General features: G+C 39.3%; 3 protein-coding genes across 3 annotated transcripts in view; 1 reads left to right on the top strand and 2 right to left on the bottom strand.

Annotated features, from left to right (window-relative positions):
• The window catches only part of igfbp3 (insulin-like growth factor binding protein 3), a 33,637-nt gene extending 2,846 nt beyond the window's left edge, over positions 1-30,791 (top strand). The window contains exons 2-4 of the mRNA XM_063002182.1: positions 14,117-14,394; positions 19,093-19,212; positions 25,046-30,791. Coding sequence (XP_062858252.1) covers positions 14,117-14,394; positions 19,093-19,212; positions 25,046-25,171 — 524 coding nt within the window. The 3' untranslated portion in view covers positions 25,172-30,791. The remainder of the gene's footprint in view (positions 1-14,116; positions 14,395-19,092; positions 19,213-25,045) is intronic.
• Positions 30,792-35,369: 4,578 nt separating this feature from the next.
• Positions 35,370-39,040, bottom strand: igfbp1a (insulin-like growth factor binding protein 1a). The gene is made up of 4 exons (XM_063002180.1): positions 38,563-39,040; positions 38,121-38,287; positions 36,648-36,776; positions 35,370-36,456 (listed from the first exon to the last, which is right to left on the bottom strand). The coding sequence occupies exons 1-4, from the start codon at positions 38,933-38,935 to the stop codon at positions 36,331-36,333; spliced, it is 795 nt and encodes a 264-aa protein (XP_062858250.1). The 5' UTR covers positions 38,936-39,040; the 3' UTR covers positions 35,370-36,330.
• Positions 39,041-56,767: 17,727 nt separating this feature from the next.
• adcy1a (adenylate cyclase 1a) lies at positions 56,768-121,070 on the bottom strand. The gene is made up of 20 exons (XM_063002179.1): positions 120,379-121,070; positions 104,453-104,602; positions 96,122-96,240; positions 93,083-93,194; positions 90,924-91,051; positions 86,777-86,935; positions 86,445-86,586; positions 84,712-84,867; positions 82,656-82,850; positions 80,913-81,010; positions 74,539-74,623; positions 74,282-74,371; positions 73,871-74,124; positions 72,563-72,689; positions 70,046-70,162; positions 65,758-65,904; positions 65,475-65,573; positions 63,412-63,526; positions 62,464-62,588; positions 56,768-61,877 (listed from the first exon to the last, which is right to left on the bottom strand). The coding sequence occupies exons 1-20, from the start codon at positions 121,003-121,005 to the stop codon at positions 61,566-61,568; spliced, it is 3,357 nt and encodes a 1,118-aa protein (XP_062858249.1). The 5' UTR covers positions 121,006-121,070; the 3' UTR covers positions 56,768-61,565.
• Between the last annotated feature and the right edge of the window lie 2,803 nt (positions 121,071-123,873).

Genomic DNA, 123,873 nt, shown 5'->3' with positions numbered 1-123,873 from the left:
AGGGAGAAGCGGCCCTGTCTGCGTGTGTACACAGTGTGCGCTAAAATTTGGCTGCGTCAACCCGATCGTTAATATGCCACACGGGCGTATTTATAGCGCAGACTGGAGAGTAGAAATCACTGTTTTTTTGTGAATGACGCTCCCTGCTGTTTACCTGCTAGAGAGCTCAACGCACATATACGATATACCTACGAAATCGCACATACAAACCCATGTATTCACCCTACTAGCACATGCTGTTCCCCTGAACTAGTGAGCATGTTATTTAAGAGTATAGTGGGTCTTAAATGGGATACACTTCAGAACCATAAATAATCACCTCTTCTGTGTCAGGTACAATTTGTTCCCTGTAATACAAACAGTCATTTACCCTAACAGGTACAACAATGATCCTTAAGATCCAGGTATGTTCTTTGAACAGATTTTGAAGTAGTTTACATCCTTTAGGTACTGCTACAATCGCTTAAATTTACCAGTTGGTGTATTATACAAACTGGTTTGTATTTATTTTCATAGAGTGTCATCACTCATGCATGGCACTTCTAAAAGTATGTGTCCTGGGCACTGACATCTCTTGACATAGGCTACATGCATACTGCACACTGATGAATGCCCCACTATGTACTGCATTTTGTGATGGTGTCATTTGACTACTAGGTATTGGAATCCCTTATGGGATTATTAGTTTACACCCCCATTCAAGAGACTGGGACATAATGTGCCCGGGATATACTACAAAGCCATACAAACACCCCTACACTGTCAAATACATTTTATTCAAAACATACCCACATACAAACAACAATTATCCTAAGGGCCAATTATCTCCTCAAAATAAGTTTTAATATACACTACATTCTCTACACTCTGATAGGACCACCTCTGTGAAGAATGTTCTGCCAATAGATGTATTACAAGGACTGGAGAAAGTGGGTAGCACTACCTCTTATTCATTACAGTTGAGCTTCATTGTGTATAGTACTTCAGAAAAGAGTGGGTACTGACCTCACATCCTTCACATTTAGTCTGAGCCAATGGAACAGTTATCATCGTATAAACCACACAGTCATGTGAATATCAGGTAGTGAAATGCCGAATGGGATTAGAAGTTAATTAATTCAGCCGAATAAACGATGGAACCATAATATTTACCCATAAACTGTTAAGTACATTTTGTTCTCCTAAGTACAATGTAAATGCACTCTTACATAACAATCCCCAAAGCCCAGTTATGTTCTATATACTCTATAATACACTGATGAGCCAAAACATTAGGATCACCTAATGTGCAAAAAAAAAAAAAAAAAAAAAAAAAAAAAAAAAAAAAAACACTTTGGTTCTAACAGGTTTCAGCAGATTCGTGTTCTTTGACTGTTGCTTACTAAAACTTGAGAAATGAAATGTTTACTATGGAAGCACTTCTGTAAGTCGCTCTGGATAAGAGCGTCTGCTAAATACAGAAAATGAAAATGTAAATCACCTGATTAATATGCTGTCAGAACAGCTTTAACCTACTAAGACATAGACTCTCTACAAGACCTCTGAAGAAGCTATGTGGTATCTGGTACCAGGACAGTACCATCAGGTCCTTCTGTACTTTTGTACATTGTGAGATGGATCAGTACACAGTGCACTCTGGTGCCATTTGTTCTTATGCATCTGGACATTCGTGATCTTGGAGAAAACAGAGAAACCATCTTCCATTGCTCTGGTGTCCAGTTCTGATGCCTGCATGCCCATTGTAGATGCTTTTGATGGGCAGTTGTAGCCTAGTGGTTAAGGTACTGGACTAGTAATCAGAAGGTTTCCGGTTCAAGCCTTGCCACCACCGAGTTTCCACTGTTGGGTCCCTAACCTTCAATTGCTCAAAAATCGTGTTCAGTCATAATTGTAAGTCGCTTTGGATAAAAGCGTCTGCTAAATGCCGAAAATGTAAATGTAAATGTAAATTCAACCCAGTTGTCTGGCCAATATTACAGTTACTAATGTCTGCCTATATGTGTTGCATTCAACACATACTATGAGTAACTACTAATGTACATAAACAAATGTATGTGAAGGGCCAATTTGAAGGTCTGGATTTTAACCAACCTAAACACTGCCACATCACCCCATTGCTGCGTTCTCTTCATTGGCTTCCTGTAGCTGCACGCATTCAGTTTAAAACACTGATGCTTGCCTACAAAGCCAAAAATGGACCAGCTCCAAGCAACCTTCGTGGTCTAATCAAACCCCACTCTGTACCACGCAACCTCCGAGCCTCTAGTCTCGCTCGACTTGAGCCTCCATCCAGGACTAGAGGAAGATAAGCATCAAGGCTCTTCTCTGTACTGGCACCCAAGTGGTGGAACGAGCTTCCTCTGTCTGTCCAAACATCTGAGTCTCTTGCTGTCTTTAAAAAACGATTAAAAACCCACCTCTTTACTAAGCTCTTAAGCTGACTTGTACTTAATTACTTACTAACGCTCTTATTCATTTCTTGCAACAAAAAAAAAACACTTTGGTTCTAACAGGGTTTCAGCAGATTTGTGTTCTTGAACTGCTGTCTACTTAAACTAGAGTAAGTTAATGTTTACTATGGAAGCACTTCTGTAAGTCACTCTGGATAAGAGCGTCTGCTAAATGTCGAAAATGTAAATGTAAAATGTAAATGTGAAAAATGCTTTGTCATAAAATGCTGTAGGTTGTGAATAGACGTCTACTGTGAAGCATGATGTTTTACACCATAATGGATTTTCTAGGATTTAACTACAAGGGCTAGCCGAGTACACACTTTTTTTTTTTTTTTACCTCAAAGGGTTTTGAGTGTAAAGGACATGACATGACATAGGATTTTCAGCCATCACAAAGGTTGAAATGCCCAATTTTTAATGCCCAATTGACATACTATTTTTGTCAGGCGTGAGCAATGTGAAATGTCTTGCTTTTCATCTTGGCACTCATGTAAACAAGATAGGGTATTTACACTGTAAGTGTGAGCACCCAGTCCTTGCATTACAAAAACCCCTAGAATTGTCACTTAGTCTAGTATTTAAAACATGAAAGCTATGGATTCTATTTAAAAATAGTTTAAGCAATAGTGTCAAGCATAGACCAGTTAAAATTAACAAAGGAGGAATCTGTAGATTTAAACAGCCAAACAGCCATGACAGCCAAACACCAGTGGAGGTAAAGAAATATGCTATGTTATATTATTTTCTAAAATATATTAGAATTTAACATGAAAACATCCATTTGGTGCCAGTAAGCAAATTGTATTTAAATGAATTAATGCCACTCTCTCCAGTACTTAAAAACCCTGGAAAAGACCATTTCTTTAATCAGGATAGAAGTATTTAATATGACATCATTTACATTGACCATGTACATCATACATCATTAATTTGTATTAATTTGCAATAAATCTTGGATTTAAGGGGGAAAACAGACCCAAAGCTTCCACCCAGAATGTCTTTCAAAGCATAACAAAGCGACCAAAACAATTTCCCTTAAATGTTGTGGTCATTCATTCAGGTCTGTATGTTTGTTGCACACATCATAAACTAGCCAGTTGAGCAATCTTTGTTACTTAAGCTCCTGTTATGCATTCCCCAGTACTGAACCCCCTTATAGTCCTTTCTGAAATCAAGGATAATTGCACTACACGATATGGACAATAGTACTGGAACATCCCCTCTAATTTTTAAATTCATGTTAACGTGTAATATGGCCAAAGGTTTTTGGACACCTGACCATGAGCTTGTTGGTCAACACATTTTAAAAACAAAAGTTATGAATATAGTGACCTCTATGTGTTCATTTCTGCAATAACAGCTATTCTTTTGAGCCTGTACAGTAGATCATTCTGAAAGCAACACCTATCTATATGTAAATTTAACACCACTTTTAATATGGATTAAATTGTATGATTACATATGATATTGTAGTCGCTATTTAGGCTTTACAATAGAGGTCACTATTTTAATTACATTTGTTTTTGAAATGGGAGGACCAACAAGCTTACAGTCAGTGTCCATATACTTTTGGCCATATTACACCTGTTAACATGAATTCAAAAATTAGAGGGGATGTCCCAGTACTATTGTAATACTATTGTGTAGATGCTTAGCAGGAATCCTTGATTTCAGAAGGGAAAGATCTAAGAGGGTTCAGTATTGACAGAATCACAATGACATTACTGTTACAATGAAGCTCTAATGCTCCTGAATAAAAAAAATATATACACTAAATGTACTCAAGACATTTTAATAATAAAGTGTGCATGGTTTAAAGACTTGTGTTGCCATTACCAGCGATCTACTGTAGTCTGAAATGCCTCAATGGGTTGGATGGCTATGTGGGGAAACACACATACATGCACACATAGACAAGCCCAAATGAGCACTGGAGTTTATAGACAGAGCTGACGTCAAAAACCCAACCCCCAAGTAAGGATGGCTTTTCCCTCTGTTGCCATCTCACGAGCCCACAAGCGGGTAATGTCGAAGCAAAATCAGCTATGACAATGTGACACTAGAACTATTGTTAGGACACAAAGTCACTTTTAAAAAGCAGTTTAGGGGTGCCAGTCGTTTTACAGTATTGCCTTACCTCATATTCTTTACTTCTGCTCTTTAATTTTAGTCTCTGCCATCCTCCTTTCGAATCATACCACACTTTATGGTAATTATACACCTCGTCCAACCAGCGAGCATGGCTGTGTCTGCCTGATGTTTTCGCTCCACTTCAAATTCTGGCACACATGAATTATGAACTTCTTTTTTTGGTAGTGCAGGACTAGGTCAGGATAGCTGCTGCTACCTGGTGTGGCTTGGATAAAATTTAAGGGTTGGGACGAACTGGTGAAGCCTTAATTGAATCTACTTATTCTATTGTATATTCTTTAAACAATAAAAAATAAGGCAAAATGTTATACTCTATGTGACATTGTGACACTGTACGTTGGCAAAATGTTGTCAATATCTACTACCTGAATGTCACATCCAAACCAATAGACTAATATGAAAATATGAAACAATCATCTTTTATTACAACCCCAATTCCAATGAAGTTGGGACGTTGTGTGAAACATAAATAAAAACAGAATACGATGATTTGCAAAAAATTTTCAACCCATATTCCATTGAATACACTACAAAGACAAGATATTTAATGTTCAAACGGATAAACTTTTTAGTTTTTTTGCAAATATTCACTCATTTTGAATTTGATGCCTGCAACACGTTCCAAAGAAGTTGGGACGGGGGCAACAAAAGACTGGGAAAGTTGAGGAATGCTCCAAAAACACCTGTTTGGAACATTCCACAGGTGAACAGGTTAATTGGAAACATGATTGGGTATAAAGGGAGCATCCCTGAAAGGCTCAGTCATTCACAAGCAAGGTTCACCACTTTGTCAACAACTGCGTCCAACAAATAGTCCAACAGTTTAAGAACAACGTTTCTCAACGTGCTATTGCAAGGATTTTAGGGATTTCATCATCTACAGTCCATAATATCATCAAAATATTCAGAGAATCTGGAGAAATCTGTGCAAGTAAGCGGCAAACCCGAAAACCAACATTGAATGCCCATGACTTTCGATCCCTCAGGCGGCACTGCATTAAAAACCGACATCATTACCACATGGGCTCAGGAACACTTCAGAAAACCATTGTCAGTGAACACAGTTCGTCCCTCCATCTATAAGTGCAAGTTAAAACTCTACCATGCAAAGCGAAAGCCATATATCAACAACACCCAGAAACACCGCCGGCTTCTCTGGGCCCGAGCTCATCTGAGATGGACTGACGCAAAGTGGAAAAGTGTCCTGTGGTCTGACGAGTCCACATTTCAAATTATTTTTGGAAATCATGGACGTCGTGTCCTCCGGGCCAAAGAGGAAAAGGACTGTCCGGATTGTTATTAGCGATAAGTTCAAAAGCCAGCATCTCTGATAGTATGGGGGTGTGTTAGTGCCCATGGCATGGGTAACTTGTACATCTGTGAAGGCACCATTAATGCTGAAAGGTACATACAGGTTTTGGAGCAACATATCCACATCCAAGCAACGTCTTTTTCAGGGACGTCCCTGCTTATTTCAGCAAGACAATGCCAAGCCACCTTCTGCACGTGTTACAACAGCGTGGCTTCATAGTAAAAGTGTGCGGGTACTAGACTGGCGTGCCTGCAGTCCAGACCTGTCTCCCATTGAAAATGTGTGGCGCATTATGAAGCGCAAAATACCACAACGGAGACCCCGGACTGTTGAGCAACTGAAGTTGTACATCAAGCAAGAATGGGAAAGAATTCCACCTACAAAGCTTCAACAATTAGTGTCCTCAGTTCCCAAACGCTTATTGAGTGTTGTTAATAGGAAACTTCTTTGGAACGTGTTGCAGGCATCAAATTCAAAATGAGTGAATATTTGCAAGACACAATAAAGTTTATCCGTTTGAACATTAAATATCTTGTCTTTGTAGTGTATTCAATTGAATATGGGTTGAAAAGGATTTGCAAATCATCGTATTCTGTTTTTATTCATGTTTTACACAACGTCCCAACTTCATTGGAATTGGGGTTGTATAACAGACTGCATTTTTGGAAAGGCTCACTACTGAATTTCAGCTAAACTGTGTTAATTACCTTCCATTAAGCCACAAGAGCATTGGTGAGATCACGTTGTTACTGTGTAAAGCTGCTCCAACCCAATCCATAAGGTCACAGAACAGTTTTTGTTCTAGTGCTGCTTCCACAGTCAATTCTAGAAATTTCATAAAATAATTAAGCAATGGTCAGGTGGATAACTGGACTATAGGGATGTAACGATACACTCTACCCACGATGCGATGCGATTCACGATACTGGGTTCACGATACGATTTTTTACCGATTTTAATTGAAGACAAATTATGACAGTTTCCTTTTATTATTTCTCTTAAAAAAATAAAATAAAATACTGTATTTGTGATTATCTTTTATTTATTTAAATAATGAATGCCCTTTTATTTCTGAGGTAGGTACAAACTATGCAAAACAATTTTGAATTAAGCCCAATTTGGCTGAAAACCCCCAAATTTGGCAACCAGGCGTATAGCGCCAGTGACGTCAACAAGGCGAGGTGCATAGCGCCAGTGCCCTCTGCTGTTTAAATTGAATATCGATTGATTTTGCATGTCAAATCGATTTGAATCGTGGGGGCATGGGGGCAGCATGGTGGCTCAGTGGGTAGCATGATCGCCTCACAGCAAAAGGATCCTGGGTTCGATTTCCAGGTGGTGCGGTCCGGGTTCTTTCTGTGTGGAGTTTGCATGTTCTCCCCGTGTCCGCGTGGGTTTCCTCCTGGTGCTCCGGTTTCCTCCCACAGTCCAAAAACATGCAGTCAGGTTAACTGGAGACACTGAATTGCCCTATAGGTGAATGTGTGTGTCTGCCCTGCGATGGACTGGTGCCCCGTCCAGGGTGTTACTGTGTGCCTTGCGCCTATTGAAAAGCTGGGATAGGCTCCAGCACAGCGACCCTAATTGGATAAGTGGTTAAGGCAGTGAGTGAGTGAGTATACCAGCATGTAAAAGTGTTAAAGCAAAGCTTTCACTGAATGCATCCTTCATTGGGTTATTTGGTAATGGGGACACACAGGAATTTCGATTTCGGCTGTAATTCACTATCACGCCAACAAGCTGTAAACTGAGATATATTTGGTAAAATAAGTCAAATTGAGAATGTAAAATGAATAAAATCATGTAGATCTTTAATACACTGTAATGAATTGGTGCTCTGTTCAGGGTGTTTCTGCTCTCCATGTTTCTTAATGGAACCAAACCCACAGGAAACCTGACGAGGATGAAGCAGCTGATAAAAATGAAATAAAAAATATCTTTAGTACAGTGGCAAGTATTTGTCTATAAAGTTTGCATGTCGTCATGCTATGTTACACACCTGTTAGTAAAGGATGTGGCTTAAATAGCCAAATACACAAATCACAACAGTTCTTTCATTCTGCCCATTTTATCTGTGTCTGTTGTTCACAATTTATGCGTGTTTTGGTTTGTTAAACTGTTTATTTATGTAAATTTAAACAAATACATGAGGTCAAATGCTTTCATAAATGGGTTGCAGGAAGAGTCCATAAAAAGTCAGAAAAGTTTACATTTGAGATAAATATTGATGTTTTGCAGGTTCCAAAATTAGATTGTGCTTGGTTTAACCCCTCTTTACCCAGGATGTGACTTTCTTTTCTATTTTTCAGTAAAATTATAGTTGGTTGAGCAGAGAAAATAGGTTATTATTATAATTGCATGTTCCTGTCTGTGATTATATGCTGTCATTAAAATCTGTAATTTTGTTAGGATTGTACTCAGTTGTTTATGTTTATGTTGATACTGTGGTTGTTTTTGTTGTTATGTCATTGTTAATAAGGACATGGTTTACCTGTGGTGCGGTGTGTTGATGATGCCATGATTGCAATTCTGGCCTAGCCACATATGCTTTCATTCTCTCACATATACGCTCATGTAAACTTTAGGCTTAATCCTGGTGTTTACTTAGGTATTCCTGTACTTTAGGTCCTTCAGTGTGTTTTAAAATGGTAACTTTTTCGTCCCAAATCGCAAAATCCCAAAAGTTTTGGATTTCTTGGATTTGTTTTCATCTCTGTCACAGGGCGGCACGGTGGCTTAGTGGGTAGCACTGTCGCCTCACAGCAAGAAGGTCCTGGGTTCGATCCCCAGGTGGGGCGGTCCGGGTCCTTTCTGTGTGGAGTTTGCATGTTCTCCGCGTGGGTTTCCTCCGGGTGCTCCGGTTTCCTCCCACAGTCCAAAAACATGCCACCAGGCGAATTGGAAACACTGAATTGTCCTGTAGATACCTAGCTGCTAGATGCGCAAACCAGTGCAAGCCCGGATAAAATAGGGAGGGTTGTGTCAGGAAGGGCATCCGGTGTAAAAATTGTGCCAAATCAATGTGGATCATGATCCGCTGAGAGCCGACCCCGCAAACGAAAGGGACAAAGGCCGAGGAGGGAGAAGAAGTTTTCATCTCTGTCACACATAATTATTTGAAGAATTTTTTAATGCATTTTCTTCCCTTTTTTCCGGATTTTTAGCGCATCCAATTTTTACCCAATTGCATAATGCTTCCTCTCCACTGGTGCTGACCCCTGCCCGGACTGAGGAGAGCGAACTGACACACGCCCCCTCTGACACAGACTCCGACTGCATCTTTTCATCTGCACGAGAATAGAATGAATAGAATGCCTTTATTCTAGTCATATGTACATATACAGACATACAGTACAACGAAATTCTTTCTTCGCATATCACAGCTTGTTTGGAAGCTGGGGTCAGAGCGCAGGGTCAGCCATTGTACGGCGCCTCTGGAGCAGAGAGGGTTAAGGGCCTTGCTCAAGAGCTGAGCAACTTAATTTAGGAATTTTAATGTGGTAGTAAGGTTGACAGTTTTCTCAAAAGTAGTGTTGGTGCTGCACAGCTCTTGAGTCCTGATTGTGTAGAGATTGACATGTTGCTCCTTTGTCTGCATAAATGTCCTCAGAATACTCTACTTAACCTTAAACATATTCAAGTGGATTAGCCACCCTAAATAATACTGATCAATGAGTGGTTGAGTTTTGCTGGCTTTAATACAAACGCAGCTAGCCCTGCTCCATCACTGATCTTAAAAAAATGGTCAAACATGTAACAGTTTAGGGTGTGATGGGTCTGGTGCCACACAAAAACCCTTGGGGTCTGTCTGAAAACCTAGTGAGCTGCCTACTGCCTACCTAGCCAGCTGGTTAAGTAGAGAGTATTCTAATAAGACATCGAACTCATAAGGCAGATTATTTGGACGCACTACCTAGACAATGATTACAGCAATTATGTCACCACAGTTAGCCTCAGGCTACTCAAACTAATGGGCTGAGGCGGCACAACCTGCTAGCATGCCAGCTAACGTCTTCCTCTGTGTACTGAAAACAGTTAATTGTCACTGACAATTTTGTAAATAAATGACACTTGTACACCTTTATACATATTAAAAATCATTAAGAATTTCCGCATTCATCCACCATAATTGTAATCTTTGTGAGAAAATTTGTGCTGCACTGAATGTTGGGATTGCCTTCACAGCTAAAGAAGCATCAGATGCTCCTTCGTTATTCAGTCAGATTATCGCTCAGAATTAAGGCACCTCAGTAGGCAGCATTTTAAGGTATCTAACAATTTAAACAGTGTGTGTGTGTAGGATGACATGAATGTCTATGTAGAGAGATCACCATGTTTCCAGACAGACCCTGGGTAGCCTACTTACCATGCAGTGCTGGTTGTTACATCATTTAAACACACACACAACAGGCTTTTGTTTTACCTCAGACATTTGTTTAATTCATTTAATGATATAGTTGCGATAACTTTACATTGCAGCAGCTTTTGCATTCTTATGTAAAAGTATGTGTGTAAGTGTGGGTGCTGCCCAGCTTCAGAGCCTTGGTTCTAACCTTGCTTCTGATCACTGTATTGTATTCCTCTGGTTTCCTGTATTAAACCATTTGTTTCTCATAATTACAAGTGGCAGTCCAAAGACATTTTAGGGAAAAGGACTTGGAAAAAAAAGACAGCCTCCGCACATACACACCCTCATGCCGTCACGTAGATCCTAATCTTTCACGGTGTATATTTTTCTTTCAGGAACAGGAATTAATCTGTCTGAGATTTATGGTGCTAACAAGACCATATTTACCTTTTTGGGCCATTGGGAACCTTAATATGATTCTAGATCTACAGTCAGAATATAAAAGCCTTTTATACAGCCTTCAAGTCTCAAAATAGAGGATTTTATTATTTTTTTATTATTTATAAAGAATATAAATTAATTATTTGTATTTTTTTTATCATGATTGTTTATTAGATACAGTTTTGCATTCTTACATATATATATTTAAGAACTTTTTCTTCCTTTTTTTTAGCGTATCCAATTGCCCGATTGTGCCATGCTTCCTCTCCACCATTGCCGATCCCCGCTTTCATTGAGGGGAACAGAGATAACCTACACCCCCTCCGACACGTGGGCAGTATGCCTTATGCATCTTGTCACCTACACTTTGACGAGTGCAGTACAGCTCAGCACTGTGTACGGAGACACACACCCTGACAGCACTCTTTTCTCATCTCTGTGCAGGCGCCATCAATTAACCAGCAGAGATCGTAATTGCATTAGTTATGAGAGAGAGGCCCTATCCGGCTTAATCCCACCCATATCTGAGCAACAGGCCAATCGTTGTTCATGTGGCTGCTCAGCCCAGCCGGCAGACAGAGCTTAGACTCGATATGATGTATTCGAGATCCCAGCTCTGGTTCCAGTGTGTGTTTTTACCGCTGCGCCACCTGAGCGGCCCACAGTTTTGCATTCTTAGTTTCATCTGTAGGTCTGATTTGATGAACTTAAATGAATTAATTCTATATCACTCCAACACTGTGGTTATATGTTCATCCTGGACAAAGAGTGAATAAAATTTGTCAAATTTAGCATTCACCCAGTGGCAGGTACTAAATCAATCAGGCCTACATTAACCACAAGTTACACTATATGGCCAAATGTATTTGGACACCCAATTATGAGCTTGTTGCACATCCCAATTCAAAAACAAATTATATTAAAACAGAGTGATTTATATGTTCTCTTATCAGCTAGAACAACAGCCACTGTTGTGAGGAGGCTTCTCACAAGACTTGGAAGTGTATGTCTGTGGGAATGTGTGCCCATTGTTTGTTTGTTTGTTTATTAGGATTTTAACGTCATGTTTTACACTTTGGTTACATTCATGACAGGAACGGTAGTTACTCATTACACAAGATTCATCAGTTCACAAGGTTATATCGAACACAATCATGGACAATTTAGTATCTCCAATTCACCTCACTTGCATGTCTTTGGACTGTGGGAAGAAACCGGAGCAACCGGAGTTAACCCACGCAGACACAGAGAGAACATACAAACCACACAGAAATGACCCGGACTGCCCCACCTGGGGATCGAACCCAGGACCTTCTTGCTGTGAGGCGACAGTTCTACCCACTTAGCCACCGTGCCACCCTGTGTGCCCATTGAGTCAAAATAGCATTTGTAAGCTTGGCATTGATGTTGATCAAGAAAGTGCAATTATTGTTCTAGTTCATTCCAGAAATGATTGGTGGGACTGGGGTCAGGGCTCTGTGCAGGCCACTGGAGTTTATTTTAATCAGGCTTGTCTTCTTGTCTTCATAGACCTTGCTTTGGGAACATGGGCACAGTCATGCTGGGACTGGAAAGGGCCTTCCCTAAACTACTGCTGCCAAGTTGGAAGCATACAATTTCCTTTATATAATTGTTAGCGGGCGGTACGGTGGCTCGGTGGGTAGCACTGTCGCCTTACAGCAAGAAGGTCCTGGGCAAGTTCGATTTCCGGGCGAGGCGGTCCGGGTCCTTTCTGTGTGGAGTTTTCATGTTCTCCCTGTGTCTGCGTGGGTTTCCTCCGGGAGCTTCGGTTTTCTCCCACAGTTCAAAAACATGCAGTCAGGTTAATTGGAGACACTGAATTGCCGTATAGGTGAATGGGTGTGTGTATGAGTGTGTGTATGTGTATGTCTGCTCTGCGATGGACTGGCGCCCCGTCCAGGGTGTTACTGTGTGCCTTGCGCCCATTGAAAAGCTGGTATAGGCTAAGAAAGTAAGTGAGTGAGTAATTGTTAGCAATTCGGCATTGTAATGTCCTAATACTTTTGTCCTTACAGTGTTTATAGTACAAGGCTGAGCCAACCAGGCCATACCAAACTTTCTGGATAGCTGCACAGTCACAAGGTTGGACTTGGATGGCACTACTGTCTGAGGTTCAAAATGTCATGAGCTTAAACCCACTCACCTCTGTAACGCCAGTCTGTTAATGTATCTAACCTTTATAGTCCTGTCTCTGGAACTTATGGTTCATCCATAACACCTTTATTAATTACCTCCACCTATAATCTTTTATTCTCTTATGTATCCCTATGCTTTTATCTTGTGGTATTGGGTCACCACAAGCAGCCAGAACAACTTAAGTACAGCTCAGTATAGATTCTACAAATTCCTGTTATTGTAGTAAAATAATGAAACAGCATTCTTTTAAGGGATATTCTTTCATTTCATTGTCCTCACCGTTTTATTCTGGTCATGGTTGTGACGGATCCAGTTCCACTGGGAAACACTAGGCGCAAAGCAGGAATAATCTGAACAGGTTGCCAACTAATCTCAGGGCTTCAGCTATCCTCTCCCTTCTCAGACACAGCCAATCATGTGAAGACAGAACCAAACATCACTAGTCGATAACCAATAATCTACAGGCTTATAGTGTCCCACAGATCAGAGTTTCATATCAAGAAGTCTTTTTACTTTAATTAATAACAAAACAAAAAAAACAGTGCAATGTGGCTTCAGTGTAGAAGTAAGAAGTTAGCTTCATTCTCTTCAGTCAGAGCAGGGATCGGCATTGGTGGAGAGGAAGCATGGCACAATCGGGCAATTGGACGCGCTAAAAAGGGAGAAAATGCATAAAGAAAATAAAAAAAATAAATGAATAATATTTATTAGGATTTTACTGTCATGTTTTACACACTCATTACACAGGTACTCATTACACAAGATTCATCAGTTTAATTCATCAGCTTCAATGTCAAACACAGTCACAGACAATTTTGTATCTCCAATTCACCTCACTTGCATGTCTTTGGACTGTGGGAGGAAACCAGAGCTTCCGGAGGAAACCCACACAGACACGGGGAGAACATGCAAGAACACTACTCCTGGGGATCGAACCCAGGACCAGTGCTACCCACTGAGCCACCCCGATTTTAAATGATAGCAGGTAGCAAACAGTTCACTAAAAGTAATAACTAAACATGCTAATCAAAATAAATGTGACTTCTTCAACTTTTTGAATGTTGTTGGTTATCAGTTAACTGATTAATTATTGACATTCCTACTTTACTAACTTTGTCCAAGTTTTTCTCTAAGTAAGTCATTTTTTTTTTTGCTTTAATTTGTAGCTCATTTGTATATGACTCTGTTCCTGTATAATGTTCCTGTGTCCTCTGTGTAATGTTGTGCCTGACCCTGACCTCTTTTGTCCTTTAGATAATCCAGAGAAGCCTGTAGAGGATCATATCACCACTACCACTGCAACAGTCAGCAGAGGAGTCCTAGCGGCCAAAGAAATAGCAACAGTTTCAGAAGCTGAAGCTTCTGAAGATGGTCAGAGAACCGAAGGGGAGCCTCTTCTGCACACCAAGCTGGGCATAATCCAGATGGAAGAGTTCAAGCAAAGGCGGGTCTACAAAGTGGAGCCAGTCGCCAAGGGAGTTCATCCTGATAACCATAATTTCAGCCTGGAGTCCAAGAGAGAGACTGAGTATGTAAGTGCTCCTTCAGTTCTTGGCAGCGAATCAGAGAGGGTCACGAACCGAGCAAGAAAATGAAAAATTGTGTCCAGGTGGTGTTCGGTGGTGGCACGTGGGGCATGAGCGCTGTTTCTTTGATGATTCATGCTGATCACCAAACACAAGCTTAGCTCCTTGGAAAAATAAGCTGAAATTTCCATATTTAGTAGAACTGACTAGCAGCAGAGGAGTGTAAGTAAAAAATGACAAAAAAAAAATGAGTCTCAGTGGAACTACCAGCCTTATTGGGCATTCTGTAAACACAGAAAAGAAGGATAAGATAAATATATACACCGATCAGCCATAACATTAAAACCACCTCCTGGTTTCTACACACACTGTCCATTTTATCAGCTCCACTTTCCATATAGAAGCACTTCGTAGTTCTACAATTACTGACTGTAGTCCATCTATTTCGCTACATACCTTTTTAGCCTGCTTTGACCCTGTTCTTCAATGGTCAGGACCACCACAGAGCCGGTATTATTTAGGTGGTGTGTTAGTGTGTGTTGTGCTGGTATGACTGGATCAGACACAGCAGCGCTGCTGGAGTTTTCAAATACCGTGTCCACTCACTGTCCACTCTATTAGACACTCCTACCTAGTTGGTCCACCTTGTAGATCTAAAGTCAGAGATGATCGTTCATCTATTACTGCTGTTTGAGTTGGTCATCTTCTAGACCTTCATCAGTGGTCACAGGACTCTGTCCACGGGGCGCTGTTGGCTGGATATTTTTGGTTGGTGGACTATTCTCAGTCCAGCAGTGACAGTGAGGTGTTTAAACTTCAGCAGCATTGCTGTGTCTGATCCACTCATACCAGCACAACACACACTAACACACAACCACCATGTGTCAGTGTCAGTGTCACTGCAGAAAAAAACAACAAAAAGTATGTAGAGAAACAGATACAAAAAGTATGTAGAGAAACAGATACACTACAGTCAGTAATTGTAGAGCTACAAAGTGCTTCTATATGGTAAGTAGAGCTGATAAAATGGACAGTGAGTGTAGAAACAAGGAGGTGGTTTTAATGTTATGCCTTATCGGTGTATAAGGACTATATTTAATGGTGAGTGTAAGAGAAATTGGGTATAATATTCTAAATTCACCAATTAAAAGGTTGTTTTAAAGTATTAAAAAGTTGATGTTGTTACTTGCATACAGCTGTGTACTAAATATTATATTAAATAGCTTGGTAATTACTCAATCTTTGTTCTTTAAGCTCACCACAGTAGCACCTATCCTTAGTTCTGTATGTGCTTTAGTGTGGTGCATTTAAGGATATTACAGCCAAATATTTAATGTGAAAAACAATAAACTATAGTTACTAAAATCAATATCTTGTTTTTTTCTTTTTTTATTAATATCTAGACTGAAGTCTTAATTTTTTAAGATATAGTTCTATTATTCATTTTTATTTGTTATTCATTTTATTTATTCATGTTATGTTATGTTTTTTGCTATTTTAACCATTGTGTATTAAGTTTGTCATTATTTTACTGTAGCTGCTGGATTTTTTAAATACCATGTCCTACCTAGTTGGTCCATCTTGTAGATGTAAAGTCAGAGATGATCGCTCATCTATTGCTGCTGTTTGAGTTGGTCATTTTCTAGACCTTCATCAGTGGTCATAGGTCGCTGCCCATGGGGCGCTGTTGGCTGGATATTTTTGGTTGGACTATTCTCAGTCCAGCAGTGACAGTAAGGTGTTTAAAAACTTCAGCAGCATTGCTGTGTCTGGTCCACTCATACCAGCACAACACACACTAACACACCACCACCATGTCAGTGTCACTGCAGTGCTGAGAATTATTCACCACCCAAATAATACCTGCTCTGTAGTGGTCCTGGGAGAGTCCTGACTATTGAAGAACAGCATGAAAGGGGGCTAACAAAGCATGCAGAGAAACAGATAAACTACTGTTAGTAATTGTAGAACTACAAAGTGCTTCTACATGATAAGTGGAGCTGATAAAATGGACAGTGAGTGTATAAACAAGGAGGTGGTATTATTGTATGGCTGATTGGTGTATGTTCACTACTTTTAGTATTTTATCACATTTTATCACAATAGTTTATTTATTATAAATATTCTTTTCTGAATTTTTAAGTTCAGATTAAAAATATAATTGAAAATTTTGACCTTGGCATAGTTGTTGTCAGACATACTGGTTTAGTATGTCAAAAACTGCTGATGTCCTGGGATTTTTATAAACTATAGTGTCTAGAATTTACACAGAGTGCTGTGGCCATCCTGCAGGCTGAGGGGGAAAATCGCCAGACTGTTTTAAGCTAACAGGAAGGCTATGGTAACTCATGTAACCACTCTTTACAATCATGGTGAGTAGAAAAACAGCAGAACCCACAAAATGTTGAGCCATCAGAACAAGACCACATTGTTCTCCACTCCTGTCAGTAAACGTGCTGTTTACACCAGCGTCTGACCCTGCCATGTGCATGCTGGAGCAGAAATCGAAATTCATCAAACCAGGCAACATTATCATTAACTTTCCCATTTAAGTGGGACTGTGCCCCTTGTAACCTCAGCTTCCTGTTGTTGGTTGATAGGAGTGGAACCTGATGTGGTATTCTGCTGTGGTATTCCATCTTCCCTAAGTTTTACATTTGGTGCATTCTGTGATGCTTTTCTACTTACCGTGGTTGTAAAAAGTGGTTGCTTGAGCTCCATTTGCCTTTCTGTCAGTTTAAACCATTTGTTTGTAGTCAACAAAGCATTGCAGTTTGAAACTCTAGACACTGATATTTGTAAAATATGTTCTGACACACTTAATTTACCCGGTCTGGCACCAACAGTCACTACACTTAAATTCTCCCAACTTTAATGTTTGATGCAAACATCAGCTAAAGCTCTTGGCAAGTGTCTGTATGATTTCATGCATTGTGCTGCTTCTATATCACTGACTAATTGGAATTACATAACTGGGCAGTTGTATGGGCCTTCCAATAACAATAACAGTGAGTGACATCTAAAATTACATCATCCAGTGAGTGGCTCAGTGGGTAGCACTGTCGCCTCACAGCAAGAAGGTCCTGGGTTCGATCCCCAGGTGGAGCGGTCCGGATCCTCTCTGTGTGGAGTTTGCATGTTCTCCCCGTGTCTGCGTGGGTTTACTCCGGGTGCTCCGGTTTACTCCCACAGTCCAAAGACGTGCAAGTGAGGTGAATTGGAGACACTAAATTGTCCAAGACTGTGTTTGATATAACCTTCTGTGAAGTAATGAATCTTGTGTAATGTGTACTACCTGTCCTGTCATGAATGTAACCAAAAGTGTTAAACATGACGTTAAAATCCTAATAAACAAACAAACAAACAAATATCATCCAAACTTCGGGTTGTAACCACGAAAATCAGATAAACCTACCACAGAGTTAATGTTCTAATATAAATAACTGGGGACACAGTGTCTCTGAGGAAAGAGTATATTAAAAAACACTGAGATCAATAGCAATGATAAACTAAACAACTGGGCAGCTGTAGCCTAGTGGTTGAAGTCCTGGACTAGTAATCAAAAGGTAACTGGTTCAAGCTCCACCACTGCCAGGTTGCCACTGTTGGGCTCTTGAGCAAGGCCCTTAACCTTCAATTGCTTAGACAATGTATATACTGTCACAGTACTGTAAGTCGCTTTGGAAAAAAGCATCTGCTAAATGCCCAAAAAGTAAATGTAAACAATATTGGTAATTATTAGGTTTATAAAGTGGTTTTACTCCAAGGGGGGTCTAGATATATTTTTCAAAAAAACATATTGCATATTTTGATGATTGCTAAAATCTTATGCTTTATATACACCAATCAGCCATAACATTAAAACCACCTCCTTGTTTCTACACTCACTGTCCATTTTATCATCTCCACTTACCATATAGAAGCACTTTGTAGTTCTACAATTATTACTGACTGTAGTCCATCTGTTTCTCTACATACTGTTTTAGCCTGCTTTGACCCTGTTCTTCAATGGTCAGGACCCCCACAGGACCACCACAGAGCAGGTATTATATGGGTGGTGGATTATTCTCAGCACTGCAGTGACAATGCCATGGTGGTGGTGTGTTAGTGTGTGTTGTGCTGGTATGAGTGGATCAGACACATCAGCGCTGCTGGAGTTTTTAAATACCGCGTCCACTCACTGTCCACTCTATTAGACACGCCTACCTAGTTGTAGATGTAAAGTCAGAGACGATCGCTCATCTATTGCTGCTGTTTGAGTTGGTCATCTTTAAGATCTTCATCAGTGGTCACAGGACGCTGCCCACAGGGCGCTGCTGGCTGGATATTTTTGGTTGATGGACTATTCTCAGTCCAGCAGTGACAGTGAGGTGTTTGAAAACTTCATCAGCGTTGCTGTGTCTTATCCACTCATACCAGCACAACACACACTAACACGTCAGTGTCACTGCAGTGCTGAGAATGACCCACCACCCAAATAATACCTACTCTGTACTGGTCCTGGGAGAGTCCCAACCATTGAAGAACAGCATGAAAGGGGGCTAACAGATGGACTACAGTCAGTAATTGTAGAACTATAAAGTGCTTCTATATTGTAAGTGGAGCTGATTAAATGGACAGTGAGTGTTGAAACAAGGAGGTGGTTTTATTTGTTATGGCTGATCGGTGTATAATAACCTGATTGTGTTCTTATTTGTGTTTAAGGGTCCATGTCGCAGAGAGATGGAGAGTATTTTGAAGAGTCTTAAGATAACCAGTGTGCTCAACCCACGATTCTTTCGCATTCCAAATTGTGACAGAAAGGGCTTCTACAAAAAGAAACAGGTGAGTGCTAACATGGATATCAGTTAATGCAATAACCCAAATTTCGGCAAACTGGACTGCATTCATGCCAGGCTGCAACTGTGATATTGGTGGGGGGAAACCAGGGGGTTTAGAAAATATGTGAGTCGCCCAGTGATTCCCCCTGGAGAAAGAGGATGAGTCAGGAGCTTAGGTCTAAGCATGTTTAATGTGGGTGAATCCAGGCCAACAGAATTATTCAGTAGCTTGCAGAACAGGAAGCTGCAGCCTGAGTGACGGCCACATGCGTTGTGAACTCTCTGAACTGAAGCTTAGTCACTGGGACGACGCACTTGATTGCTCCCATTCAGCTGTATTAAACTGACCCTGCAGCATTTCCTGTCTGACTCATGTCAGGTGTTGGGAGGAGGGGGGTGGAAGAATAAAACATAAATCAGGCTGTGTACACACACAACACGTAGAAAATCTCTTTCAGGAGCCTTCTTGCTATCTCTGCTAACTATTGGAAGACTTGCTTTGCAATCTGATAAATTATAAACAAATAGCTTTTAATTTCCAGAAAAAGTGGTGACATATTGATAATTTTTTAACAAACAGTCAGAGTCCCCATGCTGACTCCTGTACACACCGAAAGTGCACTTGAAATGCATATGTGAGCATCAGAAATGGACTATGGAGCAAAGAAAGAAAGTGGCCTGGTTCAATCAATTACCACCAGGTGCAAGTGCATCACTTACCAGAATGCACTAATTGAAGTAGCCAATAGGAAACTGGGACACCAGGAAACCTTGGGCCTTGGCATTCATGTGTGCGTCACTTATGTACCACATACCTAAACATTGTTGCAGACCAAGTACAACCCTGCATGGCAATAATACACCGATGAGGCATAACATTATGACCACCTTCTTGTTTCTACACTCACTGTCCATTTTATCAGCTCCACTTACCATATAGAAGCACTTTGTAGTTCTACAATTACTGACTCAGTTTCTCTACATACATGCTTTCACCCTGTTCTTCAATGATCAGGACCACCACAGAGCAGGTATTATTTGGGTGGTGGATCATTCTCAGCACTGCAGTGACACTGACATGGTGGTGGTGTGTAAGTGTGTGTTGTGCTGGTATGATGATGGATAAGACACAGCAGTGCTGATGGAGTTTTTAAACACCTCACCGTCACCAACCAATAATATCCAGCCAACAGCGCCCCATGGGCAGCGTCCTGTGACCACTGATGAAGGTCTAGAAAATGACCAACTCAAACAGCAGCAATAGATGAGCGATCGTCTCTGACTTTACATCTACAAGGTGGACCAACTAGGTAGGAGTGTTTAATAGAATGGACAGTGAGTGGACACGGTGTTTAAAAACTCCAGCAGCACTGCTGTGTCTGATCCGCTCATACCAGCACAACACACACTAACACACCACCACCATGTCATTGTCACTGCAGTGCTGAGAATCATCTACCACCTAAATAATACCTGTTCTGTGATGGTACTGTGGGTGTCCTGACCATTGAAGGTATGTGTAGAGAAACAGATATAATTAATTGTAGAACTACAAAGTGCTCCTATATGGTAAGTGGAGCTGATAAAATGGACAGTGAGTGTAGAAACAAGAAGGTGGTCATAATGTTATGCCTGATCGGTGTATATACACATACATACATACAGACTATAGACTATATGGCAGCATCACACTGAAACTCTTTGAGTTCTTCAGTACAACCCATTCCACGGCCATATTTTTCTACAGTGATTGTATGTCTTTATGTTTCATTTTATGCACCTGTTTGCAATGGTGTGGCTAAAAAAGCCAAATTCACTAGATTGATGGGGTGTTTACATACATCTGACCACATAATGTAAGCCATTTTTAATCATGACCTGTTTCACAACTTTTAGCCTCATTAATGTTCCCGAAAACATACAAGTACACACACAGCCCCTCTCATAGAAATACACATAAACACAGATATCCTGGGTGCCTGGGGCTCCTTCATCCCCCCAGAATAAGATCAGTAATGAGTGCGTGTGTGCTGAAGACCATTCCCGTAGAGGGCACAGTCAAGTCCTGGGTAATTTTAGATCTGATTATATGAATTGGCTTAGTGTGCAAGTGGAGGCCAGACATGCCGGCCCCTTTTTCTCCACCCTCCACTCCCTCCAAACCCCCCAAGGCCGCGATCGTCTCCCCCGCCCCAGGCAGGGACTTCTCTCACCGGGCTGGAGACCCACACTACCCCCCCTGACTCGCTGGCTTACCCAAGGCTTGCTTTCACACTGAATGAGCGCTCAGTGATGCAGTGGGAAAGACTGAGAGAGAGGGAGGTGTGAAGTGCAAGACATGCTGGGAATGGGCCATGCACACATACACACATACATACACGCAAGGGTGTGCAGAGTAATTCTGTATATTCAAAGTGGTCTTTAAATCTTTCTTGAGTTCCAGTCGCTATTTGCCATCTTGTATTTAAACCTTAACATGTTTACACTGCTCATGTGGCGTGTCTTCTTGTTCATCTCACTAAACTATTTTCATACTTTATTGTTTATTGTTTGTTTTCCCACCTGATTTGTAAATAGGTGTGCATTGTGTCAAATCCAAAGAACAAGGCCAACCCTATTTTAACAAGTCATCAAATAACAGTAGTGACAGTTATTGACAAATAGGGATAGTCACACTTTGAGTAATTGTAAAGCTGGCGTCAAACTCATACAACACATTACCTTGTAAATTTACTACATTTGTACATTTGTTCATATGAAACTACAGCTAGGTCTGTTGGTCACTATTAACCTAGTGTATGAATGAGTAAGACACCCTTTATAAGGGAAATTGTGTCCAGATGTCACTCTGACTGAGGTACAAACATTAGTGGCGGTTCATAGATCAACAACATCGTCAATTGTATTGCCAAAGCCTGACCCTATAGATTGCTCAATCACATTAAAAAAGCCTTTTGGCTGTAATAGCAGCCATGGCTTAACCAAGCTTCATACCAAGGATTGTGGCAAACATTTAGGTTAATGGTTGGGGGAATTAATATTTTTGACAGCAAGGTAAATACCAAAAACTGTACACACATACTCAATCCTTCACACACTACCCAACAGAACTGTGCAAACTGACAAATGGACATCATATAAGCCCATATAGATATTACAGTTCAGGGTCTGAAAGGTAAATAGCCCTCTTCATGCTCACATGTAGTTGTTACACTTCCATATTTTGTGTGTTTGTGTGTGTGTGTTTTATGAGTGTGTTTACTCTGTGGCGGGTTTTAATGTCCGTCTACCTTCCTGCTGCCCATGAGGGCATGGTTATGGACTAGCAATGGACCAGCGAGGCCAAGGCTTGCTTGGTAACACACATAGTTGTACACTCACACATAAACTCAGCATACACACAAATCTCTTCTTGAAGCCTTCTTGGAGCCTATCCAAGCTTTTCTATGGGTGCAAGGCACACAGTAACACCCTGGGCGGGGCGCCAGTCCATCGCAGGGCAGACACACACACACACCCATTCACCTATAGGCAATTCAGTGTGTCCAATTAACCTGACTGCATGTTTTTGGACTGAGGGAGGAAACCAGAGCTCCCGGAGGAGAACATGCAAACTGCACAGAAAGGACCCGGACCGCCCCGCCTGGGGATTGAACCCAGGACCTTCTTGCTGTGAGGCGACAGTGCTACCCACCGAGCCACCATGCCGCCTATTTACAAACAGAGAATACTAATTATTTCAGTTTTGCAAGTGAAATTTTTACCATTGTTGGTTGCCACAAGACTGTATTGTATGATCTTGCGATTTTGTATTGAGAAATGTTCTTTTTGTACTGACTGGAAATTCTCTTACATACTTGGCACAAACTGGTGAGCCATGACCCATCTTTACTTGCATAGACTGAGCTTTTGGTCGATTCTTCATCACTGGCACTGTTGTTGCTCCTAGAAGTTTACACTTCACAATAACAGTAGGTAATGTTGATTGGGGCAGCTCTAACAGGACAATCATGTGACAGCTTGTCTTGTTGTCTTGTCATCAACAGTACTGCGAACCATCTCTTTTGCATCTGTTAGCAATTCACATTTGCCCAGTTCAGGGTGTGTAACCACTCTGCATCTACTGTTATTCATGATTAAGTGCTTACCAAAGAATAATAAATGAATCCACATTCTTTGTGCTCGTACTGTCTATGTGGATAGAAATGTAAAACAACTGCAGAAAAGAGTTAAAGTAATTCCAGACTTCATCCAGAGACGGTTATATTTGTTGGATAGACATAGAAAGCTTTGTGTATCGTTCTGCATGACTGCATTTTTCTGCCAGGAGCACTTTGGTTCTCTCCCAGTAATCTGTTTCTCTCTTTGTCCCTTCAAGTCATTTTTACTTCTCATGCTCCTTTGACCTGCAAAATGTGAATAAAAGTTTATTTATTGCAAAAGATCAGCCACGATAGAATAAGGGGAAAAGGGAAAGGCTAGGAATGTGTGATGAGATGAGGCATGTGGAATGGAAAAGATGCAGAAAGAAAAGGGACAAATACAAAGGAGGAGGCATCTTGAGGACCTTGTGTAGGTCAGATCAAATGCTTCTCTTTATTTCATTTGCTAAAGGTATTTTAATTCAGCTGTTCTTCATAAAAAATAATCTCACACAGTCTCTTTCTTTCTCTCTTTCCCTTGCTCTTTTTTTCTCTATTCCTGAAACGTTCCTCTTACTTTCATTGAGAAGTTTACCTTTTGCCCCATCTATCTCTATTTGAGAAAATACATCTTGTAAATGAACCATTTAAGAATGTGTACAAGTGTGTGTTTGTGTGTCCCTGTGTGTGTAATAATCTCCAGATGACTTGTAATCTGTGCCAGTTTCTAAAAATAGTCTGACAGGTCTCTAACTATGTAGGGCAAATATGTTGGCAAAGCCAAATTTACCCTCACTTGTTTTCATTATCATCAACCCTTCCCAAGCCACCATGTATATTCCTCCCTGTCATATATGTACCCCAAGTTGTGTGTGTATTCATGTAAAAAATAGAGAGTATGGGCTCAGTTCGTCAAAATTACCAGGTGGGAGTTGGATAGTATCTGGCTCTTGTGACCACATGAACATGGCCTTGGTTGGGATCTGGGTCTCATTATTCAGTCTTGGTCTCCAGTGAGACCACAGTGTCTTTCCATGCTAAAGGTGATGATCACCTGCTTGCTCTAGCAAGTTGTGATCATCATCATCGCCATTGAGAAGATCGCTTGGCGATATCACACAGCAGTGGATTGCAGTTATGTTACTTTGTGAAACTGGATCTCAAGGATTTTCTACATTTTATTATTAAGCTTCGGATATAAAATAAAAACACTATTACCTTATTGTTCAATGGTTTGGGCATTTTATAAATGTATCATGATACTAGACTTTGAGTTCTAACAAGAACAACAAATGTTATGAATAGCCAGCAGCTTCTTTATTTCTGAATCACTCCAGTTTGTTGTTTTGTTTTCATCTGCTACTTTGAATAGCTGCTGGAATACTAGAATTATTGGTAGTTTCATGAATGCAACCTAAGATATACTATGTCTGAAGAAGGCTGAACAGTGCTTCAGTGTGTACAGTAGCAATTCTTTCTCAACCCCTACTCGCTTTCTCTGTCAGTTTTACTTTCTCTCAGTCTAGCTTCTAGTGTTGGTGTTACTCTCTATCACCTAAGTGAGATATGCTGAGAGAAATGTCTGTTTTGCTCAGGTCCCTTCCTCAATTCGAAGACCATTTTCTTTATATAAAGTACAGTATATAAGCTATGGCTCTAACGTAATATATCTCTTCCCTTTCTGTCTTTCTGTAGTGTCGTCCATCCAAAGGTCATAAAAGAGGTCAATGCTGGTGTGTGGACAAGTATGGACAATCTCTGCCAGGTTATGAGGGCAAGGAACTAAGCCAAGTCCACTGTTACAACCAGGAAACGAAATGAGAAACCCAGAAGGACAGTTTTGAGTCATCAGGGTGGACTGGGAACGGGATAAAGATTCCCTTATAATGGTACACCAACATTAAAAAGGGGGACGCAGAGATTTTAAACGGTGCTGCCTTAATTCTGAGCACCCTACCTATGCACCGGAGCAGGGAGTCATTCAACGAGGTGACTTTCACACATCAGGAGAGTGGAAAGGGGAGGGAGGGAAAGATCTGCACTATTCTGTTTTTATTATACCCCAAAGAGGGCACCGTTTTAATTATACTAACAAAAGACATTTTGAAATGACTCGTCAGCCTTCATTACACTTTGTATATGTGTGCCGGCTTCTTATAGGTTTGAGTAAAAGTGGTCAGTTATTTCTCTTTAAAAGTGAAATGAAGCGCCTTTTTTAAATCACTGCCTAACTATCACAGTCTTTCTCAGAGCGCCGCTTCCAGTCTCTAAGCTTCTGGTGTATGACCATTGTAAATGACAATGCTCTGTAGTGCTGGCCCATTTTTCCATTGGCTTCATCTCAAGCACTTGATGCACTTTGGTCAACAAACACCTACCCCATTCTGTTACAGTAGCTATGTTCTGGAACAATATAGCACTTTGGCTTAGTCCACATTAACATGAGGTTAATTTTAAAATGCACCTAAATCCATTTAGTCATATTCATAAAAACAAAGCATAAAAACAAACAGAATTAAAGTAAGCTGAAATCTGAAGTAACCAGTTAGCTTTACTAGGCAACAGGGTGACTCCTAAATGAGTTCAGACTCACTGCATAGTGGATTACATTTCTTATACAAGCCATTATGTTTTAGCAGAGAGTGTCCAATATTAAGTTAAAATACCTACCTCTAAAAGCTGTCGTTGTGTTCTTATTATAACCCCAAATCAGAAGAAGTTGGAAAAGTATGGAAAAAACACAATGTTTCTTACATTTATTACTTCTATTTCATTGCAGAATCCAAGATATTTCATGATTTGTCTTGTTTGGCGCCATTTCATTTGTTAATAAACAACCATCCTGCTTGCAACACATTCCAGAAAAAGTTTGGATGTGGGTAATTTTGGACTAGTAATGAGGTAAAAAAAAATTGGGGAGCAAAGATGGGAGAAAAATCTCCAGTTTGTTAACAAATGCAGAATAAGTAAAATGTTTAAAAACAATGTACCTCAAAGATAGATTGGAATGGATTTGCATATTTCTCCCTCTACAGTGCATAATATCATTAAACGATTCGAGGAATCTAAAGGAATTTCAGTTTGTAAATGGCAAGGGCACAAGCCTAAGCTGAATGCCCGTGATCTCCGATCCCTCAGACGGCACTGCATCAAGAACTGCATGGGCAAGGGATTACTTTGGCAAACCTTTGTCAAGCACTACAATATGGAGTTACATGCACAAATGGCACTTAAAACTTTACTGTGCAAAAAACAAAAAAGCCTAATGTTAACCATGTCCAGAAGCGGCGTCGACTTCTCTGGGCTCGGAGGCATCTAGGATGGACCATCTCACAGTGGAAACGTAATGCGGCCAGATGAATCAGCATTCCAGGTCTTTTTTTCTTTTGGAAAAAATGGACGCTGTGTGCTCCGGACCTAAGCCTAAAAGAACCACCCGGACTGTTATCAGCAACAAGTCCAAAACCAGGATGTGTCATAGTTTGGGGTTGTGTCAGTGGCAAAGGTCATTTACACTTCTGTGATGACAACATTAATGCAGAAAAGTACATTAAGATTTTAGAGCAACATGTGCTGCCTTCAAGGAAACATCTTTTCCAGGGACGTTCATTTATTTTTCAACAAGACAATGCAAAACCATATGCTGCACACTTACAAAGGCATGACTGCAGAAGAAGAGTTACAGGTACTGGACTGGCCTGCCTGCAGTCCTGACCTGTCCCCAGCAGACAACAACAAACATTTACTGTTGCACACTTTAAGACGTGTTTGCAGGAAAAATAGGAGCAAATAAGACCTGAAACACGTCATCACTTGGTATCTTCGGTGCCAAAACGTCTATTAAGTGTTGTGAGAAGGAATGGCAACATTACAATGTAGTTTATGTTTTAGAGTACTAACTTTTTTTTGGAATGTGATGCAGGGCTGAAATGCAGGAATGGATGTTTAATAATAAATGAAAATAGGTTTACCAGAAAGAACATGAAATATCTTGGGTTCATACTGTGTGACATTAAAAATACTAACTTTTTGTGATTTGGGGTTGTATATTCAGTCAAAGCCAGAATTGCTAAACCTTTTAAGAGTTATAGCTAAAAATCTTTCCAACAAAATGAATTCTAAATATCATTTATGAATTACATAGTGTATAACCTAAGATAAAAGTCATTTATTTTTAACCCATGTAGTACAAACATGTAAAACGTACAAAGCTATTCAGCATTTACCTTTCACTGGGGGTCACTAATATCTATGAAAAAAACACAAACATGTGCATGTGTTGTTACCTGAACATCAATCTAAAATTCTGTTTTGTGTGTGTTGTTTAACAGTAACTATCAGAAGCCAATACTGTCTGGCTTGAAAAACTTCCCAGGGGGCATTTTAAAGTAAAGTATTTTAAAGAGTGTTCGGTCTCTTCTTAAATCTTCTTGGCTTTAAGCTTATGTAGGGCACAAATGTAAAGAATAGGAAATCATTTGGGATTTTACCTAAAAAGCCAATATAAAAATAGTGTTTTCAAATGTATCCATCACAGTGTGGACTTCTTTATTATGAAATTCCTTCAACAATGTTATAAATTACACTGAATGATTTTATTTAATGTTCATGCTTATGTATTCATTTGAAAAGTTAAAGCCATTTAGCCATTAAGAAAATCATTCTTAAGCCTATTTCCCTCTGGGTCTTCTATTCAGCTTAAAGAAGTAAGTGAAATAGCAAAGCTATTGAGTGTAGCATCCTTCAAAATTGACTTTAACTCTACATAATATAACCATCTATCTAAAGCACTAATCTACAGTTGTGGGGAAAAAGGTAACACTTTGGATTTTCTTGTATTTTATTATTACTAGTTCTAAAAGGCCCGTTCAGTTGGCGTAGCGGTAAAAACACATGCTAGCACATCGGAGCTGGGATCTCGAACACATCGTATTGAATCCTAGCTCCGCCATCCCACTGGGCTGAGCGGCCACATGAACAACCATTGGCCTGTTGTTCATATAGGGGTGGGATAATAGTAAGCCAGATAGGGTCTCCTCGTAACTGATGCAACTACGACCTCTGCTGGCGCCTGCACAGGGGCGGGGAAGGAGTGCGTTGATCAGGGTGTGTCTCTCCGTACACAGGGCTGATCCGCATTGGCACTCGCCTAGTGCAGGTGAAAAAATGCATACGGCTGCTGCCCATGTGTCGGAGGGGGCGTGGGTTAGCTTTGTTCTCCTCAATCAGAGCGGGGATCGGCATTAGTGGAGAGGAAGCATGACGCAATCGGGCAATTGGACATTACTAGTTCTGAAATCTTTATCCAAGTTATACAAATAAACACATTTAGTGTAAACTAATAGACATGGATAATTTTATATCAATACTTTTTGTCTTTACTAAAAACATTTAATGACAAACTGGAAAGGTTTATACATTTCTGAACTGAAGACCTGGACTAGAAGTCTTGGTTGGAGGATATTTTGCTGCCTTTGGACAGCTTTCAATCATTAAACAAACGTTAAATTCAAATATAATACACAACATTAATTAAGATTAGTGAGATGACGTAATACACAAAATGGTCTAAAATTGCTCTGCACTGTAGTGAATGTATGATCCTCAACTACAGGAGTCATTATGATAGTTTATTACTATGTTTCTTTTATTATGACTACATTTTATGAGACAATGCAGAAATTCAAGTCATTCAAAGTTGTTCACAAACTTTTTCTTCCAACTGTACATCACAGAGCACTTACTGAAATTGCTTCTAGTACATCTTGACCTATTGCAATTTGTATGAATATAATGAAAACACAACATTATTTTTTTCCTCTAAAAGCTTGATAATCACTGGCATTTTGTTTTCTATTTCAAATCAATCAAATGAGTTACATATCCTTGCTAAATTTCAAAGAGTAATATATATTCGTGTTCAGTAGTCTTCCTCGTTAAATATCAAATGCTGTCCAAAGGCTATTTGAACTTGGTGACCCTGTTGCTAATCTATAAGGATGTTTGAATTATTGTGTCTTTGTCTGAACTCCTGAAAAACGACTTGAAAAGTGGAGGGTGCCATAGAAGTAACCCCCACAGTAGCTTAGTAGCGCAGAATAGGCCAAGTTTGACCCCTTAACACTCTTCCACAATAAAAAAAATATATAAAATATACAGTACATACATTCATAACTCGTATTGGTGCATACATTTTCTGTTTTCCTGATCTTTATCTAGGATATATATATAAACATAGAAGCTGAGAATTAAGTGACTCATTGATTGCACAGCAGTAAATAGATAGAACTCAGTATATTTTGGGAATATAATCACTAATGAGTTTTTGATATTTTACCAACAGTGCATTGTGCAACTGCTTAAGAAATTCTGAAAAATCCTAAAGGTTTTTCTGAAGAAACTTAATTCTATTCTCAGTTAAGTGTTCAGTTTCAGGTTTTCTTAGTCTTTTCTCTTAGTACTAAACTTTAACATATAAGCTAAAATTGTTTAGGTTTATTTAAAGTTTGACGCAATGGGGTCTAAGCTATGTTTTACTTAATGCTTAAGAATAAGCTACAATAGCACAAATTTTAAGCTTAGTGCCGGCCCTAGCTTTACAGGGACCCAAAGTAAAATTATCATTACAGTAACAGTGCAGTTTAGCATTTTTGTAAATCATAACATATAGCATAACCTACTAGGTATCAAGCAAAAATACAAAAACCATTACCAAAGGCTCATATAGCTAACTTGCAGACAAACATAAAACATACAAATTGGATAGCATGCACACTAAACATATTAAGGTCTTTAGCTAGCTAGCTACTATATTTTGCTGACATCTACAAGCTACTTGGATGTCATTCTGTGGTGAATAATTCCGTTTCATTGTTATTGTCACAGACCGATCACATTTGGCTCATTAATAAATACCAGTAATTATAGATGACCCATATGATCTTGAGAAAGGACCGGCACTGATTAAGCTAATGATAATGTGTAAGGCTTCAAAGCTAACAAAATACAAACCCCATTTCTGGAAAAGTTGGGACAAATTTATGAAAAACAAATATGTTTTATTTGATTATTTGAACCTTCATATAACTGACAGAAGTACAAAGTAAAGATTTCTAATGTTTGTAATAATCAGTACATTTTACTAAATGTTCCAGCTATTCTAGATATACAGTTTGTAGATTTAAAAAATGCCATGCTGTTATTTTACTGTGCAATGCCAGGGCCACTTCTCAACGCAAGGTCACTTTTAAGGATCTCTCAGTTCACGGGTAATTGTGATGTATTTTTTTTTTATTTCAAAAGAATTTTGATTCTTTAAAAAGCTTTTATGTAACTGAAACAAATATTACACAGCTATTGCTTTGTTTAAGAGAGGAAAAGTATTTGTTCAAATATGATCTGTATTTAATGTATTTTTTAAAATAAACACTATTTTAATTTACACATGATGTCAGGTTTCTGTTTGGATACATGGAAGTACAGTACTGTATGTGAGCTGTTCATATATAACGCTGTTTCTGTTGTTGTAGCATAAGCGGAGTTCATGTAATTTATGTAATCGATTTGATATTGACTTGATATTTGATTTGAGTCAATTCAGACTACTATTTAGTGTGTATAAAGTGATTCAAAATGTTAGTCTCTCACAACATTTTTAAAAAATACAGTGGTACCTTGAAACTCAACGTCAATTGGTTCTGGGAGTGGTGTTGAGTTTAAAAGACATTGATTTTCAAGGTATTTTTTCCCATAAGGATGTAAAGGAAACCTGTTAATGCATTCCATGGTACTGTGGAACTGCATATATATTTTAGGCTGATGTAAAATAATGGGGTTGTTTTTGACACTCATACACATATAACACAAATATAATATAAAAACACTGAAATAAAAAGCTGATTCTTACCATTTTTTAGAACTCCGAGCTGTAACACAAGTTTAAAAGTGAAACAGGAGGACAATCCAGCTAAACACAGATACATGTGGAGCTTTCAGAGTGAATCTGTTATTTCACTGTTCATTGTTAATTAGAAATTTTAAAAAAACAACACGTTGAGTTTAAGGGTACAAATTTCTAGACAAAGAGTTAGGGGACATTGAGTTAAAGGTACCACTGTACATTTTTTTCATTAGGTTATATAACAGAGTGTCTCTTTAAGACATTTAACCAGTTTAGGGTTTAAATTATTAAGCTAAATTAAAAAAATAAATAAAAAAAATTTAAGTGTATTCTCGTTCATCTTAAAAAAACATTTTTTAAATTAAGCAGCCAATTCATTTATTTTATTTTTTATTTTTTTTCATAATCACATTGAATAAAGCAGAGAATCTCAAACCAGCAGAGCATTTCTAGTTTGGCCTACAGCACTTAGATGATATTACACTTTTATATAAATGTTTATAACCAATTGTTCTTATGTGTAAGAGAGCAAAAGATGGAAAAAGGGCATTGGATGGTGCCAGACAGACTGTTTGCTGGGGCAGTGGGAGGTGGGGCATTCCTGTGCCCGACCAGCACAAACAGAGAGCAGGTCAAAGGCACTGCAGAAAGCGGAGCCTGGTTCCCCCAAATACCAAGCTAAAATTAGTGTGCAGCTCCATTTGAGATTACCACGATAAGGACACACACTTGCAAACTTAGTTCTGCCCACAAGCAGTTTTAAAAAAAGAAACGAGAGAACATAATCATGACTGAACTGGGATGTTATGAAGGAGACAGACAGAAAAAGAGAGTATTATGCTTAATGGTGTTTGCAGTTTCACTATATTTTAGAATTTATGTTCATTATTATTCTGTTAAAATTTGTGTTACAAATTGGTTTTTAGGTTTAGATTGATAGTCCACCTAAATCTGAACTGATAAAACCTACTTTTAGTTTAAATCATTATAAAATATGTATTATGCATTCACATTCCACATTAGGCTTGTATTTAATAATTACTAGACCCTCTGATAGCAGCAATAACAGTTTATGTAGCTGCGTATTAGGTTTGCTTTAAAGTAGCATTTTTTGAGTAACTCTTCAGCATAAATGAACTGGATTAAGGTCAGGATGCTATTTTATTTACCCATAACCTTAGGTTTTTGTTTGGATGGATAAAAGGTTTAGAAATTATACTGTATGCAACATGTTCATTCATATACAATACATTAGTGTTGGTGAATAAAATCATGCTCTCAGAATAAAAAGACTATGTGTAGATGAATGTTCAGGTAATTAGGATACTGAAAATGTTTATAGAAATAATTTTTAACATGAAACATTGTTTGACTTGAACTATTGCCATGTGAAACTGCAAAACAATTGGTCTACAGTTTACATTTACATTTTCGCCATTTAACAAACGCTTTAATCCAGGGCGACTTACAGAAGTGCTTCCATAGTAAACATTACCTTACTCTAGTTTAAGTAGACAAACAGTCCAAGAATACAAATCTGCTGAAACCCTGTTTTTTTAGTAAGTACATGTCAGCTTAAGTGCTTAGTAAGGAGGTGCGTTTTTAATCTTCTTTTGAAGACAGTGAGAGACTCAGATGTTCGGACAGACAGTGAAAGTACGTTCCACCACTTGGTTGCTAGTACAGAGAAGAGGCTTGATGCTTGTCTTCCTCAAGTTCTGGGTGGAGGATCAGGTTGAGTGAGACTAGTGGCTCGAAGGTTGCCTGGTACAGAGCGGGGTGTGATGACTTCTCTAAGGTAGTTTGAAGCTGGTCCATTTTTGGCTTTGTAGGTGAGCATCAGAGTTTTAAACTGAATGCGTGCAGCTACAGGAAGCCAGTGAAGAGAACGCAGCAGTGGGGTGATGTGGTAGCATTTTAGTTGGTTAAAAACTAGGTGAGCATCTGCATTTTAAATGAGTTGCAAAGGTTTAATAGTGGACATAGGAGCACCTGCCAGGAAATAGTTGCAGTACTCCAGTCGTGAGATTACAAGTGACTGGACAAGAATCTGAGTGGCTTCCATGGAGAGAAATGATGTTGTAGAGGAGAAACCGACACAATATTGTCATGTTGGCTACATGAGAAGAGTAGGTCAGCTGGTTATCCAGGAGAACACCAAGGTTTCTTACATTATCAGATGGTCTGATCTGGGAGTCATCAAGAGAGATGACTAGATCCTGGGTTGGAGATTGATCTCCAGGAATAAGTAACAGTTGGAATTGAAAGTTTACATACACTGAAAAAAAGACAAAGAAGGGGGTGCGTGATAGATAGATATGACTCCCTCAATATGTGTGGGGGACGACAGTATTGGAAGCAAGGTTGCAGTTGGGTTTAGATTGGTTAAACGGGTACAGCCAAACACCCTCCAGATCACACACCATGCTAAATAACCCACACCTGAAATAAGCTGTAGTGGTTTTGATTACCTGTAGAATAAAATCAGCGTTTTCTTGAGGATTCCACTACTAGTAGTGCACAGTAACACAAAAATTCACGGTTCAAAAAGGTGCTTTTCTTGAAAAGGCTCTGTGAAGTTGTGGATAGGCATACATTAGTAAAAGGATATAAAAAGATTTCAGTTGCTTTAACTATCCTTCTGATTACTGCTTAGAGCATTATCAAAGAGAGGAAAATGTATGACACCACCAACACCTTGCCAAGATCAGACAGTCCTTCCAGACTGAATGACCGAGGAGAATATTGATTAGGGATAAAACCATGTCTGTATGGTTGAGATTAGTCAGAAAGAGAAAGTGTTATCCTAAAATACTTGGACTAGGAGATTCTAATGACATGTGGCAAAACGTTTTATGGTCAGATGAGACCAAGATTAAATGTTTTAGACTGAAATCCAAACGGTATCACCACCAAAAACACACTATACATAAGGTGATGCACAGTAGTGGCAACATTATGTTATGGGGATGTTTTTTCCTCAGCAGGAACTTGGCAATTGGTCAGGATTGAAAGGAAAGGGGATCATCAAAATTCTTGAGAAAAACATGCTGCACTCTGCTAGACAGCTGAAGTTGGACAGGAAGTCCACCTTGTAGCACGACAACAAACCTAAACACACTGCCAAAAACAAAGCAGTGGCTAGGGATAGGAATGTGAATGTTCTTTCCTGGCCATGACCTAGATCTGATGGATGGACTTGAAGAGAGCAACATTAGATCTGACTGAACTCAAACAATTCTGCAAGGAAGACTGAGCAAATACTCCCCAATCTAGATGTGCAAATCTGGTAGGGACATGTCCAAACAGATTGACGGCTGTATTTAAAGGAAAAGGTAGCTCTACAAGTACTACATCAGAGGACTATGTTATTCTAGTCTTCACATTAATTTGTTTCTTTTTATGTTAATTACCTCAAGAAAGATTTTGGGTATGTTCGAAAACCTAGTGAGCTGCCTTGCTGTCTTACTGTCTACATAGGCAGCTGCCTTAGTAGAGAGGATTCTAATAAGTCATTGACTTATAAGGCACGTTATTCGAACGCGCTACTCAGACAGCGATTCCATCCGTTTTTGCTAACTTAGCTAACACAGTTCGCCTCATGCCATTCAAACCAATGGGATGGAGTGGCACAACGTGCTAGCATGTCAACTAACATCTCCCTCCGTGTACCGAAAACGGTTAAATTCACCGACAAGCCCGAATTTGCAAATAAACGACACTTGTACACGTTTATACAAATTAAAAAGCAGTAATAATTTATTTATGTTTGAAAACAACTCCAACGTTCGTTTCATTGCACCGTCCGCCATGCTTTTTATTTTTCTGTGAGAAAAGTTGTGACGCACTGAATGCTGGGATTGCCTCCACCACTAAGGCAGCATCGGATGCTCACTCGTTCTTGGTCAAAATAATGTTGAAATTTTAAGATACCTTACTAGTGAGGATATTAGGGCATCTAGGATTTCAAACAGCCTACTTCTTGGGAGCGCGCGTAAGATGACTTAAAATGCTGTCTATGTAGAGAGCTCACTAGGTTTTCGAACACATCCATAATTTAAGGCTCAAAGACAAAAAGTGACTCCAAAAGGCTATGACATAAGCATACACTAGGACACCTTTGACCATTCTTTAAGAGTTTATTCGAAATGTATATATCGTGTATACTGTATATATATACAGTATATGATCAGTTGCATAAAACAGATCAGCGGTCATCTCACTTTTTTAAAGAAACTGCATCTTTAAAACAATGAACTAACCACACATAATATGTTACATTTAACACACTCAAACTTAAAATTCAACAGAAAATGACTAGTGGTCACACAGTTGCACTCACCCTAATACAAGTGGTCCTTGGCCAGTGAACAAAAAAACATCAAGAAAGCTTTCAGAAACAACACATACAACAAACCATAAAAAACAGAGGTAGGAACAGGTGGTTACCCGTTTCAGAAGATATGAAGACCAATACCCGTCATGCACTGCTTAAAAACTTATGTGTACTTCCATTTACTTGTGCAATAAGTGTGAATTATTTCACAATAAAATAGGACAAAAGAAAGCAATTAATTTACAAAAAGAAATGTTTGGAGGCGTAGGCTGACACAAAGTAGTTTGGTCATGTAGTGCTTTTGTAGAATCCTAGCAACAGTGTTGAAAGGTTAGACAGCTGCTAATGTTAATAAAACACACATATATACAAAAATGTACACCATACAAAAATAATAATTATTAATTATAAAGCATATGGAATAAATACTTTCACCCTTTAAAAATTATAAGAATACATTCAGTTTAAATAAATACACATGGATGCAGTATGTAAATACAGAAATATTCATAATCCTTTCAGAAAATAGATTATTTTATGGTGGGTTTAGTGAACTAGTATTCACTACTTTAAAAGTGTACCTGAATAAAATAAAACCATGTAAAAAAATACAAAATAAATAAATAGGAAATAAAAAAGATGGTATATGGCATTTGGTTATTTAGATGTGTAAGATGTGTTTAGTCCATCAGTGGTGGAGCTCCTTAGGGCTCTAATCTAATATGTGTTTGTGTGATGGTGTGGTCAGTGATTGAGTTCCTGAGGGCATTCAGCATCTGTAGGCAGTTCACTAGAACCCACAATCTTTTTTCCATTCCAGGATGACACACACCAGCACTTCCCCCTTTGGCCATCCAAAGATGATTCACACTGCAGAAAAACAAGACACTTTGATTTTATCTTCAAATCTTTTTAATGAGGTATGTCACATTGAGTTGTATAACATCACCAGAAACTAAAATTAGCCTAAACAACCAAGTCTTTATTAGACAGATTCTAATTTACCCTTTCAAAGATTGTTTATTTTAAAAATGTAGTGCAGCTTGGGCTGATTTGCTTACCTGTTTGGCTTTGTATAGTCCATGTTTATCGCAGTTTGGCAAATAGAATTTGGTCAGCTTCTCATCCAGCTTTTGTTGGGATCGAGCTATCTTATCAAGAGCTCTCTGAAGCTCTACATGGCAGGGCCCCTGAAAATTAAACAAATGTCCTTTTAAAATCTTATAAAGTAAAGACAGCACCAGTGTCCTGGAAACCTGGCGCAATATCGCACCTCTGGTCACTGTCTGTGAGGAGATCACTCTGGATTTCCTCTGGGAACTGGTTTCCTCACACTCCCACAGTCAACTGGCAAAAGTCTTTTTTTTTTATTCTAGGTGTGTTTAAGTGAGTAAATGGGTGTGTGTGGCACCCTGAGGCACAAACCAACTGCAAACCAGGAGGAAGTAGCCATTAGAAATTAATTGATTAATAAATAAATATATTTAGAATTATCTTTCTCTTTGTATATATACATTTAAATTTAAATTAAATTGCTGATTAGCAACAGAACTGTTATTTGCCATCAGTTCAAATAATCTCAATTATCAATCTCAATCATCTTTAATATCTGATAGTAGTTAGATAGATGGTGGTGATTATATTGTGACAGACATATGTATGTAGTTTATTGTTTGTGCATCTTAGTAATTGGTTTTAAATATTAAATGTATTGTTTATGTCACTATGAGTGACAATATTATTTATTAATTCCTTTTAAATTGCTTTAAACTGGTCTGTGTGGCACAGTATCTAGTGCCACCTGGAAACACTACGTTTGGGCATCCTATTGCAGGGCAACATACACACATTTACTCACTTGTTTACACCAAAGTGTAATTTGAAGAGGTCGAGCATCCTTATGTATGTTTTTGAAAGGTGTTTGAAAATCGAGGTACCCAGAGGAAACCCACACAGACACAGAAAGAATTAAAAAAAAAAAAAAAAACAGTGAACAGAGGTAAGGATCGGACCAAAGTACCCAGGACCCATGTTGCTGGGAAGGGCCTACTATACCAGCTGCACCACTATGCTGTCTGACAAAGAATTATGTATGTATCTGATTATATAATAAAGACTATTATAATATTTGAATAATAGATGAATAAATGTGACCATTAACGAACCACTATTATAATAGATGAATAAATGTGACCATTAACGAACCACTATTTTGCCAGGTTAAACACTCGCTCTTAAAGCAAATGTGGTATTCTTCTGCCATCTAGTGGTTGAAAGTGGTTACAGCAGGTAAGTATGAGTGCCTCCTATTAACTGGATCCATGCAGTACTTGGTCCGTACAAATTAAAAGTATATATATATTAAAAGTATATATATATGTATATATATATATATATATATATATATATATATATATATATATATATATATATATATATATATATATATATATATATATAAAACTACACTAACAACTAAAATAAAACTATTAAACTGTAATGTGCAATTATATATAATAATGCATTGTCCCTACCTGCTCAACCAGTTTTCTTCTGTATGAGTTCACTTTGGACTTCATGCTTTCCTGAGCGTTGGTGGCGATCCATGGGTCAAAGGGTTTAATGTGGCCCGGCACAAAGACCGGCGAGGTGGCATCGTGTCCAGCACCTGCCCCGGTTCTACCATCAACCACAGACTGATCTGGAAACGAAATGGGAAATAATATGACTAAAGATCGGACACATTAGGGTGTATTAAATTGGTGCATGCAGCAGACTCTTTGAAAGGGGGGAGGGTGAGGGGGTAGAAAAGGATAATGGATTTTTAGAATTGAATCAAATAATAAAAGAGTTGAGTTAAGATAAGTTGAATCATTGTAAAATCAAGACATGGACGCACTTTGGCAAACATTTCGACTCCTTTTATCCCTTACTGATCTAATAAAGGTAGTGTTCTAAAACCATCTGCCTTCCTACCTGGTGCCGGATGCGTGCGGCTCTGCACGTCCTCCTCAGTCTCCGTGCACACTGCGTGGCCCCGGGTGAGCGCGTGCAGGGGCCTCAGATCTCCAGGTGCGGGAAGGCAGCGCAGTCCAGATCCGCACGGTGCCGTGTAAATACCGCAAGCATCCCCGCGTTTAAGCGCGCACACCATACAGCAACCGCAGCCCGGTTCTTTCAGCACCTCTCCACAGATCTCAGCATCCACCGGCGGACATTCGGCTACACGCTCCGCGGTGCAGGACGCGCACCGGATAGGCTCGAGCAGCGGCGAAGCGCGGAGCTGTGACGCCCAGAGCAGTGCGCCAAGTGCCAGCGCCCGGAAAAACTTCAGAAACACTCCGCTCATACCAAAACGCAAAAAAAACGCAAACGTCTAGAGAATGGATTAATCCTAAGCGCGAGCTCTACCCAGCACTGCACACCCCTGTTTGCACCCAGTGAAAAGTCTAAGCTCTCGTGCTCGGCGCGCGGCACTATTTATACGCCCTTTCAGCGCATGTTTGACGCGCCCAGCGATATTATCGATCTGTGAAAAGAAGGAGTCGGGATCCCACACTGCTCTGATTGGACACTGAGTTTATTTTCATACACCGCACACACGATGCGTCAATATTTGCTATGGCGACACGTGGTGCCCAAGTTAGGAACATAACAGAAATTGAGTGACGCAACTTTTGTATGAGCTTGCGTTTGAATTATTACTTCACACAGCAGCAGGTTCTGACTTACTGTGACGAAAACAAGTTAACGTGATCACATGCAAATTACTCTGTTATCTGCATTAGTGTCAGTAGATATTACATTAAACTAAAGAAATTTATGAGCCTCATATTACAAAAGAATGTCTTTCTTTGTCATATATACATATACAGGTGTACAGTAGAATGAAATTCTTTTCTTTTTTTTTTCTTTTTTTTTTGCATATCCTAGTTTGTTTGGAAGTTGTAGATCAGAGCGTGAGCAGGCAGGGTTAAGGGCCCAACAGTGTCTGCATGGCAGAGCTTAGATTTGAACTCTCAACCTTTCAGTTGATAGCCCAAAGCTCTACCCACTAGGTTACCACTGTCCAGGAGTGGACATATTAAGAATAATAAGAGTAATTAATAAGTCTTTCTTGCAGTCTGATAAATAACAGTAACAAACACAGTAACAGTAAGTGGTGGCAGAAATACATGGTATTAGGTATTAATATCGTTCTAAAGTCTTAGTAAATAATGTTTTACATATTTCTTCCACTTTATCAGTTACAGTGTATCACAAAAGTGAGTACACCCCTCACATTTCTGCAGATATTTAAGTATATCTTTTCATGGGACAACACTGACAAAATGACACTTTGACACAATGAAAAGTAGTCTGTGTGCAGCTTATATAACAGTGTAAATTTATTCTTCCCTCAAAATAACTCAATATACAGCCATTAATGTCTAAACCACCGGCAACAAAAGTGAGTACACCCCTTAGTGAAAGTTCCTGAAGTGTCAATATTTTGTGTGGCCACCATTATTTCCCAGAACTGCCTTAACTCTCCTGGGCATGGAGTTTACCAGAGCTTCACAGGTTGCCACTGGAATGCTTTTCCACTCCTCCATGACGACATCACGGAGCTGGCGGATATTCGAGACTTTGCGCTCCTCCACCTTCCGCTTGAGGATGCCCCAAAGATGTTCTATTGGGTTTAGGTCTGGAGACATGCTTGGCCAGTCCATCACCTTTACCCTCAGCCTCTTCAATAAAGCAGTGGTCGTCTTAGAGGTGTGTTTTGGGTCATTATCATGCTGGAACACTGCCCTGCGACCCAGTTTCCGGAGGGAGGGGATCATGCTCTGCTTCAGTATTTCACAGTACATATTGGAGTTCATGTGTCCCTCAATGAAATGTAACTCCCCAACACCTGCTGCACTCATGCAGCCCCAGACCATGGCATTCCCACCACCATGCTTGACTGTAGGCATGACATACTTATCTTTGTACTCCTCACCTGATTGCCGCCACACATGCTTGAGACCATCTGAACCAAACAAATTAATCTTGGTCTCATCAGACCATAGGACATGGTTCCAGTAATCCATGTCCTTTGTTGACATGTCTTCAGCAAACTGTTTGCGGGTTTTCTTGTGTAGAGACTTCAGAAGAGGCTTCCTTCTGGGGTGACAGCCATGCAGACCAATTTGATGTAGTGTGCGGCGTATGGTCTGAGCACTGACAGGCTGATCCCCCACCTTTTCAATCTCTGCAGCAATGCTGACAGCACTCCTGCGCCTATCTTTCAAAGACAGCAGTTGGATGTGACGCTGAGCACGTGCACTCAGCTTCTTTGGACGACCAACGCGAGGTCTGTTCTGAGTGTACACTGCTCTTTTAAAACGCTGGATGATCTTGGCCACTGTGCTGCAGCTCAGTTTCAGGGTGTTGGCAATCTTCTTGTAGCCTTGGCCATCTTCATGTAGCGCAACAATTCGTCTTTTAAGATCCTCAGAGAGTTCTTTGCCATGAGGTGCCATGTTGGAACTTTCAGTGACCAGTATGAGAGAGTGTGAGAGCTGTACTACTAAATTGAACACACCTGCTCCCTATGCACACCTGAGACTTAGTAACACTAACAAATCACATGACATTTTGGAGGGAAAATGACAAGCAGTGCTCAATTTGGACATTTAGGGGTGTAGTCTCTTAGGGGTGTACTCACTTTTGTTGCCGGTGGTTTAGACATTAATGGCTGTATATTGAGTTATTTTGAGGGAAGAATAAATTTACACTGTTATATAAGCTGCACACAGACTACTTTTCATTGTGTGAAAGTGTCATTTTGTCAGTGTTGTCCCATGAAAAGATATACTTAAATATCTGCAGAAATGTGAGGGGTGTACTCACTTTTGTGATACACTGTATAAAGCATTTGTAAGGAATGCTAATCCTAATACAAACCCCATTCCAAAAAGTTGGGAGAAGAATCTGTGATTTGTTAATTTTTTTTTTTTTTATGCCAGCAAAACACGGCAGCAAAAAATCTGGAAATTAGGTTTGTAATTGTAATGGTCTGTCACTAAAGTCAGTTTTTGAATGGTACTTTTGGCTTGATGCCAAATGACTAATGTGATAAAAATTATAAAGAAGTCTGGCAAATAACAGTAACAAACACCGTAACACAGTAGGTGGTGGCAGAAAGACAGGGTATTAGATATTAATATCATTCTAAAGTCTTGGATATAATGTTTTATATATTTCTCCTAATTTATCAGTTATAAAGCATTTTGTAGGGGATGCTTTATAAGGAATATTAAGAATACACTTGAAGAATCAGATTCAGTGTATTCAGGAGTCATCCTTTTTGCATGACCATTTTTTTGTAGTTTACAAAAGGTTTGTGTTTGATAATGCTATAATTGGACATCAATCCTGCAGGAAAGGAAAATTATTAGTAGTAAGACAATAATTTTTTTAAATCCTAATACAAACCCCATTCCAAAAAGTTGGGAGAAGAATCTGTGATTTGTTCATTTTCTTGAATCCTTATTTAACTAATCGAAGCAGAAAGGAAAGATATCCAATGTTTTCACTGTTTGAAATCAACTTGATTGTGTTTTGTAAATAGAAACACATTTAGAATTAGAAAAACACTCCAATAAGTTGGGTCCAAGTTGGGTCTAAAAACAAAACAAAAAAATCTAGAAATGGGGTTTGTAATTGCAACAGGTCCTGTCTCTAAAGTCAATTTTTGAATGGTACTTGTTAAGCTTTGACCAAATGACTAATGTGATAAGGATTCTAAAGTAGTCTAATAAATAACAGTAACAAACACAGTAACACAGTAAATGGTGGCAGAAAAACAGGGTATTAGGTATTAATATCATTCTTAAGTCTTGTAAATAACTTTTTATGTATTTCTCCCACTTTATCAGTTATAAGGCATTTGTGAGGAACTGCACAGCTGTTTAGAATAAAACATATGACCCTGAGGCTGTTTTACTCATGTAATTAACGTCTTACTTCTCTTTAACAAAACGTTTAGAGATATCCAAACTAACCTTAAAGTAACTTCAAATAACCGTGTTCCGGACGCTGACTGACTGACTCAGTACGTGTGCATGTATATCCGTTAGTAAGGAGGACGGGTGTGGGTGTATCAGGACGCACAGCGACCCTGTGTTCAGCTACGTGAGCCTCACTAAGGAATTGATGGGGGTTTATTCCGGTGCTAAATGAGCGCTATTGTACCAGCACTGGTCAAAAACCATGACAATAAACCCGGCATGACGCTGCGGAGAAAGCTCGAAAGAGACACGAGAGCTGGCACGTCTCCTATGCCTTCCAAATCACCTGCTTCCTCACCACGTCATGTTTAGTATAGCCAAGCCTTTAGTAAGCTTTGTTCACACAACAAACATAGAAGTAGCAAAAGACTTGTACAGATCCATGACCAAACTCATTCCAGTCACCATACTGAATATCATGTTAACACTTTAACAGCTAATCAAATTAGTCTTGTAGACATACCTTGTTATTTATAATAGTTATTTTAATAGTTATTGTTATATTTAATAGTGTAACATATTAACATATCTGTCATTAACACAGTCTATTTTATTAATTATGTCATGTTTTGAAATGTTATGTGGTCATGTTATATTATATTAAGTTTTAATGTCATAAATAATCCAGAGAAAAATCATCTTTAAAATTTTTAACGAGAGATTTGTTTATTAAATCCATTTTACAAAAAAGTAATATCAAATCAAAGAATAATACTTTTTATAGGTTATAAAAATATGTGTAGTTAGAAATTTGTAAAACTATATTGGAAAATTAAATATTTGAGCATTAAAAAAGGAGGAAGATTTTTTGACTTACACTTACGTTTAAAAGAAGCAAAAATAAAAAGTTATTACAATGATTATTATTGTCTTTATATTCCCACTGAAGTTAAGAGTTTTTAGTTTTTTGTTTAGTATTACAACAAAATGTTTTGTTTATTATTTAAAATAAGTTTTAATTTAGGATTTTAACATATTTGCCAAGTGGGGTCTAAAGTGTCAGCACTATAATAGACAAAAGAAATTAAGCATCACTACAGTCAGTCATTTTTGGGATTTGTTAAAGACAGAAGATTCCTGTTTTTTACAGCATGCATTTGTTCCACAAGCACACCCATAGCATGATGCTGCCACCACCATGTTTCATTATAGGCGATTTGCAGTGCATGTTTTTTACCAGTTCATTCATTTAATAAGACCAGAGAATTTTTATCCTTACATTGTGGAGTCCTTTACATGCCGTTTAGCAAAATCGAGTTTTTTATTTATTTATTTTGCCATAATGATTTGATTTAAGAAGTGCTGCACGGATGGTTGTCCTCAGGTTCTCCCCTATCTGCACAAGATTTTTGAAGTGGTTCTTTCCTACCTAGCAGACCAAGTCCTTCTTGCCTGAATGCCTCTGGGAGGGTTCAAGGTTGTGCTAAGCTACTTTCACTCCAAGCTTATCAAAGCCATAGTGGTCCTGGGAACATTGTTTTTATATCTGTGCCTTGATCTATGCCTTGCTAAAATTTATTCACACAGATTTACATACAGTTCCTTGGATTTTATGGCTTGGTTTTCCTAACAATAGTGCAAATATTGGACCCTGAGAGACCCAGATGTGTGCTTGTCTATACTATGTCAATTCAATTCAGCTGGCAACAGGTGGACTCCAGTTGAATAATTATCTCAAGGATAATTAAAGCAAACATGATGTACATGACCACAATTTGGAGCACCACAGCAAAGGGTATGAATGGAGCGTGTGCAGCTCTTTGTTCACATCACCAAACTGAACATCTCCAAAACGCTGGGCATCATGTGCATTGACACTCTTTAACAAGCTTAATGGAGTAAATAGAGAAACTTTAGCAAGGGAAAAGTGAATAAACATGGGTTAGAGTAAACAGCGTTTTGCTCTTAAAGCCTTGTAAGCCTTAGAGTGGGCATTAGTTCAGTCAGAAAACAAATTAATCAGAGCTGACTCATGCAGGGTCAAGGCCAGGTCCACAATCAAAGAGAAAGGCAGACACTAACATATACACACGCAGCAGCGGCCTGTAGTGTAAAAACAAAGAGAGATGATACTAACAAATCATATATTTGCTGTTCATTCCCCCTACCCCCATCATTCAGTTTGAGAACACAAGGACACTGCCGTATAAGGTAATGTAAACTCAAAGACATCTGAGTGTTTAGCTTGAGAAGGCATTTCAGGACTGGAAAACAGACATGCACTTACACAAAACAGCTCAGAAAACATTCGAATTTTCTCTAATGTGGCATTTTTGTGTTCAATCATTATACAAATGTAATACAAGACAAAATACATTTTAAAGGTTTATTTATTAAAGGCAAGGTTATGCAACATATACCACATTTGTGAAAAAGGAATTCCCTTCTTCACGCTAAAATTCTAAATTGATTGTGCTCCTGCTGTCCTAAAGCAACAATTTGCATTTGCTTTTAATTGCAAGAGCTCACTCTTTTACACAACTCTGGATGCATTGTGCCCACTTTTCTTAGCAAAATTGCTTTTATTTTACATCCATTGGAGAGCTATTTTGCACTTCAGATCATCATCTTGTTGCACAACCCAAATGTGATTGAGCTTTACATTACATGTTTGATAACTGGATATTCTTGTTTTGGTAGAGAGCAAATTCATCGTTCTGGTAATTACAGAAAGTCATTTAGGCTTTGAAGCAGCAAAGCATCCTCACATCACAACAGCACCATCTGTTCTTACTGTGTAACAGTTTATTAAGTTCAGGCCCAACATTTTTTGGGGCAAATTTGAGATGTCTTCACCCTGCCAGCACTCTAATCTCACATATTGCATACAGAGAGACACGCTATGCTGCTCCATATCCCCCCCTTCCTTTATGCAGACACTTCAACCAGCCAGCACAGGTCACTCCCTCAAACAAAGCCAACTGTGTCTGTGGGACATGTGGCCAGGTTGAATGCGCAGCTGAAATTTAAACTAGAAAGCTTGACATCTCAGCAGCGGTGGTGGCCTAGCACATTAGACCACTACTACTAAGCACCCCAGCATTAAGGAATATGACAAATTAATCTTGATCTGGTAGATTCACTGTAAGAGGTTTAAGAAAGTCAGTCAGGCTTTGAAGTAGCAAAACATCCTCACATCATAATAGCACCATCTGTTCCTACTGTGTAATGAGTTGTGTACTGTTTACTAGGTTAAAGCCCAATGTAACCCATACCTTTTCAAACGTTCCTCCACAGATCATTCTGCCAAAATGAGGCAAATTTGAGATCTTTACCCTGCCAGCACTGTAATCTCACATATTGTATACAGAGAGACACATTATGCTGTCCCATTAATCTGGATCTGGTAGATTCACTGTAAGAAGTTTAAGAAGTGGGTGCCCAGGTGCCACAGCGGAATATTCCGCTAGTACACCAGCGGCGAGATTCTGAACTCCTCGGTTTGACACTCAGCGCTGTCACCGGTCGGCTGGGCGCCATCTAGCGGGCATAATTGGCAGTGCCTGCAGCAGACTTCGTTTCTGCTAGGGCAGGATAACTGGACTATGTGGGTGGGGTCTTCAAATGCTGTGTAAGGACCCTTATTAGCAGATAGAGAGGCGCCTGTGGTTCCGCTAAGGGCTGCGCGTGGGTCAGAGGAGATGTGAGCAGCAATATACCCACCTTGACTGCAATCAGGGATCCCCCAGCAGTGGAAGATAAATTGACAACGCTAAATTGGGAGAACATGGGAGAAAATGCAAAAAAGAAGTATAAGAAGAAGTACCTATCATTTGGGCGGCACGGTGGCTCATTGGGTAGCACTGTCGCCTCACAGCACAGAGGTCCTGGGTTTGATCCCCAGGTGGGGGTCCGGGTCCTTTCAGTGTGAAGTTTGCATGTTCTCCCATAGTCCAAAAACATGCAAGTGAGGTGAACTGGATATACTAAATTGTCCATTACTGTGTTTGACATTAAAACTTGTGAACAGATGAATCTTGTGTAACCAGTAACTACCTGTCCTGTCATGAATGTAACCGAAGTGTGTAAAACATGACGTTAAAATCCTAATAAAACAAACAAACCTATCATTTTGGTTGTAATGTTTTGACATGTTTAAATGTAATGTTTAAATTAAGTTACATAACATTGTGTCTGTAAATATTTTGATGGTATTAAGCTGACAATACAAAGCTTTTCTTAGCGACATGAATGAGTTTAGTCTAGTTTATGGGGGTGTCTCTTTGTGCACTGGGTTTGAGGTTAAATAAGGTAAAGTGCATAGACTTTTTTTCATGCTTCCTTTTGTCGAAAGAATTCTTCCTGACTGGAAATGGTCTTTAGTCATGTATGGCAGAGGATAGGAAGCTAATGTAATTAGTCCATCTTAAATCACCCTGTGACACACACAACAACACATTCACATACTTAGTCACACACACACACACATCTCCTCATGTGATGTGCTTAACATGGTCAGCCAAAAACAACACATACGCACATGTCAAGGAAACAACTGTACTTTGTGACTGATTTCACATCACAGCATGCATTTCCCTCTATTCTTATATGTCCTTTGAACCCCTGTGCTATACAGGTCAACTGTACATATATAATAAATGTTAGATGACAAAATAATCCCTCTTGTCACACTCAGTCATTAATTGCAGCCTGCAGACTGTCATTATCTTTTTAATCTGTCAGATCCAGACATGTTGTCAATCAGCAATCAGATTTTCTGTAATAATTGAGGTATCTTTGTCATATTTTCTGTGTGAGTATGTGTGGGAAACCCTTTCCACATGCACTCCCATGCATAGCCATCTATTGTGTATGGCTTCCTTTGGCTTCTCTTTCCAGTGTTTATTTGAGTAATGTTAAAATCCAGGCATACCCAACACTCATTCATATACATAAACACACACCCACACCACACAAACTGTACACAATGGTGTGTGGCTGCCATTGGTTCCATCATTACTCCCAAAATGCATCTGCTAAAAAATGTTGGCATCAGCCTTGTAAACTCGACTTCCCCGAATGTAATTGTTTATTGTATTTAGCCAATAAAGAAAACACACACATCTACACACACACAGTTGGCACACTTTTTTGTAGCTCCACTTGGCCTGCCTGTATGTCTTTGGACTTGTGAGAGGAAACAGGAGCACCTGGAGGAAACCCATGCGGACACAGGGAAAACATGCAAACTCCAAACAGAAAGGACATAGTGGGAAGCGACTGTGCTACCCTCCATGCCACCATCCCAAAGATTTGTAACCTCTACAGGTTCTACAGAAGTTGGAAGGTAAATGCAAACATTCATTTTTATCTATCACATCATCTTGGTTAGAATGGATGGGTCCAGAGCCACCTGGAAACCCTGGGTGCAGGGCAGACACCATGCCCAGGGTTGTAAATTCCTTGTTCCTGTACTTAAAACATTGTGGAAGTTGCTGTACTTTACTAAAGTATAAAAGTTTCAGTTTAACTTCACATTTTTATGAAAATAACTATGTTCGAAATTTTGGTGGGTCATTTTTTTGGGAAATTTATTAGAAAACTGTAGTGTGGCCAAGTGTTTATGGCTCTGTAGCTTTTTAATCATGTGTTTATTAATTTTGCCCCTTAAATCTCTATGAAACTCCTTTATCTTCACAATGGTTGCTACCCATTATTATAATATCTCATTTAATTACATTTAATTATGAAATCACGTGCAACTTCAACAAGAAACTTCAACAAGAAACCATAATATCATAAACTATATTGTTTTATTTGGATTTTAACGTCATGTTTTACACTTTGGTAACATTGATGACAGGAACGGTAGTTACTCATTACACAAGGTTCATCAGTTCACAAGGTTATATCAAACGCAGTCATTGACAATTTAGTATCTCCAATTTACCTCACTTGCATGTCTTTGGACTGTGGGAGGAAACCAAAGCACCCAGAGTAAACCCACGCAGACACGGAAAGAACATGCAAACTCCACACAGAAAGGACCCAGACCGCCCCACCTGGACCTTCTTGCTGTGAGGCGACAGTGCTACCCACTTAGCCACTGTGCCGCCCCATAAACTATATGGCCAAAATGCGGACACCTTATGTTGCTTGTTATTGTTTTGTTCTAACAGATCAACACATATCAAAACTGTAACTGTAACCAATTATTCAGGCTAAAATTAAGCTCCTTTCGTTCCCTGTTCATTGTCCTGACCTCAACTTTGTAGTTCTACAATTACTGACTGTAGTCCATCTGTTTCTCTGCATGCTTTGTTTGCCCCCTTTCATGCTGTTCTTCAATGGTCAGGACTCTGCCAGGACCACCACAGAGTAGGTATTAATAAGGTGGTGGATGATTCCCAGCACTGGCGGTATGAGTGGATAAGACACAGCAGCACTGATGGAGTTTTTAAACACCTCACTGTCACTGCTGGACTGAGAATAGTCAACCAACCACAAACATTCAGCCAACAGTGCCCTGTGGGCAGCGTCCTGTGACCACTGATGAAGGTCTAGAAGATGACTAACTCAAACAGCAGCAATAGATGAACGATTTTCTCTGACTTTAGATCTAAAAGGTGGACCAACTAGGTAGGAGTGTCTAGTAGAGTGGACAGTGAGTGGACACAGTATTTAAAACCTCCAGCAGCGCTGCTGTGTCTGATCCACTCATACTAGCACAACACACACTAACACACCACCACTATGTCAGTGTCATTGCAGTGCTGAGAATGATGCACCACCTAAATAATACTTGCTCTGAGGTGGTCCTGTGGGGGTCCTGACCATTAAAGAACAGGGTGAAAGCAGGTTAAAAAAGCATGCAGAAAAACAGATGGACTACAGTCAGTTATTGTAGAACTACAAAGTGCTCCTATATGGTAAGTGGAGCTGATAAAATGGACAGTGAATTTAGAAACAAGGAGGTGGTTTTAATGTTATGGCTAATCAGTGTATGGACATGTGCTAAAAAGTCAAGTCTGAGCCAGAGAACCAATTAGTTAGGTTGAACTCAACAATTCTGCCAAGACATGGTCAAAGATCCAACCCATGTTGTGTCAAAGGTTTGTTAATGGCTATACAGAGTTTTAGTTGAAAATAATTAATGACAGCCATTACATACATGTCACTCACAAGTATATGTAAACCCTTGATCTCCACTGTACATGTAATATACTTTTAAATGTAGGTAGCATAGTCGTGGAGTTTAAATTTTACTACTGCATAAGTGTGTACTTTTTCAACACTGGTACAAATACCTGAAAACTTTCCTGTGATAAGTACAACACTCTATAGCACTGTTGCATCAGTTGTTTAAAGATTTATGTTTTAACCGTTAAATGCTACGTCTTTCCTCCCACGCTGTGCTCCTTTGTCTTGTGTATACAGTAACACTTCTTTACGTCACTCCCTAACAGTCAGTGTTGAGTAACTCTAACTGAACATTCCTATCAGCTTAGAGGCCCCGTCCTCCTCCACACTCGCTTCTGATGTTCCTTCCATACTGCACGTGTATATAAACACATAACTCCTGTACAGTATTACACGATTATCAGATGTTAAATACACTGATCAGCCATAACATTAAAACCACCTCCTCGTTTCTACACTCACTGTCCATTTTATCAGCTCCTTTTACCATATAGAAGCACTTTGAAGTTCTACAATTACTGACTGTAATCCATCTGTTTCTCTGCATGCTTTGTTAGCCCCCTTTCATGCTGTTCTTCAATGGTCAGGACTCTCCCAGGACCACTACAGAGCAGGTATTATTTAGGTGGTGGATGATTCTCAGCACTGCAGTGACAATGACATGGTGTGTTAGTGTTTGTTGTGCAGGTCTAAGTGGATCGGACACAGCAGCGCTGTTGGACTTTTAAAATACTGTGGCCACTCACTGTCCACTCTATTAGACACTCCTACCTGGTTCGTCCACCTTGTAGATGTAAAGTCAGAGACGATCACTTATCTATTGCTGCTGTTTGAGTTGGTCATCTTCTAGATCTTCATCAGTGGTCACAGGACACTGCCCATGGGGCACTGAGTGCTGCATGTATTTGGTTGGTGGACTATTCTCAGTCCAGCAGTGACAGTGAGGTGTTTAAAAACTCCATCAGCGCTGCTTATCCACTCATACCAGCACAACACACACTAACACACCACCACCATGTCAGTGTCACTGCAGTGCTGAGAATGATCCACCACCTAAATAATACCTGCTCTGTTGTGGTCCTGGGAGAGTAATGACCACTGTTTGTTTGTTTATTAGGATTTTAATGGCATGTTTTACACTTTGGTTACATTCATGACAGGAACGGCAGTTACTCATTACACAAGGTTCATCAGTTCACACAAGGTTCTATCGAACACAGTCATGGACAATTTAGTATTTCCAATTCACCTCATTTGCATGTCTTTGGACTGTGGGAGAAAACCGGAGCACACAGAGTAAACCCACACAGACACGGGGGATCAAACCCAGGACCTTCTTGCTGTGAGGCGACAGTGCTACCCACTTAGCCACTGTGACGCCCTCCTGACCATTGAAGAACAGCATGAAAGGGGGCTAACAAAGCATGTAGAGAAACAGATAGACTACAGTCAGTAATTGTAGAACTACAAAGTGCTTCTATGGTCAGTGGAGCTGATAAAATGGACAGTGAGTGTAGAAACAAGGAGATGGTTTTAATGTAATGGCTGATCAGTGTATATGGCCTGAAGTGCAGGAATGAATGTACTGTATATCAACATATATTTATGAATATATATTTTTTAGATGAAGGGAGTCAAGCAGGTGTTATTAAATTTCGTATACCAAAAAGGCACCTGTCAAAGAAAGTCAGTGAACGGTTGCATTGCAACAGACAGTTCAACACGTTCTCAAACACTGGTCAGCGTTAAAGTGCAGATTTAGTGTCTGAAAACTGACAAAAAGCAGAAATGGCTGCAACTTATGGACTAATCTGTGGATGGACTTGCATTCCCTAAATCAAGGATTCATAAACTGCAAATCAATGCCCTAGATATTTAAAACTGACCTGCTCACAGCAGACCTTCTTCTTTATGTTGGTTGCAAAGGGCTGCAGGCTAGCACAAGGTTTCTTTAACACATGTAAAGCCATTGTCCAGCTCATTAGACCAGCTTATTAGCTCTTTTTCTTAGTGAAAGTCTCACCACGTATGGAGGACAACCATATTCCTTCTCTAGCGCTTGTGCCAAACACTCACAGTCAGTGTTGCAGTAGCAAGTAGGTGATTTCCCATCAAGCGGACATGGCCAACAAACTGCTGCTCCACCCAGACACCTCAAGTGACCTTACTAAACACCTTTACCCAAAACAGGGCAGCACGGTGGCTAAGTGGGTAGCACTGTTGCCTCACAGCAAGAAGGTCCTGGGTTTGATCCCCAGGTGGGGCGCTCCGGGTCCTTTCTGTGTGGAGTTTGCATGTTCTCCCCGTGTCCGCGTGGGTTTCCTCCGGGTCCTCCGGTTTCCTCCCACAGTCCAAAGACATGCAAGTGAGGTGAATTGGAGACACAAAATTGTCCATGACTGTGTTTGATATAACCTTGTGAACTGATGAAGCTTGTGTAATGAGTAACTACCGTTCCTGTCATGAATGTAACCAAAGTGTAAAACATGATGTTAAAATCCTAATAAACAAAGAAACAAACAAATCACCCAAAACAGCTTTTCTACAGTGTGCGCTTAGTGCGTTTCTCATTAGACTTGTTCACCTAAATACTGATTCTTTTTATACAGCAAAATCACTGGGACCTGGTCCCATCTAAAATAATTTAATTATTAAAGCAGGTGCAATACTAAATAAATTAAATGCTGAATAAATGTAAGGGTTTGGTCGAAGTTGGTATTAGTGTTAGCGGCGGGGTTATTCACCCTTAACTGGCTTTCACATAATCAAAACATGCAGCAGTGAACAGTTTGTGCACATTCACCTTTTGATAGTGTGTGACCCTCCATGACACACTCCATGACACCCAAAAAACAGTAACATATCACACACAGTGACACAGCAAAACTCACACAACTATTGTTAAGCAACACATTTGCTGTTCTGATCCATGACTTCACTGATGCTTGAGTATTTGCTGTTTGTAATTGTCAGTCAGCTTAGTAAGTGGAAATCATTAGCCAAGTCCTGACCTGCGACCCGAACAACACTTCTCAACATGCCTTCATACGTCACCACGTGCACGGCACACACACACACACAGAATAAGGAGGCGTCTTACACATTCCAGTAAAAACACTGACAAAGAAAAAGATTTGAATATTTGTTGAGTGAAAGTTGATTAGAGTTTAACTGTGCCTGCTGGTAAAATAACTGTAAACATTTTAATTGACATGATGATGGTAGGTTCTAATCCCTTATCGGGATTAGCCATACAAGTCCAAACCTGTCACTCTTTCACAGTTGAAAGAAAATTCCATTTAGCAGATGCCTTTTCAAACAATGTATGGTTTGTTTAAAGTGATGGTATGGTGGGTAAATGTAAACATTTAATGATGAGCATGAGGACATAGACTGATCAGCCATAACATTAAAACCACCTCCTTGTTTCTACACTCACTGTCCATTTAATCAGCTCCACTTACCATATAGAAGCACTTTGAAGTTCTACAATTACTGACCATCTGTTTCTCTACATCTGTTTTTTAGCCTGCTTTCACCCTGTTCTTCAATGGTCAGGACCACCACAGATCATTGTTAGTGTGTGTTGTGCTGGTATGAGTGGATCAGACACAGCAGCGCTGCTGGACTTTTTAAATACCGTGTCCACTCACTGTCCACTCACCTACCTAGTTGGTCCACCTTGTAGATGTAAAGAGACGATCGCTCATCTATTGCTGCTGTTTGAGTTGGTCATCTTCTAGACCTTCATCAGTGGTCACAGGGCGCTGCCCACAGGGCGCTATTGGCTGGATGTTTTTGGTTGGTGGACTATTCTAAGTCCAGCAGTGAAAGTGAGGTGTTTAAAAACTCAATCAGCATTGCTGTGTCTGATCCACCCATACCAGCACAACACACACTAACACACCACCAACATGTCAGTGTTTACTGCAGTGTCCTGACCATTGAAGAACAGAATGAAAGGGGGCTAACAAAGTATGCATTGAGTGTAGAAACAATGAGGTGGTTTTAATGTCATGGCTGATCAGTGTACATTGGACAGTGATATGAATATGCAGGTACAAAATGCATGTTACCAGTTATTTCTAGGAGTTAACATCTCTAAGTAGGAAAATTTTAGCTTGTCATGTGGAGCTGTTCTTTACTTGTCTCAGAGCAAGCACATGCTAGCCTCAACCTCCTGGGCTGTTGGGAGAATCAGTTATCAGGTGGAAATAAAATATGTGGGGAAAAAATGTTTAAAAAACATGGAACTGAAGAAAAGAAAATTACAGATCATTTAGTTTTTAAGTGGCATCACTTTTTTGGACTAATAAAGACAACCACTTTGGGTGTGTTGTCTATCTAATAATAAACATTGCTACGCTTAAGAATAATGCAACTCAGTGGTAAACTACAGAAAGGTAATAACACAGTATAAACCACTATACATTTTAGTTCAATACAAGGAGACTTTGTTCTCATTTAATAAAAAGTAACTTTTCACAGTGTTCTCTCTTTCTGTGTGTTCTTTTTTTCGTTTTCAGTCAGAATAGGCTATTTTGTGAGCTTTTGTTTCCTGTGGAAAAATGTTCTGTACTTTTGCCAGCCTGATAACAATCTTCATTTGTTTAGTTGTTTAACCCTCTCTGCCAAACAAATTCCAGGACCTGAAACATGGTGGTTCCTGCCGGAAAGCCACATAAGCATACAGGAAAAGAGAATGTTTCGGTAATCCGGATCTGCGGCCGTCCACTGACCTTCCATGTTCTCAGTTTATTTTCCCTGCAGATGCACGTACACCTAAGACTTTTTCTCATTATTCTATGCATTGTTTAATGCTTGATATCCCTTTATGTTTGTATACAAAGCCAATTTCCAGAACACTTGGACCATTTTGTAACATGCAATAAATAAGAATCTGTAATTTGTAGTAACTTACATAACTAGATAGAAATGTTTTGGCTGACCAACTTGATTGTATTTTGTAAATCTAATCAAACTTTGAATATGATGCCTGAAACACAATCGAAGATAGATAGATAGATAGATAGATAGATAGATAGATAGATAGATAGATAGATAGATAGATAGATAGATAGATAGATAGATAGATAGATAGATAGATAGATAGATAGATAGATAGATAGATAGATAGATAGATAGATACTTTATTGATCCCAAAGAAAATTTAAGATAATGTTGGGACAGGTAAATTGAAAAGTGTAAAGTTTAGAGCATACTCAAGTTTTTTTCCCCCAATTTTCCTTCCAATCTATGTAGTTGTATCCAATTACCCGATTACATTACGCTTCCTCTCTACTGATGCTGATCTCCACTGCTGATTGTGCATGAAGAGCCATACACATCGCATTATTCCTCGACTCTGTGCAGGCACCATCAATCAGCCAGCAGAGGTTGATCCGGCTCCCCACCCTGTATGAACAACAAGCCAATTGTTGTTCATGTAGCCGCCCAGCCCAGCCGGATGGCAGAGCTAAGTTTCAAACCAACGAGTTCGAAATATTAGCTCTGGTGTGCTAGTGTGTTTTACCGCTGCGCTACCTGAGCGGCAAGTTAAGCCTTTTTAAAACACTCCACCATAAGCAGGTAAATTGTTATCAGGTTATCATGATATTGTAGGTATGAGATATGCAATGAGTGTCCACCGAAAGCGTAGTCTTTCTAAGTAAAGTTGGGTTGTAACTCACCCCTTTGTGCCACATTTCATAACAGAATTGTTAATTAATTCAAAAAGAAGTCTTTCACCTTTTACTGTACAAAATATTGTGAAAAGATTTAGGGTTTCCAAGAGAAATCTCTAAGAGATGGCTAGGGCAAGGTCAGAAATCACTGTTGAATGTAAGTGACCTTCAAGCCCTTATACAGCACTGAGAAACAGTTATGCTACTGTGATTAACATAGACACATGAACTCAGGATTTCTTGGGTAAAGAAATAAATGTTATTTAATATTTTTGGCCAGTGCATCAACAAATTTTAATTCCATACATAAACTCTGCCCAGTTTAATTGACCCTAGATCTTCTTAGGTGTAGCAGAAGACAGAAGAAACATACTATGGTCAGTTGAGTCGTGGAATTGAGTTGTTTTCCGGAAAAGGACATTTAGTTATCAATGCCAAAGATGTTATCAGCAAGATAATGCCAAGTCTAACTCAGTGCATAATTCATTACCACAGAGTGTGTGCTAGAGTGGCCTGCCTGTAGTCCAGATCTGTCTCCTATTGAAAATATGTGGCTCATCATAAAACAAAGAATCAGACATCAGCAGACAATGAAAAAAAGAAAAGAAAAAAAAAACAAGTAATTGATCCCTTTAGGAACTGTATTCTTTTAATTAGTCACCTTTACTTTTAGAAAGGTCTTAGAAAAATACAAAGCAAATGCAACAATAGACATTTTTGGCTTTGTCTAGCATACTACAATGACTCATCATCACAATGAGCGGGAAGCATGGGTTTATACTGATGAGTTCAGGTGCAGTGCAGTAGCGCAAATTAGTGCAGGTGGATTTGTTAAATTTTTTTACTATCCTCTCCTCCTGTCTTTTATAAGTCAAGCTGAATAAACATCCAGACTTTTAAAGGTGTGTAAACATGTTAGTATCTCAGATACAGTTGTAGCTGTAGTACATTTGGAAACCGGTAGACAAGGACAATAAGCGACACTTGTTTTGTTCCAGTTGTTTTTCTTGAGGTCCAATGTTTACATTTGCTATCACACAAATCTGGCTCAAGGACAAAGCTATGACCACACAAACAGGGGGCAATGGCACAGAAACTACAAAAAAAACACTACAGCAAATCCAGTTGTCTCTCATTGCGATTTTTATTCCAGAACAGTGCAAACACAGGTATAAAAGATCTCAATATGAAATTTACATTCACATTTATCACCATTGCAATCAATACATTGCAATCAATACAACCCCAAAAATAGCATATATATATATATATATATATATATATATATATATATATATATATATATTAGATTATCAGTAAAATAATTGTACTTTTCTCTGCAGTAGGTTTCTTACATTAATTTTAACCCGTATCAAATATGAAAATATCGAATTAAAATGAAAATCTAGTCTATGGTTTTATTGTGCATGCTGTATGCATTATTAAAGTTGGAATATTCAGAATGTCACTAAATTAGACCACTGCGGATTAAAAATAGAAAATAGAACCTTTGTGTGGCTACATTTGTTTGATCTGAAAAATCTGTGCACTACTTAGCTATAAAATAATCATTTTGGGTTTTAAATAATAATTCAACTTTCTTTTTCAAAAATAGCTTTATATTAGGTTTTTAGTGGCTATATTTAATAAACAGTCATTATTTCTGAAATAATTGATGTTACTTGGGTTATAAGCAGTGCAGCCAGTGGCGTAACTAGGAGCTCATATATATATATATATACAGGTACTTTTAATATTTTACTTAACAAAAATATTGTACTATAATAATAACCTGGCGAGTGCAGCCAATGAAGGGGGGCAGTGCAGTGAGGGGTTTAGTTCATGTCATGGAGAATCATGGGCCCCAGTTCACCAACCCCACCCCGGTAGTTACGCCCCTGAGTGCAACTAAACTGAGAGTATAATTCGAAACACTGCAAATCATTTTTTTATTTATTTCTGATTATGAGCTTCAAATGCTTCATTTTGTGTCACTAGAGATGAAAGCTTTATTTAGCCTTATTACCCAGCAATAACAGAAATGAAAGAAGTCTTTTTCTTACACTCCCAGTAAAAGACACCCAACATCTAAACAGTTCACCCCAAAGTTTCACAGGAACTATACCCTTGTTGGACCTGGTGCATATAAAGTCTACATAAAAAAAAACACCATCATAAATCAAACACAATATCACAAAATTGTGCTACAATATAACACTGGATTTGATATGTCGGTCACAAAATATGTTGGCACAAAGGAATACACCCACACCAACAACCCCTGGATAAAAGGCAGTCACCTCAAGAGCCAAAAAAGGCAACAATGCTACAATACTTCCAAGCTTTCTCCAACACAGCACCATGCATGGAAAACAAATAAGTTGTTCTTAAAGGTTTTAAACCAAAAACACAGTAGAAATGAACAAAAGGCAACTCTTTCTGGCTCATGCAGTGCAGCTAAAAACTTTTACATTTTTGTAAAATTTATGTTTTACTCTTTTTTTTGCATGTCATGCATTAGAGAAACACTTAGCAAAAAGAGCAGACAAGGTAGAACTGTGGCATGCAAAGAGAGACATGCACAAGTTTAAAGCCAACTGCATTCCCTAGGTATACTTGAAAAAATATCAAAGCTATGATAAGAGTTCGGCAAAAAAATAAATACAAAATAAAAATCTACAAGAGACTGACCTTATTATTTTGTCCATATACTGTATAAAGTACAACCTGTTTAGGTGCCAGTAACCAGAAAACCTTACTGTGCCATTTTAATGGAATGGAGGTTTGATTTGCATGGCTTGTACAAGCACAAGGATCCCCTTGCCACCAGCAGCAATAGAATCAAGCTGAGCATTAGCCTACTTAGAAACTCGGAAACAAAGTAAAAAATATGCCATGTAGGCTGCTGAGCTATTTTTGTACTTTCTACTTTCTAGTTTCATGCCTAGTAAATAATTTTACCAGTAAACCAATAGTCAAACAGGTTTTCCAGTAACAGTTAGTACGTTCCTTGAACACACCATCATTGCATGGAAATTTATAGGACAAATGAAAGAAAAACATAAACAACTGCAGATGCTTCCTAACAGGTGTACTGATTATAAAATTCAGCAGCCATTCTTTACCAGTCATTCTTTACCATTTTCTAATCAAACAACCCAGTGTGTGTAGAACATACACACAGAAAACAGTATAGACCTGAATGCTTGGCTCTGTTATGCTGTGGGAACATGGTTTCCATTATAGATAAGGGATGTTGCAGATCAATATGGTATTATGATGGAATGGAACTAGAGATGCAAGTTTTGCCAATTTCTTTAAACTGATAACCAAACATCATTAGTCGACAGTTAACCATTAACCAACAAGCTTAAAGTGTACATTACTTAGCTTCATATCATCAAGTCTCGCCAAGTCTGCTTTATTTAATATATAACAGTGTTAAGTAGCCAATAGTCCATTAAAATGACTAACTATGCATGCTGTTTAAAAATAGAGATGCTGTCGTTATCTGAAAGCTCTTTTTGACAAGTATGGCATGGTTAAAATAAGATAATAATCAGTTTTCTATTTTTATGTTGGGACATGAAGCAAAATATTCATATCATTTGTGTTAAAAAATAACTTTACATAAGATCCACTTGTGCAGAGTCTAACACGCCACTCTTTAATTCGTAATAGTTCTGTTGTTCATGAATTACAAATTATTTATGCATAAAAGTGTGTTTTGTCTGTTCAGATTAGAACTGCAGAGCTCTTTTTCTAAATGAGTGTGTAAATAGTCAACTGACGTATGGACAAATCAGCAAAATCCCAAATGAGTGTGTGTTTTTACCGCTGCGCCACCTGAGCGGCACAAATTAACTTTTTAACAGTGTTTTGACAGCATTAATCAAATAAAGATTTTCTGACAGTTATTGGTTAAATGGTTATTCATTATTAAGCTGTAGGTGGAACAATGCCACATTCACAGGACAAGGGTCAATGTGTCAATGAATGAATTAAGTAGAAAAATAATGTTCAGCATATGATATAACCTTCACAGTCACCAGATTTCAACTTTGGATTGGCTTGGTACGACTCTTAGAGTCATTTATTTATTAATTGTCTGTTTTACCATTTATTTTCAGGGTAACGGTGGATCCAACTCACTGGGCAAAAGGTAGGAAACACCATGGAGGGGTCACCAATCCATCACAGGGCAAACACAAACATTCCCAGTCAGGGCAATTTTAGTAGTGCCAGTGAACCTGACTACATGTATTTGGACGGAGCACCCGGAGGAAACCCACACAGACATGGGAAAAACATGCGAAGTCCACACAGAAAGGACTTGGACTGATCCACCTGGGAATTGAACCAAGGACCTTCTTGCTGTGAGGTGACAAGTTTATGTTTACGGCATTTATCAGACGCTTTTATCCAAACACATACAATTACGACTGAACATATTTCAAGGCCCTTAATTGAGAAACAAGGGCCTTGCTCAAGAGCCCAGCAGTAGAAATCTAGCAACTGTGAGGCTTGAACTGGCAATTTTTGGATTAATAACCACTAAGCTACCGCTGCCTTCTAGCGCTACAGTGCTACCCACCGAGACACCGTGCCGTCCGCCCTCTTAGAATCATCAACATTAATTACAGAATTTTTTTAGGAGAATGGTGTTCTTTTTTCAGTACAACTAGGGTAATGTAAAACGCATGCCAAGGTGTAATACAGTTGTTCTATTCATTCTGCTTGCTTAATTTGATTATCTATATCCAAGACAAGGACATTTCTCCACATTGAAAGGTCAAAAAAGGGCTCTTTTTTCTTGAATGAGTATGTAAATAAGCAACTGACGTATGCACACTGAGGGTGGGTGACTTGGGTGAGTTACAAATCAGCAGTCTGGAAGTTGGGTATGTATTCAAATTACCTTTTAACAGCATTTGGACAGCATTAATAAAATGAGGATTTTTTTTTTGACAGTTATTGGTTAAATAGTTAATCATTATTAAGCCGTAGGTGAAACAACGCCACATTCACAGGACAAGGATTAAATGTGTCAATTAATGGATTGATGAGTAGAAAATAAGGTTCAGCATATGATATAACCTTATCAGTCACCAGATTTCAATCTAGTTAAATACTTGAAGGTTTTGGACCGACTTGTTATGGCTCTTAGTATCATTCATTTATTCATTGTCTGTTTTGCCAATGCTTTATCTTATTCTGGGTAGCAGTGGGTCCAATTCCAATTTAATTATCTATATCCAAGACAAGGACATTTCTCCACATTGAAAGGTCAAAAAAGTAGTAGGAAGTGTAGACTTACGCCTAAGCTTTAGCAGCAAGATCTAAACCAGAAAAGTTAAAGTTAAGTTGTGTTTTCCTTTTGATAAGTCACCCAAAAAGGCAACAACAAACACTTTAAATATTACAAGAGATTCCATTTACGGCACTGTACAGCAAAGGCAGTGATTTGTCTCGTGTTCTCACATACCTCCCAAAAATGAAAAAGTGTTACCTTGTTAGCCGAAGTGCATTGACTGATTTCATCATGGTACTATATTGTCATAAAGTCCATCCCTGTCATTCTTAGTCTTTTTCATTTGTACACCCAGAGACATACAGACATAAAATACAGCGCTGTTTTGATCCTATATGTTTGTTCCTCGCTGCTTATGCGTGCTCTGGATGGTATTAATTCTCCATCATTTTCTTGAAGACAAAAATGCACAACGTTTGTGTGAAGCTGCCATTACTGTAGAACACATGCTCCTGTTTAGGAGCCCCTGATATCTAGCTAGACTGAGGAAGACTCATTATAACGCACACATGCACCAGCACACTCACAAACATACACTCACATCCAAATAGACAAACCTGCTTATTATGTTTGCATGTGGGGAGAAATACTCTCTATATAATAGATTTCAATGCTTTCATTTAAATATTACATTCAGTCAGTGGACAGTAAAGACAGAAAAGTATCTTCTCTCAGTCTGTTTTCTTGCATTTTTAGTCAACGTCAGCGTACTTTTTCTGTAACTCCGTCTGTGTCCTCCTTCGTGTCTGTCGCTCCCCTTTATCCCACCTACAGATTGGTTTCCACAGAAAGCATCTGCAAAGTCAGTCACACCTCTATCTCCATGTCCACAGAGACGGCGGGCAGGTAGAGGATGCTGTTGTTGGAGCAGGTGGGACCAGCGGGGACATTTTGTGACTTGGAACCGTAACTGCTCACGGTGGGGGCTGGACTCAGCTTGGTCCGGATGCACGGGCTTGCTCGACGCTCCAGGCTCTGGGAGCGGGTTTGGAGATGGCCTTCGTGAGACCAGCCCTCAAGGAAGTAGGTCAACATTTGACCTTTGCCTTTCACACTGACCTGGCCACGGCACTGGAAGTGGTAATGGCCAGACAGTAGGCGGAAGACATCTTCGGTTACCTGTCAGGATTCAAACAAGTGTGGCAGAAGTGAGTGTAAAAATTGCATCACGGACCATGAAATGAGACGTTTCCCACAAAATATGTAATTTGCTGTGAAAGTCAAAATGTAATGTTTGTGTTTAACCATTTAACGTTTTTCAGTGTCTCATGTTTACAGGTTAATTTGCACTACAAGGCAGTCCTAGCAATTCTACGGCAATTGAGTTAGCAATCGGTTAGTCAAAATGTCTAAAGTATAAAGCAGCTAAAAACACGACTCGGGTAACTGAGTCTGGAAAACTTCCAACCAATTCTGTGGACGCAGAGGGGTGTGTGTCAAACCACAGATAAGTATTTTCATATTTGAGACAGAGCCTCACACAAACACTGAATGTTCTAGGTTTACATTCAGCCACGAAGATAGGCTGTGCTGTGTATTGTAGCTTCACCCCAGATCGCTTCACCAAGGAATCAAACCCAGGACCTTCTTGCTGTGAGCCTGATACAGATAGTTTATTCTCTTTCTACTAACTCAAGTATTAAGGGGCTGCAGCCCTGGCAGACCCCATACCCTTCCCATGCCTGTGTTTGTGTGTGTGTTTTACCTGAATCTTGCCCTGCACTCCAGTGCTGTCCATTCTGCTGGCTACGTTGACTGTATTTCCCCAGATGTCATACTGAGGCCTACGAGCTCCAATCACCCCTGCAACTACTGGACCCACGTTTACACCTGGTCAGTGAGTGGAAAACAACAACTAATTATTCATAATTGATGATACACTCATTCATTCATTGTTTGTTTAACAGGTCAGGTTGCGGTGGGTGCAATTCACTGGGCATAATGTAGGAAACACCCTGGACAGGTCCTGACTCCATCACAGGGCAAACACACACACACACAGAGCTAGGGCAATTTTGCAGCTCCAATTAACCTGACTGCATGTCTTTGGACTGTGGGAGGAAACCGGAGTACATGGATGAAACCCACACAGACACGGGTAGAACATGCAAACTTCACACAGATAGGACCCAGACTGCTCCACCTAGGAATCGAACCCTGGACCTTCTTGGTGTGAGGCGACAGTTCTATCCACCAAGCCACCATGTTGCCCTATGATATACTCACCTGTTACCAATTTACCTGTACATTGTGAAATGTTTTATTTATAAAAGTTGATCAGCTGAAATATTCAAAGTTACTACTTATTTAGTCAGCTAAATAAGATTTAAAAAAATACAAATTATAATTCTTGGGTTTTTTTGCATTTCACAAATTGTTGTTATTTTCAAATTTGGGGAAATGGGGTTTGTAATATTCATCTGAGTGTATGTGTGGGTGTGTCTGTCAAAGTGCTAAAGTACCCATGCACAGGACATCCTAATAATACCTACAGGATACACAACACAATACAAACATTCACTCACTGACGTTTTTCCTCTGAACAGACCTTCCAAAGCAGCTCAAAATATCCATAAACATTTATGACCCTTTACCTACACAGACACACACAATCACTCATTTATTGCTTATTCAGAAATGTCAGTTTACTTACCCACTCGAAGCACAAAGTCATTATATGACTGGTAGTTTATCGCATCCAGAACTTTAAACATCTCTATGGCAAAGTCGGCAACTGTGCATAAATGTTCCGAAATAGATTTCTTGCCCTTTTTGAAAGACATATAAAGAAAGATATAACATTAGATGTGCTTTGAGCTACATTTAAAGTAGAAGAAAAAGTAATTCAGATTAGCATGACTTAAAACTTTTAAGTACTGTTGAAGTCAACCCTGGCACCCCTGGAGTTAAAGGGTTATAAGAAATTTACCATTTGGTGAATATTCTTACACTTAGTCTTCTATAACATTTGACGGTTGAAAAATACAGAACACAGCTCTTGTAGACTCTCCACTTCACAAGTTTTATAGGATTTAGATCAGGGGAACTGAGATAACCATGGCAGAAGCTTAACTTTGTGTTCAGTTTGTTTGTTTGTTTATTAGGATTTTAACGTCAAGTTTTACACTTTGGTTACTTTCATGACAGGAAATGATAGTTACTCATTACACAAGATTCATCAGTTCACAAGTTTAATGTCAAACACAGTCATGGACAATTTTGTATCTCCAGTTCACCTCACTTGCATTTTTTTTGGACTGGGAGGAAACCGGAGCACCCAGAGGAAACCCACGCAGACACGGGGAGAACATGCAAACTCCACACAGAAAGGACTTGGACCACCCTACCTGGGGATCGAACCCAGGACCTTCTTGCTCTGAGGCGACAGTGCTACCCACTTAGCCACCGTGCCGCCCAACTTTTGCATTGATCAGGATATATGTTTTGTATCACTGCTGGAAGATTTAACGACGACCCATTTTTTGTTTTAAAGCCCACCTTTCTATGGAGAGTGTCACCAATATTCTAACAGCTTTTAATGTAACAACATTTTAGTATTTTCTGATTCTTTGATCCTTTTTGTAAGGAACTTATCCAGTACTGCTGTGTCTCTCAGCCATCACTACCTGGAACACAGGACAAGACAAGCTTCCTCCAGAGCCGCCCTTTTCAGAGATAGATCCACACTATCTGCTCTATCACCTCTCCCCTTTGGGCTGCTGATTTTGACCTGTATTTTAGTAGTAGTTTTTTTTTTTTATTGTGTTGTTCTGACCTGGTTATTCATCCTGCATATCAGGTTTATATATTACGACTTTTCTGCTGCAGGGCTTTACCTGGGCGTGACCCATCACATTACACATATTGTGGGGGGGTTTTGTAGTATTTTTAGAATTCAATTATATGTACACAAATGCAGTTCAAGGAAATGTACTAATGTAATGCATAGGGATGTAACGATGCACCACAAGACAGTAAAAAATCGGTGCACATGTGCCACAATTTGAATTGGTTATTTATTTAAGATGAATCGATATTCACTTTAAACAGCAGAGGGCACTGGCGTTTTTTTTGTTTTTTTTTACACAAAAAGTGAAACCAGCCTTATTTTGCATAGTTTGCACCTACCTTAGAAATAATAAAAGGAAACTTTGTCATAATTTGTCCTTAATTTCATTTTGTTTAAAAAATTGAAAATAAATCGTATTGTGAACCCATTATCGTGAATCGTATCGCATCGTGGGTAGAGTGTATCATTACATCCCTAGCAATGCATGTTTTGCACCATGGCAGCAATAATTACCCTGAAGAGGTTGTAAAATCTGTAAATATGTAGAATAAAGTCATTTATAAATTATTGTTTATTTGATTTTTTGGAATTTTGCACCAGACTAATTTTTAAATCCTACATCCCACAACACATTAACAATATAACATAATAATTTGCACATAATAATTAAAATGTTTGTCCAAATGATAACACCATTTTCAAAAAGGTTTAAAAAATGTTTTTTTAACTTCCATCACCAGTGCATCTGTTATAGGACACAAACTCTTCGAAAAATGAAGTTAATTACATATTGGTTTTCCAAATGTTTTAATCATTGTAACAATTGCGCAATTATTCCTGGTAATTCGCCTGTAACCTACATCATATTAACTTACACATGCAAATTAAAACTTGTTTCGGGACTTCTCGGGAAGTCTTCATTGTACCTTGGATCCAGTTGTCGGAACAAGACCCACTGCTGCCATGTAAGTGCTACCAATGGTCTTGATCTTCTCAATGTCCCTATAGCATTCCTTATCCAGCAGCTGCAGAGAGAGCAGATGGAAGAAATCAAACTAAGCAGCTAAAATAATTTAAGTAAATTAAAGCCTCCAATCAAGTAAATCTGTGAGAACTCAGATTTAAAACACGTATGTTAGTAAACACATAATGACTACCAGCAAAAACCTTTTTGCCAGTCCAAACAAAACAATTTAAGATACAACTTACTGCATCAAAGTCTGCAATGATCTCATTTAGGAGCCGCAAGCACTCCACACCCATGTTATTTCCATCCAGCTCAATGTAAAAGTCATTAAAGTTTGGGATCGAGGCAAATAGGACGCCCACCTGAGAGTAGGACTGATAGTACAAATCCTGTAACAAATGAAGAGCAGTAAAGAAAAACCTCATTATTCCTTATATGGTCAATGCCAAATGCCACTTTGTAGTTTAACACATACATAAGTAATTTTTCAGATGATGCCACCACACTTTAATTGAGAGGTATGTGTATGATGATATACACTTTATAGCCAAAAGTATTCACTCATCCCCACCCATCCAAATCATTGAATTCAGGTGTTCCAATCACTTCCATGGCCACAGGTGTATAAAACCAAGCACCTAGACATGCAGACTGCTTCTACAAACATTTGTGAAAGAATGGGTCGCTCTCAAGAGCTCAGTGAATTCCAGCATGGTACCGTGATAGGATGCCACCTGTGCAACAAGTTCAGTCGTGAAATTTCCTCGCTACTAAATATTCCAGTCAACTGTCAGTGGTATTACAACAAAGTGGAAGCGATTGGGAATGACAGCAACGGCTTCTTAGTTCCAGTGAAAGGAACTCTTAATGCTTCAGCATACCAAGAGATTTTGGACAATTTCATGCTCCCAACTTTGTGGAAACAGTTTGGGGATGGCCCCTTCCTGTTCCAACATGACTGCACAGCAGTGCACAAAGCAAGGTACATAAAGACATGGATGAGCGAGTTTGGTGTGGAAGAACTTGACTGGCCTGCACAGAGTCCTGACCTCAACCTGATAGAACACCTTTGGGATGAATTAGAGTGGAGACTGAGAGCCAGGGCTGCTCGTCCAACATCAGTGTCTGACCTCACAAATGCGCTTCTGGAAAAAATGGTCAAAAGTTCCCATAAACACACTCCTAAACCTTGTGGAAAGCCTTCCCAGAAGAGTTGAAGCTGCTTGTGTTACGGTGCTAGTGTTATGGTGTTGGTGTTACAGTACTGGTGTTACGGTGCTGGTGTTACGGTGCTGGTGTTACGGTGCTGGTGTTACGGTGCTGGTGTTACGGTGCTGGTGTTACAGTACTGGTGTCACAGTGCTGGTGTTACAGTACTGGTGTTACAGTACTGGTGTCAAGCACCTAGTTACAGTGCTGGTGTTACGGTGCTGGTGTTACGGTACTGGTGTTACGGTACTGGTGTTACAGTGCTGGTGTCACAGTGCTGGTGTTACGGTGCTGGTGTTACAGTGCTGGTGTTACGGTGCTGGTGTTACGGTGCTGGTGTTACGTGCTGGTGTTACGGTGCTGGTGTTACGGTGCTGGTGTTACGGTACTGGTGTTACAGTACTGGTGTTACAGTACTGGTGTTACGGTGCTGGTGTTACGTGCTGGTGTTACAGTGCTGGTGTAGCTGCAAAGGGTGGGCCGACATCATATTAAACCCTATGTATTAAGAATGGGATGTCACTCAAGTTCATATGCGTGTGAAGGCAGACGAGCGAATACTTTTGGCAATATAGTGTACTATACAGTATATTCACAACCACAAAACTGTCCTTAAATTTAAGAGAACTCAACAGTCATATTTACAATCTCCCAGTTCTGCCTAAACAATATATCAAAATGGAATCACAAAAAGTATTTAAAAACAGAATATCATTTAAGGTGCTCGGAGTGGCACAGAGAATTTTGCCATACTGTACAAATTCTCTTGGCCCGGAGCTGGTGTCATCGTCTTGAATAAAAACCAATCAATCCCAGAGCACGCACACAGTTACAGATTATAGTTAAATTTAAAACAAAGGGAAATATGAAAAATTCTCCTTCAGCATGTTTTGGAAGTTGGGAGGAAACTGGAGTCAACTCATGCTGAGTCATGTAAATACCTTGAATGGAAGCAAGGATCAAACCCAGGTTCCCAGGACCTGCTGTGCAGCACTTATTGCATTCAAACAGCTGCACCACCTTCCCGCTCTAATACAAAACCTTTTAGCAAGAATAGTCTACATTTTGCTTAATGTGCTTAAACAGGTTTGAGCTGAACTGTTTATTGAAGGGCCAATACTATTAACTGGAAATACTACAGTAAAAAGTTAAGTGTGATTAAGCGTCTAGGCCATGTGTTTGTGTTTCCATGGAACATGTGTGTGTGTGTGTGTGTGTGTACGCAGAACTGTGAGCAATCAAAATTGTTCAAAATATTTGGTTCTATTACTTCCTGGGAATATAATCAGAAGAAAACACTCAATTTCACAACTTATTTCACAATTTGTTTGCAACATTCAGAGCTTTTAAAAGAATCTAAACTTTGACCAATTCACCCAACTATAATGCATCATTATTATATAATCTGCATTAACCTTTCACCTAATACGGTCTGTAACACTGTAACAGCACAGCATAGTGGAACAACAGAACCATATAAGCAGCTTGTACCACCAACTTAAGATCAGACTTAAGAAAATTGTGTATTTATTTATTTTTTCACTATTTTAACCTGGTTAGAGTCATGGCTGGACCAGCATCACCTTAAAACACCACATAGGCAGAAACATACCCTGTACAGGGCTCCAAGACATATTCACTCACTACCACCTAGAGGATTTCTGTGCCGGCAATCTAACTACTGCTTGTTTTTAATAGCTGTAAGAAAAGCACTCTTAGACAATGAGTGGAGGTGAGGATGGAACCCAGGTTCACAGAACTCATGATGCTGTGTGACACTCACTCTACCAGCTGTACAACATAGCAATTGAACATTTCTTTGCTTTTTTCACACCTTAAATGTGTTGCAGTTAGAGCAGCCGTTACAGTTTCAGCATATTTTTAAAAAGACAGAAAATTAAAATTAATAAATAAAATAAGATCAATAAAACATGAAGTTAAGTTACAATTAAACTAGAGTTTAAGTGAGATGGTGCATTACCAAGCCAAATGTAGGTATTCACATATTTAACAATAAGAGGGCACCAAGCCAGGAGGCAGGCCATTACTGAACCAGTTGTTAGTGGGTTAAGAGAGCTGCAAGAAGATTTCAATTTACTATTAATAGCACCCACAGTGGTCTCATCAACCAGAGCCAATGCATGAAGCATGACAGAGCTACAAAAAGCTGTCATAATCAGCCCAGAAGATGCTGATACAGGGGCTGCATTCTGAATCGGTTTATAGATTGTCGGTTTATAGACTTTATCTTGGAAAAAAATCAAGGTACAAACAATCTAACAGAATTAATTAGTGGCTGCAATTGTTTATGGTGGCAAAAGAACCCATGTTTTTGTGCTTCTTGCTAATAACTTGAGAAAATATCGTTTTTTGGCTGCAGCAGGTGCTCTGAATATTTACACACATGACTCAATAATTTCCTTCGGGATAAATAAAGTATCTATCTATCTATGGTCCTTACAGGCTTCCACATGTACACTAAGACTTTGTTTGTATTGTATTTCCAGCTGCCTGCCTATAGTTTTTACTGCTCTTTTTTACCTTTTTAAAGCGCTGAGGTACATTATTGGCAAATAAAGCAAGAACATTTAAATTTGTAGTCGGGAGTGTTAGGATGTAAGTATTATGTTATAATGGGGCCTAGTGGTTAAGGTGGTTAAGGTACTTGACTAGTAATCAAAAGGTTGCTGGTTCAAACAGCACCACTGCCAGGTTACCACTGCTGGGCCCTTGAGCAAGGCCCTTAACCACAATTGCTTTGACAGTATACTGTCACAGTACAGTCTGCTAAATGCCAAAAATGTAAATGTTACTAATGTAAGTAACTAAATCAGCAAAACAATAAGTAAAACAGCAGCATCTATTATAATCTGGCTATGTATGGAAAAAGAAAATGCTAAAAATCATATTTGATAGAGTAATGGGATTAACACTTTGATATTTAAATATTTTATCATTTGCTTATAAGAAGATTCAGTATAAGAGGAGGGCGATGAAGAATAAATAAGCTGACTGTCACAGACAGATAAATTAATGAAAAACAGAAGGCGAAGCAGCTGTACACATTAAATTAAAAATATGCCCTTTGTCATGAATTGGAAATAACATACTGTGTAGTCAAGTTGGAAAATAATGGCAACTTGGCGGAGGTGGGGCTTTAAACAGCCACCTTCTGTTTAATAGCCCAGTACCTTAACTGCTAAGCTACCATTGACCTTATCACCCAACATCAAAGTCTTTGCACTGAGTTGGGACAGCAGGAGAGTGGTAAGTGAGTGGGATGAAGTGTGAAATGTGGTGCTACAGTGAGCGCATACAGACCATGTTGCGTGGGTTGGACAGGAGAAAGTGCTGGGCCACATGGGCAGGAAGCAAGTTAAACAAAATCCTTTTATTGTCCAGTTTCACCCTTTCCATGTCATCTCTTTCCTCTGCAGCCTGAAACACACACACACAGAATACAAAATAAGGGACCTCAGAGTTATTGTATCACAAACAGCCATGGTGACTGTAAATAATGTGACATTAGAAAACGTTTTACACCACCAAATTCATAATCTAAGGTGCTGCATGAATATGTTTGACAGAGCAGATAACTCCATAATATTGCATTAATAACCTTATACAGTTTTTACAAAAAGACCAGTTGCAGAAACTGAACTGTAGTACCCTAAAAAACAGCGAATGAACCCGTGGCGTAACTAGGAGCTCATAGGCCCCAGTGCAAAAAAAATGTTTGGGCCCCCTCAACAAATGTCATATACATATACATATGCTGTATGCTGATAGCTGATCAGAATGAATTAACTCACTCACTTTTAACTACATATTGTAATATAGTAGTAACAACCTGGCAAGTGCAGCCAATGGGGGGCCCCTGGCATGAACATTGTGAGAACATGTCAAACTCCTCGCAGACAGTAACCACAGAACAAAGGGTCCCTGGAGCTGTGTGGCACCAACATTACATGCAGCAAGTCAAATTCTCTATGATATATTAAACAGTAGGCTAGAAGGTTCAAGTCCACCTGTTGATTGCCCTATCGAGTCTGTAATGTTTCTACATACAATTGACTGTAGATTATCCAGGGCCCACCTGGAAAACCATAGGTAGTTCTACTGGCATATTCTTGGAATATGAAACCTGGTGTGCCCATATTAAATCCATTTAGACACACACTCGGTAATGAAAGGCAAATAATGCCGTGTAAAATGTGAAAAGTACTAATGATATCCACAAGAGGGCAGTGCAACCGATGAATACTAGCAATAGCAATAAACCTGCACTAAATTTAATTACAGTAACTTTTTAATATATATATATACTGATTAGCCATAACATTAAAACCACCTCCTTGTTTCTACACTCACTGTCCATTGTATCAGCTCCACTTACCATATAGAAGCACTTTGTAGTTATACAGTTATTGGCTGTAGTCCATCTATTTCTCTACATACCTTTTTAGCCTGCTTTCACCCTGTTCTTCAATGGTCAGGACCCCCACAGGACCACCAAAGAGTAGGCATTATTTAGGTGGTGGATCATTCTCAGCACTGCAGTGACACTGACATAGTGGTGGTGTGTTGTGCTGGTATGAGTGCTGGTATGAGTGGATCAGACACAGCAGCGCTGCTGGAGTTTTTAAATACCATGTCCACACACTGTCCACTCTATTAGCCACTCCTACCTAGTTGGTCCACCTTGTAGATGTAAAGTCAGAGACAATCACTCATCTGTTGCTGCTATTTGAGTTGGTCATCTTCTAGACCTTCATCAGTGGTCACAGGATGCTGCCCATGGGGTGCTGTTGGCTGGATATTTTTGGGTAGTGGACTATTCTCAGTCCATCAGTACCAGTGAGGTGTTTAAAAACTCCATCAGCATTGCTGTGTCTGATCCACTCACACCAACACAACACACACTAACACACCACCACCATGTCAGGGTCACTGCAGTGCTGAGAATGACCCACCACCCAAATAATACCTACTGTGTAGTGGTCCTGGGAGAGTCTTGACCATTGAAGAACAGCATAAAAGGGGGCTAACAAAACATGCAGAGAATAAATGGACTACAGTCAGTAATTGTAGAACTACAAATTGCTTATATATGGTAAGTGGAGCTGATAAAATAGACAGTAAGTGAAGAAACATGAGTGGTTTTAATGTTATGGCTGATCAGTATATATATATATATATATATATATATATATATATATATATATATATATATACAGTGTATATATATATAAACAGTAATCTATGAGTATTTATTCTCTTTAACCTTAATTTAACTGACAGAAAAGATTTTGGCTGTTTTCACTGGCACAGTAAATTGTTAAAACAAAATTTAATTTACTGTCAGTAAAAACTAGAAGGAACTAAAAAGAGTAAAACTGTATCTTTATGGTGGCCAGTGGCATAAAAAAGCCTTAGCACAGAGGACAATGCTACTCTCATTTTTTCTCCAGTGCCAGTGTGACGAATCATCATCTGGCTCTCCTTCCCTTAGCAAATTGTGTCCTCTGAGTGCCCAGCCAAAATCCAGACCTGAGACGTGGCAGTGGTGGGTTGGTGTAGACTGCTAACACACTGCAACATGCTTTGCAATAAGTACACTTACCCTTTTGCACACCAATTGTAAGTGCACATGCACACACATTAATTTAGACCCTCTTCACAAATTCATATTATAGTATCATAGCCCTATATACATTTACGTTTTTCTGACTGATGTACAAGCTCAACACACCTTACACTGTGCTTAGTTAAGGCAAAGACTAATCATGAAATCAGAAGCGACACACACTTCTGTACACCAACTGTGAATGCACATACCTGAGTAACCCACAGGTAATCCAGTCTGAGTTTGAGGTCTTGTTGTCTACAGTGGAGTACCAGCGCTCCCGAGAAAAGCAGCATTGCCAGGACAGGATCATATCCTTGCGTGTGAAAGAACCCTCCTCTGTTTTCACATATTGCAATACATATAAATACACAGTATATTAATTTGGACCGACTTTTCAAATTCATTATTACAGCATCATCATCCTATACGTTTAAGTTTTTCTGATTGATATACAAGCTCCACACAAACTACACTGTGCTTTGTTAAAATAAAGACTAATCATGGAAACAAAGGTGGCATTTAGCTTAAATACTAATGAGATAGAACTGTTAAAAAACTTAATCTACCTATTCGATCAAGCGGTAAATTAGGTTTAAGCCGCTGTCTTTAGCTCTCAGAGTCAGTTATACAATATAGTTTAATTATTTACCCTTTGCTTGTTTTGTGCAGGTAATGCATTTATATATATATTTTTTGTTATTGAACCTTTTCTTACATAAACGCACTTTCATTTTGTACTGTTTAAACAAGTTGTCTATTATACTTCATTCATCATGTAAAGTGCATTGAATTCCCTTGTCTATATTGGTGCATATATTTGAGCTATTTGTGCCATGACTGATGACCAGCAAAACAATAACTAAATAATCAATAATTATCCACTATTATTTGGTCAGAATTTTTTTTTTTTTTTTTTTTATCCAGATGTACTTTTGCTCTTAACGAATATTCATATAATAAACATTAACAAATTAATACACCCTACAATAATACAAACAGTGGGTTGTACAAACAAATTACTAATCTTTAATAATTAATCTTTTTAATTTGGTATCCAAGTATATTTCAGCCATTTGCTGACATTGGTGTTTTAGGACAATTTTGATGTTTGATTTGTTAATTTAACACCATTAAGAAACAAAAGTTTATTAGGAATACACTAAGCTACAAAGTAAATTGCCATAACATTCTAATGTAAGTGAGCCTGGAAAGTATTAAAACAAACAAAATCACATGACTCTGCTGTTTTGTCAACCTGAGATGTATACCCACTGTCAGTAAGGGCTTGTGAAGGTGCCATTTAGTTTCAGGAACAGCATCCTTAAGTAAAAATTACTACGTTTTATGGCATCAATATGTATTCTGTTGGTCCAACTAAAATGATACAACATAAACATGTTGTTTTTCTATACCATGATACTGCAGCATCTCTATGTAGTTTTGTGGTAGATTTTCCTGTCTTTAATTAATTGATAAAACTGATATGGATTTGGTTTGCACTGCTGTTGGCCGCTCACCCCACAGCCTGCCGATAGCCGCTGGTCTCCATGACGACAGTATGGAAGACGTTGAGCAGGAAAAGCAAGAGAATCTTGGGTAGTGATGACACACGCAGGTAGAGGGCCACAGGAAGCGATGCCATCACACATGATAAAAACATGTACGGGGTATATTTGCACACTCCCACACCCGCCACCGTGCTGTTCACTATGACAACCGTTATAATGGAGAAGCTGGAGTTGCCCTCCCATGACCATGGCATGCATGCCACCTGAAAGCAGAGGAAAAGGGAACAGCATGCCCACACACACCATGGGTTAACCAATGTTCTATTCATTATTGACCAAAATGCATTAACCTTAACTTATATAGCCAATAATCTTTTTTAAGTAAAAGTTAAGGTTTGATGAACACAAACACCTGCTCACCACACAGCCCTGGGTCACAGAATAGGACAGAAGCACCAGAAAACCACACAGAACTGTTCTGATCTGCAGAGTAAGACAGTCGGGAGAACACTACACACAGAAAGAAGATAAAGAGAGGCAAAGTAAGGATTAGGAATGCTTTTTATCAGATAATTAGAAATTGATTGCCTAAACCCAGGAAATTACTTAGGGGATTAGAATAGCAAAAGCTGAGGAGTTTACTGTTTCCTGTGCTTTAGTGTCCTAGTTTGGGTTACCTGCACATGAGTGATGTGAAGATACATTATGCTTGCCATGTGGAAACAGATAGAAATAACCAGAAGAATAACAATCACCAGACCTCTGTAAGAAAGAAACAGAGTCAGAACGTTAATGTGTGTTTGTGATATTATGTGTGATAGTACATTTACATATGTGGCATTTAGCAGACGCTTTTATCCAAAGCAACTTACAATAATAGTACAAAATGAGCAACTATGGGTTATTGTGCCTTGTTCAGGGGCCCAACAGTGGCAATATGGCAGCGGTGAGAGTTAATTTAGCAACCTTCTGATTACTAGTCCAACACCTTAACCACTGAGCTACCACTGCCTCACTGAAATTAACACAGCGCTAGACATTTTCTTCTAATTTGATCCCTGAAACACACTTAATTGTTTTACCGATTTGGGAACTAAGGAGGCTAATAGCTTCAGTTTTGCAAGTGCCAGTTATATAAAAATTCAAGAGAATTATACTATATATAAAATTCATTTACTATTCATTTAATAGTAGAGTTTCAGTAATTTGTCAATAATGTCAATAATAAATACTTTAAAAGTGGCGGATAGATATTAAGTTGGATTAAATATGCTGAAATATTAGAGATGAGGTTGGAATATGATGAAATATTAGTGATTAGATGGAATATGCTGAAATATTACAGACTAGGTCGGAATATGCAGAAATATTAGAGATGAGGTTGGACTATGCTAAAATATTAGAGATTTGGTTGGAATACGCTGAAATATTAGAGATTAGGTTGGAATATGCTGAAATAATAGAGATGAGGTTGGAATATGATGAAATATTAGAGATTATGTTGGAATATGCTGAAATATTAGAAATGAGGTTGGAATATGCTGAAATATTAGAAATGAGGTTGGAATATGCTGAAATATCAGAGATGAGGTTGGAAAATGCTGAAATATTAGAACATAGGGTTGAAATATGCTGAAATATTAGAGATTAGGTTGGAATATGCTGAAATATTAGAGATGAGGTTGGAATATGCTGAAATAATAGAGATGAGGTTGGAATATGCTGAAATATTAGAGCATAGGGTTGAAATATGCTGAAATATTAGAAATTATGTTGGACTATGCTGAAATATTAGAGATGAGGTTGGACTATGCTGAAATATTAGAGATGAGGTTGGAAAATGCTGAAATATTAGAGCATAGGGTTGAAATATGCTATAATATTAGAGATGAGGTTGGAATATGCTGAAATAATAGAGATGAGGTTGGAATATGCTGAAATATTAGAGCATAGGGTTGAAATATGCTGAAATATTAGAAATTATGTTGGAATATGCTTAAATATTAGAGATGAGGTTGGACTATGCTGAAATATTAGAGATGAGGTTGGACTATGCTGAAATATTAGAGATAAGGTTGAAATATGCTGAAATATAAGAGATTAGGTTGGAATATGCTAAAATATTAGAGATTAGATTGGAATATGATGAAATATTAAAGATTGGGTTGGAATATGCTGAAATATCAGAGATGAGGTTGGAATATGCTGAAATATTAGAGATTAGATTGGAATATGATGAAATATTAGAGATTAGATTGGAATATGATGAAATATTAGAGATTAGATTGGAATATGCTGAAATATTAGAGATTATGTTGGAATATGCTGAAATATTAGAGATGAGGTTGGAATATGCTGAAATAATAGAGATGAGGTTGGAATATGCTGAAATATTAGAGCATAGGGTTGAAATATGCTGAAATATTACAAATTATGTTGGACTATGCTGAAATATTAGAGATGAGGTTGGACTATGCTGAAAAATTAGAGATGAGGTTGGAATATGCAAAAATATTAGAGATTAGATTGGAATATGATGAAATATTAAAGATTAGATTGGAATATGACGAAATATTAGAGATTAGGTTGGAATATGCTGAAATATAAGAGATTAGGTTGGAATATGCTAAAATATTAGAGATTAGATTGGAATATGATGAAATATTAAAGATTAGGTTGGAATATGCTGAAATATCAGAGATGAGGTTGGAATATGCTGAAATATTAGAGATTAGATTGGAATATGATGAAATATTAGAGATTAGATTGGAATATGATGAAATATTGGAGATTTGGTTGGGATATGCTGAAATATTAAAGACTAGGTTGGAATATGCTGAAATATTAGAGATTAGATTGGAATATGATAAAATATTAGAAATTAGATTAAAATATGATGAAATATTAGAGATTTGGTTGGGATACGCTGAAAAATTAGAGATTAGGTTGGGATATGCTGAAATATTAGAGATTAGATTGAAATATGCAGAAATATTAGAGATTAGATTGAAATATGCTGAAATATTAGTGTTTAGGTTGGAATGTGCTGAAATATTAGAGATTAGATTTGAATATGATGAAATATCAGAGATTAGATTAGAATATGCTGAAATATTAGAGATTAGATTTGAATATGATGAAAAATTAGAGATTAGGTTGGGATATGCTGAAATATTAGTGATTAGGTTGGAATATGATGAAATATTAGAGATTAGGTTGGAATATGCTGAAATATTAGAGATTAGACAAAAATAAACTGAAATATTAGAGATTAGGTTGAAATATGCTAAAATATTAGAGATTAGGTCGGAATATGATGAAATATTAGAAATTAGGCTGGAATATGCTGAAATATTAAGGATTAGGTTGGAATATGCTGAAATATTAAAGATTAGATTGGAATATGATGAAATATTAAGGATTAGGTTGGAATATGCTGAAATATAAGAGATTAGGTTGGGATATGCTGAAATATTAGAGATTAGGCTGGAATATGCTGAAATATTAGAGATTAGATTGGAATATGCTGAAATATTAGAGATTAGATTGGAATATGCTGAAATATTAGAGATTAGGTTGGAACATGATGAAATATTAGAGATTAGGCTAGAATATGCTGAAATATAAGAGATTAGGTTGGGATATGCTGAAATATTAGAGATTAGGCTGGAATTTGCTGAAATATTAGAGATTAGGCTGGAATATGATGAAATATAAGAGATTAGGTTGGAATATGCTGAAATATCAAAGATTAGGCTGGAATATGATGAAATATAAGAGATTAGGCTGGAATATGCTGAAATATCAGAGATGAGGTTGGAATTCGGTGAAATATCAGAGATTAGGCTGGAATATGCTGAAATATCAGAGATTAGGCTGGAATATGCTAAAATATCAGAGATGAGGTTGGAATATGGTGAAATATCAGAGATTAGGCTGGAATACGGTGAAATATCAGAGATGAGGTTGGAATATGATGAAATATTAGAGATTAGATTGGAATATGCTGAAATATCAGAGATTAGATTGGAATATGGTGAAATATCAGAGATTAGGTTGGGATATGATGAAATATTAGAGATTAGATTGGAATATGATGAAATATTAGAGATTAGATTGGAATATGCTGAAATATTAGAGATTATGTTGGAATATGCTGAAATATTAGAAATGAGGTTGGAATATGCTGAAATATCAGAGATGAGGTTGGAAAATGCTGAAATATTAGAACATAGGGTTGAAATATGCTGAAATATTAGAGATTAGGTTGGAATATGCTGAAATATTAGAGATGAGGTTGGAATATGCTGAAATAATAGAGATGAGGTTGGAATATGCTGAAATATTAGAGCATAGGGTTGAAATATGCTGAAATATTAGAAATTATGTTGGACTATGCTGAAATATTAGAGATGAGGTTGAAAAATGCTGAAATATTAGAGCATAGGGTTGAAATATGCTGAAATATTAGAGATGAGGTTGGAATATGCTGAAATAATAGAGATGAGGTTGGAATATGCTGAAATATTAGAGCATAGGGTTGAAATATGCTGAAATATTAGAAATTATGTTGGAATATGCTTAAATATCAGAGATGAGGTTGGACTATGCTGAAATATTAGAGATTAGACAAAAATAAACTGAAATATTAGAGATTAGGTTGAAATATGCTAAAATATTAGAGATTAGGTCGGAATATGATGAAATATTAGAAATTAGGCTGGAATATGCTGAAATATTAAGGATTAGGTTGGAATATGCTGAAATATTAAAGATTAGATTGGAATATGATGAAATATTAAGGATTAGGTTGGAATATGCTGAAATATAAGAGATTAGGTTGGGATATGCTGAAATATTAGAGATTAGGCTGGAATATGCTGAAATATTAGAGATTAGATTGGAATATGATGAAATATTAGAGATTTGGTTGGAATATGCTGAAATATAAGAGATTAGGTTGGGATATGCTGAAATATTAGAGATTAGGCTGGAATATGCTGAAATATTAGAGATTAGGCTAGAATATGATGAAATATAAGAGATTAGGTTGGAATATGCTGAAATATCAAAGATTAGGCTGGAATATGATGAAATATAAGAGATTAGGCTGGAATATGCTGAAATATTAGAGATTAGATTGGAACATGATGAAATATTAGAGATTTGGTTGGAATATGCTGAAATATAAGAGATTAGGTTGGGATATGCTGAAATATTAGAGATTAGGCTGGAATATGCTGAAATATTAGAGATTAGGCTAGAATATGATGAAATATAAGAGATTAGGTTGGAATATGCTGAAATATCAAAGATTAGGCTGGAATATGATGAAATATAAGAGATTAGGCTGGAATATGCTGAAATATCAGAGATTAGGCTGGAATATGCTGAAATATCAGAGATGAGGTTGGAATATGCTGAAATATCAGAGATGAGGTTGGAATACGGTGAAATATCAGAGATTAGGCTGGAATATGCTGAAATATCAGAGATTAGGCTGGAATATGCTAAAATATCAGAGATGAGGTTGGAATATGGTGAAATATCAGAGATTAGGCTGGAATACGGTGAAATATCAGAGATGAGGTTGGAATATGATGAAATATTAGAGATTAGATTGGAATATGTTGAAATATCAGAGATTAGATTGGAATATGGTGAAATATCAGAGATTAGGTTGGGATATGATGAAATATTAGTGATTAATTTGGAATATGATGAAATATTAGAAATTAGGTTGGAATATGCTAAAATATTAGAGATTAGATTGGAATATGATGACATTAGAGATTTGGTTGGGATATGCTGAAATATTAGAGATTTGGTTGGGATATGCTGAAATATTAGAGATTACATTGGAATATGCTGAAATATCAGAGATTAGATTGGAATATGCTGAAATATTAGAGATTAGGTTGGGATATGCTGAAATATTAGAGATTAGATTGGAATATGCTGAAATATCAGAGATTAGATTGGAATATGGTGAAATATCAGAGATTAGATTGGAATATGATTAAATATTAGAGATTAGATTGGAATATGATGAAATATTAGAGATTAGGTTGGAATATGCTGAAATATTAGAGATTAGGTTGGAATATGCTGAAATATTAGAGATTAGGTTGGAATATGCTGAAATATAAGAGATTAGATTGGAATATGCTGAAACATTAGAGATTAGATTGGAATATGCTGAAATATTAAAGATTAGGTTGGAATATGCTGAAATATTAGAGATTAGATTGGAATATGATGAAATATTAGAGATTAGGTTGGAACATGATGAAATATTAGAGATTTGGTTGGAATATGCTGAAATATAAGAGATTAGGTTGGGATATGCTGAAATATTAGAGATTAGGCTGGAATATGCTGAAATATTAGAGATTAGGCTGGAATATGATGAAATATAAGAGATTAGGCTGGAATATGCTGAAATATCAAAGATTAGGTTGGAATATGATGAAATATAAGAGATTAGGCTGGAATATGCTGAAATATCAGAGATTAGGCTGGAATATGCTGAAATATCAGAGATGAGGTTGGAATATGGTGAAATATCAGAGATTAGGCTGGAATACGGTTAAATATCAGAGATGAGGTTGGAATATGATGAAATATTAGAGATTAGATTGAAATATGATGAAATATTAGAGATTTGGTTGGGATATGCTGAAATATCAGAGATGAGGTTGGAATATGCTGAACAATTAGAGATTAGATTGGAATATGCTGAAATATCAGAGATGAGGTTGGAATATGCTGAACAATTAGAGATTAGATTGGAATATGCTGAAATATTAGAGATTAGATTGAAATATGATGAAATATTAGAGATTAGATTGGAATATGCTGAAATATCAGAGATGAGGTTGGAATATGCTGAACAATTAGAGATTAGATTGGAATATGCTGAAATATTAGAGATTAGATTGAAATATGATGAAATATTAGAGATGAGGTTGGAATATGCTGAAATATCAGAGATGAGGTTGGAATATGCTGAAATATCAATGTGTGTGGCTGTTGAATGCATGTTACATACTGAGGGACTATCAAAAAGTAGACGAGAGCAAAGAATGAAGTAAGGAGGAGAGAGATCACCACAGCACTGATAAAGCCATCGTCGTACATCTGCTGATACTGAGAAAGAGAGAGAAAAAGAGAAAAAGATCACTAGATTTTGGTCAAGTCACAAAAGCAATTGCACAATAATCTACAACATGTGTTTGTGTGGGCGTGTGAGCACATGTGCATGGCTCACTGCCAGAATATGACAGTTATGAGCCATGCTTATGATGGATTGGTAATAAATTCATGTGAGAACGAGAAGTTTAGGCTAATCGCTTGCCAGTCTGCCAGCAGCCTGATACAGAGGTGAGCAAAAGCTCAATGACTAATGCAATTTCTTTATTAGCATTGAAAGCTAGCTCTGTCTCTGTGCTGCAACGCACACGCAATGTCATTACCCTCCCACTGAGCCCGGGGAAGCCACAGTTCTTTATTGCCAGAAAGACAGAAACAGTGAATATATGTGCGTGTGTGGGAGGGGCGGGAATGTGGGATCCACTGATCTTCAGACATTCGGAATCCGTTAATATCGCCCCTGTTCTGTAAAGGTGGGTGGATCCCTTCTGCCATTCTAGGGTGTAAAGGAGGGCTTGAGTGATAGAAGGAAGAGAAAGAACGGGGAATGAGGAGGCAAGTAAATGTGGGGGTGAGAACTGGATGAAAGTGAGAAGAGACACAGAGTCACGAAACACAACAGAACAATGTGGGGGAAGCACATATCTCTGTCTCTGCTTGTGTCAGCTAAAAATCTTTGCATGCCAGGACTAGTGCCACTTTTTTATAGCATTTTGCTAAACTTTCTCCTTGCGTGTGAAAGTGTTTTGGATTTCTGGAATAATTATTTAAAAGTTGGTGTCTGATCTTTATCTAAGTCTTAATAATACATTAGTGTTTCTGTTTTACCACCGTTTATCCTATTCAGGTTCACAGTGGGTCCGATTCACTGGGCAAACGGCAGGAAACACCCTGGACAGGTCGGCAGTCTATCACAGGGCAAACACACTTACACACAGGGCAATTTTGTATCTCCAATTAACCTGACTGCATGACTGTGGGAGGAAACCGGAGTACTCAGAAGAAATCTACACAGACACGGGAAGAACATACACTGTTTTAAACTCCGCACTGAAAAGACATGGGCCACTCCACCTGGGAATTGAACCCAGAACCTGCTTGCTGTGAGATTACAGTGCTACCCACCAAGTCATTGTGACTTTTAAGTCATTAAGTTTCAGTAACCATGAAATCTTTGTCACGTTCATGGTGAGTCCAGCACCACCCAAAACACTGAACGCAAGGTGCCAATCCAGCACAGGACATCACACACTCATACAATCCCTACCTAGGGGCAATTTAAAGTTGCCAATTTAGAATGCAATGTAATTCAAATTACAATTAGTCTTCCACTGCTAGGGACCCTGTGGAGGGTACATATCATCCAAGAAGGGCATATTTGCCTGACACACGCTCTCTCCAATGCACACACAGTCCACTGACCCCTTCTTATTCGCCCATACTTTGGTGGATTCGGTCTCGAACTTGGAGAAACAAAAAGCTAAACAAAAGTATTATACTGTTCTTGGTTTGGGGAGTATTTTACTACCATTATGACTACTAGTAAAGACCAAATAACAATTGATGAGTAATTCATTCAGAAATCCAGGTCATTTGCAAATGTTCACAAACTCTGTAGTTAAACGTGCGTATGTGTTCTCACTGTTCTCTCTCTTTCTTTTTTCCGGTAGATCAGGGTGATGTAATTAAAATCGGCCATCTCCGATTCAGTTTCCCGAGCTTCGATCAGACGGCCAATGTAGCGGTTGACTCGTGTCCCAGGTGAGTTGTGCACAACTCCAGTGGAGAATGACGTATGGCTGCGCAGTTTCTCTGACGCTGTTCGCAGAGCTCGCCTCTTCAAATGTACAGATTGAGAAGTCAGTCATTACAGGACAAATGCATCATCAATCAGATAATAAAAAGCTGCTTGGATTAAGCTGCTCTTTTATTATAGTTGATTTTATAGAGGGTGCCATCAATGCTCTTGTGACCTCAAGACACTAATAATTTTTTTTACTGTTCAAAAGAATATATGTAATATATTTAAAGGCAGGCTAATTAGAATGAATAAATGAATGTCATTTTTGTCATTGTACATAAAATACAACAAAATTGTTCTGTGCAACTCCTTGGAAAACAAGAACATACACTGTCACATACACATATACACTACAAAGATGAAATATCAAGGTCAAAAAGTGTATATAAGAAAAAGTATATGAAAATATACACTGATCATCCATAACATTAAAACCACTTCCTTGTTTCTACACTCACTGTCCATTTTATCAGCTCCACTTACCATATAGAAGCACTTTGTAGTTCTACAATTACTGACTGTAACCCATCTGTTTCTCTGCATGCTTCGTTAGCCCCCTTTAATGCTGTTCTTTAATGGTCAGGACACAGCAATGCTGATGGAGTTGTTAAACTCCTCAAACACCAATAGCACCCCATGGGAAGCATCCTGTGACCACAGATGAAGGTCTAGAAGATGACCAACTCAAACAGCAGCAATAGATGAGCAATCATCTCTGACTTTACATCTACAAGGTGGACCAACTAGGTAGGAGTGTCACACAGTGAGTGGACACGGTATTTAAAAACTCCAGCAGCGCTGCTGTGTCTGATCCAGTCATACCAGCACAACACACACTAACACACCACCACCATGTTATTGTTACTGCAGTGCTGAGAATGATCCACGTTCTATATGGTAAGTGGAGCTGATAAAATGGACAGTAAGTGTAGAAACAAGGAGGTGGTTTTAATGTTTTGGCTGATCATTGTAAATAAAGTAGATAAAAAAGTGTATCTGTGCTATAGGTTTCACATTTTAGAGGTATTACAGTATAAGGCAAGTTAATAAACATGCAATTGCTATTAAGAAAAATCTAATGTGGCTAATTTGCTTTACTGTAGTTGAATTTAGCGTCCCTATTTAATCCTCATTTTTATCTATTTAAAAAAGCAATCACACTATTTACCACTATCTACTTATACCAAAAATTTTTAGACATCATTGTAAGTATATAGCTTTTGTAGACAGGTTTTATAATTCTTTTTTTTCTCAGAACCCGAGCTATAACACAAGTTTAAAAGTGAAAAATTCCAGCTAAACACAAATACATGTGAATGCTTTCAGAGTGAATTTGACAATTATTCCCCACAAATGCAGATTCATCTTATATGCGCACTTTGATGACGTCTTATTGCACTGCTCAAGCCGAGCGATGAATAAAGCGGCTGTTCATTGTTAATTTGAATAATACATAAATAATAATATAATAAAATGATTATATAATAATTTAATATAAAATAAATAGTTTTTTTAATCCTTATTTTTATCTATTTAAAATTTTAATAGATTTAAATTTAAAAAAGCAATCATACTATTTACCACTAACTACGTATACCACAAATTTGTAGACATCATTGTAAGTATATAGCTTTTGTACACAGGTTTTTAAATTATTTTTATAAATAAAAATGGGTCAAAACTATTGTTCACACATGCAAAAAAATGCACTAGACATTAATGAGTACTAGATGCTAGAGAACTCCATAAAAAGATACAGTAGCAAGCAGATCAGATTAAAGAAACGTGTGTGTGTGTAAGTGAAAAAAAACAGAAAGACAAAATCCTCCCAAGACTTAAAACTTAAACTACCCCAACTAAGCTATAAGCTCATGAAAGTGCTTGATCATTTACACACCTTGTCATCATCTTCACAGGTCATGACGTTGGAAAAAGGAATTTCAGCCTTGAACATTTTTCTACAGTGCATGAGCTGCACAAGCAGGTAGCAGACGGTCTTAAACTTCATCTTCTTTGCTGGCTTAATATCTGAGAGAATTAAACCAGGAAAGATCTGGAGAAAAAGGAGAGAGAGAAAATATGAAAAGGGGATTAGAAAAGACAGTATCAGCTGTTGTTAAATTTATTCTCAGAAAAAGAATTAGCCCTGAGCTACAGATGTCTGTAAGAATGAAGGAATGATGAGCATAAAATAAATCCTGATATAAAAACTGGCTGCTCAGAATGACTCCATTTCAGATTGAGGTCAAACAGGCTGGCAGCATGTGTACGAGCATGTGTGTGTGTGCGTAAGCATGTGTGCGTAAGCGTGTGCATGTGTGTGTGTGTGAGTGCCAGTTTGCAAAATTTGGGCTGGTTCAGCCTTTACATTTAGGTAGTATGGTTGAACATTGGTAAGCAATAAAAATGTAAAAGAATAATATAAAAACAAATACAATTATATACAAATGCATTTCCAAAAGAAGTTTATACCATAAGGTACATTTTATATAAAAACAGCAATGATTTAAAAATCCTTTTTACATATATTAAATTTAAAACAAGATGTGTAATGTTTCAACTAAATTTATAGTTGTGGGGTTTTTTTGTATATATTTGTTAATTGAAATTTGATGGCTACAACATATTCCAAATATGTTAAGAGAGGGGCAGGTTTACCACTGTGTTACTTAACCTCAACAGGCAGGCCAATCTAGTACCTACACTCCCTAAATATGAAGACACACTGTGTAACTTGTGCAGAATGTGGTTTCGTATTGCTAAAACAGGCAGAGCTACCTTGAAAAATGTAGTCTAGATCAGCGTTTTTCTGATCTTGAGCAGTGCAGTATAGCGCTGTGTATGGAGAGCCACACCCTCTACTGCACTCCTTTCCCATCTCCGTGCAGGCGCCACCAACCAGCCCGCAGAGGTCGTAATCAAACTAGTCTGAGAGAGAGTCCCGATCCGGCTTATCTGAACAACAGGCCAATCGTTGTTCATGTGGCCGCTCAGCCTCAGCCGGCAGGCAGAACCGGTATTCGATACGATGTATTCGAGATCTCAGCTCTAGTGAGCGGCCAGATTGCCACCATTTTTATTATTTAAGTATATTTCATTTAGATGCAGCGTGATATTCCGCTAATGCATCAGAGATGGGATTCTGAACTATCCAAGTTTGGATCTCAGCTCTGCTACCGGTTGGCTGCAGTGCCTGCAGCAGACAAAACTGACCACCTGTCTCCTGGGTGGGAAAACATCAGACTAAAAAAAGCTTGTGGGTTCTTGACACTGTTTAAGTACCCTGGTCAGTTGCCCGAGACATCTGTACAGAAGTAAATGAACGAGTAACTGTCTGTGCGCGAGACAATCAACCGAAGTAGATTGTGCACGTCAGTGGTCGTGTGTCAGGCAATTATACCCCCAGCAGCAGAAGACTAATTGGTGATGATAAATTGGAAGACAAATGGAAAATATGCATGAATAAAATAATAAAACAAATAAATAAATAAAAGCTTGTAGGTCCTTAATGCAGTAACATTTATGGAACTGAAGATCACAGGTGTTAAGTATTGCTTTTTGACCCTGCCCTTTATATACTTAAACTATAGTATTTGTGTGGATAAGGCATATGGATCATCTGTGATGTACCTTGCGTCTATGAGAGGGGACAATGAAGAAGGTCTCGATGGCGTGATCGCTAAGGAATGCATGTCTCTCATGGCCATAACCCGGCTCCACCTCATAATCTCCATTCAGACATTCCAGAGTTGCTTTGGTGATGTGAACCTTACTAAATATCATGAACAAATAACAGTACAAAACAACATTAAGTTCTTTCTCTAACATTAGAATCTTACTGCAAGCTGGATTCAATGTTCTTCTGAATCAGCCCAGAGAAAGAATCCAAAGGCATTTCTGCAAGTACTGTTTGGTGTCAGCTTTGCATATGTTAAGGCTAAAGTGATTATGCAAAGACTGACCCAGGAAGTCCTCCTGCCTCCATCATGTTGGCCAGTGTTACGTCATTCGACCAGACATCATATTGCCACTTCCTTAATCCCAGAACTCCACACAAAACACGACCTGTGTGCAAACCCACACGCATGTTCAGATCCACCTCCGTGGCCTCTGCAACTGACCTGCAAATATATATACACACATACAGTGGAGGGTTTTATTTAATATATATTCCAATGTACACATGCACTTTTTGACCTTATACTTAACAATATTATGATTATTATAATATTTAAAAATTATGTATGAATTCAATTACAGAAAAATATTTTCAACAAAAAAGCCTTTTCTGTTGCAGAATGACTGTGACCCTGTGCACAACACAAAGGTTTATAAGGTGTGGTTAAGGTACTGGACTTATAATTGGAAGGTTGCTGGTTTAAGCCCCATACATGCTGTTAACTCTCAATTGCTTATATCTCAATTGTATAACTTGTTACAATTGTAAGTTGCTTTGGATTAACGTGTCTGCTTAATGCTATAAGAAAAAAATGCAATTAAACTAAATAGATATCTGGCCTCAACCCTACTGAACAAATTTGCCTGACTTCACAAATGCTCTTTTGACTGAATGGGCCTAAATAGTCACACACACACACACACACACACACACACACACACACACACACACACACACATACACACCTACTATTAAACCCACAAAAAAGTGCCAATAATTTTGGATTAGTCTATTTGTGTATTTATTTATTTATTTATTTTTAATATATAATTTTTCCCACTTTTTTCCCCAATTTTCTCCCCTAGTCTAGTCGTGTCCAATTACCCCGATTGCGTCCTCTATACTGATTCGACCCTTCACCGCTGACTGAGGACGCCTCTCAACTGACTGTACTCCGGCACGTACAGTCAGTACAGACTGCATTTTTCACCTGCACGAGTCGAGTTCATACACCGACGGGCACTGTGTACGGAGGGCCACACCCCCATCAGCATTATTCCTCAGCCCTGTGCAGGCACCATCAGTCAGCCAGCAGGGGCCGCAGTTGCACCAGTTATGAGGACCTATGATCCGACTTTTTACCCCTAACCCTGAACAACAGCCAATCGTTGTTCATGCTGCCGCCCAGCCCAGTTGGAAGGCAGAGCTGAGATTCGATACAATGTATTTGAAGCCCCAACTCTGGTGCGCTAGCGTACTTTACCGCTGCGCCACCTGAGCGCCCTATTTGTGTATTTATTAATGATACTCTTAACTGATAACTGGTTTAATATTCCACACTTAAAATAATGCAGTAGAAGTAAGAAGCCAGAGGAACTGCAGAATGATTTGAAAACAACAAGAACAACAGTTATACTATATAATGGCAAGTTTGTTGTGGAGAAACTCTAGTGGTCTGCTTGCAATGTCAGTTGTAAACCAGGCCTTATTTTCTACCATCACTGCTTGATCTCACAAATGAATTTCTAACTGAACTGGCACACATTGTAAAAACTTGTGGAAAGCCTTCCCAGAAAAGTACAGAATGTTATAGCTGCACGGGGGGGCACTCCATTATTAATGCTAAAGAATTGGAATGGGATGTACAGCAAGCTAATGGTAAGTACTTTTGGCAGTCCACCAGTGTTTGATGAATCAATATTTATTGCTTAGATGTCAACAGTCCAGTACATTGTAAACAAAACGTGTTACTATATATAGGAAACTGGATTAAAATTTGATCACTAGAATGAAATGTCGTAACTGGAAAGGTACATTTTTATTAGACTCTAAAAGATGTCCAGATAAAAGTGTCTGATTTGGAAGAACCTCATGTTACCTCACTAGCTTTGTAACAAAGAGGGTAAGACATAGGATGTGGTAGCAGAAACAGATGGTTCACTGAGTTTATTTTTAACAATCCAACAATCCACTGAGCTTCGGTGTCTGAGATCCCAAATGAGGGAATGTCAGAGTAAAAGAAAATAAAGCTTTGAAGCTTGCATTGTGTCTGTCTGTGTCTGTCTGTGTGTGTGTGTGTGTGTGTGTGTGTGTCCACCTGTGTGAAGTGATAAGAGACACCAGTCACAAGAGCCGTCTCATGAACCTCAGAAATGACCGATGACAGCAAGCATCAGTGGAAACGGGCTATTGAATGAAAGGTGACTTAAAGGGACCTGGACTAAAAGTTTAGCATTTGTAAGACTTCAGAAAGGGGCCTGGCCTTTGCACAGGCACCAGAAATGTATAAAACAGCAAACATACAGTGTATGACAAGGTAGCTTGATGATGTCTCTTTATTAAAAACAAAGGCGTCCAGCAAATAACCATAAACAGAAGACATACACCGATCAGCCATAACATTAAAACCACCTCCTTGTTTCTACACTCACTGTTCATTTTATCAGCTCCACTTATTTCTTTACATACTTTTTGAGCCTGCTTTCACCCTGTTCTTCAATAGTCAGGACCCCCACAGGACCATAACAGAGCAGGTATTATTTAGGTGGTGGATGATTCTCAGCACTGCAGTGACACTGACATGGTGGTGGTGTGTTAGTGTGTGTTGTGCTGGTATGAGTGGATCAGACACAGCAGCGCTGATGGAGTTTTTAAATACTGTGTCCACTCACTGTCCACTCTATTAGACACTCCTACCTAGTTGGTCCACCTTGTAGATGTAAAGTCGGAGACGATCGCTAATCTATTGCTGCTGTTTGAGTCGGTCATCTTCTAGACCTTCATCAGTAGTCACAGGACGCTGCCCATGGGGTGCGGTTGGCTGGATATTTTTGGTTCTCAGTCCAGCAGTGACAGTGAGGTGAATGCCTAAAATGGACAGTAAGTGTAGAAACAAGGAGGTGGTCTTATTGTTATGGCTGATCGATGTATAAGACCATTATTCCCCCTTTAATTCCTTTAGCGTTCAATGACAGTGGGATTTATACCATTCTAGATGATCAGTGGCATTATATGTGACAAAATAAAGCATGTATGAGGGCGATATGGCATGGAAACCCTATTTATAAATTTATAAAGCTGCGGACAAACTGTTTTTTATAATGGTGCTTAAAGAAGCAGTTTGAACTTCAGAATTTTTACTGTACATGCTTCAGGAGTCCCGATCTGCCACATGCCTCTAATCCTGCCTTTGAGTAGCATTATTTTTAAGTCATATCCTAAAAGCTGTAAACAGGAAAAAATCTGGAGACCTCTCTAAGTTATTCTTTATTTATTTATTAGGATTTTATTAGGATTAGAGATTTATTTTAAATGACAGAACAGGTAGTTACTAGTTACACTAGATTTTGAAGTTAATGTCAGTCATGGACAATTTTGTATCTTCAATTCACCTCACTTGCATGTCTCTGAATTGTGGAAGGAAACCGGAGTTCCCGGAGGAAACCCACACAGACACGGGAAGAACATGCAAACTCCATACAGAAAGGACCCGGACTGCCCCACCTGGGGATCGAACCCAGGACCTTCTTGCTGTGAGGCAACAGTGCTACCCACTGAGCCACCGTGCTGCCCCTCTAATAAATAGCATGTAGATCATTTTTATAAAATGAATATGAACAAGCCATCTGGAAAATTTACGGCCACATAGAGTCTTGATATTAAGCATTTTTCAGCATACTGTGCAGAATGTAGTGTTTCTATTAAAAGAATGACAGTGGTGCACATGTGGCGCAGCGGTAAAACACACTAGCATACCAGAGCTGACATCTCAAACTTGCTACCGGCAGGCTGGATGACTACATGGACAATGGCTGGCTCGTCCATCTGTTTGGTTGGCGGAGGTAATTCCTCATTACTGATTCAATTGTGGCCTTTGTTGGTTTATCGATGGCGCCTGCATCAGATAAGAGGAATAATTGGTGCGTGACTCTCCATGGGCAAGACTAAGCCCCATATGAACTCATCTCGTGCGGGTGAAAAGACGCAGTTGTCTATTGCACGTGTCGGAGGGGGTGTGTATTAGTCACGGCTCTCCTTGATCAGAGTGGAGGTCAGCAACAGTTGAGAGGAAGCAAAATGTAATCGGGTAATTGGATAAATTGGGAGGAAAATTGGGGAAAAATAAAAAAAGGACGACTAAATATAGCCCTAAATATTTTGGTGCATTAAATATGTGTTCTGTGGGGAAAAAAAGGTGGGCATGCACTCACGTTATGGTGTCAATCATGTCCAGGCCCATCTCAACGCAGCAGTGGGCATGGTCAGCTTTCGGTTGGGTCAGACCAGACACACAGTAATAACAATCCCCCAGGATCTTTATCCTTCTGCAGTGGTTCTCCTATCAATAACAAACAAATCGATATCAAGGATGAAAATAGCTCTGGTTATGCTACTGTAATAATGTGATTATTTATTCTTACATAAATGGACACATTTGCATGTTATTAATGAACCTCTGACTAATTAAACCAAAATGGATTGGGCTACTGTGGCAGTAAATGAGAAACTGTGTGTATTGTATGTGTATATGTATACCCAAATATTAGAATTCAGAGGTAATTACATTTGATAAAGAGGAAAAGTAAATTATAATATATAGAGAGAGAAATAGAGAGAGAGAGAGAGAGAGAGAGAGAGAGAGAGAGGAGAGAGAGAAAGTGAGAGAGAGAGCCGTGAAAGACTATTGAAGTAGAATTCCTCCCACTCATGCTTAGAAAAGCAACCAAGCAGAAAACAGATTTAAATCTTATCGACACATATTTATTTTTCACCACTGAATTAAACCAAACAAAACAGGACCCAACTCAATGGCTAAAAAGTATATGGACACTTTTAACTGGACTAATTACTAAATTTGGCTATTTTTGTCATATCCATGAGTCGGTCTATTCATTCATTGTCTGTTTTACCACCGCTTTATCTTAGTAAGGGTTGTAGGGGGTCTTCAATGGTCAGGACTCTCCCAGGACCACTACAGAGTAGGTATTATTTAGGTGCTGGATCATTCTCAGCACTGCAGTGACACTGACATGGTGGTGGTGTGTTAGTGTGTGTTGTGCTGGTATGAGTGGATCAGACACAGCAGTGCTGATAGAGTTTTTAAACACCTCACTGCAACTGCTGGACTGAGAATAGTCCACCAACTAAAAATATATTCAGCTAACAGTGCCCTGTGGGCAACGTCCTGTGATCTCTGATGAAGGTCTAGAAGATGACCAACTCAAACAGCAGCAATAGATCTACAAGGCGGACCAACTAGGTAGGAGTGTCTAAAAGAGTGGACAGTGAGTGGACACAGCATTTAAAAACTCCAGCAGCACTGCTGTGTCTGATCCACTAATACCAGCACGACACACACTAACACACCACCACCATGTCAGTGCAGTGCTGAGAATCATCCACCACCTAAATAATACCTACTCTGTGGTGGTCCTGTGGGGATCCTGACCATTGAAGAACAGAGTGAAAGCAGACTAAAAATGTAAGCAGAGAAACAGATGGACTACAGTTAGTAATTTTAGAAGTACAAAGTGCTTCTATATGGTAAGTGGAGCTGATAAAATGAGTGTAGAAACAAGAAGGTGGTTTTAATGTTATGACTGTATATATTGAGCTGATATCATATAAATCATGGTAAATCCCTTGCCACATCAAACACACACACAGAGACAGACAGACACACAGCTGCTGTCATGGTTTTATACAGAAAAACTTAATTTTAGCTGTTTTTGTTGTTTACACTTCATAAAAATCTCTCTATTAAATTACTGAATTTAGCAAAGCGTGTAGTGATGCAACATCCCCAACAGGCAAACACAAACAAAATTACAAGAGACAAGCCAATAAAGAAAGCAATAAAAAAGAGAAAAAAAATCAGCAGATGAACAAACACACGAACAAGACAAAGTAAAAAAAGTGTCTCAGTAGATTGTAATTGTAGTGTTGTAAGATTGCAGTAAATCCAGAACCCAGTAAATGTCCTTGAAGGACTAAGATCCAAAATAAACACACATTTTAACATTTGTGACATGTTTCGAGACATTAAGAGGTTGCTAACCTAAAAAACACATTGACAAAAGACTACTTACACTGCATAAAATAAATGTAAACAGAACTGCTATGCTTTATGTAAATCTTGCTATCTGTGCAGCAGTGTGTGTATATATTTGAAGTGAAAATGATTAAGATGGGGGTTCTGATGTGTGAATATCACTGCAACAAAGTGTATAATCATATTAAAATGCAAGCATGTGTCTGCAGATAAGAACCCATTCTAAATCATACTTGTACATTTCTCATTCACTTTCTCTACTACACACACACAGAGAAATTAAGCACTCAGACAGTGTATTTCAGCAGAAGCACTTACCGTGGCGAGCTCGTCAAACTTTCCGAATAGTTCGTTTAGCAGCTTGACAAGCTCCTGGGCTGTACACTGGGAAGCCAGACTGGTGAAGCCAACAATGTCTGCAAACAGAATACTGAAACAAAGAGAGGGGTGAGTGTTGAGTACCTAAAATCACACGCCTTGACAAGAATATTTTTCAGTATTTTTCATATACAGGTAATTATTATTCATGACAGAACAGGTAAATCTAATGTCAAACAGTCATGGACAATTTTGTATCTCCAATTCACCTCACGTGAATGCTTTTGGACTGTGGAAGGAGACCGGAGCTCCCGGAGGAAAACCACACAGACACAGGGAGAACATGCAAACTCCACACAGAAAGAACCTGGACTGCTCCACCTAGGAATCAAGCCTAGGACCTTCTTGCTGTGATGTGACAGTGCTATCTATCGAGCCACTGTGCCATCCGTTATATTGCACAGTAACATGAATATAACATGTTATCTAACTTTTAGATCATTTAGTTCTCAATATGAAATATCAGCAGAATCAAAAACACAGAAAAACAAACAAACAAATGTCTTAAAATTAAGATTATATATAAGATGTTATATAGTAACACAATATTGTACAAAAAAGAAAGTGGAATATATGTAAAAAGAGAACTGTCTTTATCTTTAAAAAGATTTTGGTACAGATCTTAATAAGAAGATAGATGTTTTAATGCCAATACTAGCCTAAAATGCTAGACTCATTTTCTCAGATGAAATTCATGCTGTGACAGTGTAAAGTTGCACAGGAACATAGGGTGCTTGAAACCAGCTGTTATCTCACCTGTGATGTTTTACATTTGCATGAAGTGAGCTTGGTTATCCCTCATTATTAGATCAGTATGAACACATGGCTTATCATTACAACTTTGATATCAGTGATGTGTAAAAATGGAAAATATGTCTTCTTAGAAGGTTGAATGTTTGTAGCTCTTACCAAATACCAAATCAGTTACCACAACACTGCTACTGGTGTCTTAATAGTCTGTATTTCTTTTGGTTAACATTTGGATTAAGTGGGAAACAATTGGCACCTTCTTCAAATTAAAAAAATAACCAGAAAAAATAATTGGATTTTAATCATGTGATGCTGCTTTAATTTGTACTTGAACTCACCTGTGGAAAGTAATAGGTGCTAGCAATATAGAAATCATACTACAATCAGTTTAAATGGATTGTATTTATAAGCATAAAAAATATGCAGATTTTTTTTAGCCTTTGAGTTTGACTAGGGGCATTGGATCTAAGATAAATGTGATGCTGTTTATTAATTATTGTTCACTGAATTAATCCTCATTTTTTGCTACATTTATTCAGGACTTATTGCTTATGCCAAGTTCACACTACACGACTGGATCTCTTGTAATCGGGAGTCTTACAAGTCGGTCATCGGCTGATCGGTGATAGGTGGTTTCACACTACACAATCTATCACCAACCTGAATCGCAGGCGAGCTTCTCTGGTCTCCCAGACTACGTTTTAATGATATCAGGTCCAAAAATGCATGTCAACAAGTAGCGAGCGATCAAAGTTTGTGTGTTGTAAAAGCAAGTAGGAAAAATAGATTAATCTGAGTGGATTTGGCTACGCGACCAGCAGGGATTGTCTGTTCTGTAGTGAGTTGGAGGTTAATAATTTTTTTTATGCATTTCCTCCCCTTTTTCTCCCCCTTTAGCACGTCCAATTGCCCAATTGCATCATGCTTCCTCTCCGCCTATGCCGATCACTGTTCTGACCGAGGAGATCGAAGCCCCCTCCGACACGTGGCAGCAAGCTGTATGCATCTTCTCACCCACACATTGATGAGTGTTGTGCCAACTAGCGTTGTGTACGGAGAGACACACCCTAAGAGCACTCTTTCCTCATGTTTCCTCATCTCTAATCAGCCAGCAGAGGTCGTAATTGCACCAGTCTGACAGAGAGAGACCATATTTGGCTTAGTCCCGCCCATCTGAACAACAGGCCAATCGTTGTTCATGTGGCCGCTCATCCTCAGCTGGCAAGGCAGAGCTTAGATTCGATACGATGTATTCAAGATCCCAGCTCTGGTTGCAGAGTATGTTTTTACCGCTGCGCCACCTGAGCAGCCCTAATAAATAGTTTTTGCAATGCAACGTTGGTGTTATGTTTTGTAGAGAACGATAAGCTCAGAAATACTGTAACACGTGTGTGTGCGGATGTATTCTGATATTAAACTATATTATGCCCCTGTCCCACCTTTTTACACTCCTACCCCGCGTTTCCCCTCACCCCGTATCTTGCGTTCTCATTGGCTGTTCGACACCGCACTCATTGCCAGTCGGCCGACTCATATCCAGCGACTGAGAGCCGAGTTTCGATCGCCGAGCGAACGCCAAGTTGCTTCCGAGCCTGCAAATCTAGCGCCGACCAGTCGGCCAGCGAAAATCAGGGCAAAAATCGTGTAGTGTGAACTAGGCATTACTAAATAATTGTTGTTCCTTAAGTTTTAAGGTCATCCTGCATCCCTTGCCCTATAACTACTGGCTTTTTGCACATTGTTCACTCATTCTTAATAATCTGAAAGTAAATTGTGAAATCTTGCATGATGCACATATCTGGAACCTGTTTGTAGTTCCATAAACTTTTCACTTGCTGATAATTGGAGAAATTGTACAGAGAGTTTGTTATGCTGTATTCGCTACGTTTGTGTATGCATGTGTGTCTCAGTTCCTTTTTTACGCCCTTGTGTGGTTCTCTGTGCTATGACAAAGCTCTCTTCATCTGTTAGTAGCTAATTGAGCAGTACTGGAGTTGATAGGGAGAGCTCTGGGAGTTGGGCAGGTTAGGCTGGGAGCCATGCTGAGAATGTGTGTTTGAGTGGAGAGCTGTTGACTCCTGCTGACTCACTAAGTATTCACATCCCTATGTAAGTGCAATAAAGAGACACAAATTGCTAAATGTGCAAAAAAAAAAAAAACTCAATGAGCTGTCAATTAGCTCCCATTCATTCACTTTTTCATTGAGCTGCTCTTTTATTCCTTAGTACCTGACATTGTCGTGACGCTGGATGTAGATTTTGTGAAAGATTCTTTCTGGTGGCTTAAGGAAGTCCTCCTTCATCTCCATGGCAACATTTCTGGGCAGCAGACTCATTAGGAGGCGTTCCTGTTAGAGGAATAATAAACGCAAATTTGTATAAATGTCTTCCACCTCATGATTGACCTTTTAAAGCCTTCACAAATTGTGTAGATGTACAAATCTTATTTTCAGAAAAGCTGGGACATTTTGTAAAATGCAATAGAAAGAATCTGTGATTTGTTAATTCACTTCAATCTTTATTTAACTGACAAAAGTGCAAAGATGAGTTTAAACACATTTAGAATGTAATGCCTACAACACACCCTTTTTTTAATGATACTAACTGTTGCAGTTTTGCAAGTGGAATTTTTGTCCATTCTTGCTTGATATGGGACTTCAGCTGCTTAACAGTCCATGATCGCTGTTGTCTGATTCCCCTCTTCATAATGAACCATACATTTTCAATAAAAGACAGATGACAGGCTAGTTGAACACACACACTCTGTGTTTGTAAAGCCATGCTGTTGTAGTGTGCACATAATGAGCATTGTCTTGTTTGTTTGTTTGTTTATTAGGATTTTAACGTCATGTTTTACACATTGGTTACATTCATGACAGGAACGATAGTTACTCATTACACAAGGTTCATCAGTTCACAAGGTTATATCGAACACAGTCATGGACAATTTAGTATCTCCAATTTACCTCACTTGCATGTCTTTGGACTGTGGGAGGAAACCAGAGCACCCGGAGTAAACCCACGCAGACCGTCCCACCTGGGGATCAAACCTAGGATGTTCTTGCTGTGAGGAAACGGTGCTACCCATTTAGCCATCGTGCTGCCCCCATTGTCTTGTTAAAATAGCTACTGTTTATTAATAAATGAAATAAAGTTGACCAGACAAAACATTAAATATCTCAGGTTCATCCTGTCTGCAATCAAATAAAAGTCAAAGTAAATGTAAGAAACTCTGTGTTTTTTATTATTTGCATTTTCCATGTTGTCCCAACTTTTTCTGATTTGGGGTTGTATTATAAATGCTGAGAAAAAAATGTGTTTCCAAGTATATTCAGGGTAAATTACGAAGGCAGTAATCATTAAGCATTGATAAAATATTTTAGACTAGTAATTCCAAGTAGTATCTGTCATAGTTATTAGTATAAGCATCAAGAAATTCTCAAAATTGTAATAAGATAAAATGTTTGTTATTTTGAAATTCAAATAAAACTCAAATTTAACGTCATTTTATATTGTAGTTTGTTTTATATAAAATGTAGCTTATTATATTTTAGGTAATCTGGTAAATTAATCAGCCATAACATTAAAACCACCTCCTTGTTTCTACACTCACTGACCATTTTATCAGCTCCACTTACCATATAGAAGCACTTTGTAGTCCTACAATTACTGACTGTAGTCCATCTGTTTCTATGCATGCTTTAATAGCCCCCTTTCATGGTGTCCTTTAATGGTCAGAACTCTCCCAGGACCACTACAAAGCAGGTATTATTTGGGTGGTGGATGATTCTCAGCACTGCAGTGACACTGACATGGTGGTGGTGTGTTAGTGTGTGTTGTGCTGTTATGAGTGGATCAGACACGGCAATGCTGATGCAGTGTTTAAATACCCTGTATACTCACTGTCCACTCTATTAGACACTCCTACCTAGTTGGTCCACCTTGTAGATGTAAGTCAGAGACGATCGCTAATCTATTGCTGCTGTTTGAGTTGGTCATCTTTGAGATCTTCATCAGTGGTCACAGGACGCTGCCCATGGGGCGCTGTTGGTTGGATGTATTTTTTGTTTGGTGGACTATTCTCAGTCCAGCAGTGACAGTGAGGTGTTTAAAAACTCCAGCAGTGCTGCTGTGTCTTATCCACTCATACCAGCACAACACACACTAACACACCACCACCATATCAGTGTCACTGCAGTGCTGAGAATGATCCACCACCCAAATAATAGCTGTTCTATAGTGGTCCTGGGAGAGTCCTGACCATTAAAGAACAGCATGAAAGGGGGCTAACAAAGCATGCAGAGAAACAGATGGACTTCAGTCAGTAATTGTAGAACTGTTGTTCCTGTGAGTATTTGGTGCATTCAGTCAGTATGTGTTTAATAGAAGAGGTATTCCGCAGGTATCACAAAGTGGGGGATATTCCCCTCAACTTTTCTGAAACATGTTTGAAAACTTCTCTGAATTGTGTTGGACATATCTGAAGCCCATGTGTTTGTAGGCTGACAAAGGTTGGCTCGTTATCTTTCTGATTATCACTAAGTGGGCGATATCAGTAGGAGATCACAGCTCAGAACAGAGTTGGTTGGCATGAAAGAGGTAAGTTTCCGTGGAAACGAGTACAGTTTATCGTCAACCACGCGTTACTAAAATCAGGTGATACATGTCTTGTTGATTAAGCATGCTGCTAGCACTGAGTCAGGACACCTGCTCTGAGGAAAGCTCAAATGCTGCTTGAAACTAGCCTGGAGTTCAGAGTGTACTAGCATTAGGTTTCATGGACTTAGCAAGAAAGAAAAAGTAGCACTGCCCCAGGGGGTCAGATAGGTCTGTTACAGTTGTATAGGGACTTATGCTTTTTGGAATGTAAACTACATAACAGATAATGTAAGTTTATAATGTGTGGGGAAACTATTATTAAAATTTAAAATCCGATTTTGTGTGTTTTTACCCTTTTCCTCTTGTCTTTCAATAAATTAACATGGGCACCAACATGTTATGCATCTCCAGAGCCACACAAAATAAATATATTGTAAATATATTGTATTGGTAAGTGGAGCTGATAAAATGGACAGTGAGTGTAGAAACAATGATGTGGTTTTAATGTTATGGCTGATATACTGTATATATATATGTATGTATGTATGTATGTATGTACTGTATGTATGTATGTATGTATGTATGTATGTGTATATATATATATATATATACACAGTGGGGCCAAAAAGTATTTAGTCAGCCACTGATTGTGCAAGTTCTCCTACTTAGAAAGATGAGAGAGGTCTGTAATTTTCATCATAGCTACACTTCAACTATGAGAGACAAAATGAGAAAAAAAATTTCAGGAAATCCCATTGTAGGATTTTTAAAGAATTTATTTGTAAATTATGGTGGAAAATAAGTATTTGGTCACCAACAAGCAAGATTTCTGGCTCTCATAGACCTGTAACTTCTTTATTAAGAAGCTCTTCTGTCCTCCACTCATTACCTGTATTAATGGCACCTGTTTGACCTCGTTATCTGTATAAAAGACACCTGTCCACAGCCTCAAACAGTCAGACTCCAAACTCAACCATGGCCAAGACCAAAGAGCTGTCGAAGGACACCAGGAAGAAAATTGTAGACCTGCACCAGGCTGGGAAGAGTGAATCTACAATAGGCAAGCAGGTTGGTGTGAATAAATCAACTGAGGGGAGCAATTGTAAGAAAATGGAAAACATACAAGACCATTGATAATCTCCCTCGATCTGGGGCCCCATGCAAGATCTCATCCCGTGGGGTCAAAATGATCATGAGAACGGTGAGCAAAAATCCCAGAACTACACGGAGGGACCTGATGAATGACCTGCAGAGAGCTGGGACCAAAGTAACAAAGGCTACCATCAGTAACACACTACGCCGAGAGGGACTCAAATCCTGCAGTGCCAGGCGTGTCCCCCTGCTTAAGCCAGTACATGTCCAGGCCCGTCTGAAGTTTGCCAGAGAGCATATGGATGATCCAGAAGAGGATTGGAAGAATATCATGTGGTCAGATGAAATCAAATTGCAACTTTTTGGTAAAAACTCAACTCGTCGTGTTTGGAGGAAGAAGAATGCTGAGTTGCATCCCAAGAACACCATACCTACTGTGAAGCATGGGGGTGGAAACATCATGCTTTGGGGCTGTTTTTCTGCAAAGGGGACAGGACGACTGATCCGTGTTAAGGGAAGAATGAACGGGGCCATGTATCGTGAGATTTTAAGCCAAAACCTCCTTCCATCAGTGAGAGCATTGAAGATGGAACGTGGCTGGGTCTTCCAGCATGACAATGATCCCAAACACACCGCTCGGGCAACGAAGGAGTGGCTCCGTAAAAAGCATTTCAAGGTCCTGGAGTGGCCTAGCCAGTCTCCAGACCTCAACCCCATAGAAAATTTGTGGAGGGAGTTGAAAGTCCGTGTTGCCCAGCAACAGCCCCAAAACATCACTGCTCTAGAGGAGATCTGCATGGAGGAATGGGCCAAAATACCAGCTACAGTGTGTGCAAACCTGGTGAAGACTTACAGGAAACGTTTGACCTCTGTCATTGCCAACAAAGGTTATGTTACAAAGTATTGAGTTGAACTTTTGTTATTGACCAAATACTTATTTTCCACCATAATTTACAAATTAATTCTTTAAAAATCCTACAATGGGATTTCCTGTATTTTTTTTTTCTCATTTTGTCTCTCATAGTTGAAGTGTACCTATGATGAAAATTACAGACCTCTCTCATCTTTCTAAGTAGGAGAACTTGCACAATCAGTGGCTGACTAAATACTTTTTGGTCCCACTGTATATATATACTGTATATGTGTATGTATGTATGTATGTATGTATGTATGTATGTATGTAGGTATGTAGGTATGTAGGTATGTATGTAGGTATGCATATATATACAGTGTATCACAAAAGTGAGTACACCCCTCACATTTCTGCAGATATTTAAGTATATCTTTTCATGGGACAACACTGACAAAATGACACTTTGACACAATGAAAAGTAGTCTGTGTGCAGCTTATATAACAGTGTAAATTTATTCTTCCCTCAAAATAACTCAATATACAGCCATTAATGTCTAAACCACCGGCAACAAAAGTGAGTACACCCCTTAGTGAAAGTTCCTGAAGTGTCAATATTTTGTGTGGCCACCATTATTTCCCAGAACTGCCTTAACTCTCCTGGGCATGGAGTTTACCAGAGCTTCACAGGTTGCCACTGGAATGCTTTTCCACTCCTCCATGACGACATCACGGAGCTGGCGGATATTCGAGACTTTGCGCTCCTCCACCTTCCGCTTGAGGATGCCCCAAAGATGTTCTAATGGGTTTAGGTCTGGAGACATGCTTGGCCAGTCCATCACCTTTACCCTCAGCCTCTTCAATAAAGCAGTGGTCGTCTTAGAGGTGTGTTTGGGGTCATTATCATGCTGGAACACTGCCCTGCGACCCAGTTTCCGGAGGGAGGGGATCATGCTCTGCTTCAGTATTTCACAGTACATATAGGAGTTCATGTGTCCCTCAATGAAATGTAACTCCCCAACACCTGCTGCACTCATGCAGCCCCAGACCATGGCATTCCCACCACCATGCTTGACTGTAGGCATGACACACTTATCTTTGTACTCCTCACCTGATTGCCGCCACACATGCTTGAGACCATCTGAACCAAACAAATTAATCTTGGTCTCATCAGACCATAGGACATGGTTCCAGTAATCCATGTCCTTTGTTGACATGTCTTCAGCAAACTGTTTGCGGGCTTTCTTGTGTAGAGACTTCAGAAGAGGCTTCCTTCTGGGGTGACAGCCATGCAGACCAATTTGATGTAGTGTGCGGCGTATGGTCTGAGCACTGACAGGCTGACCCCCCACCTTTTCAATCTCTGCAGCAATGCTGACAGCACTCCTGCGCCTATCTTTCAAAGACAGCAGTTGGATGTGACGCTGAGCACGTGCACTCAGCTTCTTTGGACGACCAACACGAGGTCTGTTCTGAGTGGACCCTGCTCTTTTAAAACGCTGGATGATCTTGGCCACTGTGCTGCAGCTCAGTTTCAGGGTGTTGGCAATCTTCTTGTAGCCTTGGCCATCTTCATGTAGCGCAACAATTCGTCTTTTAAGATCCTCAGAGAGTTCTTTGCCATGAGGTGCCATGTTGGAACTTTCAGTGACCAGTATGAGAGAGTGTGAGAGCTGTACTACTAAATTGAACACACCTGCTCCCTATGCACATCTGAGACCTAGTAACACTAACGAGTCACATGACATTTTGGAGGGAAAATGACAAGCAGTGCTCAATTTGGACATTTAGGGGTGTAGTCTCTTAGGGGTGTACTCACTTTTGTTGCCGGTGGTTTAGACATTAATGGCTGTATATTGAGTTATTTTGAGGGAAGAATAAATTTACACTGTTATATAAGCTGCACACAGACTACTTTTCATTGTGTCAAAGTGTCATTTTGTCAGTGTTGTCCCATGAAAAGATATACTTAAATATCTGCAGAAATGTGAGGGGTGTACTCACTTTTGTGATACACTGTATATATACACACACACACATAGTGGATATAAGCGCTGTGACAAAAAAGTGAATGTATTTAGTATATAGTGAATGTGTGTGTTTGTTAATGTATAGAGTGGGGCATGTAAGTGTGGATTAATGTATAGAGTAGGTGGTGTTACCTTCTATTTGGGGAGTTTGTTAGGTAGGAGGTGGATGAGTCATATGCAAACAATTATAACCAATTCAGTCGCTTAGAAACAAGAAGAAAGTGTTAATTCTAGTGTAGTTGGAAGGAACACAATCTCGTCATTTCTAACCTTGTTCAATTTAATTATTAACAAGTCACCATTCTAGTTTCTTCTTGTATTCTATTGTTTATTAATAATGATCAACTAACTGACGTGCTGATTCAGTATCTGTTAATAAATGTCTGATTTGTTTACTTGTCTACAGCACTGACTATGGGATTATTTGTTATATGATTAGTAAAGCACTGCTGGTTGTTTGCATTTTACATGCAGTGTGTGTTAGTCAATTTCCTGATGCCTGAATATGATCTGAATACTAATTCAGTGAACCCACTAAACTTGCACCCTAGATCCTAATCAGTTTGTGTGTGAGTGTGTGAGTATGTGTGTTTCGTGTATGTGTGTGTGTGTGTGTGTGTGTGTGTGTGTGTGTGTGTGTAGATAAAGGCTGACCTTTAAGGTAGTCAGAGAGGAATGAAAGCAATCTTACAAGGTAATTACCTGTCAGAATTGCGACTTCCTCAACTTGAGAGAGAAAATTAGATACTTGATTATTTGATTTTCAGTGTGTGTGTGTGTGTGTGTGTGTGTGTGTGTGTGTGTGTGTGTGTTTCCTTAAACAATAACATATTCTTGTTTTTGTTTTTTTTATTTAATTTGATTGATTGTAACTGGTGACTTTTTCTGCTCAGATCAATAGAGCTTTGACTTCACCCATGAAAAACTACATGGAACAGTGGTCTCTTGGCAAAGTCAAGATAAACTCCTGTTCATCTTATGCTGAGAGGACATTAGTTTGTGTAGTCAGATGTATTTATAAAAACCACCAAATATAACAAGTCATTATTTATCCATAAATTAAAAGCTGCTAAAATAAGAATGGCATTGCCCACAGGCACACATCATCATTGGCTCATAGATAACAATGCAAGAAAGAAGCTGGAACAGGATGGGTCATGCCTTGCTATTAAATCATGTGTGTGTGTGTGTGTGTGTGTGTGTGTGTACATTTTACCATTTTATCAGCTCCACTTACCACATAAAAGCACTTTGAAGTTCTACAATTACTGACTGATTACTGATTTGGGTGGTGGATCATTCTCAGCACTGCAGTGACAATGACATGGTGGTGGTGTGTTTTTACATCTACAAGGTGGACCAATTAGGTAGGAGTGTCTAATAGAGTGGACAGTGAGTGGACACGGTATTTCAAAACTCCAGCAGCACTGTTGTGTCTGATCCACTCATACCAGCACAACACACACTAACACACCACCACGATGTCAGTGTCACTGCAGTGCTGAGAATGATCCACCACCTAAATAATACCTGCTCTGTGGTGGTCCTGGGAGAGTCCTGACCATTGAAGAACAGCATGAAAGGGGGCTAACAAAGCATGCAGAGAAACAGATGGACTCCAGTCAGTAATTGAAGAACTACATATCGCAATTGGAACTGATAAAATGGACAGTAAGTGTAGAAACAAGGAGGTGGTTTTAATGTTATGGCTGATCGGCGTGTGTGTGTGTGTGTGTGTGTGTGTGTGTGTGTGTGTATATATATTTAATTTACTTACCTTTAATTTCAAATTGTTTAGTTCAATAGACAGACTGGAAGTTGTTGAGTTTTTTATTAATAATTTTGAACATCACTGGGCCAGACTATCTTTTTACCAACTAAGCCAAACTGAACTTTTTTTCTTTCTATCTTTTATTCTTTTTTTGCTTAGTTGTATTTTGTATTGTACATATGTTTCTCTTTGTGTCTCAGTGTGTAGTGTGCTGGGACCTGTTTTTCATTTTCGTCCTCCAGCTGCAGGCGCTGTTGGATGCAGTTCCTGGCCTGAAGAAAGGACTTCCTCTGGGCACGCTCAGTAAGCACCCGCACAAACACACCCGAAAGGTTCACACCAACCAGCAGCACTGCATTTGCCACCAGCTGCAAACACACAGAGCAAATTTTGTCATCTGTATGTGTGTGTGTGTGTGTGTAAATGACACTTAATCAACATTCATAGCTGGAATACCAACCTTTAAAACACAGTGAACACATATTCAGGTTAATTTTGACTTATATTGACAGGTCTACAATTAAGTACATTAAAATATGAAGTTGTTAAGTCCCAAGTAAAGCAGCAGTAAAGTGTTTAGAATAAATTTTTATTGATTGTAGTCCACAGTCTAGAGTCAATTGGAGTACACTAAGCCCTGTTCTGTTGGTGGAGGAGATGGGCATCTACTTGATCAAAATGATTTATTAAGTTGATAATAAATGTGACCTGAGACTAGGCCAGAGGTTCAGCGTACGACAGGATTATAAATTAAAAAATACAACTAAAGCTACAATAGAGTGTTTAAGACTCTTAGACACTACATATCTTAATTTATTCACTAAATCAAGGAGTCAATTCTTCCCGTGTCGGAATTTGAAATTCGGAAGAGAGAGCTAGGTGGAACCGCAATCACAGCCAGCTAACCAGGTACTCTATTCACCAGCTAACTGATACATGGTCGAGGTCGAGGACTGTGAAAAAATACTGCACTGTGAGTGTGAGTTTGTTCAACCGATTTTGTCGAAGATTCACTCAGTCAGAAAATGACTTGACTAAGGAAACATGTAACAATATTTACTAATGCCTAGAACAGCTAGAGATATATCTTGGTGAAAAAAGCAAGTGAGAACGCACACTAGCTGACCACCTTACCAATCGTGAGTATTGTTATTGACTCAGCACTGCACTGAACTCTAGGCTTACCTTAAATAGCCCTGGAATCAGGTGTGGTGCATTAGTACTCATTAGCGCTACGGCTCCTAGGATTTGTAGTCCGTTTGGGACTATGGCAAGCTGATTTATGCTTCCTGACTCTAAAAGTAAATGACCTGTTACAGCTTTGTTCACAAAGCATAAGATAAACAAGGTTCTTATTCTTAAAAAATCGATAGTCAATTAAGTATTACATTTGAAAATATCATCCTAGGAACATTCTAAAATGCTTGAAGGCAACTGGAATTGGTTTAGGAAATGCAGACCTATAGACAGAACACATTTATTATTGAAGGCACATTGTAGGTGGATGGGGGTCAGATGCAGCACATGCTGTACCTGGTTGACTGCATAAAGGACATTAATTATTGATCTGTGTATGGATTAGCCAACACTTTTGACATCAGAATAAGAGACAAAATGGTTACTTTATATTCCACATTAGCAGGTTAAAGTACATCCTGTCCTTCAGGTACCAATACATTCAACAATACATGTGAAGTCCTTTCTTTAACCAGTGATCATTGTTGATCATTGTTGATTGTTGAATATTTTTTTTATCAAACTACAAGGGTGTTTTTGTCCAAACAACATGTGCCAGGTTTAGCAGGGTTAAGTTGCTCTTATTGACTTAGTAGACTTTTAACATTATTTTATTAGAATTTTAACATCATGTTTCACTTTGGTTACATTCATGAGAGGACAGGTAATTACTGGTTACACAAGGTTCATCAGTTTTTATTGTCAAACACAGTCATGGACATTTTTGTATCTTCAATTCACCTCACTTGAATGTTTTTGGACTGTGTGAGGAAACCGGAGCTCCCGAAGGAAACCCACACAGACACTGGGAGAATATGCAAACTCCATACAGAAAGGGCCCGGACCGCTCCACCTGGAAATTGAACCCAGGACCTTCATGCTGTGAGGCAAGAGTGCTACCCACCGTGCCACCCTAGAGGGGGGGAAGTACCTGAATTTTTAGTTCTGTGCTAATTATAACTAAATATTATATTAGACAATAGAGCATTTTTAATGTAGAAATCCATGAAATTGTACAAATTATTTGAATGTCAACATTTTATGAAGGCCTTTTTACCGCTTCATAAGCAGGTGTTACTGACTTTTACTTGCAAACTATTTTTGAAAAACTGTCAAATGACTTCGATAGGGTGATACAGGTTTTAAATAAATATTTATGTTTAATAGTAAAATAAACTAAAATATACTAAAAAATCAGGAGAATGGCAAATACTTTTTTCACGCAGCATTTGAAACTATTAGAATCATTGAATTGAAAAGCAGATCTTTGTCACATTTGGTTTATTGGCTATGTTTTTTAAAGCTGCAGTATGTAGACTGAAATTAAGAAAAAAACACTTATGCTAAACTTCCCCTCAAATCGACAAATTCATCTGATTTAAAAAAGTTAATACTATAAGTTTCTATTTTAGAGACCTGGATAGCTGATGATACAATTCTGTACACACTGTTGCCAGAACATTTAACAGGTCTGACTCGGAATGTCCATTTCAGGCTTTCCATGTCAATCGATATCAGCAGTGGCGTAAAAAAAAAAAATTGGGCCCCCCTGTGCACTCACTGTATATTTTGATTACATGTATTCTGATATTTTATTGTCCTTTAGTTATTTTAATATTTTAAAATATTTTGTTATCGCTGCACTTTACCGCTAGCATAAGCCACTTGCTACTGTAGAGGGTCGGCTCACCTAGCCGCTGCGAGTGCTGCTCGTCCGGCGGGGATGCTACGGGTCTTTTGCTGCGTGCGGTGGTGGAGGTGTGGGAATAAAGGCACACGACAAGGTAGAGTCACTTTAACTGTTTAGTCAGGACTTCAATGAGCGTTACAACACTTTAGACTGCCTAGCTCCAGCACTCAAACTACCTACTGGGTTTAATGCTGGGACCATACGCGAGCAGCAGACTCAATAAAGCCGTTAATTTTACATACTGCAGCCCTAATCCTGCTTGTGACCACTGGCATCAAACTGTGTGATGCATGACATTCTTTAGCCTCAGTCATTACGTATGTGTAGGACAGATACACCATCATCAAGATTTATACAACATGGACCAATTAATCCTTTGCATGTGGAACACAGTTCAGCACAGCTTACAGGGATAAATGTAAGCTTTGTTTTCATTTAAAACTCTGATTTAACACAACGGACTAAAAATGATATTTAGTTTTGGTATGCATTTAGAGTAATAATGGGCAGGTTGTTTCATGATGAACTTAAATAACAGTATATACACAAATAGTCATGATTTGCTTGGTTTATTTTAATCATTTTAATGCACTATTCAAATATGTTATACGTAAACCTTTTTTAAGGTAATTTATCTTTGTACAGATCACCAAAAAGTGGGCCATTAGTGACTAGCACTAGAACCATTTCACTTGTAGAATCCCATTAAATGACAAATTAAAAGAGAAATAAACATTTATTATTATTATTATTTATTCATCTTTGCTCACTGTTTTATCCTGATCAGGATTAAGTCGGGTCTGGAGCTTACCCGAAGACAAGGGAACTTACCCTGACCAGGTTTCCAATTTATTTCAGAGGCAATTTAGAGCTGCCATTTCACCTAGTAGCATGATATGGGGAGGTGAGAGGAAACCTAGACAAAACCTAAGCAGACAGGGAGAGAACATTTCAAGCTCCTAATTGACAGTGACTGAAGGCAATTTTAGAACCCAGGTCACCGGGATACTGAAGCTGTGCAGCATCCTCACTACCTTCTGTACCATAATACCACCTTTTCTAAAACTTAAAGGGTCATAGCAAGGTATTGGGCCAACAAGACCATACAGAACAGCTTTACTGGAAGGAGATAACCATGTTGTTTTTTCTCACATGGTGTTTTGGTGAAGAACTAACAGTGGGACAGTGGTAGCTCAGTGTTTAAAGTACTGGACTAGTAATCAGACAGTTGCTAATTCAATCCCCTCTGCTGCCAAGTTGCCACTGTTGGGCCCCTAAGCAAAACGCTTACCATCAATTGCTTGCGTGACCTTATGATATTAACTCAAAGTCACTTTGGACAAATGTTATTGTAAAGCATCATTCACTGTCTGTTTTACCACCGCTTTATACTATTCAGGGTCGTGGTGGGTCCGATTCACTGGGCGAAAGGCAGGAAACTCCCTGGACAGGTCACAAGTCTATCACAGGACAAACACACATACACACATTTACACACACACATACCTAGAGGGACTTTAGTACCTCCACTTAAACCGACTGCATGTCTTTGGAATTTGGAAGGAAACCATAGCTCCCAGAGAAAACCCATGTGGACACACATCACACAAAAAGGACCTAGACCACGCCACTAGGGAATTGAAACTAGGACCTTCTTATGACAGTGATGAGGCGACGGTGCTACCCACCAAGCCACCGTGCACTGTGCCCCTTCTGCCCTTTTTATGGGGGTGTTTCATCCTGTAGAAACCACTCCAATCAGTAAAAGATAATGTGATCGGTCATAATAACTTGGTACTCTCTTTAAAGGGGAAAAGTTAACCTGGAAATCGAACCCAGGACCTTCTTGCTGTGAGATAACAGTGCTACTTACAGAGTTACTCACAGAGTGCTGCCCTATTACTGTTATTATTATTATATGAACAGTAGTGCACCAGGTACAACACACCATATGTATTGCACCTGGTTATGAATACCTTAGCAATGCATGAATGAGTGTGTATTGGGAATAGAAACCCGGACCTTCTTGCAACAGTGATGAGGCGACAGTGCTACCCATAGAGTCACCGTGCCGCTTAATGTAAAACACATTTATCTAAATTCACATACAAATCAATGTGCTGCTCTTTTATTATTATTAATATTGTTATTCTTATTCTTATTATTATATGAACAGTAATGCACCAGGTATAATACACCTTTGTGTATTGCACCTAGTTATGAATATGTTAATACTGCATGAATGAGTGTGTATTGGGATTTGAACCCAGAACCTTCTTGCAACAGTGATGAGGCTACCCACAGAGTCACCGTGCCGCTTAATTTTAATTAGGTTGACATTTGGTGACAGTAAATTCAACATGATTTACATAGTTTACATACTTATCAAACTATTCAGTGACCCCTTGTGCCCTCTGTATGGGGGTGCTGTCGTCCCGTAGATACCACTCCCATCAGAAAAGATCAAACATAATAACTTGGTATTGTTTGTGATTTTCATTGACTCCTCTCTTTAAGGGGTGAAGTTAATCAAACCAATTCCAGCAAAATGCCCCGACAGCATGTTTTTTTTTTTTTTGCTTTCCATCATGATCCAAAAATGAGGTCAACTTAACCTGCTTAGCATTTTACACATGCCTCGGAGCAGTGTAGGCTGTTAACTGCTAACATGTATCATGCAGTACATCTGTCTGAGAGCATCTGCACTCAATGTGTTTCTGTATCTAGTTAATTCAGTTTTTTCTTTAATTTGTCACCCATCTGTATAATTTTCCCCCATGCCTTCATGTATGCAGGTTTGTATGTATGTATGTATGTATGTATGTATGGATGGATATACACCGATCAGCCATAACATTAAAACCACCTCCTTGTTTCTACACTCACTGTCCATTTTATCAGCTCCACTTACCATATAGAAGCACTTTGTAGTTCTACAATTACTGACTGTAGTCCATGTGTTTCTCTGCATGCTTTGTTAACCCTCTTTCATGCTGTTCTTCAATGGTCAGGACCCCCACAGGACCACTACAGAGTAGGCATTATTTGGGTGGTGGATCATTCTCAGCACTGCAGTGACACTGACATGGTGGTGGTGAGTTAGTGTGTGTTGTGCTGGTATGAGTGGATCAGACACAGCAGCACTGATTGAGTTTTTAAACACCTCACTGTCACTGCTGGACTGAGAATAGTCCACCAACCAAAAATATATCCAGCCAACAGCGCCCTGTGGGCAGCGTCCTGTGACCACTGATGAAGGTCTAGAAGATGACCAACTCAAACAGCAGCAATAGATGAGCGATCGTCTCTGATTTTACATCTACAAGTTTAGACCAACTAGGTAGGAGTGTCTAATAGAATGGTATTTAAAAACTTCAGTAGTGCTGCTGTGTCTGATCCACTCATACCAGCACAACAAACACTAACACACCACCATCATGTCATTGTAACTGCAGTGCTGAGAATCATCCACCACCTAAATAATACCTGCTCTGTGGTGGTCCTGTGGGGGTCCTGACCATTGAAGAACAGAGTGAAAGCAGGTTAAAAAAAGTATGTAACGAAATAGATGGACTACAGTCTTTAATTGTAGAACTTCAAAGTGCTTCTATATGGTAAGTGGAGCTGAAAAAATGGACGGACACACACACACACTCACACACACACACATTTACACCTAAGACAATTTTAGTAGCTCGAATTAACCTGATTGCATGTCTTTGACTGTTGAAGAAAACCGGAGCTCCTGGAGAAAACCAGTGAACCAGGGAGAACTTGCAAACTCCTCAGAGAAAGGACCTGGACTGCTCCACCTGGGAATCGAACCCAGGACCCTCTGCTACTCACAGAGTCACTGTCCAGACTGTTATTATTATTGTTATTATTATTATTATTCATTGTCTGTTTTACCACCGCTTTATCCTATTCAGGATCACGGTGGGTAAAATTCACCAGGCGAAAGTAGGAAACACCCTATACATGTTAGCAGTCCATCACAGGGCACACATACACACAGATTTACATCTAGGGCAATGTTGTATCTCTAATTAACCTAACTGCAGGTCTTTAAACTGTGGAAGGATACGGGAGCTCTTGGAGAAGACCAGCGCAGACACAGGGAGAACATGCAAACTCCACACAGAAAGGACCTGGACTGCTCCACCTGGGAATCAAACCCAGGACCTTCTTGTTGTGACATTCACTGTGCCAACCTATTATTGTTGTTGTTACTATTATTATTATAATATAAAGAACATTAGTGTATTGCACCTAATTATGAATAAGTCAATCATGTGTGAGTGAGTGTGTAGTGGGATACACGCCCGTAAGTGAATTAGCCACCATAAATTGCCTTAAGATATAAGAAATTAAGTGAATGGGTGAGAATGTGATGTCAAGTGATCGATTGGTGCCATGCCCAGAGAGTATTTCCACCCTGCTCCGGGTGCTTCTGTGTAGGTTCTGAACTTTAATCAGGTTGCACACTTAGAGAAGATAAATTAATCAATAAATCAAATAATCCATGACTTTGCCGTCAAGAGGTTCCACAGAGTAAAGATTTACATCTTCTGCAAATATGACTACAAGATTAGTTTGTGTGTTTGTTAGTATATGTGTATCTGTTCAGTTCTGCCTTCTGATCTGTAGTCTGGTACTTTAACTGCTGAGCTAAGACTGACTTGTTTAATTTGCATAATTACTGTTAGTACTGTTTAATAAATACAATTAGGCAAAACAATACTTACATTCACAGTGATTTTCTAAGGGAGCTTAAAGAGATTTTGGTTACATTCATGACAGGACACAGTTACTGGTTACACAAGATTCATCAGTTCAAGTCTTTAAAGTCAAACACAGTCATGGACAATTTAGTATCTTCAATTTACCTCACTTGCATGTCTTTGGACTGTGGGATGAAACCGGAGCTTCTGGAGGAAACCCACGCAGACACAGGGAGAATACGCAAACTCCACAGAGAGTGGAGGCGAGAGTGCTACCCACCAAGCCACCGTGCCACCCACTCTAAGTGAGTATGTACACTGTCAAAACATTGTCACAGGCCGCTCAGGTGGCGCACCGGTAAAATACGCTAGCGCACCAGAGCTGGGATTTCGAATACATCATATCGAATCTCAGCTCTGCCATCCGGCTGGACTACATGAAAAACAATTGGCTGTTGTTAATAGGGTTCCTCATAACTGGTGCAATTACGACTTCTGCTGGCTGACTGATGGCACTTGCACAGAGTTAAGGAATATTGCTGATTAGGGTGTGGCTCTCAGTGCACAAGGCTGATCCGCATATGAACTCGCCTCGTGCAGGTGAAAAGATGCAGTCAGTACTGCACACGTGTTGGAGGGGGCGTGTGTCAGCTGCGAAGCTCCTCAGTCAGCAGTGGAGGGTTGTATCGGTAGAGGTGAAGTGTAACACAATCAGGGTAATGGGATACGACTAGATTAGAGGATAATATTGGGGGGGGAAATTGAAGAAAAAGAGAAAAAAAAAAACACGTGTAGCCCTGTACCTGCAAAGTGTTGAACCCAATCACAACACATTTACATTTAGCATACGGCATTTAGCAGACGTTTTTATCCAAAGCGACTTACAGTTGTGACAGTATACAGTCTAAGCAATTGAGGGTTATGGGCCTTGCTCAAGGGCCCAACAGTGGCAACCTGGCGGTGGTGAGGCTTAAACCAGCAACCTTCTGATTACTGGACCAGTACCTTAACCACTAGGCTACAGCTGCCCTGAACTACATAAAACTACAGACAAATAAGAGTAATAAAATTTGAGAAATACAAAACACAATCAAACCAAAGCTGCAGCCCACAGCAGAAATGAGAACAGAAAAGGAAACTACATCACTGGAGCAGAAACACTGCATTATACGAGATGGCCAGGAACCACAGGAAATACAAAGACAGCTTCAGAGAGGAAAGAGCGTATGGGTGCAATTGTGCCAGCTACTCATTCTACATGCAAGTTACAGCCTAAACGCTCACCGGAAAACCAGACAGGGGGAACCCAGCAAACCAACATGCAGCAAAATAGCAAGAGAGCTGGGACAAAGCTCAAGTCAAGGATGAGTTCCTGTGACAGATAAACAGAAATGCATGCAAAAAAACAAAAAACTAAGCTGCCAAGTCACCACTGGACACAATTTGAGTTTGGTTGGGTTCCTGTAACAGGTACAATACAAGAATGAGAAATGCTGCCACTGTTCAACACCTTGGGTTCAACAAACCAGAAAAAAATACGCCAGCAAGAGAGCCAGCAGGAGAAGACAGGCTGCCTGTTAGTGAAACATACAAGCTGACCAATAAACAAAAAATCAGTTTATTAAGTTAATTAAAATTAAGCTTGCTTTTAAGTTCAAATTGCAAAAGCAAAATAATGTCTATTACTATTTATAAAAATAATAATAAGTAGATCCAACCCATGTGGAACTTTGTCACACTTGACTATAAGGTTCATAATGTTTTGCTAATTCATTTAATTAATTATCTAATTAAATATAAATCTACGCTTTAACTATAAATATTCAATCGTCCTTATTTTTGTTACTGTAGTTAATTCCATTATGTTAGAAGTAGAAGCAGAACTCTTTATTTTACAAGGGAAATCACCTCGTTTCTACACTCACTGTCCATTTTATCAGCTCCACTTACCATATAGAAGCACTTTGTAGTTCTACAATTACTGACTGTAGTCCATCTGTTTCTCTGCATACTGTGTAAGCCCCCTTTCACCCTGTTCTTCAAAGGTCAGGACCCCCACAGGACCACCACAGAGTAGGCATTATTTGGGTGGTGGATGATTCTCAGCACTGCAGTGACACTGACATGGTGGTGGTGTGTTAGTGTGTGTTGTGCTGGTATGAGTGGATCAGACACAGCAGCGCTGATGGAGTTTTCAAACACCTCACTGTCACTGCTGGACTGAGAATAGTCCACCAACCAAAAATATATCCAGCCAACAGCGCCCTGTGGGCAGCATCCTGTGACCACTGATGAGGGTCTAGAAGATGACCAACTCAAACAGCAGCAATAGATGAGCGATCGTCTCTGACTTTACATCTACAAGGTGGACCAACTAGGTAGGAGTGTCTAATAGAGTGGACAGTAAGTGGACATGGCATTTTAAAACTCCATCAGCATTGTCGTGTCTGATCCACTCATACCAGCACAACACACACTAACACACCACCACCATGTCAGTGTCACTGCAGTGCTGAGAATCATCCACCACCTAAATAATACCTGCTCTGTGGTGGTCCTATGGGGGTCCTGACCTTTGAAGAACAGGGTGAAAGCAGGCTAAAAAAGTATGTAGAGAAACAGATGGACTACAGTCAGTAATTGTAGAACTACAAAGTGCTTCCATATGGTAAGTGGAGCTGATAAAATGGACAGTGAGTGTTGTTTTAATGCAGGGCTCTAGACTAACGTTTTGCACTGGTTGCACTGGTGCACCTAACTTTTTTTCTTAGGTGCACCAGCACAAAAGTTAGGTGCACCCAAATTTTCGACCGCATCGCATTTAACACCGCAGTTTTACAGGTTCACTTTTTTTTTTTTTTTTATCACTGTCCATACAGGCAATATTGACTTGGAAATGACTAACAATCTGGTCAACATGGCCTCGTCTGATGATCTGTTTTCTGCTGCCTGACAATGAAGGGCAGTGGGGAGAGGGGGACACTTGGGCAGTGCATTTATCGCGGCATGTAATGTGTTTTATAGATGCATTGGGCTTTTTCAGCCTTTCAATTCGAAATGTATTAGAACCAGTCACAAATATACTATTGCCGGCCACTGTCTTCTTTACAGTTAATTATAGTATTACAGACTAATTATAGCACACTTATAAAAATTATAAAAATAATAGAGTAAATGTGTATGTATGTGTGTATATCTATTTATATGTGTGTGTATATTTAAAATTATATGTATATGTTTGTGTGTGTGTTACAGAGTGTAATCTTAAATGCAGTGCATTATATTATCGGCTTTACTGAATCTTTTACACAGATTCCCAAAATCGCTTGCGGTGCACTCACTGCGTATTTTGACTACATGTATTGTAATATATTTTGGTCTTTTAGTTATTTTTATATTTTACTTAACGAAAACATTGTCGTGTTTTTACTTTCACTATCGCGGCACTTTACCGCTAGCATTAGCCCCTTGCTACTGTAGAGGGTCGGCTCACCTAGCCGCTGTCCGGTGTGGATGCTGCGGGTCTTTTGCTGTGCGGTGGTGGAGGTGTGGGAATAAAGGCACACGACAGGGTAGAGTCACTTTAACTGTTTAGTCAGGACTTAAGTGAGCGTTACAACACTTTACACCGCCGAGCTCCAGAACCCGAACTTTCATTCTGGAACATCCGGCGAGTCTCATATACAAAACTAAACTTACGGCAGAACGTCCGAACGCACAACCTGGTGCTGCATTCTGATTGGCTGAGCTGAATGTCGCTCACATATCACCGCTACAATATTGTCCCGCCCTTCACTATCTCTGATTGGTTTAGACCATGATATTGGCCTAATGTGTGTCTGTTGTTTGTTTTTTTTCCCTCGGACGCCTGGTCGCACCGGTGCGACCTGAGATTTTTTTTAGTCGCACCATTGAGAAATTAGGTCGCATGTGCGACCAAATTGGTCGCACTCTAGAGCCCTGTAATGTTATGGCTGATCAGTGTATCTTATTTGATGGACTCACACAGTCCATTAAACTACTTTAATAAACACAAACATGGTGAACCAACAAAAAAAAGAACAGTAAATGTGTAAAAAATAACAAAATACTGTTAATATAACTCTATTATACTCAACAATGAATCAGTTTCAAATTCCTTAGACTCTAGCCACATTCCCACCACTGTCAAAACAGCACAACACCATTTATTATTTTGTTTTATGATTACACTGACTTTCAAATAAACTGAAGCCTGAATTTTAAAAATTACAACAACAAAAAAATTTGTTACATATTACAAATCATTATTAGATTATTTCAGTATCACAAAACTGTTCAAGGACAATTTGCTCTTTAGAGTGTTAGTTTGGGTGGCACATAGTGGGTACCACACTACAACATAGGTCACAGCGACATGGGTTTGAATTTTACCTCTAGTCATTTTCCTACTTAGTTTTTGTCTGCTCTCCCCGTGTCCTCATTAGGTTTTCTAAAGTGCTCCTCTTTCCTACCACCTCCCAAATACATGCAAATATGGACTGACTACTTTAATTGGTACCTAGATGTATATAAAGGTTTGAATAAGCAAGTAAATGTGCAAGTCTGTGTTTCCCTGCAATAAGTAGGTGTCCTATCAGGAGTGTTTCCACTGCAACCAATCCACAGTGACCCTGACCAGGATAAAGTGGTACATATGCATTGCATATTTGCTTAGATTCAGAGCTATAAGCTACAGTATGTTGTAATAAAATTTGGGGTTTTTTTACATTACAGAATGCTAACTGGAGAAAAAAAACCTAAAAAATTAAGTTGATTTTAACAAAAGTATTGGAACACCACTTAATTACTAAGGTTTAAGGGGTTTTATTTAGTCACATTGCCACAGGTATATCAAAACAGACACCTAGCCATGCAGTCTGCCTTTACAAACATCTGTTTAAGAATGGATCATTCTAAAGAGCTAACTGAATTTAAGTGTGGTACTGTAATTAGATGCCACTGTTGCAACAAGACAAATCGTGAAATTTCTTCCCTTCTAGATATTCCATGATCAACTGTGAGTCATATTATTAAAAAATGGAAGCATTTATAAACTACAGCAACTCAGCCAAGAAGAGTCAGACCATATAAAGTAACAGAGTGGGGTCGCCGAGTGCTGAGACGCATAGTGCACCAAGGCTCCGCTGATTTAATAACAGCCCAAGTTCTAAACCCTTTCTGGCATTAACATCAGCACAAAGATTCTGCGCCAGAAGCTTCATGGTGTGCGTCTCCATGGCTGAGCATCTACATGCAAGCCTTACATCACCAAGTACAATGCTAAGTGTCGTAAAGCACACCGCCACTAGACTCTGGAGCAGTGGAAACATGTACTGTGGAGTAACGAAGTCTGGTGAATACCAGGAAAACTTTACCTGTCTAACTGCATTGTGCCAACTGTAAAGTTTGGTGGAGGAGGGATAATGATATTGGGTTGTTTTTCAGGGGTTGGCCTATGCCCCCTACATCCAGTGAAGAGAAATCGTAATGCTTTAGCATACTGAGACATTTTGAATAATTGAATGTTTCCAACTTTGTTGAAACAGTTTGGGGAAGGCCCTTTTCTGTTCCAGCATGACTGCCTCCAGTGCGCAAAGCAAGATGAGTTTGGTGTGGAAGAACTTTACTGGCCTGCACAGAGCCCTGACCTCAACACCATCAAAGAACTTTGGGATCTAGAACAATGATTGCAAGCCTGGCACTTACGTCCAAAATCAGTGAAATGCACAAATGCTCTTCTGGATGAATGAACAAACATTCCCACAGACAAACTGCAAAATCTTATAGAAAGCCTTCACAGTGGAAGCTGTTATAGCTGCAAATGGGGAACCAACTCCATATGAATGCTAATGGATATGGAATGGGATGTTATAAAAGCTCCTGTAGGTGTTATGTGTAGGTGTCTCAATATGTTTGTCTATATAGTATGTTTAATTTACTCCATACTAAAATTATTTATTATTGTGCATCAAGTCCAGGTCCAAAGGACTATGAAGTACCTACTTTACCAGCAAAAACAAAATAAATATTTCCATTTTGTTACATTATCTGAGTTTTGGGCAGTGGTACAAGTCCAGTCTCACAGATGATAACCGGAGGCAAGAATCGCACCCAGGTTCCCAGGAGCCCTATAGCTGTGTATCACTCAGTCTACCAGTAGGAACTAAAGGCAAGGATCAAACCCAGGGCCCCAGGGCACATGTAGCTGTACATATGTTACTCTATCAGCAAGAACTAAAAGCTTCTTTTTATACATTTCTGGCATTTAGCAGATGCTTTTATCCAAAGCGACTTACAGTATATAGTCTAAGCAATTCAGTGCTAAGGGCCTTGGTTAAGGGCCAAACAGTGGCAACCGTCTGCTTACTAGTCCAGTGCCTTAACCACTTTTTTTTTTACTACATACACATTGGGTACGTTGAGGATTAAATCAATTTCTTTAAACACCAACAAGAACTGAAAATCACTTATTTAATTTTGTTAGATTACTTTTACAGTATATATTGAGGATTTGTTTGAATCTGATATGCATTTTTTAATCCAGCAATGGGCAGTGGTAGCTCAGTGGTTAAGGTACTGGACTAATAATCAGAAGGTTGCCGGTTCAAGCACCACCATTGCCAAGTTGCCACTGTTGGGCCCCTGAGCAAGGCCGTTAACCCTCAATTGCTTCAAATCATGTTCTGTCATAATTGTAAGTCGCTTTGGATAAAGGCGTCTGCTAAATGCCGAAAATGTAAATGTAAATGATTGTGATTGTAAAAATGTTATTAAGCAATGTATTTCTAAATTAACAATAAAAAATATATGAAAACAATATAAACATATACAGGACCGCAAATGTCTCATAAAATTAGATTGGATTACATATTTTTATTAGCTGTAATGTGTATTTTAGTAACTGAATTTAACAAAAATGACCCAATGGCTCATTTCATGTAATGAGGTGATAAATTATGTGTATATAATAGCATGTTGATGCATATTCATCAATAAAGTCTCTAGCCACATTCCCACCACTGCCATAACACCACAACACCATTTATTATTTTGTTTTATTATTACACTGTATTTCAAATAAACTGAAGCCTGAATTAAAAAAAAATTATAAAATAATATTTTTTACAATTAAAGCCAAAATGTAAACTTCTATAATATATTACGAATTATTATTGGATATGAGAATTTGCACTTTAGAGTGTTAGTTTGGGTGGCACATAGTGGGTACCACACTACAACATAGGTCACAGCGACATGGGTTTGAATTTTACCTCTAGTCATTTTCCTACTTAGTTTTTGTCTGCTCTCCCCGTGTCCTCATTAGGTTTTCTAAAGTGCTCCTCTTTCACCTCCCAAATACATGCAAATATAGACTGACCACTTTAAATGTACCTAGATGTATATAAAGGTTTGAATGAGCAAGTAAATGTGTAAGTCTGTGTTTCCCTGCAATAAGTACGTGTCCTATCAGGAGTATGTTTCCACTGCACCCAATCCACCGTGACCCTGACCAGGATAAAGTGGTACATATGCATTGCATATTTGCTTAGATTCAGAGCTATAAGCTACAGTATGTTGTAATAAATTTTTTTTTTTTGGGGGGGGGGGGGGGGGGGGGGGGGGTTACATTAAAGAATGCTAACTAGAAAAAAAAAAACTAAAAAAATTAAGTTGATTTTAACAAAGGTATTGGGACACCACTTAATTACTAAGGTTTAAGGGGTTTTATTTAGTCACATTGCCACAGGCATATCAAAACAGACACCTAGCCATGCAGTCTGTGCTTCCCTGCAATGAGTTGGTGTCCCATCATCAAAAGTATGTTTCCACTGCACCCAATCCACTGAGACCCTGACCAGGTTAAAGCGGTGCATATGCATTGCATATTTGCTTGGATTTAGAGCTACAGCATGTTTTAATAAATTATGGTGTTTTTTTTACATTAAAGAATGCTAACTGGAGAAGAAGAACTAAAAAATTAAGTTGATTTTAACAAAAGTATTGGGACACCACTTAATTACTAAGGTTTAAGGGGTTTTATTTAGTCACATTGCCACAGGCATATCAAAACAGACACCTAGCCATGCAGTCTGTGCTTCCCTGCAATAAGAAGTTGGTGTCCCATCATCAAGAGTATGTTTCCACTGCACCCAATCCACTGTGACCCTGACCAGGATACAGCAGTACATATGCATTGTACAGTATATTTGCTTGGATTTAGAGCTATAAGCTATGTTGTTATAAATATTGGGTTGTTCACATTGAATAATGCTATGATAATGCAATGAGATGATAAACTGTGTGTATATAACAATATGTTAATGCATATTCATCAATAAAGTTTATTTAAATACCCTTAAAGTTAAATCAGATGTGTTTGAGAGAGGAAATCACTAGTGCTGGGTCTGTACTGGACAGAAACAAGTACAATGTGTTTGCTGAATTACCAGTGAGCATATAATAAGGTATGACTTACCGGACTCCAGGCGCGCGGTCTGTGGGCACTTACAGACGTGGCTGTGACGATAAAATGAGACGCAGCAACTAGGATTCCAAACACTACGGCTAGCAGAGTCCGTACCGGCAGCAGGGAGTACGCGACGAAGGTGACCAGCATGAGCTGCCACACACCTTGCTCAGGTGCAGCCGCGCTGGATGCGGTGGGTCCGTGTGCGCCCTGCTGCGGTCCGGCTCCCATCGCCAGCGGGAACGGGCAGCAGAGTAGTGCAAAGGTAAAACTGAACAGCAGAGCCAGTCTGGCTATCTGCTGCAGCTGCGTGACCTGCAGGTACTTTACATTGGTGACAATAAAGAGCGAGGTGAAGATGACGCAGTGCACCGGGTGCGAGCCCGTGGACAGGGTGAAGCGCGTGCCGGCGGACAGCAGCTCGACCAGCGCCAGCGCGCACGCGGCCAGGATGAGCACGGCCAGCGCTTTGAGCGTGGCGGTCTGCTCCAGCTTCAAGTTGTACTTCTGAAACAGACTCTCCAGCTCCTTGCAGTCGAACTCATCCTCGAACGGCGTCCCGGCCAGCCGGCGGCTCTTTCTCCGCCGCGTGGGGACTCGGGGAACCGGCACTTCTTCCATAGCGAGGCCATTCATCCGCACGGAGCCGGCGCGACCTCCTCCTTCACCTTTTTCTCACCAGAACCCGCACGCACAAGCTGCGCAGACACCCCCCAGGTCTGGTCCGTCCTAGACCGCGCTCCTTGAGCTCCTGAAGCCGGCAACAGTCGGCGAAAAATAAGGAGCAACAGAAGGAGCCCGCCTCCGCGTTTCTTCCCCTCCCGCCCTCCTCCAGGCGCTCGCTCTGCCGGGAAAAGTGCGTGCGCGGCCCCCCAAACCAGGTGCGCGTCCACAGCAGGGACTCCCCTTCTGTACGTTTCCAGGACTACATGTAGACCTTGCGTTCGGCTCAAACAGCGCATGCGCAACCGACCGCGTTTTTTAAGACGCGAGGCACGTCTCCCGGTCTAAAACCCCCTCCTCCCACACCCCACGCACTTTTCCAAAATAAGACATCACATCTGGCAGCTGCATCCAAGAGGAGCCTTACATTCTTTTATGAATTCATTCCATTTTCACTAACTTTCATTGTGGTCAGTGTCGCAGTGGGTACGGTGCCACCCTGATAAATTGGGCGCAAGGTATTAGACAGGGAATCAATCTCAATCCACCTTCTTAATGTTTTGGGAGGTGGGAGAAAAACTCCTCACAGACACTGACCAGAGGTAAGGGTTAAACCTTAAGTCCCCAGGACCCATGCTACTGTGCAACACTTACACTACCAGCTGGGCGCTGTGGCTCAGTGGGTAGCACTGTTGCCTCACAGCAAGAAGGTCCGGGGTTCGATCCCCAGGTGGGGCGGTCCGGGTCCTTTCTGTGTGGAGTTTGCATGTTGTCCCTGTGTCTGCGTGGGTTTCCTCCGGGAGCTCCAGTTTCCTCCCACAGTCCAAAGACATGCAAGTGAGGTGAATTGAAGATACAAAATTGTCCCTGACAGTGGTAGCCTAGTGGGTAGAGCTTTGGGCTATCAACTGGAAGATTGGCGGTTCAAATCCAGGCTCTGCTATGCAGCCACTGTTGGGTCCTTGAGCAAGGCCCTTAACCCTGCCTGCTCCAGGAGCGCCGTACGATGGCTGACCCTGCGCTCTGACCCCAGCTTCCAAACAAGCTGGGATATGCGAAGAAAAGAATTTCATTGTACTGTACACCTGTATATGTATATATGACAAATAAAGGATATCTATCTGTGCAACACTTAGTGGGTAGCACTGTCGCCTCACAGGAAGAAGGTTCGATCCCCAGGTGGGGTGGTCCAGGTCCTTTCTGTGTGGAGTTTGCATGTTGTCCCTGTGTCTGCGTGGGTTTCCTCCAGGATCTCCGGTTTCCTCCCACAGTCCAAAGACATGCAAGTGAGGTGAATTGAAGATACAAAATTGTTAAACTGACTGTTTAACATTAAACTTGTGAACTGATTAATCTTGTGTAACGAATAACTACCTCTCCTGTCATGAATGTAACCAAAGTGTGTAAAACATGACATTAAAATCCTAATAAATAAATAAAAAACACTACCAGCTATGCCACCATGCTGCCTGACCCTTGTATCCCTAATAAAACAGTTACAGTGTATCACAAAAGTGAGTACACCCCTCACATTTCTGCAGATATTTAAGTATATCTTTTCATGGGACAACACTGACAAAATGACACTTTGACACAATGAAAAGTACTCTGTGTGCAGCTTATATAACAGTGTAAATTTATTCTTCCCTCAAAATAACTCAATATACAGCCATTAATGTCTAAACCACTGGCAACAAAAGTGAGTACACCCCTAAGAGACTACACCCCTAAATGTCCAAATTGAGCACTGCTTGTCATTTTCCTTCCAAAATGTCATGTGATTTGTTAGTGTTACTAGGTCTCAGGTGTGCATAGGGAGCAGGTGTGTTCAATTTAGTAGTACAGCTCTCACACTCTCTCATACTGGTCACTGAAAGTTCCAACATGGCACCTCATGGCAAAGAACTCTCTGAGGATCTTAAAAGACGAATTGTTGCGCTACATGAAGATGGCCAAGGCTACAAGAAGATTGCCAACACCCTGAAACTGAGCTGCAGCACAGTGGCCAAGATCATCCAGCGTTTTAAAAGAGCAGGGTCCACTCAGAACAGACCTCGCATTATTCGTCCAAAGAAGCTGAGTGCACGTGCTCAGCGTCACATCCAACTGCTGTCTTTGAAAGATAGGCGCAGGAGTGCTGTCAGCATTGCTGCAGAGATTGAAAAGGTGGGGGGTCAGCCTGTCAGTGCTCAGACCATACGCCGCACACTACATCAAATTGGTCTGCATGGCTGTCACCCCAGAAGGAAGCCTCTTCTGAAGTCTCTACACAAGAAAGCCCGCAAACAGTTTGCTGAAGACATGTCAACAAAGGACATGGATTACTGGAACCATGTCCTATGGTCTGATGAGACCAAGATTAATTTGTTTGGTTCAGATGGTCTCAAGCATGTGTGGCGGCAATCAGGTGAGGAGTACAAAGATAAGTGTGTCATGCCTACAGTCAAGCATGGTGGTGGGAATGCCATGGTCTGGGGCTGCATGAGTGCAGCAGGTGTTGGGGAGTTACATTTCATTGAGGGACACATGAACTCCAATATGTACTGTGAAATACTGAAGCAGAGCATGATCCCCTCCCTCTGGAATCTGGGTCGCAGGGCAGTGTTCCAGCATGATAATGACCCCAAACACACCTCTAAGACAACCACTGCTTTATTGAAGAGGCTGAGGGTAAAGGTGATGGACTGGCCAAGCATGTCTCCAGACCTAAACCCAAAAGAACATCTTTGGGGCATCCTCAAGCGGAAGGTGGAGGAGCGCAAAGTCTCGAATATCCACCAGCTCCGTGATGTCGTCATGGAGGAGTGGAAAAGCATTCCAGTGGCAACCTGTGAAGCTCTG

This window comes from Trichomycterus rosablanca, chromosome 9 (genome assembly GCF_030014385.1).
Source record: "Trichomycterus rosablanca isolate fTriRos1 chromosome 9, fTriRos1.hap1, whole genome shotgun sequence".
NCBI classification, from domain to species: domain Eukaryota; kingdom Metazoa; phylum Chordata; class Actinopteri; order Siluriformes; family Trichomycteridae; genus Trichomycterus; species Trichomycterus rosablanca.
This window is presented reverse-complemented; position numbering and strand designations above follow the sequence as displayed.

Bases quoted from the DNA above. Each gene is read 5' to 3' on its own strand.
- igfbp1a (XM_063002180.1), bottom strand. From the start codon at position 38,935: ATGAGCGGAGTGTTTCTGAAGTTTTTCCGGGCGCTGGCACTTGGCGCA. The intron at 38,288-38,562 runs GTAGGAAGGCAG...TTTCGTTTCCAG, and splicing joins CCGCACGCATCCGGCACCAG to ATCAGTCTGTGGTTGATGGT. The intron at 36,777-38,120 runs GTAGGGACAATG...TTTAATTTTCAG, and splicing joins GAAGAAAACTGGTTGAGCAG to GGGCCCTGCCATGTAGAGCT.
- adcy1a (XM_063002179.1), bottom strand. From the start codon at position 121,005: ATGAATGGCCTCGCTATGGAAGAAGTGCCGGTTCCCCGAGTCCCCACG. The intron at 93,195-96,121 runs GTACTAAGGAAT...TCTTTGTTTCAG, and splicing joins CAGCGTCACGACAATGTCAG to TATTCTGTTTGCAGACATTG. The intron at 74,372-74,538 runs GTAACCCAAACT...TTCTGTGTGTAG, and splicing joins TTCACATCACTCATGTGCAG to TGTTCTCCCGACTGTCTTAC.